Source organism: Sinohyriopsis cumingii, chromosome 4 (assembly GCF_028554795.1).
Source record: "Sinohyriopsis cumingii isolate HCF-2022 chromosome 4, ASM2855479v2, whole genome shotgun sequence".
In the NCBI taxonomy this organism is placed as follows: domain Eukaryota; kingdom Metazoa; phylum Mollusca; class Bivalvia; order Unionida; family Unionidae; genus Sinohyriopsis; species Sinohyriopsis cumingii.
In genome coordinates this window covers 7700870-7845048 of record NC_142964.1, presented here as the reverse complement: position 1 = coordinate 7845048, position 144179 = coordinate 7700870, and the positions used below count along the sequence as shown (strand labels likewise).

General features: G+C 35.6%; 3 protein-coding genes across 7 annotated transcripts; 1 reads left to right on the top strand and 2 right to left on the bottom strand.

The window, feature by feature from the left end:
• Positions 1-26046: 26046 nt before the first annotated feature.
• Positions 26047-66965, top strand: LOC149800581 (uncharacterized). 4 transcript variants are annotated; one of them, XM_089954531.1, is made up of 10 exons: positions 26047-26104; positions 27701-27797; positions 29197-29289; positions 29982-30185; positions 35453-35766; positions 38377-38515; positions 38964-39026; positions 43401-43553; positions 43850-44004; positions 66552-66965. In XM_089954531.1, the coding sequence occupies exons 4-8, from the start codon at positions 30000-30002 to the stop codon at positions 43491-43493; spliced, it is 795 nt and encodes a 264-aa protein (XP_089810657.1). In that variant the 5' UTR covers positions 26047-26104; positions 27701-27797; positions 29197-29289; positions 29982-29999; the 3' UTR covers positions 43494-43553; positions 43850-44004; positions 66552-66965. The 4 variants fall into 4 exon arrangements, with proteins under 4 accessions (XP_089810657.1, XP_089810659.1, XP_089810658.1 ...); XM_089954533.1 differs by having other exon boundaries at positions 66540-66965; XM_089954532.1 differs by having other exon boundaries at positions 65993-66965.
• Positions 66966-67019: 54 nt separating this feature from the next.
• LOC149800579 (mortality factor 4-like protein 1) lies at positions 67020-142842 on the bottom strand. Of its 2 annotated transcripts, XM_089954528.1 has the most exons (14): positions 142698-142841; positions 140778-140845; positions 126440-126523; positions 122714-122829; positions 121831-121884; positions 113010-113084; positions 107711-107779; positions 102677-102819; positions 96413-96514; positions 92196-92284; positions 78193-78292; positions 77037-77106; positions 73830-73914; positions 67020-69225 (listed from the first exon to the last, which is right to left on the bottom strand). In XM_089954528.1, the coding sequence occupies exons 1-14, from the start codon at positions 142785-142787 to the stop codon at positions 69141-69143; spliced, it is 1230 nt and encodes a 409-aa protein (XP_089810654.1). In that variant the 5' UTR covers positions 142788-142841; the 3' UTR covers positions 67020-69140. The 2 variants fall into 2 exon arrangements, with proteins under 2 accessions (XP_089810654.1, XP_089810655.1); XM_089954529.1 differs by lacking the exon at positions 113010-113084 and having other exon boundaries at positions 142698-142842.
• Positions 131783-134843, bottom strand: LOC149800580 (uncharacterized). Its single transcript, XM_089954209.1, has 3 exons — positions 134359-134843; positions 132811-132884; positions 131783-131953 (listed from the first exon to the last, which is right to left on the bottom strand). Exons 1-3 carry the CDS (start codon positions 134564-134566, stop codon positions 131783-131785), a joined length of 453 nt encoding a protein of 150 aa, XP_089810335.1. The 5' UTR covers positions 134567-134843.
• Positions 142843-144179: the final 1337 nt, after the last annotated feature.

The following is a 144179-nucleotide window of genomic DNA, read 5'->3' as shown; positions in this document are numbered from 1 at the left end:
AACTAAATGTGATCTTCTGTTTAAGCTTTTTTGAAAATGCTGTTTTGTAGATCCCATCTGCGACATGCTGTACAGAAGGTGGACAAATATCGAAATACCTACCGGCTGCGGCTATTGACTGGAATACAATTTCTTCACCTGTAATTGCGTTTATAGATTTAATAGCTCTTCTTGCAACTGTTTTACGACACCCTGTGTTACCCAGTAAGCAGTTCTTGCTCTGAGTGACCACACGAAGATTGTTTATAGAGTTATCAAGTATGTTACCGTTAATGTGATCAATGACAAAACCTTTAGGGATCACTCCAAAGAAACATTCGTAAATAACACGATGACATAAATACCTCTTTCCGGCGGCAGTAAATCTTGAATAACCACCATTATCAACTGTACCAACTTGTTTCCTCAGCCTGCAGTTTCTCACTATGCCATCTCGGTTTGCCTCATAATTTGGAATAGTTGGATGTCGGACGAATTCTTGATTCATTATACTATAAGCAAATCATTGTCTAATTCATAATTTGTCTGAAAACTTATTTATGTAATCACGCTCGCATTTGAGAGCGTTATCACAGTCTGGATTTTTTTTATCATAATACCGTTTTAGTTCTCGATAGCGTTTTCCACCACACGCTGAACATAATTGCGTTTTTCCTCGTACTCCAATGCCGCATCTGATACACGGTATCGGTCCTAGACTCCCACCGCGGACCTGTTGAGCATGTTGTCCACAGTATTCGCCTCTGCAGGGTTTGCTACACGGCGCTGATGAATTTAGTTTGATCCACTTGCATTGGTTCATCATATAATATATTTGTCTATTTAAATATTTGTCTTAATTATAATAATGGGTTTTGAAAGACTATCCAGAATAAAACCCATATCAGGTTCTAGATTCGATCTTGACCGGTTAACCGCTGATCCACGACGAAGAGAGTTAGCAGAGGTAATTGGTGTTATCAAGAATGCCAAAGAAGAGTTTCGTCGTGATGGTGCCGCACACACGTGGTCTTCGTATAAAATTATCCTCGGAAACGCGAGCGTTTCTCGGGAAATGCAAGGCATTTCTCGTGACCGTATCATTGATGCTACCATGAACGATACAATCGCGCGTAACATAATTGGGTATCTCGACGATAGAAGATATTTCGTACAGATAAAATTTATTGTTGGAGTCGGCGAGGGAACGTGGATTATCAGAGACAAACTAGACCCTGTTCTTGATGCCAGAAGGGGCGGAAAAACCGTTCTGTTAAGTAAAGACTCAAAACCGGGAGTACTTGTTGGGATTGATATACCATATTATTCCAGAGCGTATCCTGTGACCGCAGTCATTTATGGAATTTATCCGATGAAGAAACCACGCGTTGATAAACTCAAACCGATGAAGGTGTCGGTGTTGAATTGTGTAGCTGAGCGAGTAATGGAACATTTTAAAAATGCAATGCGAGGAAACGGCCTAACACCGCTAAGACAAACTAAAATAACAGCGTGGGCGACACGAGTAGCGGATAAAGGAGCGTCAATAAATGATGTTGCTGAGCTAGAGCGATTACTAAAATTTCCTATAACGGTTTCATCGTTAACCGGTGAGGTATTGTATGAGTGTAAATACAATTCCCGTGGAACACCAATAACTATTATCGATCATAACAGTCACGCCTGGACTGACTCGGTTAGGATATTTCCGCAAGACCGTGTTGTGAAGTATTATTCGCAAAGCAATTCTGGGAGCATGTTTGATTTTATTTATCAGATAAGTAAAACCGATCCAGTGTCTGTGTGGTTATTCAGAAGTAGCGAAGATGGAGAATATGATCAGTTTGTGAGACCCAACGGGGAAATATACAGAACAACGGCGTTACAGCAGGAAATGAAAAAACTCGCAGAAAAATATCATGCTGGCAACACTGATACGTTACTGACACACTGTTTTACTGTCCCGGGTGTTGTCGCGCATGTAGCCCGGGAACGAAATTCATGGAGACCAACTCCGAAAAGTTTTCTTGATGATATCCAGCAGAGCTGTGTCGAATACGGACACGGCGGTTTGTGGAATACTCAGTATGATCACCGCGGTATGATATCCGTGGACATGACGGCGTGTTATCCAGGAAGTTTCCTTGGGCGTGGAGAATGCAGCGAATATTTTAAACGGTTTGGCCACGCTGGCAATACCATGACAAGAGTAGCTGTCAACGGTGTTTTACCCGATTTTGACTTGACCGGATTTGCTTGTGTGTCGTCGTTTAAATTCGCTAAGGATTTACATCCTGTGTGTTATGTTTGGTTTGGCAGACATTTCGTTGAGAAGCGATGGGCACCGATAGTGTTATTGCGATACATGCTTGACAGTCGAATACTGTTGTCGCTGACGGTCAGCGAAGCGATTATATGTTATTGTTGTCAAACCGAAGTTTGGTTGCCAACTCCAACGCCGGTTACGTTAGAAGAAGTCATCGAAGATTGGTCACGAGAATATCCAGAAACTTCTATCGACGCTATCATCAAGAAAGCTCCTGAAGTACTTAAAAGCAAACTCAGAAATGATGAAAGCACAGCAAAAGATCTAGGACGAAGAATAATAGGGAAATTCACTCAAGGTGGAGCGTATGATCATAAACAACATCACAGTCGATTAATCATGGACAAGACTGAATTGGATCTTATTGTCGCTGATGCAGCCACGAACAACATGTTCTGTAACCGCGAAGATGTGTTTCTGTCAAACGGGGAAAAACTAGGGACTGTTTTTAGTTATATCGACGGAGAATCATCTCAGTACACACATTTGAGATCTTCGATGCTGGCTTATGTATCCATAAATTTGTTGTCGATGATCAATAGATTCCCCGTTGCCGCAGTGAGAGTTGCAACGGATTCATTTTATATCGATAAAAAACACTCAGCGCTGTTGGATAATGTTATATCGGATGATCCATCGTGGGGCTCGTGGAGAATAAAGAATGAAATGTTACACGGATATTGTGAATCGGCTGATGTTGAAATCGAGGATGAGTATCGCAGCGCAGAAATATCTTCGACGGTTTCGTCGGGGACAACTTCGTTGTTGCCGCCGGTGCACGATCCTGTTACAAGACACAAAACAGTTTATCTGAACGGTCCTGGTGGTTCCGGTAAGACAACTCGAGCGATTGAATTATTTAGAAACTCTGACATGATTGTGCTAACACCCACACACAGACTTGCCAGGGAGATGAGACAACGGGATGTTAACGCGAGCACGTATCACAGTTTTTTCAAATACAGCGGCGGCACGTGGACACCTGAACGAATGGGAACGAAATATATTCCCGAGAAAATCATCTGGGATGAGATAGACACTGTGCCGTTGGATACATTAAAACAGTTTCTGGATTGGCTGCTAAAGAAAAATACCGCAGTTGTTATGTGCGGCGATCATGGCCAACCACCGCCATTTACAGGTGAATCTCCACAGGAGTGGCTGAAAACTTTTGTAGATTATTATGAGGAAATAACTAACGATGTTAGAGCACTCGATGAAACGCTGAAAGAGTTTAAGGCACTGATCAGGCTACAAACCAATAAAGTCCAGTGTGAGATAATGCGTGAAATAATTCCAGAGACTTCGCTGAGCGACTTTTGGGAAACGTGGAAACCAGGTGATTTAATTGTGGCAAGTAGAAAGATAGTCAGGGACACACTTCAGCAGCGGTTATTTCAGTTACATCAGAAGAAATTTCCCATGTTGCCAGTGCCGTTGTGTTATAGACCAGCTGATACGCGATTGCAGAATATTGATGTTGATATTCCAGGGCGCCTGACTGCGTCGGGTCCGGAGAAACAGAATTTAGTATTAAATGATATTGTCACAGTTGATGTTGATGCTGTTGAACAGGCACTGAAAATGAGCAAATCCCCGTGGACGCTAGGATACGCTATGACCATCCACAGTTCGCAGGGACTAACTATTTCAGATACAACAGTTTGGATTGTTGATGATCGCATCGAGTGGTCAAATTTAGTTTATTTAGCCGTGTCAAGAGTAAGAAGGATAGGTCAGTTACGAAGAATTGTATTAGATGATGTTGTCAACGACAGCTCAATCGCTGATGACACAATAAGAAAGAAATTAGCCGGTTACAAACAGAGCGACAAAAAAAATGGTAGAGAGTTTGATCCCAAACAAAGTTTGGATGTTGAATTTGTAATACAATTACAACAACAGCAGAATAATCACTGTGCGAGTTGTAATTGTTTATTGCTGTGGCAGTATTCGAAAAACGACCCAAGGCAATTCACCGTAGATAGAATAGATAGCAGTCGCGGTCATACACGTGAAAATGTGATGTTGACCTGTCTTGAGTGTAATCGACGCAGAGGTGTTGCTGCAGTTATTTAAATGATTGAATCACTTCAGTGCGGATCACTTTAGTGATCGGGGTGGTAATTGTGTATCCTCGGGAATCACCTGAAGTTGCTCGCGTTTAAATCCGCGTTGAGGAGCAGTCGAATCTAATCTGTAGATTGCGTTTCTCCCAGTTGATCTGGTTATGCTGGATATCTTATGTGTAGTAACACTCCATGTGTGATCGGTTGCTCTTTTTTTTCCTCCTTCTAGTTCGCCTGGTTCGTATAAATACCTAACGGTGACATTACCCAGCAGTGGGGACGCTAGCGTCCCTGGCTGCGTTGAAACATTTTGTTGCTGTTGTCCGCGTTCACTGACGCGGGGTATATATTTTTTTGTGATTGCATTTACAGGTCTCATGTTTGTTGTTCTGGTAATTTCATTATTCAGTGCGGCTATCACGTTTGGCAGTCTTGCAACCCATTCACGAGATCTCGTATCGTAAATGAATTCCCTCGCGTACTGGTATCCGAATAATCTCTCAGCGAGTGTTCTATTAAATCGCTCAACAATTGCCTGATCCCGATGAATTTCAGTATGTCCTCGTCGTATGGTAACGTTATGCTGCTTTGTCAGTGATGACACCGCGCCCTGAAATTCCTTGCCAGGATCAACTTGTAATAATCGTGGCCATCGCAGAGGTCCTCGTTGATAAATTCGTTTAAACGCAGAGGCGACTTCGGACGCTGTTTTAGTCGCTAACGGTTCTGCTTCTTTGTATCTACTGGCAACATCAACTACTGTTAGCGCGTATTTGTATATTTTTCTACGGACAGTATCATGAGGCAGGAATAGTATGTCAGCCTGATGAACTTCATTGGGCACACTAACATCAAAATGTGCAAAGTTGATTTGTCGAGGTGGTGGTAAGTAGATTTGCCATATTGCTTGTTTTGATAGCCAATTTTTGGCAACCTCGCGTGTTACTGATGCCGCGTTGGCGAGTTTATTAATTGCTGAGTTACCTCTCCAGTATCCGATTGGGGAATAATAAATCGCTTGCATTGGAAATGCTTGCATTTTTATTTAAATTATCCAGCGCCTAATACTAATTTAGATTTCATCGCTGATCTTACTAACCAATTAGCGAGTGACTCCTTAAATGATTTATTTTTTATGGCGCTTAGTGCATGAATTAATTTCACATCCGCGATATGCCTGTCTTGTAGATCTTTACTTCGATAAGCAACATCATGTATGTGACACGCTGCGTCGATAGCGTTTATCGGATACTCTCCCGGTTTTGGTTTAGATTGTTCATCAAGTCTGATATCTAGTCGGGTCCCTGGACCGCAGTAATTGTATCCTGGGAGATGTTTTTCTCCCGGATACTTTGCCCAGGGAGTTCCGGGGAGCTTTCCAAGTTTGGCTGCAATGTCACCTCCGCTAAATTCTCGCTTTTTTTTTGAAATCTAAATTTTTTTGTGCCACATCGCGTACACTTACCAGAAAGTGCTTGTCTGTTATTTTTTGTTGTAATGGTTGTTAGATCATTCGTAGGGGTTCGTGCCTTACACTTCACACAATATAGATCCATAATTATTATTCTTTATATACAAATGGAAATTACAGATTTTTCTGCGACAAAAAAGAAAGAGCCAGTTAAGCATAATTCAGTGCTACCAAACTCTATCCGCGCGATTATAATTGGGCCATCCGGTTCAGGTAAAACACAGCTGTTGCTGAACTTGATAATGAAGTGGATGAAATGGGATAAACTGTATTTGATAGCTCCATCTGTAGATGATCAACGATGCTATAACGTTATAAAAGATTTTAATGAGAGTGCAAGCGCGCTGAGTAAAGACGGTGAGGATGTTGTTGAATTTATCACTGATATCGAAGAAGCCCCCAGCGTCGAGGATCTTGATGAATCAATTAACAACCTAGTAGTGTATGATGATGTTATGTTGGACAAGCAAAAAAATCCCGCAAGAATATTTTCCCGGGGACGTCACAAAAACACTGATGTGATTTATGTTACTCAGCGTTATACACAAATTCCTAAAGTAATCAGGGATAATTGTAATCTTCTTGCGATATTCAATGGAGTTGATACACATACACTGAGAAATATTCATCAAACCTGGTGTGGTGGCGATATGGATTTAAATAAATTTAAAAATTTCTTCAGTCATGCTCAAAGAAAACCTCACGGATTTGTGACAATAAATTTACACGATCCCAGAACAAGATACCGTATTGGACTTGATACACTATTTGCAACATAAAAATGTTTTTCCTTGGAAACTCATTTCCCAGAGCAGCAGAGGGGATGGACCCGACCCATGGATTTTTCAATAACGACCCCGCCACGGAAACTGTTTCAGATTTATTGAAGTAACCCAAGTTGTCAGTGCAAACTCAACGAGTTTGTCCCTGGAAACTCTTCGAGTTTTCGGGGGACATTTTTTTTTGTCCTGTATTCTGAATAGAAGGGTTTATTTCGTCGAAATAAGCCCTCTATCGAGGAATAGTTTCCTGGAGGGGTTTGTTGTGCAAAAAGTTTCGGTCTGTACAGCCCTGCTGCTGCTTTTTTTAATAAAATATGAAGAGAACTGTTATGTACTTCTATCAGTAGAGTCAATTCTAAAATAACTAATGTAAACACTGAATCGGAAATCATACACACTGCATGCCTTTGAAACGAAACAAAAAAGCGGCGGGTTTATAATCTATTTAGATAACTTAATATATTGACAGACATAATCACATAAAAATGTTTATAACATTTATAACATAAATAATTCTTTCTTTCATTAGGTTTGGAAAAAAGGTGGGAAACTCCAAATGTGCTAAGAAGAACAATGAGGCTATGTTGTACTGAACTTTCATTGCGACTCGTTACAAATGAATTTAAAACTTTAGGGAAATGGATCAAGCGATCGAGAGGAAGGGGTTCAAATACTAACATAATAACAACTGGATTCACTGTCCTACAATGTAAGACGCCGATCTTGATAGTTACGATGCGGGTTTGGGTGGGTAGAAATCCCGCTACTTTCCCATTGTAACTGTCATGGTCGACGTCTTGTACTGTTCGACTATTGGACCCCCATCACTATAACCATTTACCTATAGTCTTAATTTCATTTGTAAGTTTCCCTGCAGGTAGCCTTAACTTTCAATGAACACGAAACTAGATTTATAGAAACGAAAATTGGTTACTCACACGTCTGGACAATAACGATTCAGCAAAGTCAGAATTAAGACATGAGACCATCCAAGAGTCTTTCGTGTGCCAACTTCATGAGATAATTTGTATAAATGCACAGCAGTCATATGCATTTTTCCCATTTTTTGCATGCTACACTTCACGCGTAGCCGCTGATGGCATCAACTCACGCGCCGAATTCGAAACAGTATGTTTCTTTTTAAGGTAAATGCATGTCGACATAAGTTACAAAAAAATACATTTTCGCATAAAGAAACAAGACTTGGACATTTTCTGAGGCCATTACTGAGTTAGAGAGGACATAATCATTTTGTTCTCATATTTTGAATTTAACTATTACAATCCTGAAAGGGGGCACTGATTGGCCGAGTGGTCTAAGGCGCTCACCGTTACGGATCAATGCCATCTCACCTCTGTCTGCGTGGGTTCGAGTCTTGGACTCGGCAAATGTGGGTATGTGAGAAAGCTTGCCGTTAGCTCCTCGTGGGTTGGTGTTTTTTCCCCCGGGATTTTCCCAGGTTCTTCCTCCACCATCAGTACCAGCCACCATGTATATCCTATCTTGTGCTGAAAAATGGCATTAAACCATATATATACAAAAATCCTGAAAGCCTACAAGGATTTGAGCTTGGCTTGCCTTACACTTATCCTTCATATATGACGAATAGTGAAACTATTACGCATGAATGTGGCCAGCAGGTTCCTGAATGGTCTAAAACTCTCGCCTTTGCCGATCGCTGTCATCCCACCTATGAACGCATAGTTTCGAGTCACGGGCTCGGCTAATATGGGTCTGTGGGAAAGCTTGCTAGAAGCTTCCCGTGCGTGGGTACTTCTTACTGGGGTTTTTCCTGTGTCCTTCCTCGACAAGGTGTGCTGGCCGCAATGTAGAGCCTATCGTCTGCTGATAAATGGCGTTAAGCCAACACCAATGTTACCTATGAACTGTTTTGAGAACAGCATGTTTCCGAAAGGTCTCAAAAAACATCTATTTTTTAAAATGTCAAAATTTAGTTGAACATTCACTAGACAAAAGAAATGTACCATATGAAGAAGAACAAAACAATTCTATTTTTACGTAGACATTTTGGCTACGGCAAGACATTATGACATACACAAACAAAAGCACAAAGACTGGTCACGATGGAGTAGTATTTCTGTTTTAATATCAGTAACATTTTACCTGCAGCCATTGCGTAGCTATTTACTTTCCGGTAAGAAAATACCTGACCGAACAACGGAAATTTCATCCCACCATTTGAGATAGGGGTCTCAAACTCAAACCACCCTAAGGGCCACATGAGAGAATTTTCGAAGGCTCGAGGGCCTCACCACCTTTGTTATCTGTCATGACACCTTGTGAAGCCAATCATTTTGCGGGCCAGTGGATATGGCTTGGCACGTGCCTGCGGGTCGCGTTTTGGAGACCCCTGATCTGTGTGAACCAGAAACGAACACCACCTTATAAGAGAGAGAGAGAGAGAGAGAGAGAGTATATTTATCTAATATTTGTATAAAATTTTACATTTCTCATGTAGCTATTTTGACTACAGCAAATTAGTGTTAAAAAATACCATCATAAAACACACAACCAAGCAATGATTAAATAATATATCTGCTTCTAAGTGCTTGTGTGCACGTGTTTGTTTCAATTTTATTCATGCTAAGAGATAAAATAGTAAACAGTTATGTTTCTGGTATATTGCTATAGACAAGAATCACAATAACATTTCTAAAACACATAATTATAGTCAATTTTATTTCTATTTTGCTGCATTTTTGATTAAGAATTCCTCCACAGACTGGCTTTTCCTTTACGTCAGTACATATTCTAAGGGGAATATAAGTGATGAGTTTATAAAGGAAATACACAATATCAGTCACACACTGCGTCTTTGTCAGAGTCAGCTACTTCTTATGCCCGGTGTCTAATCGATGACACATACATCCTTCCAGTCGTAAAGTGGTTGGTGTAACTAATTTTGTATACACAGTAATTGATAAAGTAAGAACATTTTCTTTTTCACACTGTAGTACAGAGGTCGTATTCACCACTGTTCCTAGCAGTTTTAGATAATTAGTTTTTTCCATGCAATATAAATATGATAGACATATTTTACATATTCTATACTGTAAGTGTAATCCCAATTCGTGTTGTCAGCAAAAGGAACATTATATACGCAACCTTTCCCTGAAATAGTCTCGGTGATTTCGTCTGAAGATTGTTCAGTTGGGCGTCAAAAGGTTCTCGCGGCCATGACCTTGCGCGCTACACTGATGCATAAACAAAAATTAAATTGATGAGCATACGCAATCAAAAGTTAGAAATTCCGGCGACATATTGAACTGAAACCAAATCTGACGTATGTATGAAGCCGATTCAGCGACTACAGAAAACGTGAATTGACTGATGTCAAGGTCATGGCTGACAACGTCAAAGTAACTGATAATTGTATACATTTCCTCCTTGTGAACCTCATGATATATTAAAAGACATGCACTCTGGACGATTTATTGTGTTAGATGTGTATAATTAATGGATTTCCCGAGGATAATTTTAGACTGGTTACTGCAGAAAACGGATCATTATTGCATTCTCATTTACTGACTAAAGGTTAACTCTTAATATTTAAGTAGTCGAACACTGATAACAATTGAAAGATCTTGAAATCTAAAGTTTTGCAAGCTAGATATTTTATATGTAGATCAAATCATAATGACATGTAATCAAAATCTTTTTTGGATGCTGTCTGTCGCTCGATTAGCATAAAGAAAGGATACATGTTGTAAATGACGCACAATTAATCATTTCTGGTATTTGTATCTGAAGACTGATAACAGTTCAAAGGGTATAATCTTGTCAACATCATTATTATTAGGTTGAGCCGGGAGGTCTTTCTGGTGGATGTACGTCCATCGCATTTTAGAACGGTAAAGCCGACCTTAGCACAAGTTAGCGGGTAGACAGAACTAGTCACATTGATATTATAACCGGGGGGAGGATGTATATATAAAATACAGGTATACACACAGGTATACACACAGACGTGGAACTTATAATATAATGCAGTCCGGTGCAATGCTTTCTTACATCATCTGCCAAGTGGTTTAATTGACATCTTCGTAGGTGTCAATTACGATACTGAACTGTCTTTTATTTTCTACTGAGTGCATTTCATAATGTTCTAACTGACCGTCTGTTTTCATGGGATTGTATTATCGAATAATATTACATTTGGACGTTTGTCACTTTCCAATATAGGCATATTCTTGGATTGTATTGTTTCATTTTTATTTCATTCATATTTAAATTAGAAATTTTTTATGGTGTCAGCGGAAACGAATGAAGGAATGAATGCTATATCAGATCTAAATTCCTGAAAACGACTTGCAGGAAAAGAAGACTTCGAAATAAGAAAAGGAACTTTAACCACTGTAAGAACTCATTCACGCATTTACAAACACACACACACACACACACACACACTGTACAAAACACTAGGGAAAATGGTTTTGTCACTTAGGTATTTCATCAGCAAAACTTAATTATTTATCTTTTTATTTTTTCCAAACGAACACAAAACGCAAAATAATGAATGATTTAGCTAACTGTGAGGGCGAGAAAGAATGTACTGTCCCAAAGCACTAGAGTAAAGTGACCTGTAACAGTTCCACCACTACAGGCGACACAGGTCAGTGTGTGCCGTATTCGACTTGTGTAAAACATCTTTCAACAGGAAATATTCAAATATTGCTCGAAAAGTATACAGTGGGCCAGACATTTTTGGTCGATGTTCTAGCTCATGTATATAATTTAACTTATTTCTTGATAAATTAATTGCGTTTCATGCAATATAAAACATATAAAGTTTAATGACTACACGTCAGGCGGATATGTGAACATATCCCTTTCGGGAGTTGGAATTATTTCCTTTGCAACATTGCTTACTGGACGTGCCGTGCTCAATTAAGTCCATGGAACGTTTTTATCTTGCAAGAGTGACCACCTTTACTGTAAATATGTAGCTTGGTAGAGATCCGTTTCCTATTTGGTGAGCAAATACCCAATAGATTCGTATTATTTTGACAATTTCATGCATTTAGAATTTTCTCTTCCTTGCAACATTTCATTATTCTATTTTGGATAAGCAAAGGCAGACGAGAAAACAAGAGATAAGGATAAACGACGTGCAGGCAATTGCTGTTTCAACAAGAGCAACAAAACCACCAACGTATTTTCTGACGGAAGTCGTAAGTGTGCGACTATACAAAGAAGACTACGCCAAATGGACAATAAATGAATTTAAACAATGGCTGCACTACGTGTTCTATGCTGGAGTTGAACAATTCTTTGTCTGCAGCCATTATTTAGACGAGAGTGAAATAATCGATCCATATCACCTGCTACTCGACCAGCAACAAAGTTTATTCAGTTCTACGGCTGCATTGGTTCAGCTTCACATCTGCTATGGTCGGATTATATGGTTAGCTCGACAGCTGGCACCACGTCGACTCCGATCACTCTGATAACTCGGATCGCTTCGGTCTCTACATCTAACATCGTGTACGATGCATGACACGGGCATGTACGATACAACGTAATGGCGTTATATAAGGTAAGTTATACAGATTACATTATCATCACAATGATTACCAAATAAAAACCAAACAAGTTCAGAAGTAAACCTAACCGTGCATGACAATAATCCTACGATACTAAACGTTTCTTAAAAATACAGCTTTATATTGCTAATATAAATCCATTGCTAAGTCACAAACTAGAATAGAAAATATTTACATTGCACTACGTAAACTTAAGGTACATAGCGAACATACAAAAATAAACGTGCTAGTACAATAGTTATAACTTATAAACAAGAAATTAGTCATTCACATACCTCTACAGCTGAAATATGCAAGTACTTAAAGTAGACCGCTCACTGACAAGACGTTCCGTAATGTGAAGATTTAAACTTACGGTGAGTTATTCATACATAGACGATGCCACAATACATTGTCTGTGCGATGGAAGTATTCGGTTGTTCCCATTGAAAACACGTCTCGAAACATTGTACAATATACACCAATAACAATAGATTATCGTTGTACACAAAAAAAGAAACCCGAGTACATGTATTTAATAAATAAAAGGATTTATACAATTACAAACTTATTTATTGCTGGTAAACATGCAAATTTATATTCTGCTGAATTTTCAGTGCTTTTTCGAGATCTTTAAAATTGTACATGGTAAAACTACAACGATCAGGCAAAAGTCCAAAATAATGTTTTGGAAAAACCGTTCGTTATTAAACATCATTCACTTCCTTATTCTAGCGTAAATGATTTTATGTTCTTTGTTCTTACGAATACAGTCAATGGGTAAAATGTAGGATTGGGGTGTAGGGAAATATTTCAAAAGTAGATGCACAGATGTGCTGTAATGTTTTATATTAAGGTAGAAAGAAAGAGAAAATAACACAAAGACAAATATATGCTTTACAAGATAAATACGTTTAGAAAAAAGAGAGACTCCGAAGAGACAAGATTCACAAGCCAGATAATTCAAAAGAGGAAAAGGTTAAATTATCTGTTAATAAAATACAACCAACCTTGTGTTAATGCTGGCCTCTTTCATGACTTTCTATTAAAAGTGAACTATACTTAGAACCAGAAATTAACGATGTATTTGCAAAGCATAAAATAACTAGTTCGATTATGTCGATAATGTAAACGTGTTACAAATCAAACGTGAAGCATATAGTGTTATAAAGAAAGATCGAGGCTGTAACAACCAATACCAGAAGTACAGGACATAGATCATAGCCTTGTTTGTGGCAACCCAATAATTACAAAACAGTGGCAAGTGAATAAAATGGCGTGCATCAAACAAACAGCAACACGAATTTGACAAATTTTCATCGTTGATAAAAGTTGTGAATGATAAACCATTTTCAAATGGCAAAGTAAACCATAATATTTACAAATCAAAGTGCAATCGAAAATGTTCGCATCCTTGTCCTAAATGATCATCCCAATACTCTAACATATTGCAAATGGAAAATTGGCACATGGAAGATGGAATGTGTACATCTTAATAGTCCACAGTCAAATTGTATTAAAATGAACCACAGGTCCTGGAGTAGAGACCAATCAAGTTGGCCTCAGCAAGTCAGGAACGGAGTGTTTATTGAGAACCCAAATAAAGCAGTCTCTGCCGTTGTGAACAAGGAGGCATTATCCTTATACACTCATGGTAGCCGAGATGATTGGTAGACACAAATGCACCATGGTTAAACCGTACTGCATATGCATCTTTATGATCTAAATGCAGACTTGTTTCAGTCGATTGTGGAGGAGACCTTGTAAAATCCCTGTATACATCCTGTCTCAACTGCCGTTCCGCAGTAGCCGGTAGAGCTCCCTCATGCGCTGCTGGCAGCCAAGATGGCGGTCAGATAATAAAGTAGAGCATCGTACCTTTCCTTGAATCTAGGTCCATGAATGCCATGAGTTCTGAAAGAGAAAGTAGAAAAAGCTGAAGAGCAGTCATTATGAAAGGGAAGAATTTGTTTACACATCTGCGACCCTGCTGCGTAACGTAATATATTTGTTAAGGCCACAGATTTTCACCGGTCTAATTCCCGTATTTGGTTGAAACCTGAACGGATGTTTAATTCTAAATCTTTTAGACTTAAAGTAATTGGAGTTATAATCTCTTCATTGCAGAATTTTACTCTGGAAACTGATTGCCTGTTTTGCGTACATAAATAGGAGTTAGAGAATATTTCCCACCCCTTAATGTGCAAGCTATCTCCTAATCAATTAATGCGGCAGATAATGAGGTTAGGTTGGGCTGTAGCAGACCCTTAATAGTGTTGGCCCCATCTGCGTTTGAAGTTGCCAAATTTGATGTCAGAGAATATTGGAAAAAGCGTCTTTTAATGAAACATGGCTTTGAAAGTTTTGGCATGCAAACAATTTGACATACCAATATTGTTGGCATATCAGATTGTGATCGGCCCATTGGAGCATTAATGCGCATATATAAATCATGTTTTAAAAGCAGGCTATCTCTTTTATACTCACTAGATCGGTGATGAATTTCAACTGATTATTCGTTAACGACATAAAGAAAAGAACCATACAATTATTAATAATCACTGTTTTCTACTCGAATCAGAAAATATTCTGCACAGTTTCATTGAAACAGCCCACTACTCTCTCTGTCTCTGTCTTTGTCTCTCTCTCTCTCTCTCTCTCTCTCTCTCTCTCTCTCGCCCTCTCTGTCCCTGTCTTTCTCTCTCTCTCTCTCTCTCTCCCTCATGTAAGGGAAAACTACGCCCACATCTGTGAAGCAAGAGAGAAAACGAAGTTTGGGTTTATGATATCTTTGAAATTGAACTTAAACCATGCAACCTAAGAGAACCTATGTACTCTGTTACTTTGATCTCTTAGTAAATCAGCAAAACTATCTACATGTATTCTGTTACTATAAAATAAAAATAAAATAGTAAGCAACACTGACCGCAACAACACGTTTAGGAAAAGAAACGACTAAGCAAACAAAATACATTACTCTCTCCCTCATCATTTCCTTCACAAGAGATTCAAACCAACAAACCAAACAAAACAAATAACTTAGAAAGAAAACAAATAACTGCAGGAAATTTAATTGGAATAGGATTTTTAACTGCATAGCGACGACAATTCTAACTGACCATTCTAACTGACTTCATCATATACTTCAGGTCTTGTGGCTGTTATACCCTAGACTAACCTAAAAAGGGGCAAGAAGGACTATGTAAAGATAATTCATGACAACCAAATAGGGTGTTACAACTAATTTCTCAGGGGAAATGGCGCGACACCGTGTGGCAGATGTCTATATATATCTGTATGAAAGACAAGTCTCGAGGGTGTTTGAGACAATATTTGCAGGAAGACAATTCAAGACCGTCTCGAAAAAACGTTACAGTGATAGCGATGCAGAATTTCCTAATGTTTGGAGATGGGGATCGAACCCACCATATGCTTATCAATCGGATTAATCGCATGATGATGCCGAATACGACTGACGCTCTTTGGAAACCTGTTTACAAGACAAACTGTACAGTAATGATGAGAAGTCACAATGTTAAAGCTGATGAATGTCACATCAAGGTTAAAAGTAATCCAGCAGAACTGCGCATGCTTGATTATTGGGTTTCAAGGGCAAAACTCACTGGTTTTCTCATACAAGAAATCAAAAGGACACTTGAATATAATTATGTTCACGGTACCATTAGTAGACATGTGCGCGCAAATCGCTCCGTATGTTTGTAGAAATTGATGGATTTAGTGACTCAACTGGTCCATGAGAGAGAGAGAGAGAGAGAGAGAGAGAGAGAGAGAGAGATGATAATGATGCTGATGTTGACGATGATGGAGGAATCGAAGGTGAGCTTTTAAATCGCCTCCATAAACAACTAGATCTAGTAGATAATGGATATGTTCCCGGTGTCTGACATTTAATACTTGTCTTAGAGATGCCTGACGTGACATTATAGTAATTCATACTAACGAGGAAATATGAAGCATGTCACAGCTATTTAGATTTACAATGTTCGTTTGTTTGTTGGAAGCTTCAAAGGAACCCGATACAAGCTTATCTATAGGATCGACGTATTAAAATCGAGACAGATCAACTTCGGATGTTACGATGACTGTTACGATAAAGATTTATATCTTCCACAGCTCCAATAAACCCATACTAAATCCAAGTTTAATTTTGTCTTTGTTTACACCACCATCACCCTTTCTCTCGCACAGAAGCTGCTAATACATTTGATGCATTGTCTGTATGTATTTCCACACAGCAAATCTAGATAGATAGCATATAGAATAACACAAGTGTCGCTGATACTGACCTTTGTTGACACATTAGAACAGGGTTAACATGTTTGTTATTGTTACTAGAATACTATTTTGGATTCTGTTGAACAATAACCCAACGGTGAATCTAAAGCACTGTGCTGATTGCGATAATTTCTTATTCAGTTTTATTCTATTACTCTATCTTTTTTCTCTATCTATCCATATGGATATATATATATATATATATATATATATATATATATATATATATATATATATATATATATATATATATATGTGTGTGTGTGTGTGTGTGTGTGTGTGTGTGTGTGTGTGTGTTATATATATATATATATATATATATATAGAGAGAGAGAGAGAGAGAGAGAGAGAATTATTGGAGAGAGATACATGTTTATTTGTATCTGAGTTAGTTATTAACTTGCAAATTCTTTATCTAGGTCACAACTTCGAATGTTTTAGAAACGACCCTTGCCTACACCATTGCTCTTTTATTGTGTCTTGGCCCTTTTTTATTAAAGTTGTTTCCTTCAAAACTATTTATTCATACTTTAAAACCCGAAGTGGAATCATTATTATTGCTGTATTCAGTTCTAATTAGGGTGGACATTTTTTGTAAATTATTCACTGGAATAACAAAGTGCTCATTAATAATTCTTGGACTAAATAATAATTTTGGAATTATTGTTTATGCATTCAGGAACCTTTTGTATGATATTATAGTGCTACATCCAGACAGTTACCACATCGCCACATTCTATACCGTTGGCACATTAGCACATGCGAGACTACAGATACATCAACACATTCAATATTGAAATTTATCTGAACACCACTTGAATTCATTTGGAACCGTACCCATTTGGACTTATGATCTTGTGATATACTGTTTAAAACTATTTAGGAGTCATTTCACAATACTGTAATTTTGTTTTTGAATTTTCACTTTGTATTCTAGGGAAAGAAATATTTTTGATTTTTTACAAAACAACGGTCTTTACCTTGTCAAATACAATGGAAAAGAAAACTTGGAACGAACACCCTTCATCCTCACATTCGACCCAGAGAACCTAAAAGTAGGTCGCATCATTCACAAACTTTGGTTAGTCACTGAATCGTGTGAACCGCTTTAATTGGTCTTTTCACACAAACATGTATTAGCATTTCGCAGACCTGAAAATCTATTTAAGGAAAATTTAAAACCACTTTAAAATAGAAGCATGAATGGGAAATCGAAAATCGAAGTCTTGTGGAAACATTAGATGCAAGACGTGCCAACTCACGAAGGAAACACATTTCCCATCAAAGTCTCATGTGACAAGCTTAATATTCACAACCATACTAAAACACGCGACACAAAAAATGTGATCTATCTCATCACATGTAATGTATTTAGCTCAAATATGTCGGAGAAACGCAGACAATCAAACAGTAGAATGAATCTCCACAGAACAGACTGACAAACCAATAAGTTAGAAATGAGCGCAGTGGCAGAACATTTCTCTGTACACTCAAACACAGCGGATGATATTCCGAATAATCCGAATGGGCATTTGTCATTGCATAATTAACAAGGATTAATTACAGTTTACCTAAATCAAATGTTCCTTCCATGTATTTGCTTTCCCAAACATACGGTCTTTAACCATTATTTTTATGTATATGTGTCAACCGTACCAGAAAAAGATCACTCTAAAAGGTACGAAAGGTTAGAGAAACGACAGAGAGTAGGGCAAATAAACTAATTTCAGACTAATATTGAAATGAGGGAAATAGACGTAAGAACAAGACACACGAAACATAAATAACATATAGAATCCAAGCTCAATAGCGGATAAACCTGAAATGACATGAATAAAATTACAAAAGTGACAGAACATAACATTGAATGAAATAGCGAACATGCAGAATAAATCAAAATGTATGTTTTCATTTAAGTCCATGCAGAAATATGTTTCATTATCTTGGCACATACAATTTCTATATTATTATCAGCATCTTCCTTTGATCACTTGGTCTGGTAATATTTGGATACTAAATATAATATTCATAAAAAGAAAAGAAAAAATACATGCATATGCACGCACATGAACGCAGAAACGCATTTGGATCGTCCTCTGGAAATAACGTTTATATACACAAAGACAAAAAGTCCACGTTTTAGTAAAATACATTTTGTCCCTGTCCCTGTTCACCACTAGGGTGGCGTAATGGTTAGAGCGTCCCACACGGATGCGGGAGATCGCGGGTTCGAACCCCGGCCGAGTCATGCCAAAAACTTATACAAATGGTACTAACAGCTGCCTCTCTAGGCGCTCGCCATTTAGAGATTAGTGTTAGGACCTGTTACATTTGCAACATGCATAGTGGAGAGAATGTTCGCATACCTCTATATTACTTTCATGTACTGTGGCTGAAATTTCCTTGGATATTGTACCTGGTGAAAGTTGACATGATTTAAGTACACAGCTTGCTTCGCAAATGATCAGCCTGAATTAGTCTAAAGTACACTATCTTTAGGAGTTACTACAATAGAGAAAAGGAATTTTGCCAGACGAGACAATATCAGTTTCTGAATGTGCAAAGAATAAATAACAAAATATATAGAGAGTAAAACAGTTATCTGCCCTTTTGTTTAAATTTACCTCTGAAGTCCAGAAGGTGAAAATGACCAAATGGAGCTAGCAGGTTTTTCAAAGGTGTACATCTAAAGTAAGGCCACGCTGTATACTTCATAACCCACAGTACACTCTTCAATCATGCACCACTATAATGGGAATTAAAAGTTCTTCAAACGATACGTAAGATATACAAGGCTTTATTAAAAAGGCAGTATAACAAGTGAGGAAAAGTGGGGAAATTATGCAGGAACAGGTTGCAGATGGGCATCAGGTATCTTCTAAATAGGTTTTCCAATCATTTGTCAAGTGTAACAAAATCTACAGCTAAACAAATTACACTTATCCGAAAACGTGTTTTCATAAAATTACGAAATAAGAACAATTGTTCTAATTCCATGTGTTCTTTTTATTTCTGAATATATTTGCATGGACTAAGTTCGCAAGACTCCGTCCTGATTTTTAAGGAAAATCTTTCAACCCATATAATCTTAATATACCTAAGGAATAGATAAATGTGTATAATTTTGAGTACCCCGTTCTAAGGGCTACTAGTATATCATGTTTAAATCTCTCTATTTTACTTCTAAAAATAAAATTTAAGTAAGTAAGGAATTAGTTCCGTATCATGTTTTGCTGATGGATTTGGAAGTGCTGAAATTCAATGTATGAACATGGTCTAAATGAGCCATTACAACAATTATTAACAGCTGAAAGAGGTCTTAGACTCCAGCTCCAAACTCTTTTTTTTTTTGCATTCTTTAGTTTCTTCCTCAGATTAATTTCCACCATTTGTTGTAAATCAGAAGAAAAAGAGACGTCGAGGACAACAGTGTTAGGAGAAGACGACATATTCTTTATATGGATAATATCCTTTGATTTTGTGTTACAGGTAAATCCGGAGGATAGAAAAAAAACGCAATTTATTCATAGTTGTTTTAAGAGTATGTTGTGATTTGTCCAGAACAACAAAAGCGTAATACTCACTGACATCAAGGACCTCGCACACCACAGTTTGCTTTAAAATTGCAGCTAAAATCTAAACACAGATGATAAACTAACAAGGCGCAAGGGGAGCTCCTTCACGACATCCTCTTTAAAAGTCTAAACCATAACATTACATAATTCCAGTATTCATAGCACAACATTTAGCTTTATTACAACGCAGTTTAAATCACTTGCAAACAAAATCACCAAATTAAAAGGTTGTTAATCCTTTTCAACAAAGCTCTAGTTAATTGAGGAAAAGATGCTTTCTACGTTTACTAAAATAATAGACTATATGTATATTTTTATTTACCTGGTGCATGTCATAATATCCTTGTGCTTTCTGCAATGAATGTACTCTTCATGAATCCTCTTTGAGTACTGACTGAAGATAGTTTTTGATTTACATTCTACCTGCAATTGCTCCCTTGGCAATATTTATAAAAGATCTTAGTCTCCAAATTTTAAAGTGTCTTCTGTCGTTTGCTTCCTCTGATAAATATATGACGATTCTATGACTCTCAAAATTTGATAGATTTCCTTCAGTGTTTTAGAACTCTGTTTTTTCTTAATAGAATGACCAATATTTTCAAATATTAATTTCATTTACAAAATTTAAAAGAACGTATGATCATTACATCGGGTGTTAAAGTAGGAATTAATAGTTTTGAAGGATACAACATTAATAAAAAAAATGCTAAGACACAATAATAGAGCAATGGTGTAGGCTAGGGTTGATTCTAAAACATTCGAAGTTGCGAACTAGATAAAGAATTTTCAAGTTAATAACTTACGAACTAATGTTCCATTGTCCTTAACTCAGATACAAATAAGCATGTTTATCTCCAATAATTATATATATATATATATATATATATATATATATATATATATATATATATATATATATATATATATATATATATATATATATATATATACATACATATATATATATACATACATACATACATACATACATACATACATACATACCTGGAGAAATAGAGATAAAGGATAGAGAAAGAGAATGAAACTGAATAAGAAATTATCGCAATCAGGACAGTGCTATAGATTCACCGTTGGGTTATTGTTCGACACAATCCAAGAAAGTATTCTGGTAACAATAACAAATATATTAGCCCTGTTCTAATGTTACAGTAAAGGTCAGTATCAGCGACACTTGTGTTATTTTATATGCTATCTATCTAGATTTGCTGTATGGAAAAACATACAGACAATGCATCAATGACATTAGTAGCTTCTGTGCGAGAGAAAGGATGATGGTGGTGTAAACAAAGACAGAATTAAACTTGGATTTAGCATGGGTTTATTGGAGCTGTGGAAGATATAAATCTTTATCGTAACAGTCACCGTAAAATCCGAAACTGATCTGTCTCGACTTTAATACGTCGATCCTATAGATAAGCTTGTATCGGGTTCCATTGAAGTATCCAACAAACAATCGAACAATGTAAATCTAAATAGCTATGACATGTTTCATATTTCCACGTTATTATGATATACTATAATGTCAAGCCAGGCATCTCTTAGACTAGTATTATATGTCAGTCAACGGATATTTACTAGATGTAATTGTTTATGGATGCGATTTAAAAGCTCATCATCATCATCATCATCATCATATCTCTCTCTCTCTCTCTCTCTCTCTCTCTCTCTCTCTCTCTCTCTCTCTCATGAACCAGTTGAATTACTAACAGCATCAATTTCTCCAAAACTAAGGAGTGATTCGGGCGCACATGTCTACTAATGGTACCGTGAACATAATTATGTTCAAGTGTCCTTTTGATTTCTTGTATGAGAAAACCAGTGGATTTTGCCCTTGAAACCCAATAATCAAGCATGCGCAGTTCTGCTGGATTACTTTTAACCTTGATGTGACATTCATCAGCTTTAACATTGTGACTTCTCATCATTACTGTACAGTTTGTCTTGTAAACAGGTTTCCAAAGAGCGTCAGTCGTATTCGGCATCATCATGCGATTAATCCGATCGATAAGCATATGGTGGGTTCGATCCCCATCTCCAAACATTAGGAAATTCTGCATCTCTATCACTGTAACATTTTTCCGAGACGGTCTTGAATTGTCTTCCTGCAAATATTGTGACAAAAACCCTCTAGACTTGTCTTTCATACAGAAAGGGTATTCATCCATATCTATAGACATCTTCCACACGGTGTCGCGCCATTTCCCCTGAGAAAGCAGTTGCAACACCCTATTTGGTTGTCATGAATTATCTTTACATAGTCCTTCTTGCCCCTTTTTAGGTTAGTCTACGGTATGACAGCCACAAGACCTGAAGTATATGATGAAGTCAGTTAGAATGGTCAGTTAGAACGGTCAGTTAGAATTATCGTCGCGGTGCACTTAAAAATCCTATTCCAATTTAATTTCCTGCAGTTATTTCTTTTCTTTCCAAGTTATTTGTTTTGTTTGGTTTGTTGGTTTGAATCTTTTGTGAAGGAAGTGATGAGGGAGGGAGTAATGTATTTTGTTTGTTTAGTCGTTTCTTTTCCTAAACGTGTTGTTGCGGTCAATATTGCTTACTATTTTATTTTTATTGTATAGTAACAGAATACATGTAGATAGTTTTGCTGATTTACTAAGAGATCAAAGTAACAGAGTACATAGGTTCTTTTAGGTTACTTGGTTTAAGTTCAATTTCAAAGATTTCATGAAGCCAAACTTCGTTTTCTCTCTTGCTTCACAGATGTGTGTGTATTCTCCCTTACACTTGAGAGAGAGAGAGAGAGAGAGAGAGAGGCAGAGAGGGAGACAGAGAGAGAGAGAGAGAGTAGTGGGCTGTTTCAATGAAACTGTGTAGAATATCTAATTCGAGTAGAAAACAGTGAATATTAATAATTGTACGGTTTTTTCTTTATGTCGTTAATCAATAATCAGTTGAAATTCATCACCGATCTAGTGAGTATAAAAGAGATAGCCTGCTTTTAAAACATTATTTATAAATGCGCATTAATGCTCCAATGGGCTGATCACAATTTGATATGCCAACAATATTGGTATATCAAATTGTTTGCATGCGAAAACTTTCAAAGCCATGTTTCATTAAAAGACGCTTTTTCCAATATTCTCTGACATAAAATTTGGCAACTTCAAACGCAGATGGGGCCAACACTATTAAGCCCAACCTAACCTCATTATCTACCCCATTGATTAATTAGGAGATAGCTTGCACCTTAGCGGTGGGAAATATTCTGTAACTGCTATTTATGTACGCAAAACAGGCAACCAGTTACTAGAGTAAAATTCTGCATGAAGAGATAAGAACTCCAATTATTTTAAGTCTAAAAAATTTAGAATTAGACGATAAGTCAAGGTTTCAGTGACAACCAAATACGGGAATTAGACCGGTGAAAATCTGTGGCATTACAAATATATTACATTACGCAGTAGGGTCGCAGATGTGCAAGAAATTAACTTCCTTTCATAATGACTGCTCTTCAGCTTTTTCTACTTTCTCTTTCAGAACTCATGGGATTCATGGACCTAGATTCAAGGAAAGGTACCGCCATCTTGGCTGCCAGCAGCGTATGAGGGATCTCCACCAGCTACTGCGGAACGGCAGTGGGGACAGAATGTATACAGGGATTTTACAAGGTCGCCTCCACAATCGACTGAAACAAGTCTGCATTTAGATCCTAAAGATGCATATGCAGTACGGTTTAACCATGGTGCATTTGCGTCCACTAATCATCTCGGCTGCCATGAGTGTATAAGGATAATGCCTCCTTGTTCACAGTCGCAGAGACTGCTTTTTTGGGGTTGTCGATAAACACTCCGTTCCTGACTTGCTGAGGCCAACTTGATTGGTCTCTACTCCAGGACCTGCGGTTCGTTTTAATACAATTTGACTGTGGACTATTAAGACGTACACATTCCATCTTCCATGCCCCAATTTTCCATTTGCAATATGTTAGAGTATTGGGATGATCATTTAGGACAAGGATGCGAACATTTTCGATTGCACTTTGATTTGTAAATATTATGATTTTCTTTGCCATTTGAATGGTTCTTTTATCACTCACAACTTTTATTAACAATGAAAAATTTTCACATTCGTGTTGCTGTTTGTTTGATGCATGCCATTTTATTCACTTGCCACTGTTTTGAAATTATTGGGTTGCCAAAAAGAAGGGTATGATCTATATCCTGTACTTCTGGTATTGGTTGTCACAGCCTCGATCTTTCTTTATAATACTATATGCTTCACGTTTGATTTGTATTACGTTTACTTTATCCACATAGTCGAAATAGTTATTTTATTCTTTGAAAATACATCGTTAATTTCTGGTTCTAAGTATAGTTCACTTTTAATACAAAGTCACAAAAGAGGCCACCATTAACACAAGGTTGGTTATTGCGTTCGTATTTTATGACTGAATGTCCATGGAAAGAGAATAAAAGTAGACATGGTAAATTTAATTGACACTTTCGACGCATAAATTAGAAATAGAATTGAGTAATAATTTAAAATAAACACCTGCTTACCCCTGTCGTTGCAGTAAAACTGTCTGTAAAGTAGACACTGCCTGACAAGATTTGAGTCGACATGCCAGCATATAGGATACACATACTATAAATACTGCGAAATAAGTTTAAGGCCAATGTTGAAGTACTCGTGTATATCATCAAATATGGATATCTAGGTGTGAACTATCTACGAGATGCAACTATTGCTTTATATTTTGTTGAGCCAGGGTAAAATAATTAAGAGAAAAAAATAATAATTTGGGAGCTGTAAGCACCCAATAAGTCGTCTGCCTATAATTGTTCTGCTTCAGGATAAATTAGTTTTCCTGCACTATCCCGCGACAATATAGTTGATTAGTCACTTTGAAGCAGTACCGAGCATGACGTTCTTCATTTCTAACTCGACTGTCTTTCTATAATGCATTTCTAAATTTGGTTTAACTGGACAAAGTACTCACAAAAGTAATTATAAAATAAAAAATTTGGTTCTTTCACGTGAAAATAGTTCATGTTAATATCGAATTACGCTAACAATTCTCTTTAAAATCGTTTTCAAAGTCATTTGTGCATCGATTATAGAAATGTAACCTAGGTAATTTTCCATCCGTTTTGCAGGTGAGATACAATTTTTCGAGATGCTCTTCTTTTTATGTGTATATCCAAAATATGTCCGATCTTCCATCATACGCCACGGATCATTCACTCTCTTCAGTTTTATTTCACTGCGTGCAACCTGTCAACATGTTGTTGTTGCTGTTGTATCTGACTTGGCAATTATTAGCATTCGACCTACAGATCTATAATTAGATTCCAGTGCAGCTGAAGAAACTTGAATGCTAAAAGGAGAAAATTAATAACAAAGTATGGAATAAGATTTACAAATTGTTATTTAGTGCTTAAATGGACTGAGTGTATATCAAAGTGTGTCTGCGTGTGTCGTTAGATTTTGTATTAATTATATTCAGGTAGAATTCTTGCAAAGCATTTAGGATTTATATTTAAGTGTGTTACAAGGGTTCATACAAAGGGTTGTAGGGCGAGTAGACAATATTATTGAACTAGAGCAAACAAGCTTTACTTATGTACCTGAAGAATGGATTAATACTCGGATTAAAAGGAGCACATGAATAAAACCTAATAAAAATGATCTTGAAACAAATTTCTAAAACCCTTACAAAAGCGTCACTTAATAACTAGACGAAACATTACTACATCTCATTTTGATCCTTGCGAAATGTTCAGCTGGAAACTTGAAAACGATTGGGTTCAAGTAAACATGCGAGTATTTTTTTGTGTGCTTAGGTCTTCCGCTTCTAATCCAGTATGAATTGGTGCATAATTTGACAAATCAATGAATGGTTTGGTGGGAAAATACTCTGAATAATAGATTATGTAAGAATGCTAGAATCTGATTGGATCATTCTTTATATCATGTTCTTCTTAAATATCACACGTGCCCAAAAGAGTCATTCTGTGCCTGATTGCCGAGGTAGAACAACATAATCAACCATCAGTTTAACAACGACATCTGTTTATTTAGGTAAGTAACAGGTTCTGACTTTATTTGCGTAAAAAAATTAAGATTCGTCGCTTTTATAAATTAACATTTATCTTCACATTTTACATTCTAATTACAATTTATTATGTTTGTGTATCTGCTATTCATTCCATTTACAATTAAATATTTCTAAATGAGATTGTCGTCTGTAAGAAGGTGGGAGATTTCATTTCGTTCTCAAATTTGATTCCTTCAATCAGTAGGACATTATGTTCCCATAAGAAGCTCTGTTGTATTTTTATTTTCGTTTCTCTCTTTCTAATTCTCAATGTCCATTTATAGATCATAATATTTAATCTGTCGTGGTTATATTTAATCTCACAATTATCAATATTAATTTGAAATTTAAAAATAAAATAGGATCGATTTACATATCTCTTTATTTTATTTTTTATTAGATCTTCAAAGTTAGCACGATATTAAAACGTATTGTGATCTGCATAAGTTTGTCAAGTTAAATATTAACGTTCATGTCAATCGAGATTTAGTTTATAATTTGAAATATTTGAACAAACAGGATCCTGTCGTTTTGTATGAAAACATAAGAAAGAATGAAACATTTGAAAAATAGTATCCGTCTGTGTATAGATGGAATTAAATGAAAATCAACAAAACGCATCAAATCTTGCAATAAAAGACACAAATGTGAACGTGGGTCATTTCAAGGTGATTTGTTTGTTTGACCAAACGGCGCGTTTACATTTACGACGGGAATACCATACTAGAAATCAACACCTGTTTACCCCTGTCGTTGCAGTAAAACTGTCTGTAAAGTAGACACTGCCTGACAAGATTTGAGTCGGCATGCCAGCCTATAGGATACACATACTATAAATACTGCGAAATAAGTTTAAGGCCAAGTTGAAGTACTCGTGTTTATCATGAAATATGGATATCTCGGTGTGAACTATTTACGAGATGCAACTATTGCTTTATATTTCGTTGAGCCAGAATGAATATTAAACAGAAGAAAAAAATGCCTTGGGAGCTGTAAGCGCCCGAGAAATCGACTACTTATAATCGTTCTGCTTCAGGATAAATTAGTTTTCCTGCACTATTCCGCGACAATATAGTGTATCAGTCACTTTGCACCAGTACCGAGCGTTACATTCTTCATTTTCTAACCTGACTGCCTTTCTACTATGCATTTCTAACTTTGATTGAATTGAACAAAGCACTCAGCAAAGTAAATATAAAATAAAACATTTGGTTCTTTCACGTGAAAATAGTTCACATTAATGTCGAATTACATTACAAATTCTCTTTAAAGTCGTTTTCAAAGTAATATTTGCATCGAACATAGAATTATAACCTAGGTAATTTTCCATCCGTTTTGCAGGTGAGATATAATTTTCCGAGATGCTCTTCTTTTTATGTGTATGTCCATATGTCAGATCTTCCATCACACGCCACGGATCATTCACTCTGTTCAGTTTTACTTCCGGTTCTAATCCAGTAGGATATGATGCTTATTTGGACAAAATGATCACTGATTCTGTAAGAAACTATTCTGAATACTAGATTATGTATGAATCCTAGAATCTGATTGGTTCATTCTTTATATGATGTTCTTCTTAGATATCACATGTTGCCCGAAAGAGTCATTCCCTGCCTGATTGCCGAAGTAGAACAACATAACTAACCATCAGTTTGACAACTACTTACGTTTATTTAGGTAAGTAAACAAGTTTTAACTCTAATTGCGTTAAAAATTTAAAATTTCGTCGCTTTTATAAATTAACATTTATCTTCACATTTTATCTTCTAATTACATTTTATTATGTTTTTGTATATGCTATTCATTCCATTTAAAATTAAATATATCAAATGAGATTGTCATCTGAAAGAAGATGGGAGATTTCATTTCGTTCTCAAATTTGATCATTTCAATCAGTAGGACATTATATTCCCATAGGACGCTCTGTTGTATTTTTATTTTCGTTTATCTCCTACCTCTCAGTGTCCATTTATATATCACACTATTTAATATGTCGTAAATATAATTTAAAAATAAAATATGACCGTTATTTACATATCTATTTATTTTTATTTTTTATTAGATCTTCAAAGTTAGCACGACATTAAAACGTATTGTGATCTGCATAAGCTTGTCATATTATATATAAACGTTCATGTCAATCAAGATTTAGTTTATAATTTAAAATATTTGAACAAGCACAAGCCACACGTTTGGTGTGAAAACATCAAAAGAAGAAAACATTTGAAAAATATTATCCGTCTATGTATAGCTGGAATTCAATGAAAATCAACAAAACGCATCAAATCTTGCAATAAAAGACACAAATGAGAACGTGGGTCATTTCAGGGTGATTTGTTTGTTTGACCAAACGGTGTGTTTACGTTTACGAGGGAAACACCGTACTAGAATTTCAGTCATACCCGAATATAATATCGAGAGGTGGAATTTTCGTCAAACCCGATTATAGTTCCGGGTGCTGAAATTTCGTCAAACCCGAATATAATACTGGGCAATGGAGTTTTCGTCGACTCGAATATAATACCGGGTATTGCACGTTTGTCATATTCTGAAATGCGATTACAGTGTCACATAAGTACTCATTAGAAAATTTTACATCTATCTTGTGTAAACTACTCCGCCGAAACGTGGTTCCTTTGGATTTGATTTAAAGGGACGAGAAATGTTCTGATCCGTAATCTACTGCTGTTCCTCTCTACACTTAGGTACTTCTGAGATAGGGGCCGGTATAAGGTGGAGTTCTTTGTATTTGGAACATGCACAGCGGAGAGGGAGAGTATTCATACCGCTATTGTTACCTTCCTGTTCTATGACTGAATGGTTTCAACATGTTGTATGGAAACTGCACTCTAAAGCCGACAGTTGATCAAAATGGCTGCTCCCGTATGGTCCAAAACTGCACCTAAACTAGTTTAAAGGATATGAATTTTGGCGCTTATTAACAACATAGGGCAAAAACATTTGCCAGAACAGAGATTATTGAACCAGTTCTGAAAGTGCAATTATTGAATTATAAACTATATAAAAAGAGAAAAGTACGTTATCTGAGTGTTTTATTTCCACGTTACCTTTGAAGTCCAGGAAGCGAAAATAACCATGAGGAACGAGCAGTACGGCCAGCCGTAAAAACGCTACCACCCGAATTACACCTATCGATCGTACACCAAAGGTAAGGAAATTTAAAGTCATTTTAACCATACCTAAGTTATACAGTCTTTTAAACATTGCCAGGAAAAAGCATATCATAATCGAGTCTACAACTGTAAGGCCACTTACAACAGAGTAGAGCGCAAAACTTACAGTAAAATATTACAGTCCTGTGTATTAAACTTGGAATGATCATCCCTTAAGTTCACTAAAAATTATTTTCCCAAAGATTGCATTTATAAACATATTTGTTGTACATATACCAAATATGCAAAGCGTTATGATCTTCCATACCAACCCTGATTCCTCGCTGGGTGAATGCAAAGTAACGCCAGTCACAAAAACTATGAACGCTCTGTTTTCCTCATATTTTCTTGAGGCAATGGGTTATTCAAATGCTAAAAATATTCCCTTATTCATTCTATATTCCACAAAAACTGATGTTTATTCTTCGTGAAATAAATGAAAGCAGGAAATCTCAGTTACTCGCATCAACGACACGCATCGTTCTTTACGTTAGGGGTGAAATGAAGTGGTTGGAGATGTGGGACATTGTCTACGATCACTGATCGGACGACACCGGGTCTTAACCGTGTATGCTGCTCTGGGCATTGTCCTTTCTAGATTTTAGCATAGGTGGATCAGAAACTATTAACCAACTCACCCATGCTCCGTTTTTGACAGGTTCTTACACATTGCACATTTGATTTGTAGATACTGAACGATCTGAAGATGCAGGAGGCGGTGACCTTGTTGACCATTTCCTCGTTAATCCTCTGTCACGGTGCCACACCTAATCACAAAGTGATTACATTCAATGCCGCTTTGCAAGACAGCCTTCCGATGAAAGTAGAGAGAAGGGAGGCACTACTTAAAGGTGTGAAAGCTTCCGGTGCCGATGTTGTCTGCCTGCAAGAGGTAATGATACGAATCTCGGTGGAGGACGAATCAAAATTCTCGTACATGTATTAGAGTATTATTTCTATTAAATATTATTTCTGCCCAGTATAATCAAAATTTCTCCTCTAGAATCAAGCGATAGCACATTTCGTTATGTTTGTCTGTTTGGTGCATATATGTATATATATATATATATATATATATATATATATATATATATATATATATATATATATATATATATAGAAAATATTTTAATTTCTCTCCTACTAAGATTCAACCCAGATCCGCAGGTTACAATATCCATCGCCTTGCCAGCACGCACCAACACCCATTTACGTAATGAATATTTAGAAACTGAATTCAGTCTCATTTTATACGATGTGAACACCATGAGATTTGGAAGAAATTCGTTTCTTTATTCATTCTTATCCATACTTCATGTATACGATGTTAGATTATAATTTGGCAAACCCAACTTGTTAGTCTCCAGAAGAGTCGCAATTGCTTGATCGGTTTGTAATCTATAGTAAATTGTAAAAAGCGCACATGTTGAACTTTTTCCAAAAATATATAAACCATTTTGAATTATAACTTCAAAGATATGTTCAATGTGTGTCAATAGCGATGTAAGAAATAATGTTCCCTCCTCCCGCAAAACATATTTATGTCCCCTTCCTCTAAAACTAAAATGTTTTCTTTTTTTCATGTGAATCTCTGGACCGATATGGCCTTCGCATTACATACCCACTAGCCAACTCCCTCACAACCCATCCCACAGCAGTTTTGGGTGTTGCTTCTGTGGTTACTGTATGAGCGTACTACCCGTCGAGTCTTCCTGTTTTCGACACACTTCCCATTTACATCCTTTTTACTTCTTACACTATTACTTCCGTGGCAATGCTGGAAAAAAAATAATATTATCACATCGAAAACGGGCGTTTTTGTGGAAAACAACTAAAATTCTAACCACTATCCAATCGTAAAAGGAAAGCAAATAGTTCAAATTAAGTATATAATATCAGATGCGGTTATTAAAATGAAAACAAAGAAACTAACCTGCAAGTAAAATTGTAGATGGAACATCAGGTAGAACAAAGTAATGCTTTTATTTAAATTTAAAAATATATTTGACACTGAATTAAATGTAGAATAAATGGTAAACGCGTTTATCCTGTAAATATCTACAAATTGCAGTAACAATTATCCACTAATAAACATCAATACCGACATGAATACATATTTGTAAACAGTTTTAATTATGACTATGCCCGATATGAGTCACGTGGCAATATCATTTCAGTACCATGTGACACTGACTTATGGCTGGATGTCCATTAGCACTGTCAGAATATTTCGTAAGAAATTGTTTATGACCATTTACTGCCTGGAATTAATCCTATTTAGTTGGGGGGTTTAATGGAGATATTTTGATCAGTTCACGGCTATTAATGATAAGATACGAATTGCCATAATTTTTTTGTCCATGTGGACCAATGTAAGTCTAAACGAATAGTATGGTCAAGACGTCATTGAAAGATGCGTTCTTGCGTGAAGCTTTAGCTTCTGAGATAAAGTAAAAATTAGGAAGATACCGTTCTTCTATATATTTAATTTTGAATTGTTTGTTAGCTTTTCATACTGATCACAAATTATGTATATCTGTATTCATTACTTGACCTATGCCAAAAATCAGGTTAACGGGGTACCTGACCAGAGACATTTATTTTGTAAACAACATAATACATAGCTTACACTTGTCTTAGACTATAAATTTAATGTTCTAATCATTATCAATGGAAGTAAACATGATTACTTCTATCTGAATGTAAATGTTAGTTTTCACTTGGAAATTCCTAAACTTCTTTGACAACTTTGAATGCTTCAGAGAGGAGGCTGACCACCAACACGGCTCTGTTATTGCTTCTTAGCTTTTGATATTATGTTGTTTACTTGAAACATTATTTATTCATGCTATAACATCAGAAGAAGGGTCATTGTTATTGTTGTGTTCAGTTTTTAATTTGGGTGGATTTATTTATTCAAATTAGTGTTCACTATAAGTAGAAAGAGCTCAATAATATTCTTGGCCTAAAACATTAATTTGGAATTATAGTGAATTCAGACAAGGAAATTTGGATATTAATGTGATACATCGCCACAGTCCGGACCATTGGAACATTATCACATTCGAGATTACAGGCACATTAATACAATCAAAATTTGAACTTATTTGGAATACCACTGGAATTCAATTAGAATTGAAATTTTAGAAAGAACTTGTATGACTGTTTAGGATTTAATTCACAATACTGTAGGGTTCTTTTTAAATTTTCACTCTGTATTCTAAGGAAATAAATTACTTGTTTAATTTTACAAAATTTCTTGATTTTCGCTCTTTTCTGTTACTTAGCTTAGACCATAGAGGCGTAACAACAGTATTGGTGTTGTTGTCGTCGTCGTTTGGAGTTGACGCCATGTTTGTAGAGTATAATAGGATGTACATGGTGGCCAGTATTGCTGGTGGAGGAAAATCCCGGGCACAGTTCGGTACGATCCACCGAGCTATGAAGAGCTACTGGCAATCTTTCCCACATACTGAGATTGCGCGATTAGCCGAACCGAGATTAGAACTCACGCTGACAGATGCGAGATTGCATTGATCGGTAAAGGCTGGCCATTTAAACCACTCAGTCACTGACTAACACACTTGGCTTCCTATAAAACGGTGGGCATCTGATACAAAGCAAGTCATTTCTTCATAATATAATATTATTAGCAACCTAAAATGTTATTCCGTTACCGTTACCAATTTCGCTTTTGTTCAGCAAAACAAAATGTTTGATATTTATTTATTTATTTGTTTCATGCAGCACAGATATTACACGCGTCCGCAATGAATCGTTCCTAGGTCGGATGTGTACTCATTTTCAGGCTTTGTGCCACATTAGTTTGCTTTCGTTTTTATTGTTGAGTAGGGCCTTTACTCTCGTTTATTCTTTCCATGTTCTGCAAGCAGAAAAACTGTACATTGTCTTCCAACATCTAGAAGGTGAAGCGTTAAAAAAGAATTCGTTACGCTTATTAATTTTATATTTAATCATGTTCTATATTGTTCCTGGTTAACCCTTATTCTGAATAAATTCCGGGTCGTACATTGTTTGATACACACATGAAGCCTTGTAATAATTTTGGGTTCAGATAGTGAATTCAGATTTGTATGGATTTTATTACTACATATCTAGATTTGTCCTGCTTTACCAGAATAGACAAAATGCTAATACACCTTTCTTAAAATGAAAACTGAAATATTACTAATCAAGTAATTAATGGACATAATTGGAATTGGTCAATAACAAAATATGGGTAGATTCTTTGAGATCCACGCTATAGCTTTGATGCGGTCAAACCAGAAAATATGCAGCATGAAAGAAAACAATCGTAGACCTACTTGTTGGTCTAGAGTCGTTAGTGGTGTACTTAGAGATGTGGGTTAAACAAATGGGTTATAAAACATATACCTGCCCTCTTTACAAACTTGACGCCGTGAAAACAGACCTGTATTTTCTACACGGTGATTCACAGGATAAAATAAACTTTCATTTTCTAATGCCTTTACAGTAAAACATTATTATTACAAAATAATTCAGAGATTTAAAAGTAGAAACATTGTGTAAAAAAGTCAGCAATCGGCACTAGCATGGTAAATGCTGAGCAGCCTCTGAACTCTGATAGGACAACAGTAGATTGGAACAATGCATCGGTATACAAGAAAACAGTGCGCGTGGAAAAGCGGAAGACACATTGAAAGAAATTCTCATTTTGAGTGAATACCTCCCTCTCCCACCGTTGAATTGTGTTAAACCACGTTGTACTGTAATACTACAGAAACAGAAACCCCCAAACAACTCAGGTGAATCCATTTAGCTGGTCAACACGCAATCAAGACCATTTAATTCCGAAGTCGGACACATTTTGAGTTGCCAATAAAGTCTTTTAATGCTAGATCCGCTGGTTAAAGTTTAGAAGTTTTTATTTTTTAAAATATTTTTTTCAAAGGAAATTTAAGTAAGAATAAGATTCGGAAATGTTCGCAAGATTGTTTCAGGATTTAGTTTGTGGGAGTAGCATTTCGAGAGAAACAAGAGCACCACGTACTTAATTTGTTTAGGAATGGCATCTTTGAAGATGTGGAATCATTGTCTTGCTATTAAAGGCTATATTTAGTTGCAAAAGAAATGTGAAAAAATACTTTTAGTTACACAATAAAGAAGCCCAAATCAACGGTTTGAGCAAGGGGGTAACTGAGAATCAGCTAAATTATCCTCCATCTTAACACCGACAAAATCCTTAGAAACAAATCCAAGGAAAATAGCGATCCTCCCCATGTATGTATCTATTTAAATAAAAGGGGATTAAAGCACACTTGAACAAAATGCATAATATTAAAACCTTACACATTCATGGTTTTACCAAACTCAATATTAACATCGTATAGAACGAATGTAAAAATGAATGAAAGAGAGAAAAACAGCAAAGCATTAAATGACATGAAATAATTAAGACATTGTATTGGATGGATCATATTTTATACAGATTCATCGCATTCACGTACAAAAGTGACCTGACAAGGTGTCTGAAGCGGAAAGCTGCTTCGCATTGCTTTCAATAAGGCGCATTTTTCAACATATTGCGGAAAAGAAAACTGTTCAGTATTAAATATGGTAATATAACCGCTCAGTATGCATATATAGTTTCAACGGATCGGAAAAAAGAGTATTTTTTCACGAGCTAAATGCGGACGTTCAACATATATCGAATAACGCAAGAAAAAGGAACAGATATTTAACATTTTGGAATCGAAATACAACTAAACGTTAAATTCCGCTTGCCTAGAGAATAAGGTCTCGTGCACCATAGGACATTCTCTTCAACCTTAATCGACCCTTTTCGGTAATGAGAGCATGGCCAAGCGGTTTAGGATGTGGGTGTATGGGAGCTTTGCGATAGATGCCGTCAAGCGCGAAAATAGCCAGATTCTACTTGGGATGGATTATACTTCTCTAACCGCCTTCTTTATAGTCTCTTAAGGAAGACTTTGTTTAGGTCGAAACTTAGGGAAACTTTGCTTATTTCCCAGTACAGCTTTCCACATTGAGATGTAGGCCTATATGCGTACTCGTGTATTTCCTTCTTCTCTATCTTTAGTGCTGTCTTTCTTTCTACTTCTTTTTATTGTGTATGCAATTGTTTATCAAATAAACAGATTAAATCATGTATTTCAGGTGTTTGATGGCTCTGACATTGACTGGTTGAGGACGAGACTTTCGGAAAACTATTTGTATTCCCTCAGTTTCATGCATCAGTCGGATACCCCTCGGAAGGATAGAAATGAACCTCCGTGCAAAAGCCCAGAATTTTCCGAATTCGTTGCATGTGCATCGACTAACTGTTTGCAGTTTGACACAAGCGTTGAAGAGGGGAAATTTGCTTTCCTCGGATGCCTACAACAGCATTGTGCAAGGCATGTGTTTAGCCTGCCACAAGAGTGCTTGACGTGTTTATTACTCCGAAAAGATATGAATGAGGCACGTGAAGTGTAAGTATTAACGAGGTACGCGGTGTGTAAGTAAATATTTGGTATCATTATTTTTTTTTGCTTGCACATTAATTTGATGTTTCAGATCAATTCTGCGTTCAGCACATAACTGTTGCGATTTTTTTATTGCTCTTTGTCCAATTTGACGTTATATATGTGTGTGTGTGTGTGTGTGTGTGTGTGTGTGTGTGTGTGTGATTTGGATTTGTAATGTAGCTTTAAGAATATTTCAGTCATATCGCTACGATGTCTGGAGTGTGGCAGATTATAGTAATGTCTAGCACTGAGGCATCATTTATCAGACATGTCGCATCATGTCCCACCCAGACACATTATCCGGACATCAGGCGGATAAGTCCTAACACTACCCTCTTAATGCTGAGCGCCATGCGAGGTTGCTGTTAGAACAATTTTTATAAGTCTCTGGTACGAATCGGCCGGGGATCGAACTCTCGACCTCCCGCATCTGAGGCGGACGCTCTAACCACTAGGACACCGGAGCGGTTTGACATTACGTAATCACGCTCTCAGATGTTGAGTTACATAAGGAAACTTTGTAAGTCAGGGAATTACGTTGGTTGCTTGCTTGCATACTTTGACGTCATTGTAACACATTATTTGCTATATCATGCCGTGGAAATGAGAACTAAATGCCTTTTGCAAAAATACACCAACGCATCAAAAAGGTCAAGAGGATGTGACTACATTCTAAATATTGCAGGTTTTGACTTTAATATACTGTTTTCAGTACCTGAAAACAGCAGTAAATAATGTTGCCCTTTCTTGCAACATGTATATTCTCCATCATTCTATTATGAAGAATTTCTTGCCCATTTGGAGTTTCTTTCATTGCAAACAGTTGCAAACGCCAAAAGATGGGTATGAGACGCCTTTTGATGATATGCACGAGGATCGTTCTTATTCTGTTTGAAGAATGTTTATAAGAACTTTGATTTAGTTTTCTTATATTTCAAAGTAGAAAAACATTGCTTGGAGTAATAATATATATGTTTCTTGTAGGTCGTCTAAAAACGCCATAGTAACTTATATATACTTTTCTTTAATTTCACTGTAACGTAGCATTATTTTATTTCTAAAGATAAGAGTAAGGATTTCGTTTCCATTAATTTTAGATGATTGTATAAGTTTTCAAATTAAATTTTTGGATATACTCTAATATTAAGAAGAAAAGAAACGAAATTTCAACGCTACCCTAACTTCAATCATTATTTTCAATATACAGTGACAAGCAAACACCCGGTTATTTTACAATACATTTTCCTGTAACTCGGATGCCCTGCAACACTGTAAGTGATGATTTAACGCAAAACGTGACCGGGATGCCTAAAGCCGTTTCAATTGCAAATAATAATATTTGTACTGAACCAAATTATTGCATATGAAAATTATACTGAGAAAAGACTTAATATATAGTTCCCATAGTGTCGCGTACATCAATACCCGATCTTCTGAACTCGGAAACACGAGGTATTGTTTTCAGCCTGATTTTGGAATGTCGAAACCTATACTTGTATCATGTCGTCTGCAATGCTTCTTTACTCGTTACACAAGTAACCTGTCAGGGTTAATTGAAGTAGTTAACATTATGCCCACAAGACTTTGTGAGAAGTCGTGCGAGAGTTCAGTTCAAAACCAATCTGCAATATCGTTCTATTTAGTTGTATTATTGGATCACATTCTGCCGTGAGTCACACACACACACACACACACACACACACACACACACACACACAAACTCACACAGTACAGCAATTAAACTGGATATGTACAATCAGATTTCTGTAAAGGTCTCTAGTTCGTTCCTCGCAGAATCACCAATGATACCCATGTATGTTTATCGTTGAATTTGCGTGTCATCGTCTCGAAACATAGCAACAATTACTGAATTCGTTTAGTGCGTTAAGGATTTAACATAATCCTCAAAGACGTACAGCGCAACAACATTCATTCGATACATGATGATAAAGACTGTTCTCTGTACATGTCATACACCATGTTCGTCCTAAGTTCTGGAAGAGTCCATTTTGTTTACTGCAAAGAATTCAAATAGAAACAATTACAATATGGCCGAAAAAAAAAGCTACTCACGCCTGAAATAAATAAATCGACTCATCCACATGTCATGGTGGCATTAAATGTTTTTGAGCAAACAGACCAGCTTGTTTTAGCATGTATTTAATAAGATGTTGCGCTCTATGTCGATACGAAAGCTGTTGGAATACTTCTTGCACGAAACGAAGCAGTCATTTTAAACTACATTTAATGACGCGAACGGAAACAATTCAATGAGCAACAAACACGAATATGTTGTGTGATGTGATTTGCATTCCTGCATCTACAGCAGGGGTTTAGTGCTGTGCAAACGGCGTTCCCTTACCTTTTTTCGCGTTCCCTTACTGTTTGCGCTCTCTAGTATACTCCTACATCTAAGTAACATACTATAGCACATCAACAATGATCTAGAGCATTTCTGAGTGCCGATTAAAGCAGCTTGGAATTGCGTTCTAGTCAATAGGCAGTGGCAGATCCAGATACTATACAAGTAAATGTACACATTTAACTCGATATCCTATTTGCTTCTTTCATCAGGTGTCATTTAAATCCTACGACGATGATAAACGTGCCGGGTCTCTTGTTATTCAGCAAGCATCAAATGCGAAAAGCTAAGGCAGTGGAGTATCATCCGGATGTTAAGGAGATAGCAAAACGAGGCTATCTTCAAGCATATGTAAGTGATTTTCAAATGAATGACATATCCATATGAATATTTCATATTCACTTTCTTTGATATTTCTTGCATTGAGACCACAATCTTTATATTTATTTCAGATAAATCCAAATTTTATTTGAACAGATGATATAATATTGACCATATGTCCTTGAAAATGTAGTCATGTTTTTCTGGCTACGTATTTGTTTATTTATTACACTTTGATGCGTTTGAGATTATCTGCTTTATCATTTGCTTCAAAAGATCATAATAATTATGCTGAAATCAGATGCAACTATCATGTGTAAATTTTCGTTTGACTCCATTGAATAATAATGCTATAAAGGTATTAAGTTTACTGTAGCTCTCTTTCTTATGTTCATCAATCGTATTAGTGTGTTGGTACATGGATAGCGTAGCATGAAATGTATAAAATATTTTACGGAATATTTGAGCTTTTATTCAGATCACGATACAGTTGTGTGCACACATCTATCAACACCTTTCTTCGGAGACCTCTATCCCGAAGGTAAATAACAAAATAATAATTTTGTACAAACGTTTCAAATCATACCCCAGACTGACTTATACCTCCTCCAGATATATACAAGGTTTATCGAATTTGTCGGGGTTGGAGAGGGAGATACATTTTCATCTGTATAATTATATCTAAAATATATTCTCATTTTAGAAGACAATTTAATATCTTAAGATACAATATATATGATCTGTTCATGTTCAAACTGGGTTTAGAATCTCGATTCAGTCTTGAGGATGGAGCGAATGGGAATGCGGTCCCTAGATCAAAACTCGAAACCATTTAAATCCCCACCCTACAACTATACTTAACTCATTTACTCTTTATTATTCCACATATACACATATACGAGTGTGCATGTATGTGTACGCGCTCACTTACTTGACTAGACAGATAAATCCTTAGATATTGCCACAGGCGGTCATGGGTCTATATGGAGGAGGATGTACGCCATAATTATAAGCATGTGCTTTTTATTAATATGCAATTTATATTCTTTTCTTCTATTGTGTATTTTCTATGTGTGAAAGATATACATTCTGGGTTGCATCTGTGTAGCTGCCAATAATTATTTCTAAGTTCGATATGGGTGACGTTGGAATATTGCAATTTCATCTCACCATTTTCTGTGTGAGTGATCATATGTGCATATTTTTAATATTACAGATCAATACATTATTCATTGTATCTTTCCATCTCTCAATATCTTCATCGCATGTTGACAATTCGTTTCATGCCATATGTTAATTACCATAACGGTAATGTACATAACATCATTTAATTTGAAAGTTACAAGTAAGAAGTAATCATAATCCAAAACATGTCCTGGCTAACTTGCCCTGCCTCGCAAGAAATTGTTTGTATGTCTGTTTGTTTGTTTTTAAATCATCATTCATTGCTCTAGCAGTGACTGAGTAATTTTATGTGTATTTTTATTACACACGTTAAGATTCTTTATATTGTCTTTCTAACTCTGTATATAGTGAGGACGAAGGGCGTTGAATGTCACTGTTTACTATTATTGTTCCTTTTTCTACCCACGTGCACAGACTGTAACTACCGTATATATTACTTTAATTAAATCAACAATTTTTGGCTTTTTATGGTTTGAAGCATTACATTTAAACCGCAATTATTATAGAAAAAAATCGTGTTTCACTTCGACATTTTTTGACAAGTCGGTATAGCATCTGCAACATCGCTACTGGCTCATACCACCCAGCCTGCCCGTCCACCTCCTCCACCCGTCCCCATCTCTCTCTCTCTCTCTCTCTCTCTCTCGCACTTAGCTCACAATTAACGTTCTTCATTAACACACCCATTGTGAAGTCAACATGAAATATTCTTAACAATTCAATAATGTTTCTTAATTTCAATTTGTAACATCACTATCTTGGTAAAAATAAAAGTTTTAAAAACATACAATTCAACGACTGATAATATTCCGCATCAGTATTGTATTAATTACTGCGTAAGAATGTATAACTGTGAACACAGAATGACAAATAAATAAACATATACATTGATTAAACATTCACGTGCCAGAAACATTTTCCAGATGCTTCATCATAAAAACATCACATAATGCTCCCTTATGAAGTCATTAACGTAATCAGCTACTAGTGAGTTTGACGCATTCTTTGGTTTAAAATGGACAGTTTGTATTGGTAAATGAAGTTAAATGTCTATCATAGATCCCTGATAAATAAACACATACACACACACATACGTGTGTGTGTGTGTGTGTGTGTGTGTGTGTGTGTGTTTGCCACAGTATGTACATATGAGTGTTAGAGAGTGAGAGATAGAGAGAGGGGAGGGGGTTAAAAACTTGGATGACTGGGTGAGAGTATTGAACTTTTGAGAAAGTCTTCTTTATTTTAAAATCGCCAGTCAACTAATCTGAGATAAGAGTGCCAATTTAAAATAAGTGTGATACAACAACAACAACAACATAAACAATAATAATAATAATAATAATAATAATAATAATAAACATGAATTAGGAAAACGGAGATGACGCTGGAACTACTAACGAAAAGTGAAGGTGATGAATTGTTACTCCACATGTAAAGAGAGCATTCATTTATGTACACACATAAACACACACACACGAACAACAATAATATCAACAAAAGAAACAGTACTCTAGGACAAAGAAGCGTTTATATTGTCTTTATTACTATTTGATTTATTTTGTTGACGACCGATCCGGATTCCAAGTGGTTAGATCGTCCGTCTAGGATGTGGGAGGTAGCGGGTTCGAACCCGAGTTTTACCAAATACTTATAAAAATGGTACTTGCAGATGCCTCATTAGGGGCTCAGCATTAAGATGCTAGTGCTAGGACTGGTCGGCCTGGTGTCAGGATAATGTGACTGAGTAGGACGTCATGCTACATGTCTGCGGAATGATGCACCAGTGCAAGACATCACTAGAAACTGCCACACTGCAGACATCGTAGCGATATGACTGAAGATCGTTAAAGCTACGTAAAAAATGCAAATTACACACACACACACACACACACACACACACATGCACGCGCGCGTTACTGACTAAGCAATGCAGGCCGCATCCGTTTATCGGTCCACATTGAGTAGAAAGTGCAATATACCGGATCCACTGTCATTCTATTCGTTAATATAACGGTGCCCTCAGTTGGAACAATAATTTATTGAAATTTGCATAATGCTAACAGAAATTTTGCATCTGTCGCTGTGCTACAGTGGAATATCCGAGAAATTAAACATTTTACCAGTACGATACTTAATAGTTTGCTATCAAATGAAATCTGCAAATTGTAAAGTGGAAATTCAGAGTTAGGAAGACACAATTAAGAATCTTAACGTGTGTAACAAAGCTTTACATAGAATCACTCTCATGGAATCATAAGACATGACATTGCAGCTCAATTATATCAAACTTAACAAATTCGGTAATAAATGATGGCAGTGGCAAAAGTACAACTAGGAATGTATATCCCATGCACCTTAGAAAAGACAAACAAAGACCAAGACAAAATACATTGAATAGTAATAGAAAATATATCGTGACGATTCAATGGTCACAAAGTAAGTAACAGAAAGAAGCAAAACCATAAAGTTTTGTACCACTTAACAATTATCAAAGTTATAAGTGAAAATGTGAGAGGAACTTGCAGTAGTATAATGTGAATCCAGACTAATCCTGAGAAAGTTCTATTAAAGTCCTAAGTAAATGAAAAGTTCTGTATAGATTGTTAAACCGGAAATGAAATTTTCCGCCAAAAAGCGTGACGTTATTAAGATTTCTTCGCCCAGAACTCCTAATAATTCACAACAGTTTCCAGAATAATAATATAGTCCAAATAATGAACACTTTCTATTTCTACTGAACAGTCCAAACAAATGTTTTTCCTCTCGAATAATATCTAAGTAAACATTAAAAAAGGCCTGCAGACCTAGAACAGGAACACAAGAAATGAGGATGACTACAAAAATCGAAAATAATCTGATTGCTCAGTTCTCTCCTTATATCTAGCTTTTATTGCCACTAAATTTCACAATATACCCCACTTGATGGATCTTACTACTCATTTTATCTAGAACTTGCCTATTCATGTGACTCAGCCCGACCAATGGGCAGTTACTGAATTTCGCTCTAAACAAACTCGGGTCTTTGGCCAATCTAACTAAAGATATTCCGTACAGTTTACAACCATGCATAAAAATTACAAATATTAAATAAAATCTTGTACAAGGATTTAAGCAAAGCTGTAGATATACATAATAATATACATACAGTTATGGCGGTGATGCTCCTCCATAGGTGTATACCTACCACCACGCTCACCCTCCATCCCCATGGGCACATATTTAATGGGGTGGGATAAAAAAAGGGAAGCGTATGGATCTGTTTAATAAACGCTCTATAGATTTTTACCGTCAGCTATAAAGGTTCTAACAGCTTATGCTGCATACAACGGAGGACTTTTATACTGCATTAGATGGTCACTGAAGTGGATACAATCTTCAATAAATAATGCCCCCATTTAGACGACTGCTGACCCTTGCATTTGTTGGAACCGAGGATTGAATCTAGGACCTCAAAGGAGTAAAGTGGGTGTATATCTACTGTAATATACAGGACTTAGATCATCACATAATTTATAGACATTGGTTGCTAATAATTTAAGATATATATAAATGCTTTATACTTTACATCGTAGCGACAGTATATTGAACCAAATGAGGTTACGTCTTCAGATCGTGTACAAATTGTACCTAGTGTTCTGAGACAAGTGTAGGCACAAAAATGGTGACATGACGATTAGCGACAGCGAGTTATCGAAGTTGTTTTAGTTCTTATTTTTATATTTTTTAGCATTCCACAAATATGGTAACTATACAGCTCAGAACCGGGCAGAGGTTGACAAACTTCTTGCAGCTATCAAAGGTAAAACGCCACTGGTGCTAGCGGGAGACTTCAACACAGGCCCCGAACTACCTGAAAGCAACGTGTGTGCTGAACTTCCAGGTAATCTCAAATAACTGGGTAACTTATAAAACGAGACCGTTGTAAATTCATCCTTGCGGTTCGCAATGACACAACACAGCATTAATATATATATATATATATATATATATATATATATATATATATATATACACACACACACAGATTTTGTAGGTATGTATGTGCGGGTGTGGGTGGGTGTTTGTAGACAGTCTTTTCTGAATAAACCATATTTTGAACGTAATTGTTAAATCAAGTTTAAACTTGACCGTGAACATTCCGAGATTTTGTAATATAATTCATTTTGACTTTTCCAGACTCCTATAGAGCCTTAACCAGCACTAAAGTCAGACTGTTTCACACTGCCATTAATAAGTGTACCTTTTGTAATGGCAACACATGGCTTCAACAAGACTGCGACTCGACTATTGACCACATCTTTCTACGGGGTCACACCCTTATGTGTATTACGGTAAGGAAGAATTATCATGTTTATATTTGCTTTTATTAACATAATCCATACTAATAGCAAGTGGGAGTGAAAATTGGTTTTCCGGTTTCTTGAATGCATATAAACAATTGTCAGCCCGAAACCTTTGGACACAGAGAAAGGACGCACAACACATCTAGTGTCTTCAAATACACAGCAAGACCATATTCATGCAGAGTGTTGCTTGTTTTAGAGTAGATACTAGTTTTTAGATTAATGCATATTTGTTTTATAGTTTTACAACTTTTTGCTCAATATATACACGTTTGCTTCTTAAGTCGAATGTGGAGAGTAATAGTTCAGGACTCTATTGGACATGAATTATGGAAAATGAAAAGCATCGACTGTATAGAACGTGTATTAATGAAAATGAAGAAACACGGTTGTTTAGTTATCATTGATACCACAAGATGTTTTGCTTCTGCGAAAATGGACATACTGAATTAGTAAAAGTATTGTCTGAACAAGATCTTAGTGTCCATATAAATGCAAAGAATGATTAGCATCAGCATAGCATGTTCAAATGGTCATTTAGAATGGGTATATTTACTAATAGGTATTAACATTATAGATCTAATATATAGAAAAGGTCATCCATTGCAAGAGGTCATACAAGTGTTACACATACACGGTATATTATCTAATGAAAGACTGGATGATAGTTGTATGATATATTTATAAGAAGAATGCAAACATTTCTGTTTTCTTGAATGATTAATATAATGGATGGTTATTTCAAAAGAAACCATTGCCCGATGTGTAAACGCTCAGTACAATTTAATACATGCATACAACTTTAAGCTTGAGTTTCATAACCGTTTAGCTCCATATAGCTTTCTTTCTTTATTGGTTACTGTATTTGTGTGGGAAAATATGAACGAGGTTATTTTCTACTGCAAGGGCATGGGTTTACAGTATTATTCCGAAAAAACGAGTTCATATTTTCCCGTACAAATGCAATAACGTTTAATCATATACTCATTCCGTTTTCTTACCTAAGGGTTAATAATAAAGGAATACACTATAAGAAACAAAGTAATTGAATTCATGCTGATTTTTAAAATAAATACACAATCGTGGATTCATCAATACACTGTACTGTAACAATATTAACGCGCACATAGCACTGCCCAGCGACCTTTGAACTTCGTCGAGCGATCAACAATACTTTATTTTTGAAAGTCTTATTTTGGTCTACTTAAAATTGGAATGAAGTCATAATTTTACTAAATCCGCATTTACTGTTTATGATTTTCTGTACCGCTATATAAACTTGTTACAAGATCATGTGGCTGGTTAACATCTTTTATGTTGGTCAACATTTCTATGGCATTACATTACATTAGATTGCAAAATTAATATGCGGATTTGAGCTTTCCAAGAATAGACAAAAATTCACAGTGCGTTTTGTTTATTCTGATAAATATCCACGCCATATACTTGTACTAACGGTTGAATTAAACGTTTGTTAAAACTTTGATGCATAAAGCAATGCCAGTGAATGCATCAATATTTGTCAATTGCGATCCAACCACAGAGGTGTTATGCTAACCTAGAGACAACATGATTTTCCTCATATCATCATTATCTTCAAGTATTTAAGGTTTCAATTGGCATATCTTGATTGTCTCGTGTACTTCCAAATAAAACTGTTTCACCAATGAAAATATAGTCATCTTTAAACAGGATGATTTTCTCAATAATTTGTTGAAGGGTTAAAGCCATTGATGTGCTGTGTAAAGATAAGCACCGCCTACGTTGGCCATACTATATAACGATAACTGGCTTCCTGCAGGAACAGATACAAGGAACTGTGGCACATTTATTTTGGTTGTTAGCGTATTTTCATGTGAACGATAGTTTTGAAACTTTAATATTTTGTTATTTCACCATTCAAAGTCCAATAACATATTTTGTTTTCTTGATATCACGGATACTAATATATGCATAGATAATCACTACACCTTCCTCTGTTAAGACAAACAAGTTTTTAAAAAATGTTATTGGACGATGTGTTTATATTTCCTGGCTCTTCTTCCCCAGCACCAGTATCGGTGTTTCGAATTACATTGTATTGTGGTGTGGTATTTAAATAATACATTAATAATAGTTTCTACCATAAGATAAAAATATATTTGGGCTTTTGTTACCCACATAAAATTTATTAAGACAATCTTTCCTCACCAACTGGGTTACTGACATTCATGATGAGATTATGATAAATGTTTAAATCTCCTTTTATAATATTGCCACTCTTGTTCATATAATTGATATCCACCAATATTTGTTGTGGTAAGATTTATGTCTTTATTTGCAAATAACTTGATGTTCTATTTATGCCCATATTTAATTTGCCTGTTAGTATATCGCCAGTTTCTTAACGTAATTGTCAAGGCTTAACTGATAATTTTGTCCGGAACATGTACCTAGACTAGCGTTACAATTGCCAACATTCCAGACTATATTACTGGAGCAGCAGGGAGGGCCAACAGACCAAGAATTTCGACGGACCAAAAACATCTCCACGGAAATCTCATCCGGAGAAGGATTCTATTTACCGAATAGAGGCTTCCTGAGAGAGTTACATCGTTATTGACCCTCAATCCGAATATAAACATTTCGTTCGAAACTCTAGCTGCAGAATAATATGTTCATGATTTTTATTTCATCGTTGATTACATTTTGACGACCGACCATACGGAGACGCCCTCCCTGCTGCTGTCGTCTTTAAATGAAATTTTTAATGAATCAACATCAAATAAGATATAATCGAATTGAAATTTATTTTTTAATTTTCGATTTCAAGATACAAATAAAAATAAAATAACATGGATGTAGGAGAATAATTAAGATCTAGAATAGCACGAGAGCGATTAAAGGCAATAAAGGAATATCTGCCAGTACAAAAAGAAATCAGAAAGAAAATACGAGCTGCTCAAGAAGCAAAGGAAGGAATCGCTGAGCAACGACAAGAATTGTTTGAACCAATAACCAAAGCAACAGAACAAATTATCTTGGGTGATATAAAAGACCCTGATGTAGCGAAGGAAGGAATTTTACCTTTGTTGAAAAGAATTGAGAAACAAACTATCGCGAAAACTCCTCACGCTGACATATTCAATGATGACGAAGTAACAAGAATAAGAGCAATAGCAGATCTTGATGCTCTTGCTGAATTCGCTCATAAATCATTTGTTGATCGAAAAAATATATTGAAACCTGAATATGCTAATAGCGTCCCTGGTCGCGACAAATGGTACAAATTACTCTACTATGTGTATCGTAACATCAACAGAATCGATGATGATTACGTTAATTATATCAATAAAGTGAAAAGAGTTGCGTTGCCAGCTCGAGTGGCAAAACCCCAACCTGTGGCACAACCTCAACCTGTACAACCATCTAAAATCGTGCCACATGATTTATTTACTGATGATACTCTTCAAAATATCAAAGATCCAAATAAATTGATCGATATAGCTAGGAATTACGATGATCAACAAAAATATGTGAATCCCAAATTTATCGGTACATTTAAATTTACAGAGAAAAAATGGCCGGATTTGTTATATGCTGCATCCAAGAGATCGGAAACGGTAAATCCAAAAGATCCAGATTATTTAAATTTTATTGATACATTATCTCAACCTGTACAACAACCTGCGCAGGTAGATATTCCAGTTGATCAATCAACAATGCAGGGAATAAATCCTAAAGGGTTTTTCTACGCTGCTGCCTTAAAGGAAATTGCTGATGTATCCAAATTATATCGTATTGCTGCATTTGGATATGACGAAAAAGACAGATATTTGCAAAAAAAATATCAAGATAAAGTTACTGAAGTCAATTGGATTCCTGTTGTATTTTTCGCTGGAAAAGATACCAAAATCGATCTATCCAATAAAGAATATGTGGAATTCAGAAAAGGGATATACAGATACAGACAACCTTCATCGGTACAACCTGTACGACCACAATCACCAGAGGAGGAATTTCAGGATGTACCTGAAGCTCCAAAAACAGGTAGCGGATATATCATTTGTCCTGATAGCGTCGTTAATGATGTATCTCGGTTGGAGGTTCTTTTTGGTGGAAAACGAGCCGGAAATAATTCACGTGAGATAATCAACGAAGCAACAGATATCTGTCGAAGGTTATTTCAGGGAAAAATCATTGATGTACATATTTATCGCGATCTTATCGATGAACTCGTTGATGATTTTCACAGTGATTGAATAATTGGATTATAAAATAAAATGATTGTTCATAAAAGCCATCAGAGAGCGATACAGGCTCGTGTCATGAATTCAAGGTCACCCATGTACAAATTCAAATACGGATCGGGGATAGGTGATTCAATTATCAAATTTTTCACTCAAATAATTCCTAAGGTCGGTCCGTTAGCTAAGCAACTATCGTCGAAAGCAATAGGTGTTGTTCGCAACAAGGTCATAGGTACCGTCGGTGATGTTGCCGGTAAAGCATACGATACCATCAAAGATAGAATAGTGCGATTGGTAAAGGGAAAACCGAAACCTGCTGATAAGCTACCTGTCACAGCTGGGATGCCTGGCGATGTCAGTAAGATTATAAATGAAGCAGCTAATCAAAAACTAGCATCGTTGGTACAGCAACAACCACAGCAGGAAATCAGCACCAGCGCATTCGGAGGGCGTCTTCGTTTTAGACGATAAAGATATTTTATAAAAACATGTTCTCGCGGACAACCAATGAAGCTTTCAAATTGGATGAACCAGCAGAGAGAGACGACTCAGTGCGAGATTATCAGTATTATTCGTATGACGCGATAACACCAAACAGCCCCAGCAGAATTGAATTACAGGTACAAGATACAACAAGGTATTTTCTACCCTGTGAGGCATTTATTGAGGTTGTCGGTAAGATTGTGAAAAACGATGATACTAATTACGCCGCAAACATCAAGGTTGGATTAGTCAACAACGGTATTATGGCGTTATTCAAGAGCGCTGCATACATGATCGATGGTAGAGAAATCGAATCAATCAACGATAACGTTGATGTTGCAACCACAATCATAGGCTTAGCGAGATACTCAGATGATTTCACCAGATCGGCTGGTCCTAGCATGATGTTCACCAAGGATAATTCAGACGTTGCTGAGGATAAACATTTTCTCGTGAGACAACCAACTGATCGTGCTAATCCCGCCGTTCCTGCTGCTATCGAAGATATGATCATAAAAGAAAACGCTGGGTACAATCTCGGATTTGCCGCTCGTACAGCTATGTTGAAGGGCGACAATAAAAAATTTTCATGTGCTATCCCACTGTCGCATATCTTTGGATTCTGCAGGGACTTTAGAAAGGTTATATTCGGAGCTAAACACACGGTTGTCTTTTATCGAAAAGGCGACAGCAACGACGCTATCTGGAGGACTGGACCTGACGACGGCAAGGTTATATTAGAAAAACTAACGCTGTGGATGCCTTCGATAACACCATTGATAGACAAGGAGAGAAATCTGTTATCGTTTATGAATCAAGGTGGTAAATCAGTGATGTCGTGGCTTACGACGTACACAGATAGCATCCAGAATAACATCAAGGGTAATTTCACCTGGCATATAGCGTCTCAGCAGGGTGTATCTGCACCAAGACATATCTTTGTGGCTCTTCAGCAAGCTGGTCGAGTAGGTGTTCAAACTCAAACCCACATGATCTTCGATCATTTTAATGTCAGCGATGTATCACTGAGGGTAAATGGACATCAAGAACCAATTGAGGAGATTCAACTAAATTACGCAGAAGGATCAGTAGCACGTGGTTATCATCGTTTGTGGAGCTACATGGGTCGAGATCAAAATATTGATACCGGATTACAAATATCTCAGTTAGATTTCAGAAATTTTTATCCGATCTATTATTTTTCACTGGAACATATTGATTTGATAAAACAATCTGTCGTTGATATACATTTTAAGGCCAGAGTCGGTCCACTCGATCTAGCTCAGCCTAATGTAGTTACTCAATACAGAGCTGTTGCTGTTATACTCAGTGATAGAACCATGATCCTCGAGGGTATTGAAGGCAGAATGAGGATCATCGATGCTCCTGTAGAAAAAATGTGATTTAGATTCAATCTAGATTTTATAAATGTCGTATGATCATGTTAGTGTGATTCTGACTCAGGTCAGATAAAAAAGCTACAATCAGGATTAGCGAAAAAATGTGGACTAAATTGATGTTAAAACACGATCAGATTCAGGGTGGTCCAAATAAACTGTCTTTGCCAAAAACGCAACAAAAACATTTCAATAAAGCTAAATCATCTAACACCGGAGTACAAATTACATTATCTCCGGCCGCTATAAAAGATATGATTAAGATAGGTGGATTTTTCCCGTTATTATTCGCGTTACCGGCATTAATTGCAGCAAAGGCAGCTGCTTACCTGCATTAGCCGCCGCGGCCGCACCAGCTATCGCAAAGGCTGTGGCGCTGGGTGCTGCTGGGTACAAAGGTCATTGATAAAATCACCGGCGGTAGATACAACAAAAAAAGGACGAGGACGCCGATTACCAGGGACATCCCCATGGTACTACGGGAGAGGTACAACTCTACCAGGAACCCCCGCGGTGTGGAAAAGATAACACCGTTGTCAAATTACGATCTAATTAATGCTGCTAAAAAACAAAAAATAAAATTTTTCAGAGGAGCGTTTATGCGAGATCAATTACCGCCTCGTCCGAATAAATACGAGACAGGAATCATAAATCTCGATAACAGTACCGGGCCTGGTACTCATTGGGTACTCATTGGGTAGTGTATGCGATAAATCCGCGCGAGATTATCTACGCTGACTCATATGGATTAGCCCCACCCAGAGAATTTTTGGATTATGTAGCTACCAACACAAACACTAACCGATCCTCCGATATGTGGCGATGAGGCAATAAATATTCTATCAGCGATATCCAGATCAAAGAAACCGTATCATAAGGCAGTACATGAGTATACATCAGATAAATTAGATCAACGACAACAATATAATGGTTGACATCTACGGTAGATCTCTGTTAACGAGAACGATAAGAAAGATACTAGAAAGAGAAAAATTTGATACCAGCGATTTATCAAAATACGCAACAAAGGACGACGTTAACAATATTCTGTCACTGGCGGAAGCAGATCCTGGTGAGGTTGTCATTTTTCAGGATGATTATGGAAAACTAAAAACCAGCAACGTGAAGATAGGCGATATAATCAAACGAAGCGAATACAACGCTCACGTTGCTGATTTTAACACCGTTAAAGAAGACACCAGGAAAAATACTAACGCCGCCGAGAGAAATCGCGGAGATATCGAGCTTATATCCGGTCGAGTGCTTCGAATGGCTAGCGTAGATGATATTGATAAAATCAACAGAAAACTTGCTGTTGTTAATACCTCAGTCAATGGTAAAATCGATATCAGTAAAATTCCACCAGCAATGAAGGATTTATTCATCAATCTAACGCCTGTTATTGCGTCAGGAACACTCATCTGGGAACAACGCAAAAAATATATCTTTCAAATACACATCGCCTGTCACCGGCGCGTATAGAATAAATCATTTTTCCTCAGAGAGATTTAGAATCAACTGTGATAAATATAAATGGCGTCACGGTACAGAAAGATTCATCGGTGTGTTAAATATTTTGTTGGATAAAGATGTTGAAGAAACCTTTAGGTTCCAACCCGCTGCTACTAATAAAAATAAATATATACCATCAACAGTACCGATACCCATATGGTGGTGTATAGAATTCATTGCTGAGACACCTTCTTCATTTAGTTTTTGATAGATAGATATAATGGAATATAGATACAGTCAGGCTCGTGCATGGCAGATGTCGCTGAAGAGTATCATCGATGTCTATCAGGTAAAAATAAAAAAATACCAACGCAGATTGGTTATCATTGATGTTGCTGTTTATTCTGTCTCTGCGGTTATTACCGGCGTTGGAATAATCCTATCTGCGTTAACGATGACAGCCCCTGTTGTTATCACGGTGATTGTTTCCACAACCACTACGCTAGCTGGTGTATTTGGTATCATAACGAAAAAAATATCCTCGTGTACCAACACAAAATTAACCGCGTATAAGGATAAACTAAACACAGCATCGACGGCATATTCTAAATTATCTTTGTTGCTGTCAGAGAGTCTCAACGACGGCGTTATATCCGACGTAGAATTCGCGCTGATATCTAGGATTTACAATCAAGCGATTAAAGATATCAATATAAATAATGACCGAGTTACTGCAACAGATTGCAACGAACACAACGGTGACAAGAACGACGATGATATCGGCTAGTTCAACTAAACCCGAATTCAGCATCGTTTTTCCTACCCCTATCTCCATCGACGAGATAGCACTGGCTCAGTTACGCGTTTATTACAGCTGGCCAATATCAGGTCAAAATCATTTGGTGGATTACATTCAAATAATTCCTTTGTTTTTGCTTATAAAAACAAAGATGATGGTACTCCAGACTGGAACGTGGTTGGATTACCAGCAGGTAGTTATCAGATCGATCAGATCAACGATGAGCTCATACACAGAATAAAAAATGTAACGGGATCAGATCCTGGAATAAAAATAACCGTGCATGAACCAACATCAAAATCGATCATTGAAATCAGTTCAAATTATCAGATAGATATCTACGCTAGTTCAATAAGAACCGTATTAGGTTGGCCTGAGATCAAACCACCGGAACAACTAATGCTACCAGAACCTAAAAAATCTGATTTTACCACAGATAGAAAAGCTCATCATGATTTAAATGATGGAACAAAGCACTTCAGGGCAGCAACGTTAAGGAGCGCATTTACCTTCAGAAAAAAAAGATGATATGTTAGTCCGTTTTGATGCCAGAGAATTTTCTACCCCCGCTGGTCCGATGATTGAACAATTGTCATATGAATTTGCTCCTCTCATTGAATATTTTAATGATTATGCTAGAGTCGCTAAACAGTATTTAACCGATCTAAAAAGATATTTTCAAGAGTGTATCTCTGATATATCGAGTTCATGTGGTGAGATCATTAAAAATGTGGAAACAATGAACCAATTAATATCGGATATGGAGTATATTCACTCACGAAAGATTCAGGCAATGATTGATGATAAAACAGGCAATAAAGAAAGATTCATGCAGATATATCAGATATATGAGGCTGATTTACCAAATTACAAATTACCCGGATACCCCGTGGATGAAATCAGAAAATCTCTCACTGAAATTGTCGATGAAAATTTTTCTAAATTACACGCAGCATGGAGAAACAAACTACCACCACCATCTATTCTCCAGCGAGACAATGCCGAAGATGGCACTGGCAGGCATCTATCACCTGAGATAGTCAACATAACCACAACCATCGCGGTCAACCTTAATTGTGATATCGTTGAAAACAGCTACATCGCTGATGCATCTGTCTCTGATCAGGCAAAACAGGGATTTGTTTTATATTCATTTTCACCGAAGGATCCACCGGGATTTTTGCTGGTACAAGAACCGACCAATCCTGTTTATCTCAAGTGTCATAATAGATTGTTACAACAGTTGAATTTCTCTCTCACCGATCAATCCGGTCATCTGCTGGATACACGCGGAGAAACGCTGAGTATAAATCTGTTGATAAAATCATAAAAAATAAAAAATATTTTTCATGAGATTTCATTTTTCATCTGTAGATTTTCTGCAGATTTTTATTTTTTTCAGTGAAAATTGACTGTTTTGGTCGTTTTTTTGACTGTTTTGGTCGTTTTTTTTATTGCTTTACCCTTGGATGAGTTACCCAACCCAGTCGATTCTCTAAATTATTTCAATTAGAAGAGATACAAGAATCAATAAAATCAATCAAAATCAAGCAAAATCAGCTCAGAAAACAAGCAAAATAATCAAAAATCAGCTCAGAAAACGAGCAAAATAATCAAAAATCAATGGTTTTTATTGATTCTTGTATCTCTTCTAATTGAAATCATTTGGAGAATCGGGCATCCTACCTGATTATTTATCACCCAAAACAGTAAAAAGAAACAACCAAAATCGTCCAAAACAGTCATAAAAACGACCAAAACAACCAAAAATTCACAGAAAAAATAAAATATTTCAGAATAAATAAAATAAATGATATATTCATAAACAATTTATTCATCTAATATAAGCGGAAAGTAAGAGAATTTAATCCAGCTACCGAATTTGTAAGAAAACGATGATTTATATCTCCCCTCTGCAACGAGCCGTACTGAATTAGAATTAATTCCAAAGTGTTTTGCAGCCAGACTCATTGATTGAAAATATGCCTCTTCGTTGGTTTCTGTGTTGATTGATTTTACTGCCTTAGAGATTCTTCGTCCACAACCAACGTTTCCCTTCTTCAGATTTTCACTTTGAGTGATAGCCTGAAGATTTTCTATAGAGTTATTCAATATATCTCCGTCGATGTGATCTATCACCATACCGTGTTCGATAATTCCGTTAAAACACTCGTAAATGAATCGATGATTGAGATAGTGTTTATTGCCACTGGAGTTAAACTGAAGATAACCGGAGTTACCAATGTTACCAACCTTATTTTTTGTTTTGCAGTTTCTGATGATACCATCAGCAGATGCTTCGTATCTATCAATGATTAGATGCTTCTTGTAAATAGGATTCATTATATATATACCATTTATCTAAATGAAAGTTTGTCCGAGAATCTACTTAAATAATCCTCTTCGCGCCTGATAGCGATATCACTATCAGGTGATTTTTTATCGTAATATCTTTTTAACTCTCTGTATCTTTTTCCACCACATTCTAGTTTTTCCACATATTCCGATGTTGCATCTCGTCGGACCAATTCCACCTCGTCGTATATAAGCTAAATGTATTCCGCAGTATTCTTTTCCACACAATCTATCACAATAACTTAAATGTTTTGCAGAGAAAAAATAAAATAGCAGAAACTAATATAAAATATTTTTTATTGACTTTCACTATCTATCAACCTCCGTAATTGTCGTGCGCGTGTATCTATTGTCTTTTTTGACTCGTATTCATCAGATAGCGATGATCGAATCTTTTCAACAACACGCGCTAACGGAGCAAAATCACCTATGCCAGATTATCAATGTTGTTGAGCGATCTGTACATCGCTGATTGTATTTTTTTATGAGCCTGTATTCGGACGACAGCGTATATCTGTTTTCTTGTTTGTGTTGTAATATTGTATCAAAATCAGCAATGATTCTATCAGAATCCAAATCATCTGATAATTGTATTTCTTTGATTTTTAACACCTCAATAGATTTTATTATTTCATTAATATTTTCTTGATTCATATTCATAATGATTCTATTTATCTGATATAAGTGGAAAGTAAGAGAATTTGATCCATGATCCAGATTTATATGAGAAGGTTGATTTATATCTTCCTTCTGCAACAAATCGCACTGAGGCTGAATTAATACCAAAATGTCTTGCAGCCAGACTCATTGATTGAAATATGCCTCTTCGTTTGTCTCCATATTTACTGATTTTACTGCCTTTGAAACTCTTAGTCCACCTGCATCACCCTTCAGAGTATTTTCCCTCTGAGTAATAGCCTGAAAATTTTCTGTTGAGTTATTGAGTTTGTTTCCATCAATATGATCAATTACCAGGCTATTTTTTATTGGCCCATGAAAACACTCGTATATAAATCTATGATTAGGGTATCTTTGTTTTCCGGCCGTAAATCTGAAATAACCAGCATTATCAATGCTACCAATATGTTTTTTTGTTCTAACGTGTCTGACAAAACCATCAGCAGATGCTTCATAGCTATCAATGATTGGATGCTTCTTGTAAATAGGATTCATTATCCAATATTCAATTTATCTAAATGAAAGTTTGTCCGAGAATCTACTCAAATAATCCTCCTCACATTTGATAGCGATATCGCTGTTGGGAGAATTTTTATCGTAATGTCTTTTTAGTTCTCTGTATCTTTTTCCACCACATTCTAAGCATATTCTAGTCTTCCCCCGTATTCCGATGTTGCATCTGATGCATCTCGTAAGACCTATTCCACCTCGTCGTATATAAGCTAGATGTATTCCACAATATTCCTTCCTGCACAATCTATCACAGCAAGTAAACGAACCAACCATGAGCCATTTGCAATTATTCATCATTATTATTATTTAGATACTTGTTTAAAATATAACAAATGGTATTTGATCTCGACGAAGCAGAATATATCATTCCTGAGCTAGATCAGGCCAAGAAGGAATTCTGCGATGATGGAGCAGTTCATGTATGGTCGACGTGGAAAGCAGCTGATATTGATAATACGATGAACGATACAAGAGCTAAAAAAATAATTAATTCAGTCGGTGGTGATAAATATATATTCAGAATAAAATTCATTGTGAATAACGAGAATGACGTTTGAATTACTCGTGATAAACGCGATCCTGTAATTAACGGAAAAAATCTGTCCTCGTGAGTAATAATTCAAAACCAGGATTACTAACAGGAATAGATAAACCATATTACGTACGAGCTTATCCCGTGGCGGCTGTTGTTTATGGTATTTACAAGCTGAATAAACCTGTTGCTGAGAATCTCGCTAAGATGAAAATGTCGGTGAAGATCAATTGTGTAGCTGAGCGAGTCATAGAACACTTTATGAACATAAAACGTGGTAACAGCCTAACAGACCTAAAGAAAGAAAAAATAAACGACTGGGTGGAATCTGTTGCAGATGGTGCATCTATAAGCGACGTTGCTGCGTTATCAGCGAAATTAAAATTCCCCATCACGGTAAAAACTATATCGGGTGAGATACTGTATTCTTCTGCGTATAAATCTAAAGGATCGCCCATTGAAATAATTGATCATAATTCTCATGCCTGGAGTAGCGCAGTAACAGTTTTTCCTCGAGAACATAACATTAAATTTTATTCTGAAAACATATTTGATTTTATTCATAAAATAAGTAAATCGGATCCTGTATCTGTTTGGTTATTTTCCAGTGATGATCGATACGATCAATTCGTCAGACCCAACGGAGATATGTATCGAAGTGAATCTTTACATGATTCTATGACGGAGATAGCGAAAAAATATTCAGTGAATGAGGAATTATTGACCAATTGTTTCACGATTCCATCTGTTGTTGCTCATGCAGCGCGAGAGAAAAATTTGTGGAAGCCAACTAAAAAAGATTTTCTCAAGGACATTCAAGATAGTTGCGTCGAATACGGCCATGGTGGATTATGGAATACAAAATGTAATTTTATTGATATGATTTCATTCAACATGATAGCATGTTATCCTGGTAGTTTTCTCGGAATGGGAGAATGCAACAAATACTTCACTCAGTTTGGTCATCCATACGACGAGATGACAAGAGTATCAGTTAACGGTCCGTTGCCGGATTTTCCCCTAACAGTATTCGCCAAGGTTACATCGTTCAAATTCACCACAGGGTTACATAAAATATGTTATGTTTGGTTTGGAAGGCATCTATCAGAACAAAAATGGATTCCGATAGTATTATTGAGATATATGTTAGATTCTGCTATGTTGACATCGTTAACGGTCAGCGAGGCGATTATTTCATATCAGAAACAATTTGATGTTTGGCTACCAACTGAACACGATGATGCAAAGGATTTAGGTAGAAAAATAATTGGAAAATTTACTCAAGGTGGCGCATGTGATCATCAGAGACGTAATTGCAGATTGATTATGGATGATGCTGAGTTAGATTTCATAATCGCTGATACCGCACAACGAGGTATATTCTGTACCAGAGAAGATATTTATGTTGCTGATGGAACGAAGCTAGGTACCGCGGTTAATTATCTCGAGGGAGAATCATCTCAGTATGTTCGTTTAAGATCATCAATGTTAGCTTATGCGAGTATAAATCTTTTGTCGATGATAAATAAATTTCCTGATACCCCGGTCAGAGTAGCTACTGATTCATTCTACATTAACAAAAAATACCTACCAGAGCTAGAAAATCTAACCGGGGATGGTTCATGGGGTACGTGGCGAGTGAAAGATGAACATATCTTATGGTATTGTGAAGATGCTGATGTAGCTGATGAAGAAAAATATCACTCAGATAGTATATTAGAAACATCAACAGCACCATCTGTTTATGATCCTGCTGCGAGACATAAAATGATATACATAAACGGACCAGGTGGACCAGGTAAAGCGACAAGAATGATAGAATTATTTAGAAATTCTGATGTAATTGTGCTGACACCAACACACAGATTAGCGCGGGAAATGAAACAGCGAGGTGTTAATTCGTGTACGTATCATAGTTTCTTCAAGTACAACGGTGGTACGTGGAGCCCATCCAGGATGGGAGAAAAATACATAAATAAAAAAATTATCTGGGATGAAATTTGTACTGTATTCGCTGGTACATTAAAAATATTCTTGGAGTGGTTATCAACGAAAAATACCGCCGTGATTATGTGCGGCGATCACGGTCAACCCAATCCTATTGATGGTGAATCTCCTCATGAATGGCTGAAGGATTTTGTTGATTATTATGAAGAGGTTGATACTGATTACAGATCTCTCGACGGCAGATTGAGTGAATTTAAGAAACTAATTCGATTAAAATCAAATAAAATTCAGTGTAGCGTGATGAGGGAGGTAATTCAAGAAACATCAATGAAAGATTTCCTGTCACGATGGACACCAAGTGATTTGATAGTTGCAAGCAGAAAGATAATCAGAGATGTTCTTCAACAAAAACTATTCAAGATACATCAAGAAAAATTCCCTCTGATGCCCGTTCCGTTATGTTATAGGCCAATCGATACCAGACTACAAAATATTGACGTCGATATACCTGGTAAAGGTAAAAAGAATTTGGTATTGAATGATATCGTCGTCGTTGATATCAATTTCGTTAATGATATGCTGGATGCAGTAAAATTGCCGTGGACGTTAGGATATGCCATGACGATACATTCTTCACAGGGATTAACTATAACTGATACTCGGGTTTGGATTGTGGACGATAATGTGGAGTGGTCCAATTTGGTGTATTTAGCTGTATCTAGAGTGAGAAAAATATCTCAGTTGGGTAGAATCGTCTTAGATAGATCGGTTATTAACGACGAAACGAACGAATACGTGATTTAAAAAAAACTGTTCGGCTATAAACAAACTGATAAGAAAAATAATCACGAATTCGATCTGGATGTAGATTTCATTTTATCGCTGAAAGAAAAACAAAATAATCATTGTTCCGGCTGTAATTGTATTATGACATGGACGTATCAAAAGAATGATTCAAGACAATTCAACGTAGACAGAATAAATAATAATCTAGGACATAACAGAAAAAATGTCACTTTGGTCTGTTTAGAGTGTAACAGACGCGGAATTGATTATCTGAGTGACTGAGGCGGTAACTGAGTATCAGCAGGAACTACCTGTAATTCTTCTCGTGTGAAACCACGTTGAGGAGCGAAAACATCAAGTTTGTAGATAGCTGGTCTACCTGATGATCTCGTTACAGATGCTATCTTGTGCGTCGTTACACTCCAAATAGGATCAGTCGCTCTTTTTCTGCCTCCCTCAGCCTCGCCGTGTTTATATAAATACCTAACAGTAACATCACCAAGTACCGGTCGAATTGAAAAATCTTTCCTGATGATCGGTATAAAAAAATTTTGTATAGCTATTGCTGGTTTCATTTTTATAGCTCTTGTTATTTCGTTATTTATTGCTGAGATAACGCTCGGTAGCCTAATGACCCAGTCGCTGGATCGTTTATCCTGAATGAATTCTCTCGCGTATTGATATCCAAATAGTTTCTCAGCTAGTGTTTTGTTGAATCGCTCAGCAATAGCCTGGTCGTTGTGAATATTTACTTTACCGCGTCATATTGCTACATTTTTCTTGTTCATCAACTGAGTAACAGCACCAAGGAATTCTCGTCCAGGATCAACCTGAAGTAATCTCGGCCATGTTAATGGACCACGATGATATATTCTTTCAAACGCATTAGCTACTTCAGTTGCTGTTTTCGTTGCTAGTGGTTCAGCTTCTTTGTATCTACTGGCGATATCTACCACGGTTAGTACATATTTATAGGTTTTATCGTTAACGGTATCATGAGGCAGAAACATTATATCAGCCTGATGAACCTCATTTGGAACGCTGACATCAAAGTGAGCGTATTCTATTCGTTTGGGCGGCGGTAGATATATTTGCCAGATAGCTTGTTTAGATAATCACGCAGCAGCTACTGATGGTTTTACCTTAGCAGCTTTTGCTTATTTCTTGATCGCTGATTTACCTTTCCAAAATCCAACAGGAGAATAGTAAATTTCTTCCATATATTATCTACCAGCGCCAAAAGCTAATTTACCTTTCATCACAGCCTTTATCGCCCAGCTGGCTAATCTTTCTTTGATGGTCTTATTTTTTATTGAATCTATCGCATGAATTAATTTAATGTCAGCTAGATGCCGTTGTTGTAGATCTTTGCTTCGATATGCAAGATCGTGAATATAACACGCCCGATCAATTGCATTTACAGGATCTTCACCAGGGTTAGGTTGATCTTGATCGTTCAATCTGAGATCAAGTCTGGTACCTGGTCCGCAGTAGCTGTATCTGGGTAGATGTTTTTCTCCAGGGTATTTGGACCAGAAGAATCCTGGTAACGATGACAATCCTGAGGCGATATCACCCCCGTATTTTCTTCTTTTTTTTAACCAATTTCACTTTAATCGGTTTTTCACCAGATGAGGAAAATCTAAATTTTTTTGTGCCACATATTTCGCATTTACCAGTGACGGCCGATCTATTATTTTTTGTAACGACCGTAGCTACATCTATGGTTGGTGTTCGTGTTCTACATCGCACACAATATAAATTCATGTTATAATTATATCATGAATATAATTGATTTTTCAGCTACAAAAAAATCTGTCCCTGTGAAACATCATGCTGCTCTACCTAATTTGATCAGAATGATCATAATAGGACCATAAGGGTCAGGTAAAACGCAATTATTGTTGAATTTGATCATGAGATGGCTAAAATGGGACAAGCTATATTTAGTTGCACCATCTGTGGATGATCAGAGATGCTATCAGGTACTCAAGGAATTCAAAGAAAACGCAGCGTTGTTGAATAACGGCGAGAACATAATTGATTTTATCACCGACATTGAAGAAGCACCATCAGTTGATGTTCTAGATGGTTCAATAAACAATCTGGTTGTTTACGATGATGTCATGTTAGATAAACAATCAAATCCCACTAGAATCTTTTCACGTGGACGACATAAAAATACTGATGTTATTTATGTGACTCAGAGATATACACAAATTCCAAAGGTAATCAGAGATAATTGCAACATGCTAGCGATTTTCAACGGCGTAGATACACATACGTTAAGAAATATTCATCAAACGTGGTGTAGCGGCGATATGGATATAAATAAATTCAAAAATTTCTTTGGACGAGCTCAATCTACACCAAATGGATTCGTCACTGTGAATTTATGTGATCCAAGAACAAGATATCGAGTCGGTCTAGATAGAATATTTTAACAATGAAAATCTTAAAATTTCATTTAAATACGACAGCAGCAGGGAGGGCGACTACCTCAAGTCGGTCGACAAAAATATAATCAAAATAAAATAAAAATCATGAACAGATTATTCTGCAGCTAGAGTTTCGAACAAAATGTTTACATTCGGATTGAGGGTCAATAATGATGTAACTCTCTCAGGAAGCCTCTATTCGGTAAATAGAATCCTTCTCCGGATGAGATTTCCATGGAGATGTTTTTGGTCCGTCGAAATCCTTGGTCTGTTCGCCCTCCCTGCTGCTTTACTGGATATTAACTACTTCGTAAAACCCTATATTACTGTAATTCTTTAAAGCAAAATGTGAAAATAGTTGTTGTCTTTTCTCAACAACAGAACCGTTCCTGTTTAACAGATGGATAAAGTGATTTAAACATGGACGTCTGAGTTGCCAAATTTAAGCATAACGATTTTCCATTGGCTGTAATATAATCACATCCACGAATTCGTGCGTTGTAGGTGTGTAATTTTTAAATTAAGTCACCTATTAATGTGTCAACATAAGTTCTAAAATAAGCCATTAGCTGATTATACACATGCAGGATTAATATAATCTATACTGGGATTTAGCCTTGTGGAGAGACTATGTATCCCTAGGGTTTAGCCTTGTGGGGCGACTATGTATCCTTGGGGTTTAGCCTTGTGTGGAGACTTTGTATCCCTAGGGTTTAGCCTTGTGGGGTGACTATGTATCCCAGGGGTTTAGCCTTGTGGAGAGACTATGTATCCCTGGGGTTTAGCCTTGTGGGGTGACTATGTATCCCAGGGGTTTAGCCTTGTGGAGAGACTATGTATCCCTGGGGTTTAGCCTTCTGGAGACTATGTATCCCTGGAGTTTAGCCTTGTGGAGAGACTATGTATCCCTGGGGTTTAGCCTTCTGGAGAGACTATGTATCCCTGGGGTTTAGCCTTGTGGAGAGACTATGTATCCCTGGGGTTTAGCCTTATGGAGAGACTATGTATCCATAAGGTTTAGCCTTGTGGAGAGACTATGTATCCCTGGGGTTTAGCCTTGTGTGGAGACTATGTATCCCTGGGGTTTAGCCTTGTGTGGAGACTATGTATCCCTAGGGTTTAGCCTTGTGTGGAGACTATGTATCCCTCGGGTTTAGCCTTGTGGGGCGACTATGTATCCCTGGGGTTTAGCCTCGTTGGGAGACGATGTATCCCTGCGAAAAACTTAATACAAACAGTGAGATTATTTTTCTAACCCAATTGTTTCCAATTAAATTAAAGTAACCCTGGTTGTTTGCAATATAGTTCGTAGAATTGACACATGTAGTATTAATTAGTTACTATTATTGCCTCTCACTTTGTATAAAGCTCATTAGATCTTATACTCTTTTAAGAAAATCTGAATAATTATCTAAGTAGAATCTAGATATATATGCCTCTCTTAGAAAAAGTCAAGAATTTTTTTAATAATTGTTATGTGTTGGAAGTATTGCACATTGACTAGCTTGGAGCAACGTGCTGTTATTGTTCATATAAATACCGCCTATTAATACAAACATGTCAATAAGGGCAATGAGGTGATCCTTCAACCCTAAGTACACACGTGAAAATAGAAACCACACAAACATTTGAAATTATTACTGTATTATCACATTTAATCCACTGATGTCATATGAAAATAACAGTAAGCAAATTAAATCTTTAATATAGTTAACTTTTAACTTGCATCAGTTCTAATTTTGGAAAATGTTCTTTGGTAGGCAATGGTACGATACTGCACAGTAGGCCTACTGGGTACACTTCTAACGATGTGCGTAGTAACTGAGGAGATTTCTAGTTCATGACTTTGTTGCAACTTTATATTTTCTGTCCTGGAAATATGGCAAATGTTGCTATCACTAGTGCAATGACACAATGCATGGATTAGCATGTGGACTGCTGAATGAACCACTCTGTTTGGTAAGACAGAGTTTTAATTTACAGTCACATTATATTTTGATTCAGCTGGGGTAGATTGTTGGTTGGTGTTTGACAAAGCAGAAACCAGTTTAACATTTTTATTTCTGCTTTTCATCATTCAAAAATAAAATTCCCATACAGATTCAAATAACATTTTCATTTTCACCTTTTGCTTGCCTCTATCAGTGCCATTTAAATACTGTTGTGTTTTTAATTACACTTATCCAACATTCGTCATAAAACATCCAAAATAATATTGTGTTGTTTGCTGAAAAGTACATGATATTTCTTAATGGCCATTTAGATCTTTCAAGAACCAGAGCTGGACTTCATTATTAATTTGGCACATTTTCATGCTAGATTTTTTTTTCAAAAAAGTTTCTGAAATTTACTCTTCTTGTCTACTAATTTACAAAATGTATGTAATATTATGGTTTAGTATACTTTAAATGTATTTATTAAATGTGTAATTTCTTCACCATTAAATCTTTTATTTTGTCCTCAGCTGGGTTAGCCATCCTAAGAACTATTTTAAACATTCCTCTGTCCAGTTTGACGAGTATAATTTTTTCAAACGTTCATTCTTTTCTGTGACATTCTTACCATATCGCGTAATTGTAATTTTTGCTTTTCATCTTTCAAAAATAGAATCCACATATAGATTCAAATAATATTTTAATTTTCTCCTTTTACTTGCCTCTATCGGTGCCATAAAGATTCATATATTTTAATTTATTCCTTTTGCTTGCCTCTATTGGTACCATTTTAATATTGCTGTACTTATAATATTTATCCAACATTTGTTTTAAAGCATCCAAAATATTTATTGTGTCGTTTGCTGTAAAGTACATTATAGTTGTTAATGTTCAAATAAATCTTTCAACAATGAGAGCTACATCATCATCATAAATCTGGCACATTTCAAGACCGTTTTCATTCAAGAAAAAATTGTTTTTAATGTTTCTAAAAAATTTACTCTTCTGGTATAATAATATATTTTGTCATTTTCTCGCATTCTTTATTCTTCAAAAGTATTCATTATACTAGTGTCCATATAAGTATGGATTAGTATACTCCAAACATATTTAGTCAATGTGTCCATATAATTATGGATTAGTATACCGCAAACATATTTACTGAATGTGTCCATATTAGTATGGATTAGTATACTCCAAACGTATTTACTGAATGTGTCCATATTAGTATGGATTAGTATACTCCAAACATATTTACGGAATGTGTCCATATAGTTATAGATTAGTATACTCCAAACATATTTACTGAATGTGTCCATATTATTATGGATTAGTATACTCCAAACATATTTACTGAATGTGTCCATATTATTATAGATTAGTATACTCCAAATATATTTACTGAATGTGTCCATATTAGTATGGATTAGTATACTCCAAACGTATTTACTGAATGTGTCCATATTAGTATGGATTTGTATACTCCAAACATATTTACTGAATGTGCCCATATTAGTATGGATTAGTATACTCCAAACATATTTACTGAATGTGCCCATATTAGTATGGATTAGTATACTCCAAACATATTTACTGAATGTGTCCATATTATTATGGATTAGTATACTCCAAACATATTTACTGAATGTGTCCATATTAGTATGGATTAGTATAATACGAACTTATTTACTAAATGTGTGCACATTATTATGGATTGGTAAATGTTTCTTTATTATGGATTATAATGATTTTATGAAAAGTGTCTGCATCATTTTGTAACAGTGTAACATAGTTACTAAATGTGTTCATATTGATATAGATTTTATTATGGATCCATATTATGGATCTTAAATTATTTACTAAATGTGTCTGCATTATTATGGATTGGTATACTTCGAACATACTAAGCGTGTCTTTTTATTGATTGGTATAATTTGAACATTAAAAAGTGTTTTTATTATTATGGAGGTTTGCCAAAGGTTCTATCTTTCTATGAATGTAGGCACTATTCCTGGTTTTCGTTTTTCATATATATAGAAAAACCTTCCTGTCTTTTATTTCCTGCTGCTGCACGTCCTAAGCAATGTTATACTTTAACCAATTCCTAAGATGACAGCCAGTAGACTGTCAACATTGGCAGTAACAAACCTATAAATCCATCAGTTTTATTTTGTTTTAGTTGTACATGTGACAATTTTAGATCCAACATTTTGGGATATTGCCTTCATTATGCATTTTATCCATGTTTTTGTCAACTTCTTACCCTTGTAAAAGACACAATTGCAGACAACACATTTCCAAATATACCATGATAATAATTTTCCTTATGTTGTGTTTTTTGTATTGTCACAGGACTTTTCTGATATGTTGTTCTCACTGGCACAAATATAAATTTGATATTAAATTCAGGGAAGTTTATTGTTGTCTTTGTAGGGTTTAACGCCATTTATCAGCACAAGATAGGCTATACATGGCAGCCAGCATAACTGGTGGAGGAAGAATCCGGGGAAAACCCCAGAAAGAACCACAGATCCATGAGAAGCTACTGGCAAGCTTTCTCGCATGTCCACAATGGCCGAACCCAAGATGCAAACCCAGATAGAGATGAGATGGCAATGATCCATAACGCTGAGCACTTTAGACCGCTCAGCCACTCAAGGCCACCAAATTCAGCAAAGAAACAGTAGGGCTGTTTGGAGTAAAATCATACTGCATCTGAACTTGTAACCAAGCTAAAATAAATGAGTAACGAGTCTACGTCTTTAATTCTGACTCAATGATGGCCCTCATTTTCCATTTATATTGCTCTTGAGTCAATACCTAAGATGTCTCTAATAGAGTTCATAATTGTAGAATCAATTAAGTGTTATTACTATTCTGCAGCTTAATGTATTCGGTTCAATTGTAACTGCATATTGTTTTGTTTATTATTATTCTAAAATGAAACATTTGAAAACATTCAGCTCTGAACTTTCTTCAGTTATGCTTTCAGAGAATATTTGATGATCCCTATGTTCAAAAAAGGCATCACATATCTGACCACTATGGAGTGATGGCCACATTCCAGCCATGATAAAGAATCGCATAACACGGCAAGAAAGTCAAGGTAGATGATGAAATGACCCAAGTCATGAGACCAACAGCTAGGTTCATAGCCCACCAGTCACGAAACAAACTGTAGATTTAACATAATTATAATTTTACCACTGAAAATAAAGGTGATTAAAAGAATAATCTCCAGTGACCAACAGCAGTGTAAAGCTGTACATGTTGTAACAGAATACAACAGAAATCATTAAAAGATAGATTGTAAAATCATATTGTGTAAGGTTTGATATTATGCATTATTCTGGATTTATTATTATCATATTCATCTTTCTGACATTAAAAGAAAATCATGGAATCACTCTGAATTGTTTATATGTTGACATTCCTAACACAAAGAAAAACCACAGTTCAATTCATGACTGAATCTTTATTGCTAAAGGGAAAAAAACAACACATTTATACATAAAAAATTAAAAATAGCATTGATTCAATAAAAGCTGTCAAGAAGCCAACATTCTTGACGTGGCAAAAAACTGTTACACATTTTTAGTGAAAATTACAGATTCTGTATTATGAAATTCTGGAGAATCATAATTGTAGGCAATAACATTTTAAAAGGAATTTGCTTTGTGGACAAACAAAATTATTTCCGTATGAATATAATAGACTAATAAAAAAACAAAAAAACAAATAGTCGAATGCAAAGTAAATAGGTGAAAATTAGTCGCAGCGATGAGGAGAAAAGAAAAGATGCCGATAATTTGTGAGGAAAACGTGTATGATTATTGGGTGGTCAAAATTCTGGAAGAATGGAAGTTTTTGGAACTGGATGAATATGGATTGGCGGTTCTGTACTAGGAATGAAATATTAAATTCCACTAATGTGATGCATTATCACAATGGACTTGTGAGTACAGAACACTGCACAATGAGCATAAATAAGCAATGATGAACATGCATTACTAAAACAAAGTATATTGCCATGACAATCTTTAAAAGATTCAGTCTATCACTGAAAATGCGACATTTGCATCACTTCTGCTCACACTTGTTTTGGAAGAAGAAATCAAACACTCAGGAAGTAAAATAATTACATACCTGTACAACAAAGGTACAAATCTTAAAAGACTATAAAAATAGTACATGGAGAAGGTAAAGCATGGTATAATTTTTATTTTGAGGAAAAAAAATCAACGAACATTCAAGAAGGCTATTCTGCATAAACATACAGGTTACCCAGGGAGGGCATGTTTTTATATAAATGTGTCATGGTACTCTGATTGCTTGATGAACTCATGAAAATGATAGAAATTTCTAAATTACATCAATGGTGACAACTCCAGATTAAAAGTTTCTTCCCAGGGTCCCTATGATATTTTAATAGAACAGGAATCATGGTGTATTTCTTTCTGCATAGTTGATAGAAATACATCTAACTTACATTACAGGTCATCACAGAGAAATTATGAAAACTTGAAAGAATAACCTGAAATATGAAAATGTTGGCAACATCTGAAATGGACAATTATTACACATGCTACAGCAATCATTGTTATGTGCCCACATCATACTGTCATTACATCACGTGAAATGGACAATTATTACACATGCTACAGCAAGCATTGTAATGTGCCAACATCATACTGCATTACATCATGTGAAACGGATAATTATTACACATGCTACAGCAAGCATTGTAATATGCCCACATCATACTGCATTACATCATGTGAAATGGACAATTATTACACATGCTACAGCAAGCATTGTAATGTGCCCACATCATACTGCATTACATCATGTGAAATGGATAATTATTACAGATGCCTCAGCAAGCATTGTAATGTGCCCACATCATGCTGCATTACGTCATGTGAAATTTTAAATCAATTACTGCCTTCTCCCTTGCAAACTTCTTACAGCATGCTTTTAGAACAAGTACTGTGTTAATGTACTTGGTCATAATACATATACATGTTATACCTTAACAGGTACACATGTAAGACCTTCATACATATACATGTTAGACTTGAACAGGTATACATGTTATACCTTCATACAAATACACGTTAAACCGTAACACATATACATATTAGACCTTAATAAGTATACTTGTTAGACCTTAACAAACATACATGTTAGTCTTTAATACATCTATATGTTAGACCCTAATATTACATCCTCAACCCCAAAATCATTAGTATAAGAAAGGATGAAAAATTAACACAGTCCGAAATACTCTTATTAAGTCAATGTACTTTTTCACATTTAGATCGTAATAATCACTGAATACAGCATTCAGCCACTCTCTATGTGAGCGAAAAGAAGAAAAAATCAATGTCACTTTACAACGATGAATTGCAGACTCGTCATTCTGTGCTAAATACCATATGCCCATATCTCTACAACAAAAGCCTTGTTGAACACTATGTTGACGAGTATCGATCATCTGATCTGAGTTAGAATGACAAATGGATGTCAGGAAAATGGCTGACTCTTGGATCACAATGAAGATCTGCTCTGTAGATTTTATTCAAATGGCTTTCCTGTGATAGTCAGGTGGCGCCAAAAAGTAGTCTGACATGGAAAACCAAGTAGAGGAATTCTTTTGAAGGTATCTGAAATAGAAGACAATCTTTTTCAAGGGAGTTGTATTTTCATAGAACAAAAATGAACTGCACAGACATAATTAATTACCACGTATGACCAGATAATGCTGGAAGTACAGCTCACTCAACATGTCCTGTCAGTTTGACCTTTCACGAGTATAGTTTTAAGGTCCTAGTCCACAAGAGAAATACATGTCTACCTAATAAGTACATGTCCTGTCATCTTGATCTTTCATGAGCGTAGTTTTAAGACCGTCGACCACCTGAGAAATATATGTCCAGTCAATTTTACATTTCATCAGTATAATTTTAAGGCCCTAGTCCACCTCAGAAATATGTCCTGTCACTATGATCTTTCATGAGTATAGTTTTAAGACCCTAGTCCACCTGAGAAGAACATGTCCTTTCCGTTTGACCTTTCATTTTATAGTTTTAAGGCGCTAGTCCACCTGAGAAGTACATGTCTTTTAAGTTTTTCCTTTCATGAGAATAGTTTTAAGGTCCGAGTCCACAAGAGAAATATTTGTCCTGCTAGTCTGATCTTTCATGAACATAGCTTTAAGACCCTAGACCACCTGAAAAATAAATATCCTTTGACCATTCATGATAATAGTTTTAAAGCTCTAGACCACCTGAAAAATACATATCCTTTGACCATTCATGATAATAGTTTTAAAGCTCTAGACCACCTGAAAAATACATATCCTTTGACCATTCATGATAATAGTTTTAAATCTCTAGACCACCTGAAAAATACATATCCTTTGACCATTCATGATAATAGTTTTAAAGCTCCAGTCCACATATCATGTCAGTTTGAATTTTCATAAGCATAATTTTAAGTCCTAGTCTACCTGAGAAATACAAGTCCTGTGCATGTATGCAATACTTATTTTATGAACGGAATAGTCATATGTGAATATTTAACTAGATGATTATACTCCAATGTCATTCTCGTTAACTTCTGCATCATCATTCAACTATTGGATTTAAATGTTACAAGTTAAATTTTAAGAAATTTTTAAGGAACTGACCTTCTATCAATTGATGTTCAAATGTATGTAAAAAAGACCAAACCAATTCAGAATTGTATCTTAAGAAACACACAATATGCCCTGAGACTAGTTGTTGATATATCAAGCGCTAACCCATGTTGATCCATTGGTTCATCCAGGAACATAATCAGTGATACAAGTTGATGTATAAGAATGCGATGACGGCTTATTCAAAATTTATGTTGAACTGGATAAGGCATTTTACAAATATGAATAACAGTAGTTCCACTACTGTCTGAAAAGAATTTCCAGAAATTCAAGATCTTTTCTTTTGTTTAGCTGCTGAGTGTTCAAACTATATCTAATACTTTATTCTGAGCAATAACATTTTCATAATAGTTACTGTCACAGCCATGCTGGATGTAAGACCTGCACCATTTTCACTTAGGACAAAAAGGACAAAATTAAAATACTTTTTATGAAAACTCTATGTAGGTTGTAGCCAGCCTTTTAGGGGATATTGTGACAAGACTTTCTATATGTTCATCATGGCAACCATATATGAGGACAGATTGGCACCATTTTTAATCAAGACCAACTAGTTATAATATTTGTCATCTGGTGAAAACCTCATTTCAATATGACTTTCCATTTAGGATTAGCAATAACAAGATTTTCAAGATGGCTGACATGGTGGCCATATTGATGTCTGATGAGATCCGTTTTTATTTAGTACCAACTAGACATCATAATAAGTCTTCTGGTGAAACCCCAATGCTGATGTGACTTTCCATTCTGTAGGAGTAGCAACAATATTTTAAAGATGGCTGCTATGGTGGCCACACTGGATACCAGATTGCCTCCACTGTCAATTAGGATGAACAAAAGAAGTCTTTGAGTGAAAAAAAACAACAAAACAAACATGCTGATATGACTGTCCATTCTGGTGAAGCAGCATGAACTAATTTTCAAGATGATCACTGTGGTGTCCATAATGAATGTCCTGGTGGCACTATTTTTATTTAGGATCAACAAGACAACATTAGAACTCTGTTGAAAACCTTGTGTTAATATGACTTTCTGTTCAGGAGGAGAAATGACATGACATTTTAAGATTGCTGCCATGGTGGCAGTACTCTGCAAACTTTCCATCAAAAACCAACTAGATATCATAAGAAGTCTTTCAATGAAACCTGCACACTGATAATAACCATCCATTCAAAAGTAACAGATATACTTTCAAGATGGCCACTGTAGCAGCCATACTGCATGTCCAAGTGGAACCATTTTCATTTAGAATCAACTAGATATCATAAGAAGTTTCCCCATGAAAACCTCATGATCATCTGACTTTCCATTAGTAGTAGTGATAACAAGATTCTGAAGATGGCTGCCATGGTGGCCATAATTAGGCATTATACTGATAACATTTTCAATTAGGACCAAGTAGACCTTGGGATAAATGTTTGTGTAATGTTTCATTTGCAATCCTCCAAGTAGTTTAGGAGGAGTAACAAAAACAAACTTGTGCTAATATAAAGTTGGACAATGGACAACATGCCATCCCATATGTTCTACTGGTCTCTAACCAGTCAAGTTTATAACAAACTGCAGATGGATCATGATCAAACTGAAACCATCCTCATCACCAAACAATGACTTTTCTCATTCCTATCCTAATTACGTCAAACAATAAGTATTAGCAACACCAACATTAAATTCACAAACAGTACGAAGCCAAGGTGTCACTCTTGATAGCACTCATAGATTACACCAACATGTCATGAACACATGCAAGGCTGCCTATCCAGAACCAAGATTCATCGGCTCCATTTGCAGCTTTTTCTATTTTTTGCTGCTACTTGAACCCTTATATTCATCATTACTTTCTAGACTTGACTATTGTAATTACTTTCTAGACTTGACTATTGTAATTACTTTCTAGACTTGACTATTGTAATTCACTTCTATCTGATTCATCTGATTATTTCAAAAAAGTTCAAAACACAGCTGCTAGGACTGTCTTAATTTAGAGTAAGAAGAACTGAGCACTTGTCAGCCCTGCTTTGTACCCTCGACTGGCTACCTGTTTGTTTCAGAATCAAATGCAAAATTTGTGGTCTATGTTACATTTTGTTCACTGCCTCCAGTCCAAAATACCAATCTGACCTCACTTCTGTGTACATCTCTTCTAGATACTTATACTCATCTTCAATCACTCATACTTTCATTACTTCAGCTATCAAAACCAAATCCTACACAAGTTCTTTTGTGCAGCAGGGCAGAGCAATCTGGAATGATCTGCACTTGCACAATAGGACATCAATGTGCTTACAAAGTGATATCATTGCACTTACACACTGTGATATCATTGCACTTACACACTGTGATATCATTCAGGAATGTTCTTAAATTCACATACTCAGACTGCAATGACAGACTTACGATTGAACAATGTTTCCGTATCCTGAACTATTTTCAGCATTCTTTTGTTTGTATTTTCATGGTATTTGCATTTTGCAATATTGTGTATATATATGTATATATATATATATATATATATATATATATATATATATGGAAACTAAAAATGAAAAGCCTGTAGAGCTTTGCAAGATTAAACCCTATACTAAATAATCATCATCGTCATTAAAAAATGAATCCTTATTTTAAAAACCACCCCTTATACCAACACAAAGTGATTTCTCAAGACCAGTCAAAAGAGACCATCACATTATATAAGCTGATACATGTGGTCTTTTCTTCTTTCATTAGTGCAACCTCCCAAGTTAGGCTTTACTGTAGCAAGCATGCTTTACATAATGTTTCGGACATGAAAAAATTTTACTTTTCATTGTATGAATAATAATATGTAATGAAAAGTAAGTAATAAGTTAAAGGTACTAATAAAGCAATTTATATTTAACCCAAAGTCTTACCATAGAATGTAACAGGTATGAACAACAATGAATATGAAATAGAAACCGGTCATGTATGTCAGAAAATGACAATCTGAACAATTCATGTCGAAAAGTATTTTCAATAAGCTAATACTTGAAATCTACTTGTTTTTTACAGTTTGTCTTGGGACTGTTTTGACTGCACCTACGTACTGCTTACATAAATGTAGTGATGGCAGATTTTAAGATCTATTCGCCTGATTAAAAGATCTAATGTTAGAAAGTGAAAGAGAGAAGAGAGAAAAATCTCCAAACAAATTAGGCTTGAATATGGAAACATACACAAGGACAGATATTTTTACTAATTGAGAATATAAAGTAGTTCTAAAGGCTATGTCACTACAATGGCAATCTCTCTGAAATTGCAACAATGATGAAGTAAACTTTTCTCACACACTGATACATTTCCAGTTCTCATTATGAAATATATTAATAAATATGTGGTTTCCACTATACTTTCACATGTACACATAGAACAGAAGTAAAAAAATAATCATGTATCCTTTATATTAAGCTAATATTCTGCTGTGACTGAAATATCACAATGAAGACAAATGTAGTTACTCGCTTCAGTGACTGAAATATCACAATGAAGACAAATGTAGTTACTTGCTTCAGTGACTGAAATATCACAATGAAGACAAATTTAGTTACTCACTTCAGAATATCATGTATATGGGTGAGTAATGTCTGTGTACTCTTCTCATCCAGTGTGGTAAAAGCCAGCATGGATCCAAGCTTCACTGAAAAAGACAAATAACAATGCTATACTGGGGACTGTTAAAAAAAAAAGGCTTTGGGAAGGGGAAGCACAGATAGTACGTATATGAAAAGCATGGTTGGTGGAGGTAATTGCAACCAGACTAAGAGCTTGATGTTGACCAATCCAATGAAATTTCAATGAATAGTAAAATCTTTGAAAAATGCCTTGCAATCCAGTACCTCAAATTTTATTCTATAACAGCCAATAGCAATATTAACTAAAACAGTGTTCTATAAAAACAAGAATTCCACAAAACATTCTCTTTCACATGCTCCACCGTAACAATACAAACTTTTGCAGAAAATATGTCCCTATAACCTAATTTTGCCCAAGGTGAGTAGCTCCAAGATAAAATTGTCATTTTGTTTTAAGATTTCATACACAAAAGTGTCAGGTACATAGCTACTAATCCCAAAGTACAAAAATACTGAATGCTTATGACAAAAATGCTGATTTTACAGGAATAAATACTGAATTTTAAAACTTTAATGCATATGCAACTATTTGCAACATCTACAACCATAAGTAAAGTAGGATGATACTTACTTAATATTTGATGTCAAAGATGCATGTGATGCACTCTTGCACCTTCTGAACGGGCACCATGTTCCACTCAGGTGACCATTCAGAAGGTGCAAGAACTCGACACACACTCAGACACAGGCTGTTTATAAGAACCTTTCCACACCTTGTTTTCTCAATTATTATCGATTCCAATGTACCATCTTTCACTGATGATTAGAATTCCATGCGATTTTGTTTTTACTGAACTTGTTGTTGTTGTTATTGTGGGGTTTAACGCCATTTTTCAGCACACGATAGGCTATACATGGCGGCCAGTATTAATGGTGGAGGAAGAACCCGGAAAACCCCGGAAAGAACCACCGACCCACGAGAAGCTACTGGCAAGCTTTCTCACATGCCCACATTGGCTGAATCTTAGACTCGAACCGCCGCAGACAGAGGTGAGATGGCAGTGATCCGTAACGAAGAGCGCTTTAGACCACTTGGCCACTTGGGGCCCCTTTACTGAACTGTTTTCCTTCTAGCAAAAGAGTAATAATTCATAATTTTAGAGTCTGGAAAAAGTGTGCAAAATAAATCGCCAGCAGCACTAGCAACCGAAGAAGGTTCATTTCTGAAAGAAATTAAGTAAACCAAATTTCAATCAAATAATAATTACAGCAAGGTTCTTTCTGGCATTTATAAAAGTCACAAGTTCAGACTGTGTTGTTGATGATGAAGCAGCATGCTGATGTTTATTAGCTTTTCATGTTGTTTTATGTCATGGGTGCCACTATGCCTAGTAGTGAAATCAGGTTTCCTAGACGGTTTCGCAAATCTAAACACGACGGCACAATTTTCCTTCAAGTTCTGCTTTCTGGAAAAAATTCTGAATTTCTGCTTTCCTTTTCGACATGACCAGAAGTCAAATATTACGAAGATGACATACAGTGATATCGTCAACTGCTTTGTGCAATCCAATATGGTGGTTAAAGACTGACATGGTAGCATTGATTTCAAATGGTCCAATCATATTTTAGAGTTCTATATCCCTATTTAAATTCTCATTAACAATCTTCTAAAATTTACTCTCAGAATGGATTCGGGTGCCCATTCTAAGAAGAAAAGTGTAAGAAAATTTTAAGTTTTTTAAATAAAAAAAGGATATTAAAAAAACAACCATATTCAGGTCCAAAATAAGGAACAAATACAGAAAAACAGGTAAACAGAACTTAATGCACAAACTTTATGGTAACAACAATCCTGCTGGAAAAGTGTCTTGGAAACTAAGCTTAATGCACAAAACTAATGGTGGAAACAACATTGCTTGAAAGGTAGCGTAAGTGTTGCCATTGCTTTGCACGTGTTACAAAAATGAATGTCATAAAAGGCTTTTGATCAGATCTTGAAAGCACATAAATAAATAAAAAAGTATTAAAAAATGGAAGAAAAAATTCTCATTAACAATCAACTAAAATTATGTAACATAGATTAGACAGCAAATATAAATTAATATCTGACCAGCATAATAGGTCCAATGACCATGTCACCACCTGAGTTCAATCAACAATTCCACAGTTGACCTCCATGAAGATAGAGACCTTTGATTACAATAGGGGTGCAGTAATTATCCCTTCATCCAGTTTAATGACCCAAGATAGAATACTATGCATACATCATGCCATGTGGTTATGGGCTAAATGTAAAAACTTAAAGCCAGTATCAGCTAAAATGTAGGTCACAATGACCTTTTGTTATAAGGGTGTGATGCGAACAAAGATGCACATCACCAATTTCTTCTGGCATGAATAAAACCTGAAAAATTAACAAGAATCACTCAATTTAACCCAATTCAATAGAACATAAAATATGATCTATAGTGACCTACTTCTGCAATGAGGGAGTATTGTTCCTCAAGATGCATCTTCTCACTTTGTAGTTTAATGGTTCTAGCATGAATAGTAAAAATACAAAATTAAAGTCATTGAAGCTTGAAATATAGATCACAGTTACCTACTTTTGTGATGAGGGTCAAGAAGCATCCCCTCTTCAAGTTTCAAGATTCTAGGTTTAAATGTTTACCAGGATGCAAAAACCTAAATTGTCATGAACTGAATGCAAATACTTAACCTAAGCAAGTAAAATGTAAAATGTAGGTCACAGTAATCTTCTTTTCATCAATCAGTCAAATTCAGTATGCGTTTTATGCCAATATTGGTGACAGAAACCTTAGATGAGCAGAAATGCCCTACAGCGGTACATAAGGATGTCTACAATGCCTGTAAATACTAGAGTCAGATTAATTTACATAGCACAAACAGTATGTAAATGTCTACAGTGTCAAGTAATAAACATAAATACCATTTTGGATATCTGACCGAGTAAATACAACAAAAAAATTAAAAAGAAAGGCCCCAAGTCGGAGAAAACCATACAGATTTGTCAAAAAGTACCTGCCAATAAAGTGAGAACTTCACGAATGGCATAAATGCTATTTTCCTCAAATTCATTGTATGCTTAATCCATTGAAATTAGAAACTATTAATTATTCCCTAACTCAGAATAACTAAAACACTTTATAATACCCAAAACACTTACCAAATAATCGCAGTAAATGAGTGGCACCATATATACTTGACATGGGCTTTTCTGGATACTCAGCCAAAATCTGCAACAGACCGCAAAAATAAATGAATGAAATAAGCAAAACTCTAAAAGCTGAAAACACCGTGGATCTAAAGTTTTGGTTTTGAGTTTGCAGTCATCCACCGGGAACTTTTGTGCACTGGGAATGTGCAAGTTATTCATTACAAGTGATGCCAAGTATTTGACCAACTGATGTTTGAGTAATTGAAGTGAGACCCCATCACATTTTATACAGCACTATAGAAGTTTTCACACAAAAGTGTAGAAGTTTCAATACAACATTTTATCATGTTTTAACACAATAGCTTGACACCACAAAACTTGACTGGAATGGAAAAAGGAAAAGAAACAACAAAATTACATCCATTTTATTTTGTGCATCAACAAAGTATTCATCCCAATTATTTCATGGTTGTTGGTGTAATTGGCATTTCCTATTTTCTGCATCTCTAAAATTACACATTAGTAGCTGGTGAGCTTGATTTAAAATTACATCTGACACAAAATGGTGAACTTGATTTAAAATTGCATCCTACACAAAAGACACCCAAGCTTTAGTAACAGGAGGTAATGCAGTTGTTAATTACAGACGATCTAACTTTTCATTAATTTTAGTAGTAGATTTTTAAAATTCTTTTAGTTGTTGTTGTTGCTGTTCTAGGGTTTAACGCCATTTTTCAGCACAAGATAGGTTATACATGGCGGCCAGTATAACTGGTGGAGGAAGAACCCTGGAAAACCAGGGAAGAACCACCAACCCACAAGAAGCTACTGACAGGCTTTCCCATGTACCCACGCTAGCCAAGCCTTGGACTCGAACTCACGCAGACAGAGGTGAGATGGCAGTGATCCGGAATGGTGAGCGCTTTAGACCACTCAGCCACTCGAGGTCCCTAAAATTCTTTTGGAGTAAACTTTACAGGAGCAACAGCATTTTAACGTAGACAATATTCTATACAAAGCAGGAAAAAAATTACATTTATGAGGATTTTCTGCATTAAAGACCTTGAAGCTTTGCTACTAGGTTTTTCTTGTATAAGCCTAGCATACAACCATCATATTTTACTACGTCAATCCATGTATTTACACCAAACATACTTTGACTTACCTCAGCATACTGTGGTCTCTCAAACTTGTATAACAATTGTGTGCCCAGCATCACATTGAAGTACTCTTTGACACCCTCTGTTACCTCTACAATGGCATCTCTGGTAATCGTACATAAAAAGACAAAGTATTTTTGGGTAGCAATGATATGTTATAGTAACATTTATAATAAAAAAACCTATGATAGTCAAATGAAGATTATCGTATGCTTTATAGTGAGAAATAGCTAAAGAAGATTTTAGCAAAGAAATATACCATATATACTCACGAATAAGCCAAATAATTTCGGAAAAAATAAAGGCCTGGAAGAAGTGGGGTTGGCTTATGTGGGCCAGTGTACAAACTTGACAGTTTTTAAGACTTTTTAAGACTGTAATGGCTGTGAATCTTGGGACACAAAAAATTAATATTTTCCTGTTAATCTTTAAAACCATGAAACTGGCTTGTGTTAAGACGGAATTTTGACTGGCAACTATACCCAGTACATGGATGTATATTTGCCTTTCATTCCATAATATTAGCACGTTTACTGTAGCTTTGTAAAACGGGGTGTAAGGTATACCTGTCAACTTTTCAAAAGCCAAGTAGGGACACAAATGAAAAATTAGAGACTGGGACCTAACATTTTTTTTTTGGTGGCATTTTAAAGCCTTATTTTCACTAAATATTGTTCAATCTTCCAGGTCCAATATGCGTGAAATTCACAAAGACGCACCGTTTCTCTCTGTGACAAGTCTTATTTCCCCCCAGAGTGTGCCCTATTTTCATATTCTGGTCAGCTGTGGCCAAACTGCAAAATAGCTAACGGTGTCTTAAATAAACAAGCAAGAAAGCCAGCCTGGCTAATTAAAAGTTAATCCTTATCGATGCAACTATTTTGTAAAAACTGGCCCTCCATCTTAATTCACCATGTTTTGCACTACCATGTTTTGCAAGCATCAGCAATTGATTAGCAAACAAAGGATTCCTAATTTTGGTGAACTAAATGTACCTAAATAGGCAGCCTCGCAGTACCGTACATGTGGCAACTATTTTCCCCTCATATATCCGACCTTATTCCCTTATTGTCAACTCATAAGGTATTTAGTTTTGTTTACTATAAAACATATGTATTCTAAATTAGTTTTTTGAGGACACATATGCTGAGTGGTATGTATTTTCATCCCTTCTGTTAATTTAATGATAGTAATTAACATCTGTATATACAGTATAAAAAATGCCAGATGTTCGCTCATGTAAGTTTCTTTTGTGGGAGTGGCGCTATAGCATATAGAGTTACAGCATGCATAGTGATCATTCTTGGGACTGAAATTAATTGTTGACAATTTTATTGTTGTGGTTTATATTTTGATCTGGTTTATTTTCTGAGTTTTGTATTGTTGTAGAGGTTTTAAAAAATCATAAATTTACGTGAATAATATTTAAACTTAACATTCTATTTAGTGAAGATTCTAATTCTTTCTAGTAAAGTAATTATCTAGTCAGAACGATATTCACAGGTGATACAACAGAACATGGTTTCCATGGACTGCATACGATATATCTATTTATATAGGACATTTCTTTTATAGGAGAAATGAAATTCGAAGACATAATGTAATAATTGGGAGTTCTCTGCAAAAAACAGGAGATATTATGAAATCAGGAGGCAGGCATAGAGCGACCCCAAAAATCGGGAGTTTTTATTTTCCTGGCGTGAGAGTTGACAGGTATGGTGTAAAGTTGCTAACATCAAAGCAAGCTATAAGTTAGCTCTTAGGGTATTAGCATAATTTTCAAAGCGTTATTTCTTAAACTTCATTATTGTATTTTGGAGATGTTATTAAAGTTTAGTGCAGTGGTGCCATGATTAGACTCCAAGGGATGTACTTCATTCAGTGGAATCTACTTCATTCAGCGTGTGTTCAAAGCTACAATGTACATGCGGTGGCGCCATTATGTAAATACATTCGGTAGCCTAATTGCGAGTGTTGAATAAAACTGTGTTATTGTTCATTGTGTTGTCATACTGAGATTACATTTTAATGAGTTAGGTATTTACAATTTCAAGGCAAAATAAAAATGTAATTACTGGTGCACTGATAGAATATGTCCAATGCAATAATGCATACATAAACAATAACTGAGTTAAAAGGGAGAGGTAATTTTACAGCAACTCGAGATTGCTCAATTTTTGTCATTGTTCGATCAAATTATACACAAATCTATATAAGGCAGAAACAATAAGAAAACAGAAAATTAAATAAATTACTTTTCAAACATGTTAATCCATTTCTTTTTAATAATCATACGTGCCGACCCCGTGATAAGCATACATGTTATTTTTGTTAATATAAGTTTGCCTAAATAAATGCATTTAGAACTTATAGCCGCGTGCATCTTGTGATGTCCTGAAGTTGTGAGTCAGCTTATATGCTGGTCATGAACTTTTTAGTGTTTATACCTATTCATTTTTTTTGGGGGGGGGTTGCAGCTTATACATAAATGGGATTATATGCAAGTATATAATGTATGTTATTTCAGACACAAGACCTACTGACCAACTCATCAGCCCACCCCCAATACAATATGTCCCATTCATCAATTGTGTCCTTTTTTTATCTGCAGAAGTTGAAAATTCTACATTTTTTGAAGTAAATTATGTTTTTCCTATAAGTCTTACCATATCACATTAATGTTAGTGAACAAGCTCTGTTACATCTCTCATCCAAACTTGGGGGAAAGAAATATTTTGTCTTTCTCATCTATGTACACTGTACTATGTGGACAAAGGGAAGAAACTCCTACCACTAACCTCCCCTTAAACCTGGTAGGTGGCTACCCATCACCTGAATTTCATCAGTTTAAACTGAACAATAAATTTTTGAGGATGCTTGCTTTTGCTAGTTGTGGAGAGTTTCATAGAAAATTTGATCAAGTAATTATTCAAGGGAAATAATTTGCTACAAATCTTACTTTGTCCATCAACTTTAGGAAAACGGGTAACAGGAGGAAATGCTTAAACATCTAACCCCTACCACAGGTATCCTTCAAAGCAGATATAAGCTGCAGTCTCCATATGAAGGTTAAACCAAACTCTTAACACAAGAAAGGTCATATGACTTCAATATATGGATGAAGGAAACAAATTACATTTTGTTAGCAAGAAAATAATCTGGGTGAATCCAGCAAAAGTGCTGAAGAAGTGCCTATGGGGAAGCTGTGTTGACATCGATTGGTGCTCGTCTCAGCTGCTGCCACTTGACCCACCAGATTTAACAGTATCATCTTTGAAATACTAGATCTCAGAGATAAAACTCTTCAAGGCTGACTGGCATGCCAGTCAATGGCTTGTTTTTTTTTCTTCAATATACTACCTTTTAACACAAAACTCACATAGATCATATAAATCTAATGAACTGAAATTACCATGAGGCATATCTGGTCCTGTGAGACCTCAGAGTATGCAGAGTGTATTATGTAGGGTTTGAGGGGTTATGTCCTCTTTTCTGGCCTTCACCATAAGAAAGAGTCATTGCTGGGTTCACTACACTTTTCCATGGATTTCGTGCAGTGTTTGTGAGCATGGACCAAGTCTTGTACCATTACTTAAGAGAAAGTGAATTACCAATTTTTAGTTCCAGCTGATGACAACCAGTTTTTAGCCATGAAGTGGGTTGCATCATTAGGAGCACAGAACCATCAGATCTAAACTGCAGAGTGCTTGGGTCCACTAAAAAGGTATATAATTTGTTTGGGTCCACTAGAAAGGTACATGTATATAACTTGCTTGGGTCCACTAAAAAGGCATATAATTTGCTTGGGTCCACTAAAAAGGTATATAATTTGCTTGGGTCCACCAAAAAAAGTATATAATTTGTTTGGGTCCACTAGAAAGGTACATGTATATAATTTGCTTGGGTCCACTAAAAAGGTATATAATTTGCTTGGGTCCACTAAAAAGGTATATAATTTGCCTGGGTCCACCAAAAAAAGTATATAATTTGTTTGGGTCCACTAGAAAGGTACATGTATATAATTTGCTTGGGTCCACTAAAAAGGCATATAATTTGCTTGAGTCCACTAAAAAAGTATATAATTTGCTTGGGTCCACTGAAAAGGTATATAATTTGCTTGGGTCCACTAAAAAGACAAATAATTTGCTTGGGTCCACTGAAAAGGTATATAATTTGCTTGGGTCCACTAAAAAGGTATATAATTTGCTTGGGTCCACTAAAAAGGTATATAATTTGCTTGGGTCCACTAAAAAGGCATATAATTTGCTTGGGTCCACTAAAAAGGCATATAATTTGCTTGGGTCCACTGAAAAGGTATATAATTTGCTTCGGTCCACTGAAAAGGCATATAATTTGCTTGGGTCCACTAAAAAGGCATATAATTTGCTTGGGTCCACTGAAAAGGTATATAATTTGCTTGGGTCCACTAAAAAGGCAAATAATTTGCTTGTGTCCACTAAAAAGGCATATAATTTGCTTGGGTCCACTAAAAAGGCATATAATTTGCTTGGGTCCACTAAAAAGGCATATAATTTGCTCGGGTCCACTAAAAAGGCATATAATTTGCTTGGGTCCACTAAAAAGGCAAATAATTTGCTTGGGTCCACTAAAAAGGCTTATAATTTGCTTGGGTCCACTAAAAAGGCATATAATTTGCTTGGGTCCACAAAAAAGGCATATAATTTGCTTGGGTCCACTAAAAAGACAAATAATTTGCTTGGGTCCACTGAAAAGGTATATAATTTGCTTGGGTCCACTAAAAAGGTATATAATTTGCTTGGGTCCACTAAAAAGGTATATAATTTGCTTGGGTCCACTAAAAAGGCATATAATTTGCTTGGGTCCACTAAAAAGGCATATAATTTGCTTGGGTCCACTGAAAAGGTATATAATTTGCTTCGGTCCACTGAAAAGGCATATAATTTGCTTGGGTCCACTAAAAAGGCATATAATTTGCTTGGGTCCACTGAAAAGGTATATAATTTGCTTCGGTCCACTAAAAAGGCAAATAATTTGCTTGTGTCCACTAAAAAGGCATATAATTTGCTTGGGTCCACTAAAAAGGCATATAATTTGCTTGGGTCCACTAAAAAGGCATATAATTTGCTCGGGTCCACTAAAAAGGCATATAATTTGCTTGGGTCCACTAAAAAGGCAAATAATTTGCTTGGGTCCACTAAAAAGGCTTATAATTTGCTTGGGTCCACTAAAAAGGCATATAATTTGCTTGGGTCCACAAAAAAGGCATATAATTTGCTTGGGTCCACTAAAAAAGGCATATAATTTGCTTACACAGCACATCAAAGATAGGGCTCTCAAGAAACATGTTTTATAGCATCCAGAACTCAAACTTATCCAAGGTGAAACAAATCAAAACACAAGAAAAATTCCACTTAGAAATTAAATTTCAAGTCAAAATTGGACATTGTCTGATTAGTTCATGTCCTTCTCTTGGCCTACATCTCAGCAGCCATGATATCTCAATGTGTTACCGTTAGGAGCTAACTTTTTCTCCTTGAAAAAGCCAGAGAAAAAAGTTAACTAGTTGAGAGACTGCAGCACTCAAACGAATGATGTCCTCTACCAGTCCCCAAAAAGATGCCTCTTTCCATAGTAAGCCTTCTAGCTAACGAGATTCTCTCCACAACTGAAGCTTCAAATTTCTTTCTATACCAACACCTGTGACTGGTACTGTTTGGTGAGATTTTCCTGGAGATGTCTATTGCTATATATAGCAAACTGTTCACTAACTGACACTCGGCACATCCATGATACACTGTCCAAACTTCTGGATCTACAGATCCACTTAAAGACTGATGGATGGGCAGACCACTCAACGTGGAAAGTCTGGCATATGTCAGGTGATTTGGTTCTGCTCCTGTCTGAAGAAGCATATCAGTACCACAGTGCTGTAAAACATGAGATTTTCGTCTTGCCACAGCCAATCCTTAAAAAGTTAAATAGGCTTACAATAATCTTCAGTTATAAAAGGCAGGTATTAAGCTACTTATCCTCTTGATAACAGCTGCTGTTGACTGTGGTGAAGTGTGGCAACCTGTGTGCCTCCAACATTAAAAATTAACATCCATATAAACTGTAATCTTTGGATGAGGCTTCCTGTCCAGAGCCACTTATCGTCTTGCCACAAAGGAATTGGTCAAGGTTGTAGATTGTAACATGATGATCCAGACAAATGGAAATGATGCACCTCTGGGTCTGGGCCAGTAGGGCAATTGGCCAAGGGTAGCCAAGAAGCATCAATGTCAAGAGAGGCATATGCATAATTTTTGCTAATATAAATGGCAAAAAATGTAATCTGAGCATAAAAAGTGTAATCTTTATATTACATAATTACAGTAAGACTGCATGAAAAATGTACATTAAGTTTTACTAATAACCTGGATCTACAGCAGGTCAAAATTCTTTGCAAAGTGGGTAAAACATGTCGGTTAGAACAAAAATACACGCACAAAAAACATACTGACACATTATTTATATTCAACACTCAACTACTCTTATTGTCTAACTTTCACTGAATTCTTCTGTGCCCAATCCAAGTTCTGTATCACATCACTCTTATATTCTTCTTTTCAAGTTTGTACAGTGATGGTGATTTATCCTTTTTGTGCTCAAACATGTATTCAAATTTAAAAAATCCATCTGCTCTAACAATTGTTACCCATAAAACATAGTGAAATCCTGAATTGTTAAACATTCCAGTACCATTTTCTTTAAAAGTATAGACTGGTGCACTACCTAACTTTATTGTCAATATAATGAATATGCAAGACAATCTTTCAAGTTAAAGAAACCAATATGTTTTCTTCAAAATGGGTCATATAAAGTTGCTATAAATATAAAATATGGAAGTACATGAAGGTCTAGAATGGACAAATCAACTCCTGTGCTATTCTTATGCAGCAGTCTTTGTTTATAGAATATTCTCAAATGTATATGATCAGTGGAATCAAGATGTTAATAAAAAATGAAAAACAGAACATTTTATTGCTTTACTTTTATTTTTTAATATACTGGAAAACCATAATCCATATACATGCGAGCATAAGACATAATTAGGTGAATAAAACTGTAATGGTATGATGAAAATCATAATAGTTGACATGTATGAAGAAGGATCAAATTTGCTGCCACCTTAAGTGAGATGAAAGTTGCAAGAACTCTCTTGTTGTAATTAATTCCCTGTGGGAAACTGTCTTTACAAGCTCATTAATCTGTGCGTAGAAGAAAGACGAATGAGGGTGAGATTGGTAACAAAAGTCAAAGAAAGAAGAAATGCTGGGATAGAATTAGAATGACCTCACAGTTTACTAGAAAACCCAGCTGAGACAAAGGAGAAAGAAAGTTGTTCCTGCCCTTCATCAATGATGAATCAACCATGTTTTTGAAGGATGTCATCAAAAAAATGCGGTACTCACTGTCAATGAGGCTGATCTGAACAAGGTGATGATGCAGTTTATAGCCTTTGTGAATAGCTACCAGCTGATTGGCAGCACAAAACTGGTATATAGTTCCTTGAAAGACAGGTGAATAGGGAACGAAAATATGCACTGGTCAGATCTAGCACACTGCAAATTTGTCCCTTTTGTCAACAGTGCCATTTCCATTTTGAACCTTGCTGTGGTTATGTACTTATTGTGCTAGCTGAGATTTATAACTGGCCTGAGCTTCCCATTGCCTTTGTGCACTAGAAAAAGACTGGAATAAATCCTCAGAATTGGCATGAGAACTGATTTCACCTCCAAACTGTCAAGTAAAATGCAGCTATTCTCCTTCCAAATTTCCACCTCTGGATCAGATGGAAAATTTGTCATGGAAGGGGAAGATGAAAAGAGTGGAAACTGGATAAACAAAAATGAAAGTCCAAACAAAACAACTTAGAATTTACATTTGCTTTGCTAAGAAAAGATCAAGCCAAGACTGCCAAAAATAAAGAGAATAGTACCAACAGGCAGGTTGTTGGCAGGCAGGGTGGCAAGTGTTTGGTGACAGCCGTCATGGTGGTAGCCATGGAATGATGCTCAGCTTTGTTAATTACCTTGATAATGAAGACTGTGGACGTGAAATATATAGCAGTCCTCCTTAAAAAACAGTGGGCTTAACATATTCCCCACCACAATACCTTTGACAATGATTATCAGTATGGCATCTGAGTGCATTCTTAACAAGGCTTTGCATCATTCCATGGCTACTACCATGATGGCTCTGTCCAGTTTAAACCAGGTGAGACCAGAATCCTTTCTCTGCTAATCATCAATGAAGCTGCATCATCCTTTGGCCTTGTGCTTACTAACATTCTGTACCAATGGAATGAGGATGTTGATAACTGTCTCTCCAAAAGTAAAGCCTTTGAATTCCACAGAGCCCTCATCTGGTCCAAAAGATGATCTGCAATTTCTTTAATCTCTGCTGATGGTGGCAGTCAACTGAAGCAGTGGTGTTCATCCTCATCTTCAAAGTATGCTGAAGCTTTAAATTTAAACTCAGATGTTGACAAAATTCTGTAAAATTTCTTCAGCAGTTCCATGGTGGGGTTGGTCACAGTCACCTGATTAAGGTTGTCCCCACACCATGTCTGTGTAAGTCATTCATTGTGGCACAGTATAAACCACATATATCAATAAGACTGGTGGGTATGAGAAGCAGTTTGCCATTGAGACAGATAACTGCTCACTAGTCAAAAAGTATGGATGGATGGAATGATCCATACTTAGAAACATGAGGGCCTGCTTGGACATGTGAGAGATGTGTGCCCACTGGAATGCTATGGAATGGGAGGACAGTCTCCATCCAAATCCAAACCTGTATTACAAAAACATGATGAATGGAGGGACAAACATACTGCTAACCCAGCTTTCTGTCTCTGCATTTGCACCTAGTACAATGGGAGGAACCATCATGGCATCCTTCACCATTCTTGACACTGACCCTGTCTTCAGATCAAGGCACATGTAACTGTAGTAGGATTCAACTTCAAGCTCCTGTAACAAAACTGGATCACATTCCTTGTGACCAATAAATGAAGACATTGTGCAATCAAGATGAGCATACAGTGCAAGCGAGGCATGTATCATGTGCATCTTAGTTGTCCTTAAAACCATATAAATTTGGTTATTATTGTATCCCTAAAAACCATATAAATTTGGTTATTACTGTATCCCTAAAAACCATATAAATTTGGTTATTATTGTATCTCATTTGCTGACTTTAAAACACTTCCACTTTACAGGTTTGGTTGTCACTATATCTCACTGGATGACTTTGAAATCCTTCCACTTTATATGTTTGGTCATCATTGTTTAACCATAATGACAAGAATGACAGAAACAAAGAAAGATACAACTCATTAAGTGTTTGCTTACAAATATAATGCACTCTGTAATAGATAAGTGAAAACTACTGGCAGTGTACATAAAAAAGATGATTAAAAACAAACAACAAGATGCCATGTTGGAGTACAAGGTCAGAAATTGAACTCCACAAGTTGCAAAATATTAAAACAAATGTTACTCAAAATACAAAAACAATGATGTCAACAAGTACCAAAAACATTAATAATCAATATTATACCAACATTCCCAATGAATGGGCAGAAGTAGATTATCTTGGATACTGAGAGGCAATGAAGAATGATATTGATTGTACCGCTGTGAAGTCCAAACTGTAAAATATACAGACGATTGGCAGTCACCTAGCAGTGATGAGGGGTGGAGGATGGGTAATGGGTAAGGGTTTCTTCCCTTTGTCTACGTGGTATATATTGATAGAAAAGATAACATTTCAATATTTACCATACAGCCAGATTCAAGGTGTAATGGAGTTTACTATCCTAATGATACTCTGATTGTTAAATATATTTGACCAACAAACAGGATTTCTTCTGCCCATAATAACTTTTGAAACCTAGGGGAAAATCAATTTTTCTTTGGGATCTTTTTATTCTTGCCACATTGTAGGGATTGCTTTGATATGGGATAGGTATTTTGTGGCACAGAAATACACAGAGGTTATTTTGCATTGTGGCAAATGAATTAAAATGCTTTACCCAGTGACATATCAAACAAGCCAAGGGAGGATAACTCTGTAGCATGATTCCAATCCCTTTTGGTTACAGCATGCCATGCTAAACACTAAAACCATCACCACAACTCCAAATTGTTGGAAGTAAAGTAAAATGAGAGCAAAGAATGCTAGGTGGTGCTGGCTGTCACAGAACAAATCCCAAAACAAAGAATAATGAATTTAAAATGAATAGGTAATATCATTTAATCAGGATGAGTGGTACTCCAGAAGATGTATGAAATCATGGAGTTTGATCACTGTATATGCAACAGCAATCAGATAGGGAGCTACAAGCAAAATGTTTATAACAGAATTTGAATATTACCAATATCACCCAACAGTCTAGTCACAGGGTGTAAGAACATACCAAGATGCCAGTTTCTGTAGCATATATGAATCTGTCTTTTGATGCACAGTATGTGAATATATGGCTACAAGAAAAGAATCTCAACAGTTTCCAAATTACAATCCAGGGGTTATGTCCTGGGGTGGGTGGGGGTTAGGATGAATGCCAAGAGCAATTACAGATTGCATGTATAAATTTATTTACATGCTTCATGGTTACTTGTTGGGGATTTCACTAATTTTTATGTTTTGACCAAGGATCTAAGTACCCTTGGATAAGAAAAGACCCAGAAGCAAATGTTGCATGTTTTAATTCATCCTTTCATATTTAAAATGTGAATATAAAGTTGACTATTGAATTATCTGAAGTCTGGGGGACTAGAAGAAACCTTCGATAACCCCAGGATTCAAACTACTGAAGGTCATAAAACTGCAATGTATCTAGGAAGCAATTTAATTGGAAAACAGCAATAAGAAAAGACAAATACAAAAGTGAAAATTATCACTGATATCATTCTAATAATCTGCATGGCATACAACAAGATAGAATATGCATGAAAAGGATAAACACATCTAATGAGTCAATGGAACACCTGTAAAGTTGTTTTCTTTCATATGATATTTATCTATCTTCAACTAATTTTCTCTGTTTTAAACAATCTGCTTAAAGAAACTTGTAAGCACAGTATGTTTTGCGCATTTTCTATCAAAAGTTTTCCATCACAATCATTAATTTTACTAAGTCTTGCTAATGTGTTTTCCTGCCTTTCTTTAATCAAACTTCTTTACATAAAATTACTGCCATTAATTGAATTGATAACAGGGTTATCAAAAGGTGTGAAAATTATTGGATCAGTGACAAACAATAAGCATTATCTGCTTTTCAATTAATTAGTAATCAAAGTTCGAATCGACAGGTGTCTCAGTTCCAGAAATCAAACATGCTGCTCATGACAATTTTCAGACTATGTCATGATTTCAGTAGAATTTTAGGATTTAGACTGCCCATTACTTTGATTGTCAGGAGGTGTTCAAATAATTGATGTAAGGATAATGGATGTAAAAAAAGATATAATCGAAGAACAAATTTAACTGGGACCAGATGAACTGTTTGAATAATACAGGGTATTAAGAAATAGGAGTTTGGAGTTTGAATAATACAGAGTTTTCAGAAAATAGGAGTTTGAATAATACTGGGTATTCAGAAAATAGGAGTTTGAATAATACAGGGTATTCAGAAAAAAGGAGTTTGAATAATACAGGGTATTCAGAAAAAAGGAGTTGAAATAATACAGGGTTTTCTGAAAACAGGAGTTTGAATAATACAGGGTTTTCAGAAAACAGGAGTCTGAATAATCAGGGTATTCAGAAAATAGGAGTTTGAATAACAGTTTACTGTACATAATTTATGGGTGTGGATCTCAATAGTTTCTAAACTGTGACCTATACAAATGTTTCTTTGTTTCTTTGACATGTTAATCTCATAATCTGGGAGTTATTTTTTGTTAAAAAAGGTAATGTGCCCATGGGCTATTTCAAAATTGTTTAAATGTGCTATTGTATAGCCACCTACAAATCATATCCCAAGATTTCAAGTCCCTCTTAAACAGTGTACGAGTAGTTGTGTGACATTATACACACACACACATGCACACACTCTAGACAGGCAAAATAACATAATCCCTGCATTTTCTTCAAAATATGTGGCAATAATAAGTTTAATAAATTTAATGACTAATAAAAGCTAATGAAAACACATTCAGCACATAATTAGAAACAGTTTGCCTAACTTGACGACATTGATATTGTATGTAGTGTTGTTAAAGGTGTCAACGAGAACCCAGGTGCTTGGGTACCCGCCCATTCATAATTACCTACGTAATAAAATTAGATATAGGGTACCTGTTTAGTTCATTAAAAAACAAAAACCAAGCAAACAACATGTTTCCAAGTTCAGATCAAAGATTTTATGTCTTGCAAGGTCAGGAGCAAGCAAGACATAGAATAATGAGTACAGTTCAAGGCATATATCATGTGACATTTATCCATTGTAGACCTCCATCTACTGATCTTACATTTTCAATGTGTGCGACCATTTGGCTATGTACATGAAACAGTTTCCTTATTTTCTATTGATAGTAACTGTACATGAAACAGATGGCTTTCTTGAATATGAAACCATGTGTCACAGATTCATTATAGTCCGATATATACTTAAGCAGCAGACCAGTCTATCTTAAGAAAAAAAAAAAATATGGTGTCAAATATTAAGTGAAATAGGCTTTATTGATATGACTCGTGAAGATATTCGACAAAAAAATATGAGAAGGATTTTGTTAAATTGAAGAACATCTTGCAATAGGAAAAGGACAACTCAATGGCACTTTACAAATTTTGAAAGAGGAATTTGACAGTGATATAATACAGCATTCAAAATTTGTGGACTTGACTTTATGACCTTTCAAAGAAAGTTAAATATGTGATATCGACTAGTTAAAGTGAATGTTGTGTATAAATAATTTACCATTTGGTTTTGTGCCTGTATTCTCATACTAATCCACATGGATTCTGCCATTTTGTGACAGTAATTTTAACTAACTGTAGATCCAGGTAAGTAGCAAAAATAAATGTACTTTTTTCATGCAGTTTCTGTAATTATAGCATGTAATATATAGATTACTCCTTTTATGCTCAGATTGCACTTTTCTGCCACTCATATAAGTAATAATTATGCTTATACCTCTTGATGGGTTGGCATGTATGAACTTACAAGAAAGCAGTTCAGGTTCACATTTAATATGATTTCCATTTCATAAGATGCCTGGGTAACCGATCAATATGACCAATGGATACCTGGTTGACTTTCCTTAACATTTTGACACCTTACATTTTCTTAGGTTTTATGCCAAAGTTTATCTTACAATTTTAATTGAGGATAAATGTTAAAACTTGTGTGAATAATTTGGTCACATGTTACAGCATACGTAGCAATAAACAAAATGGCCTGCCTGTCAAGCCTGCTCTTACATGGCCTGCATGTCAAACCTTCTCCCAAGTGGCCTGCCTGTCAAACCTTCTCCCAAATGGCCTGCCTGTCAAACCTTCTTCCAAATGGCCTGCTGGTCAAACCTTCTCCCAAATGGCCTGTCTGTCAAACCTTCTTCCGAATGGCCTGCCTGTCAAACCTTCTCCCAAATGGCCTGTCTGTCAAACCTTCTCCCGAATGGCCTGTCTGTCAAACCTTCTCCCGAATGGCCGGCCTGTCAAACCTTCTAGCAAACTTCTAGCACACTGATGTTGTACACATCAAGAAGAATCCATATATCAAGTAACTGACCTTATAAAACTATAATAACAAGGTTAATCTAGGATGTGGACAGATGGATGTACTGATGGCAACAAAAATGATCACTATGTCATGCTTTCCCGAGGCAGTCTTGTCACAAACATTACCTAAGTTGACAATCAACATCAGCATTTTACTAATTTTAATCTACTCACTTGTAAGATATGTACCCTTTGGACAGTTCAAATTTGATGTAAGATGTGTTCCCTTTGAAGAGTTTGAATTTAATGTACTCACTTGTAAGATGTGTTTCCTTTGGAAAGTTTGAATTTAATGTACTCTTCTAGTATCTGATCTACTGTGCTTTTACAAGGCAAGGTCACCAGCTGCAAAGAAAGAAGAAAAAAAAATAACCAAATACGTACAGGTTATTAAATCTTGTAAGCAGGATTTTTTCCTCTGCAGTAACATAAACTAAGTTAGCAATTTATCTCCTCCATTTCTCTTCTAAATTACTGCAGAGAAAAAAATGCTGACATTTTTTAAATAAATCTATGAAAAGGTTTTTGTTTGTAAAAGTTTAATGTTTAATGATATTCTAACCAAAATTTGTCTACCGTATATGCTCACGTCAAGGTTTGGTCCAACTAAAAACAAGAGACCCTAATAAGCCTTCAAATAATGTGCTGCCAAATCAGAGCCTATGATTTTTGTTCTACAGATTACTCCTATCTGCTGAGAACCATAACGCAACAGCAAGGAGGAGTCCGTAAAATGTAATTATGTTTTCAATTAAAAACAATGTGTTGCTTTGTAATCTGAGGAGTTGCTTACTTAGCTGTGTGAATTCCAGATTAAATTAGTCACATGTGATGTCAAGTGAAAATGTCAAACTTTTTAAAACTTATCTGTTCCACATTCTGTCTGGATGGATTGGGTATAGTGATTTTAATTGTGTGTACTAAAGCCTAGCTGTAAATTTTCTTCAAGCAATGTGACCTATCAATTTTCATCAATTTTCTATAACGTATCTAAAAGGTCAATATCTATTCAAAGTATTTTCAAAATCTGCCTGTGAAGGATTAAATAAAGCACTATACAAACATCTTATCTGGGCCAAAAGCCTATGGAACACTATGTAAATGCTATTAACCCATTTTATCCTGAATACAACTGTGGTCGTAATACCTCATTCTATCCTGAATACGCCTGCAGTCGTAGTATCCCAATTCATCCTGAATACGACTACGGTCGTAATCTACTATGTATGTGTGTAGCGTCTCTAGAAACATGTGTCATACATCACATATATATGTGTACTTCTTCACCTACACAGGAGAGGCCCTGAGTGGTCGAGTGGTCTAAAACGCTCACCATTATGGATCACTGCGATCTCACCTCTGTCTGCATGAGTTCGAGTCTCAGGCTCGTCTAACGTTGGTACATAAGAAAGCCTGCCAGTAGCTTCTCGTGGGTTGGTGGTTCTTCCCAGGGTTTTCCAGGGTTCTTCCTCCACCAATAATACTGGCCGCCATGTATAGCCTATCTTGTGCTGAAAAATGGCGTCAAACCCTACAACAACAACAACAACCTACACAGAAAATAGTTAAAGCACGCCTGCGCAGTGAAATTTAAAAAAACGCGGTTGGAAACGAAATTTTTTACTTGAAAATCGATCGATAAAATGATGGACGACAACTCTGATGTAAACATGGATGTTGATAGCGAGGGTAGCAACAATGAAGTTGACGATTTGGATGATATTGACTTAAATGATGGGTTAGAATTTAAGAAAGTTGACAAAAGAGATGATGCATGGCTTCATGCACTTTCGACAGCGATTCAGAGAATGAAGATGACTTTGAAAGCTTTCAAGAAAAATGGGTCCGGGATGATTTTTCACTTCGGTTGCAGCCAAGATTTAAATTGATAGAAGGAGCAACACCCAGGAAAAGCCGATGCAAAACATTATTTTGAGTTACTTTGGGATGATTTAATCTGGAAAAAACTTGTTGATGAAACAAATCGTTACGTTGAAAAATTTCTAGCATTAATTTGTGACAAGTTTTCATGAGAAACTGCACGCTTAAGTACATGTTCCAGAATGTGAAGTAAACAAATTGTTCCTTGTGTCATGTTGTCCAATTTTAGTAAAATTAGTATAACTTTTGAACTAACAGTGCTAGAAACTTCAAATCTGGACCAAAATACTAGAAACTGAATTACCTTTATTTTATTCGCATAATATTAGGAGCATTTCATTAATTTTCATGGACAAAAGATTCACTGAACATCTTGGTAAGTTTTTTAATTTGTTTTTTTTCTTTCAAGTCATATTTCAAAATAGAGCTGTGAGCATGTACATTGGTAAATGATAACAAAAGAGATATCACTGTGTTGCAAATTTTATTACCTTTTCAGAGATATATAGTTTTATATACTTCATAAAAGAAATAACATTGTTACAACATTTTTAGTAAACATGGTGAAGGTAGTCACAATTTCAGCAGCTGCTGCTGTATGATGCTCCGTTTTACCACAATGTATTTAGAATTGCTTCTCAGGAATCAGGCACTGCAGTTGAAATTGGTAAACAGGATAAAATGGGTTAAGACAGTATTATTCAAATAAAACTACAGCCACAATACTAATTCAGTGACTTACTATTTCATTAACTTTAACCTTCTGTGATCATAATTCTGTTTTTGGACAGCACACATCTGAGTAGCCTTCTATCTTAAAATAAAATTCACCAGCTGATAAACATCAGTTATGACTTGCTAGTGATCTATATTGACCAGTGACAAATCAGTGACATACGCACAATGTATCTGTATACAGGCTGTTTATCTGTGTAACAGAAATGTCAAAACTGTGAATGATGTATACAGGCTGTTTATCTTTTTGTGAGAAATGTCAGAACTGTAACATAATGTATAGAGGCTGTTTATCCATGTGATAGAACTGTCGGAAAACTGAAATTATGTATACAGGATGTTTATCTATGTGACAGAAATGTGACATGATGTATACAGGCTGTTTATCTGTTTGTGAGAAATGTCAAAGAGAACTGTAACATGATGTACATGGTCTTTTTATCTGTGTAAAAGAAATGTCAGAAAACTGACAAGGTGTATACAGGCTGTTTATGTGACAGAAATGTCAGAGGAAACTGACAAGATGTATACAGGCTGTTTATCTGTGTGAGAAATGTCAAAGATACCTAAGGCATGATGTATTCTGACTGTTTATCTGTGTGAGAAATGTCTGAGAAAACTGACATGATAGATTTTACTGATAAACTTTATTGCAACTTCCCTAATTCTTTGACCAAATTGTCATAGTATATCCAAGAGTGTTAGGGAAGAATATATAAATTTAAAAACGATAATTTGAATTCTGCAAAAGATGAAATGCTAGTAAGTGTGTGTGTGATTTGGATTTTTAACATAGCTTAACAATTTGTCAGTTATATCACTACAATGTCTGCAATGTGGCAGTTTATAGTTATGTCTAGCACTGGGGCATCATGCACCCAGTCACATTATCCTGACACCAGGCCAACCAGTCCTAACACTAACCTCTTAATGCTGAACGCCAAGCGAGGCAGTTGTAAGTACCATTTTTTTTTATGACTCGCCCGCGGATCGAATCCATGACCTTCTGCATCCAAGGTGGACACTCTAACCACTAGGCCACCGGAGCAGTGCTAGTAAGTGAAACATACCGATAGCATTGCGGGCATTAAGTGAAAAATAGCTGATTTACATTGTGGGCAGTATTAAAAAGGGAAATGTGGCAAACTGTATAAGATAAAATATTAAAAACTTTAAAAACCACATCATTACGAATAAACACTATTAGATAATCAGGAACTTGTGATTTCTGGATGCACACTCATTTCTAAACAAATTGTGCCAAAAAGGTCAACCTGACAACTTTATTTACTCAGGATCAGAATAATTTAGTTTGATTAAATTTCATCCATCTGTGACAATCAGCAACAGTATTTGCAACAGAAAATATTTGCCTTTAGACTGAATAAATATATACTTATTTACATTAGTGTCTCTAATGTGTTTATTACAGTAAAAGGCATCTTGAAAAACCACCCCTTCTGCCAAAAAATAATGGTTTCTCAAGAAAGGTGGTCTCTCATGACAGATTATACACTGTATCATAAATAAGTGTTCGTGGAGAACCTGGTCTCTCAAGATAGGTGGTCTTTCATAGCAGCGGCCTCTCAAACTATGTTTGACCTTACATTTGAATCTGTCTTGAAAGACCACCTCTTCTGCCAAAAACTAATTCTCTCAAGACTGGTGGTCTCTCACAACAGATCATAACATTATATAACAAGTCTGTACATGAAGAACTGACTTCCAAGACAGGGGGTCTCATAGCAATGGTCTCTCATAGCAATGGTCTCTCAAGATAGGTTATACTGTATTTATAAAAATTCATTTTTTATACAAAGATTGAAATAATTTTCACTCTAAACAAAATGAGCCCACCATTTTTTGTCGAGTGACAAGGTCCCAATCATCCACCAGCCATGGCTTCAGTTCATCTGGAATTTTCACCTTCACATCCATCTTGGTCAAGTATGTCTCTTCCTGCAATGAGAAAAGATAACACAAAATCTGTAAAAATATTTTGCCATGCATTCAAGTGATGGATGCGAGGTCAACATGCATGATATGGCTTTCAATCGAACTCAATCTAGAGTTCAATAATATAAACCTATATTCCATGTTTGATTGAAATCAGGTACAAAAAAATAACTCAAGTGGTAAGAAGCTACTGTTGACAAATGAATGCATGAAGGATGCAAGGTCTTACCCACCATAAGCTCACTCGTCTTTATAACCAGGTGAGCTAAAAACAGCAAAAATAGCTAATGGTTCTCTTCTTCTAATTTTACATAAAGAAAGTCACAAAAAGGGGATTTAATAAACACTGTATTATGATGGAAAGTACTCTCGTAAGTTTTCTGAGTAGGTCTTATTGTTGAGCTTCATTTGATTTCAAGCGTATTGCAAATGATCAAATCTCAAATTCTTCGAAATATTGGAAAATGGAAATATTATTTAGACAAACGATCATCAGGGAAAATGTAGGGTTTATGTATGGGTTCAATGCCATGTCAGCATAATACTGTTTATCTAGTATCGATGGAAAGTTTAAAAAAATATTTCAGGAAGATAAACGTTGTTGTTGTTGTTGTTGTAGGGTTTAACGCCATTTTTCAGCATATGATAGGCTATACATGGCGGCTAGTATTAATGGGAAAACCCCGGAATGAACCACTGACCCATGAGAAGCTACTGGCAAGCTTTCTCACGTACCCGCATTGGCCGAATCTGAGACACGAACCCATGCAGACAGAGGTGAGATGGCAGTGGAAGATAAACGTAAACAGGTAGAGCATGAAGAGAAATGATAACATGCTATAATTCTGTAAATACAAGTAGAATATCAAATAAAAGATGAAGGAAAAACTTATTAAAAATATATCATCCAAATCAACTATGCAAACCATTCTCCATGAAAACTAGAGAGCAAGCAAGCATTTGAAAGAGACAAGAAAAAGGTTTGTCCCCTTTACTAGGGTACAGAAATGTGAATTGCAAACATCACATCATTAAACCTTTGCTTTATGATATATGATGGAGAAATAACAGCAGAAAATGTCAAGAAGGCCTAGAACATAGCGCAGTCTTAAGACATGCTAGGAGATAACCATAACATTTAAAGGGGGATGGGGTTCCTTATTTACTTTTCAAAGAACTGCAGTTTCTTTTAACAAGAAATGTATTTCTGTTCAAAACATGGCTTATATACAAGTCTGAAATATGCCAGGATCACATTTCTGAGTTTGAGTGCGCTGTATTTTTGTATTTCTATCCAATCAATAGCGTCAATTGTTTTCTTTCTTTTACTCTGAATTATCAATAACCTTAATGACTATCAGTGTAGCACAAGTCATTTCAATTTCTTAAATTCCCAGATGATCAGTGCTCCATTTGTAACTTATCACAAATTCCCAACACTCAGAATTGCTAACTTGGTGACTTCTTTGATCTAGTCACATGTACCGTCTGATTCATGTCAGAGGTAGGCAATAGTGTAGACAATGTTTGTGAGGGTAAATTTAAGATAGCAATGAACATAGCGTTTTCCAGCATGGAAGATTACAAACTAAATTTAAACAGAAATTTTCATATCTGACCAGTGATTTAAAGTTAATAACTGCCTGTTTTTATACTGGAATAAACAGAATCATACATAAGTTTAGCTGAATAACTGATTCTTTGGAAGCAAAGGAAAAAGTAGGGAAATAAATCAACTTGTTCCAGAAACGTCATCTAAAATGTACTCCTGTAACAACCTCTATTCTCATTATCAATAGGACTTAAGTGCTTCATGTTGACATTTCTAGGCCTGAACACTATGCCATTTAATTCAGTGGTCTTACTAAACCATGCTACTTCAAATAATCAAATCTTAAATTGGAGGCAAATAATGCAGATGATGCCAAGATTTTGACACGGAGGGATTCCCCCCTCCTCGTCACAAACAATAAGAGGGAAAGAAGAAAAAAATGGGTCGGTTGGGTGGAATCACCTTAATTTAATATCTGCATACACTTAAATAGCCAACTCTTTTTCTTTCCTGCTCCACTCTGTTAGAGCTCTCTTGAAATTAAAATCTCGTAGTCGTATAAGCATTAATCTGTTAAATGTTTTGGAGCCTAATCTGTTCCTTTTCTGTGTATGAACAGTGTTCTGCACTGAGAACTTCCTAAGTCATCCATCTGAAGGGGCATAGGAAACTTCTTTATGGTTGTTTCGTAGAGTTCACAGGTATACACTCCTGGACATATATCTGCTCCAAAATGGATGTGATCCAGTGACAATGCATATCATGTAAGATTCAGCATCCTGATTCAAATAGTTGATTTCCAACATAAAAGGGTTGGTGATGTGTTGTAACCATTTGTACTTTGCATTAAAGTCTGGTTTCTTAGTTGGCAGTTGGTCTATCCTGGCATCTGATATAATTTTAAAATTGACATCAATTTGGGGAGAAACTCCACTTGACCCGTTTTTCATTCTGCTATTCACTTTGTAAAATTTGCACCATCAGTGACTTAAAGTTAGAAGGAATTAATAATTTTCCACCTAGCCATGCTTGACTATAATCTCACCTATATGATACAGACCAAATGTCATGTACACGCAAATGAGTGGAAATGGCATCATTAACAGAACCCCTCTAATACATGTTTTTCTTATGCAAATATAATTAGTGGGATTGCCAAACATTCCTTTGCATTAACCTACATCAGCATATTTTGGAATGGACAGAGGTATTTTGATGAAATAAATATCCTTACTTTAATGCATAGACTGCATTTTTTATGCATGACTAATCTGCCGGAGTTTTCACACAGTACTGCTGTCCAAGTGTGCAAATTCATAAAACATCAGACCTGCCAATCCTAACAAGACCATTCGAATAAGGCAGTTGATTTTTTTTCTGTAAGTCTGACCAGTTTTTAATAAGGTGTAACAAGATATAATGTACTGCTACTGTAAAGGCAGAAACACATATTTAAAAATTTGGTATTCGAAACTGATGCAGTGCCGGTAAACATTATGTTCAACTGAAAAGCTTGTTAACTACATGCTGACTGTATTTACCTCTAGTACTGCTGCACAAACTTCAGTTACAAACCCTATGCAGCTCAATGGCTTGTTGCTATCTTTCAAAACCGACATAATTCTTTGAATATTTTTCAATTTCACATGAGAACGCTGGCAATCATATCTTCCACCACAAGACATACTCTAGTCAACACATGATGTCCAACAAACGTAACTGTATCTCTTCCTGAGTATTAAAAATTTTTAAGATGCATATTTTCCCTTTTGGCATCAACATGTACCTCTTGCTGGATGCCATTTTTAAAAAAATCATTAATAAACAGTTTGATCATGCAGATGCCTCACACGAAAAGATGTGACCAGTTTAAAGAGTCTAAGGTATTACTGTAAAGTTAGTTTGTTTCCCTAACTAACTCCCCTAAATCTAATATGAAACCCAGATCCAAATCAAACAGCACATGCCAAATATCTGGCTTTTAAAACAACAATAATATTTCTGTAGCTTTTGTTTTTGTTCCACAAGTCCATATTTCAAGGATTATTTTGTAAGATGTATGTCAAAAACATTAGCATGGGAAGCTCTGAAACATATGTATGATTTGTGCACTCACATCTCTGAGAATGTGAAGTAACTTATTTAGTTAGGAGTTACTTGAGTCATCATACAGGGATTTACAAATGAACTTGCCCAACTCGGGGACAAGCACAAATTCGGCTCTAGCATGCTCAAGTTTCCAAGACACCTGCCCATGGGCAAGTTCAACAAATTGAGATGGAGTTTGCTAGCATTCTGATAGTAACTGTTTAATCATAATGTTTGTATGCATCCTGAATTAACTAACATGTTCAGGTCCCTAACCTAGCCATAGGCAGTTTGTTAGCTGGCCGAATATAAAGATTGTTTTGCTGTATGTCACCCTCTTTAGGTGAGGAAGATGTTAACTGTTAATAATATAACTTCTGAGATTTCACTGGAAGGTGTGTATTGAAATAAAAGGCATTCATCACTAAGGATTATCCATCAAGATTTCATTTATAGCATGACTGATGAACCAAAAAACTCAAGAACAGTGTTTATGATCTGTTGTTTATGTGGTAATTAACAAGAGACCAATAAAAAAATAATGCTTGGCAAACAAATAAATGTATGAAAAAAATGCTCTTAATCTCAAAAGTCAACTTGTCAAATATTTTGATGCCTGTCGGTGATTTCAAGGTGACTTGACGATAATTAGAAAAAGTCGACTTGTCAAATATTTTGATGCCTGTCGGTGATTTCAAGGTGACTTGATGATAATTAGAAAAAGTCAACTTGTCAAATATTTTGATGCCTGTCGGTGATTTCAAGGTAACTTGATGATAATTAGAGGCAGAAGCATGTATGCGAATGGACATAACACACCCCAGAAGAACAGAACTGAGTGAAATCACGGACACATTTATGACTATTTCAGTGAAGGACTTAATTTTACTTTTTTTTTGTCCTAGATGCATAATTCAATCTGCATGATCATTTGAACTTTACCTGGAAAGATAATGAATAAAGTTATTATGAGAACATGATTAAAATTAAATTAATGCAGCTCTGTTATTGGATGTTTGACATTTTTGTTCTGTATCTCTGACTCTCTCTTAAAAGTCTAGCTATTTTCAAAACCATTTCTTACCCGACCATTTTGTCACAACTCAATTTCCCCATGGACAAGTTCCAATTTTTCCAAGGACATGTTGAAGTTTCCCAAAATTTTCATAAGGACAGGTTCAATTTTTCCAAGGACAAGTTCAATTTTACAGTCAGCTAGCCCAGGGTAAGATGACTTTTAGAAAATTTGTAAATCCCTGTTTTGTAATATAGAGCTACTGATAGCAAACAGATGTTAAATCTGGCTTCATTCTTAACATTTTCTGCCATAGTTCCAGGTTGGTATTTTTTGTTGCTTAAGTGTTGTTAATTTTGTACCTTTAATTGTCACCTCAGTCATAGGTGATACCTGTCAATCAAATATTTCATCACAGAAATTCCGATGAAACTTTGATCAGTGCATATGGCAGCCATGAGAGTCATTTTTGTCATTGCATTTTGAATTTTGGAACTTTATACAAGACCAAGTGGATCATCAATGTAGATTATACTATACAATCCAAGCCTGAAAACCCCAAAAGACTTTGGCAAGGCAGTGAATATTTTTCCAAAGCAAAACAAATATGTGTATTGTATAATGTAATATCATATACTGTTATTATCAACTTGGAAAATATGAATTGGAGAAGTTTAAAAGTGTGGACTGATGCAGGGAAGGCAAAGTTTTTTTTTATTGAAATAGTCCACTTAGGTAATAAAAACCATGAGTTCAGTTTCAGGAAATACAGTTCAAAACCCTATCAAGCTCAATGACTTCTTCCTATATCTCCCAACTCAATGTAATCTTTGTTTCTTTCATTCATGTGGTGGCACCAATCATCTCTTCCACTATATGCCATACTCAAATCAACACATAATGTCCAATGAATGTAACCATCATCTATCCATAGCCAAGTATCTATTTTTTTTATATACTTCTGTGCTAAGTATTTTTACTTATTATGAGTCTGGTTGTGGCCTTCAATGTTTCTGTTTGTCTGCCACAATATCCTGATGATGCAATATGCTTGATCACAAAGGTGCTCTACTTGATAAATGTGCAGATTAAAGCATCTGAGATACCCTCTGTAAAGTCAATGAAGTCAATGTGTTTCCTTGACCAACTCCATTTAATATAACATGAGAAAAATCAGAATCAGACCTATCCTGAACTAGCCAATATCTATATTACACTGCATTTTCAGATTTTATTTTTTACTGTTACATAATTTTGTAATTTTCCAGTAATTTCAGTAAGCCTTTCCGCAATAGTGTATGGGTTTTCGAGTCTGTATAATGTATCAAATTTGAATTTTTTTAAATTAATGACAATTGATGAAAACTTTACCATACACCATTAAAACACATACCAATCACTATAATTTCTTTTCAGATCATTGATTTATGGTGTTAGGCAAACTGCATTTGCTATAAAAAATATGTATCAAATATGAAAAGAGCAGCTAAAGTAGATTTTCAATACTCACTGACTCAACTGTTGGGTCAGGCCTGGCCCTTTTACGTTTAGGCTCTGCTGAGGTGGCCTGAATGGGTGCAGCCTGCGGAGGTGGCGTGGATGTGACTGGCTCCTGGGAGGCACTGCTACTGGCTGAAGACCCTCCACCCTTATCTGAAAGCAAATTTTATAGTAAATTTTGTTTCTTCAAAAACACTTACCTGATCACATTAACATAAGGAATATAAAAGATGAAAATTTGTCTTTACTCTCACAATTATATAACTGAAGAGCAGTAACTCCTGCCCATTACCTCCCCTTGCCACAACACTATGTCGCCAGTTTTAAGCTAAACAAACTACTAAGATGCACACATAGGGGGTTGTTGGGAGGGCCTTCGAGTAATGTGATTGGGTAAGTATTCTTCAAGAAACAATTTACTGTAAAATTTTCTCTCTCCTTTGAATGCATTCCCTGATCACATTAACATTAAGGAGAATAGTTAATAGTTGGAGGGAACGCTAGAGAAGAAAGATTGGATTAACCATGTGAACAATAACCTGTTCTCCTCCTTCAAGCAGCCCAGCTGATGATCACATGATGTGTTACTGCTCTATCAGGTTAAAAAGATGATTACTGAAGTCTTCTTGCCGTCAAAATCACTAACAAGAGCCAAGAGTGAAAGAGAAGACAGTCCTGGCAAGGTTGAAACACCTGTGACCTTGGTTATTTGAGAAGATTCAGTTTGGCCAAAATCTTCCTGGGTAGGCCTATCACTACCCTTAGTATGTGTGTGTGTGTGTGTGATTTGGATTTTTAACGTAGCTTTTATAAATTTTTCAGTCTTGTCGCTATGATGTCTACAGTGTGACAGTTTATAGTGATGTCTAGCACTGGGGCATGATGCTGCAGACATGTAGCATGATGTCCCACCCAGTCACATTATCCTGACACCAGACCAACCAGTCCTAACACTAACCTCTTAATGCTGAGCACCAAGTGAGTCAGCTGTTAGTACCATTTTTGTAAGTCTTTGGTATGACTCAACCGGGGATCGAACCCATGACCTCCCACATTTGAGGCAGACACTCTAACCACTAGGCCATTGCAGATGTCACTACCCATAGCAGACTGTTGACTCAGAATTTGTCCCATCTCAGCAGGGCTAGCAGAATTATCTTGCAAATCTGACCACATCTTTTCTGTATTAACTTCAGTAATAAAACTATGGAGGTGGGGTAAGCGAAGGCCCATAACACCTCCCAACTGACTGATAATGCATACATGGCCCAAACTTCTGTGCCTGGGACCAGTGAGACAAAAGTTGACATCTTGTGGTTCCACCTAGTCGCAAACAAGTTGATGATTGGATACCCCAAAAATGCACAATTCCAAAGAAAAACTGACTGATGTAGGGACCATTCCGTATGAATAACCTGGCCCTGTCTGAACATAACAGCCAGAACACTGAATCTGCCAGGAATATGTCTGATTTGCATGCTAATCTAATTGGTAACATCAATGAATAAACTGCCAAACCAGCACTCACAGGATGGGTGATTTGGTTTTAAGACCCAGCAAACCCTAACAAGACATTCTCAGTAAGGCAATAAATTGGACCAGTTTACAGTAAGGTGTAACAAAATATCAAGTACTACTATTCTCCAGCTGGGAAACATGCATCTAAAAAGTTCAGAAGTGGGATTCAAGACTGATGCAGTGATGGTAAACATTAAATTCAACTAAAAGTTTGTAACATACACTTAGACCTTGTACCTCCAGTACATTTTCAGAAACTGCAGTCCCAAACCCTATAGAGCTCAATGGCATTTTGCTATCTCTAAACTTGATGTAATCCATGACTTTTTATATTTGATTTTACATGAAAACAGCAATCATCTCTCATGCCTGAAGACATACTCAAATCAATACATGATGTCCGGTAAATGTAATTGTTGACCTTCCTGTATTTTTCCCCCAAGAATCTGACCATCAAAACCTTAGACAAGTTTATTAATCCTTTTTGTCTTGTACAAGTATCTTTTGTTGGACACAATAATTATAAACTTCTATAAGCTTGATTATGCAGATGTTTTGAATTAAAACGTGTGCCGTTTAAAGCATCAACTGTACTTCTGTAAAACTACATGGTATCTAATATGAAACCCAAATTTAAATCAAACAGACAAGCCAGTATCCAGATTGTACTGCAGCAATCAAGTTTCTGTCATTTTTGCTTTCATTCTGTAAGTTTGTATTTTAATAGTAATTCCTTAAGAATTATGTTCAAATTGTAAGGGTTAGCAGGTCTGGATTTCTCCTGATGAATTCCTGGCAAGAGCCAACCATGGCCGCACCACTGGCACTACCATGATCATATCTCATTTCTGACACTGACCTTCAGATTGAGTGGACTGGAAAAGGGCTGCCATTCAAAGTCATTTATAACAAATGCATATGAAGGTACCACAGTAGCATCAAATCCACTACCACATCAAGTAACCAGAGGTGTTGCATGAACTCTCACTGAAATCCATGTCCTGTTGGAAACAGTCTCTACAAATCTGATGTTCTGTAGGACACAGACATAAATGAGACAAATGAGATTGAGATTGGTTTTAAACTCTATACCCAGATGGACAGTGGGATGGACGAAGGTAAATTTGTCCCAGTTCACTAGAAAACTGAGATTATTCAAATGATAGAAGATAGAAAATCATCTTGCCATTGAGAAAAATACCACATACTGGTTTTTTTTTTAAAAATCATACACATACTCTGCTTTTGCTCTGGAGAATATTGACCAAAACAGGGTGACTATGCAATCCATAAATTTGGTGAAGACACTTGGACTGACAATTAAACCAATGGCAAGACCTCAAAAATTGGCATCTGTGAGATTGCAACTGATTACATACTCATGCCCTCTGGACTGAGTCTGGTCTTTTCCACCATTTCCATTTTGAACATCAACAGACTGGATTGAGTCTGGAGTCACAATTTCCTTTTTGAACATCAACAGACTGGATTGAGTCTGGCCTCACCATTTCCATTTTGAACATCAAAAGAATGAATTCACTGTGGTGACACAGGTTTATAATGAGTCTCAACATGTTGTTGGCATTTTTCATAAAGAACAGCTGTTAACAGAACTCTGGAGATTGTTGCTTTCATGCAATCTCCAATACCGATTTGTCCATGAGGAACTGTATCTCCTGCAGAAGAGGTTCTTGGATACATGAAATCTGAATCTCTCTGAATGACTTGAATTTGAGGGAATAGATTGATTCAGCATGATTGGAACTACTGGAGTTTGGTGCCCACCAGCAGGCTGTCTTAGTTTCTTATCTCCCCTTTAAGACTTCATCCTGGATTGGTTTGGCTGTTGTCTGCTGGCATAAGATTGAGATTTGAATGACCCTAAGGATGCAAAAGATAACTTTTGCTTGGATTGCCTGTCATTTTTCCATTGTGGACAAGACAACGGGTTCCTAAACAAGAAAACAGGTGGGGCGTCCAGTTGCAAACCTCCGAATGTCTTCAATTTGCAACAAACAGGAACCATGAGCCAAACAGAGCCATTCTTTTTGAACCAGCGTTGAAGTGGCAATACAGACATTTTTATCCTTCTTATAAAGTGGTGAAGCTGAAATGTTACCTACTGTTAAATTACTTATCCAATACTGGGAGTTCAGAATGCTAGAATATCACACACAAAGATACGGATATATGGTGGGCTAATTCAGGACAATGTTGTACACAGATGTGAAGCTTGAAAAGTGATGACAGATAGCAATAGCATGGAAGATAACAGGCAAGAGTTACTGCCATTTGTCTACATGACAGACACAGAAAAGACAAATTTCTTCTTTGAGGAGGGTTGGTTTCGGGAGGTAGCAGGCTTATATTTCTATGTTAATGTGACCAGGAAATATATTCAAAGGAAATATATTCATGTATCTACATTTGTTTTTAAGTTTCAATTTCCACTGATTAATATGGAATATCTAATAAGCAAAACATATATATATGTAAGAACAAAAATGGTAAGACATGGAAAGTCATCTAGAAAAACAAACATTCCACAATTTGTAAGTATGGTTCAATTATTGCTTTATCATAAGAATGCATTGGTCAACATGCCTACTTGGCCATTCATATTGCTTTTATAGACATACCATTTGGAAAAATTTTGGAAATTTTACCTTTGTGATCTTTACCCAGATATATTTTTAGATGATATGAGTGATATATAATAAATAGATGATCTCACATGAATATTCATTTGATATGAAATTCATGAAACAAATAGAACAAGATTTTATGGTACGAGCTGTTTGAAGACATATATAAGCTGCAAACATATAAAAGAAACAGAGTTTGCGAGTCTTTTCATTGCATAATGTTAAGGATTATGCATCATTAAATCAATGCTTCCCTTTACAATTATTTGTGCATCAGAGACCCCCCAATTGTTTATATGACTCCCCCCCATTTTCAATCCCGTTCTGACACCAAGGTTTAGTTTTTTACTCAACTTGACCCCCAGCTCTGAGAACAGCACCTTTTACTCTTAATCGTACAGCCCTAGGGGAAACACTGCTAAATGATACTGACATGCAGCATTACCGACTGTATGCCAAGTTGTGTTGAATGTGATCTTGATCTCATGAAGCTCATAAAGGTGATGTGATAAATTTAACATCACCTCTATTCTGCTGTTGTTGTTGTTGTTGTTGTTTTGGGGCTTAACGCCATTTTTCAGCACACGATAGGCTATACATGGCGGCCAGTATTAATGGTGGAGGAAGAACCCGGGAAAACCCCGGAAAGAACCACCGACCCACGAGAAGCTACTGGCAAGCTTTCTCACATACCCACACTGGCTGAATCCTAGACTCGAACCGCCGCAGACAGAGGTGAGATAGCAGTGATCCGTAACGGAGAGTGCTTTAGACCACTCGGCCACTCGGGGCCCCTCTATTCTGCTGATTTATGGTTATAAATAAGATCGCGCTGTTGTGTTTTTATCAATCAGTTTGCCCTGTATGTTGAGAAACTTCACCTCTAGTCTTGGACTTTGTGCTAGTGATGGTTGGAGTAGAAGCTCTGGAGGAGACATCCTTCTCTGGGTCTGCATTAGAAAAACTAAAGTTGCATTTGTGAAACATCTCAAATATAAAAAAATGTAGACAATTTGAAAATTGAAATAATGGCCTAAAAATCTAACAAGTTCATTTACAAATATGCAAGTCAAATTTTAACTGTCCATCTCACATTGTCTTTACTTAAATGTGCAAATAAGATTTGGCCCCAAAAATAGTCAAAGTTCCAAAAATGACTCAAAGAAGTGAAAACTTCCTTTAAAAAAGCCTGAAAATCAAACTAGGTCAATTAAATATGAATAAAATATGCCAAATAAATTACCAATGTCTTAATTGCCTTTTTTTTGCTTACTGGTTACAAGAAGATTTTGTCCAAGACAGTTGAACCTAGAAAAGTAAAAGACGTGTACAAAAAGCTGAAAAACTGCTACAACAGATCAGAATCTAATGTCATTTACTTACAAACATGAAGAGGAGTATTCAATTTCATGGCTCTACATTTAATAATTGTAATGCTGTCCAGCTAAAGATGAGTCAAAATGGATATACAGATGGGCTGATATATGGGATGAACATGAGCAAAACAATACACTCTCTTCTATCATGGTGGGGGCTTTAAAAAGAGGAATTAAAATATGGTAATTTACTCATGTAATCTGTGCAAATTTCTACAATGATAGTTTTAACATTTAAGAGTTATATATATATATATATATATATATATATATATATATATATATATATATATATATATATATATATATATATATATACTCGCCAACAGGTAAACATTTTTTTAAAAAAATGAACATTTGATTCATTCAGAGCAGTGGTCATCTTATAAGTGTGACATACAAAAGATTTGATAAATCTAACCTTAATCCCTTAGCTTGTAAGAGCAGCCCCAACTTTGTTTTTAAGATTAGCCAATCCTTTTGATCAAACCACAAATATGATACTTGCTCAGTGTTGAGTAAAGTCCTACAGTTAGTTAAATGTGGAAGCTTGTTTTAGCTATCTTTGATCCTGCTGCAAAACTATCACCTGTTCAGTTGCAGTAATCCTTCATGAGATTTCACAGACCGTATGATGAAATTATCACTTACAGAACCAAGCTCAACCACAGCATAAATAATTGTCCAAGTTTTTATTAGTTACCTTGTCACTTGTGTATTGTACATTGTGAATTGCTGCACTTCAGTAGTTTCATCGATATCAGGAAAAGACATCATAATGCTTACAATAGATCATTTAAGTTAAAAGTTCCAGACTTTGCAGACAATTATAACAACTGCCTTTCAGACTATGAACTTGGTGTGTTGGGGAAGAGGCTATAAGTCAGCTATATGTGATAGTACCAAGTATCTGAAGAAAATTCAAGAATCTAATGAAAAGTCCTTGTGCAAAATGTATTTGTAGTAGTTTGACTGAATGGAGCGGTATCATAATGGGTATGAAGTCACTATAAATGTCATCAGATTGAAGGCCATTTCTACTGCCATGGTTAACAGTGATGAATCATGTAAAGCTGGCTGATGTATGCAATGACTCAATGCTTAGACAATTCATTAAAATAACCCAGAACCACCTGTCAATATCAACAATAAAGTGGATAACCTCTAAATTTGCTATAAACAAGAGGAAACAATGATTTGATCTGGCACATACAGGAAATATGGACAAAATTCCATTGTTATTTATATGTTGGGTAAATCTACTATACACTCAGCTGAGGACAAAATTGTGAAAATATGAACTTCAGGAAATGAGAAACAAACATTCATAGATGACAATAAAGGCAATGAATCAGTCTGATGACCAATTGGATGAGGAATCGGACTGAAAACATTTATGATGATCAAACTTTGTTTGGTGACAAAGATGACGAGAATGAATTCTTGGGTTACGTACCAGATGATGTAAGATCCGACATTTCTAGGATACCGTGAATCACAAATATGTGAACTTCATTTTCATTGATCATCTGACATTTCTAGGATACCGTAAATCACTAATATGTGAACTTCATTTTCATTGATCATCTGACATTTCTAGGATACTGTGAATCACTAATATGTGAACTTCATTTTCATTGATCAGCTGACATTTCTAGGATACCGTGAATCACTAATATGTGAACTTCATTTTCATTGATCATCTGACATTTTTAGGATACTGTGAATCACTAATATGTGAACTTCATTTTCTTTGATCATCTGAAAGATATTTGGAATTAATATACTATTTTTAAACCTGTATGAGACCAATAACGGAATTCATTGATTTACTATATAAATGGATTTAAAATGGTAAGGACTATGGATTTCATTACATGAATGTAGACAAAATGTAAGCTGTCAATTCATTTGAGACATATTCCACTTACTGATATAATTCTATTAATTTGAACACTGGTTTTGTATTTATTTTTCCTATCTATCTTATCTATTTATCTATCTATCCAGCTTGGCTTGTTTATTTTTCCAAAGTGAAACTCCAACCCACAGACAAGTTGTCATCTGTTATAAATCTGATTTGCAACTCAACCTAAAGGAAAATCAGTGATAATAGTTTTTTTTGGCAGCCATATAAAGAAAAGGGATCAGAGTCAACTGGACCTATAATCAAGTGTATGTAGTACTATCTTTCTAGGGTAAAAATGTAACATTTATTTTCATGATCAATATTAGTCTGGTAATTCTAAGAGCAATGATTGCCCATACAGCAAGGAGGGTGTAGACTTGTGCACTGCCTGAAAATCTTAACCCTAAACCTTACTAACTATTGACAATACCAATACAGGAAAAGTGACAACAATGTATCTTTTCTTGCTAATGTGACCTCTACAAATATTTTGTTTTAAAACTAAAGCTTTAAAGCATTATATATACAGTATATGCTTGCTTGCAAGTCAAGTCCAACTGAAAAAATGCATAGAGCCAGATCTGCCATCCCATAATGTGCCAACAGATTTGGGTCTATGCAGTTTATAAAGATTAATCTGCAGAAGAAACCAAACAGATCCTTCTCTGCTGGCACATTATGCAGTAGTGGATCAGTGTCGATTTTGTTTGTAGTGGGATTCAACTTTTAAAACGGTATATACAGTATATGCAGACCTGCCACCTTCATTGGAATGAATGAAAATCAACTTGCCAAAGGAAACAAAAAATCAGGATTTGGAGAGAAAAAAATCATGATTAGTGTTTGTGACCATATATTTACAATAACTTTACAAAAGAATTGACATCGTTGCTGTTATCTGCTATTTACGCAATGGTACAATGTATGCTAGTCATACAGTTAAGATCTATCATTTTTCCATTTTCATCTTTTATGCTCTTATTTAGTGTTAATTAACACACTAAATATCAGCAAAAAAGATGAAAATCAAAAAATGACATTTTTAAAAATTGGGATTTTGGGCAAAAAATTTGGGATGATCCCGTGAAAATCATGATAAGCAACGGGTCTGTATATGTCACAGACATCTATGAAAATAAGCTGCAAATATATATAAAGATAGGATGAATGCGGATTCCTATAATTTATTAATAGTTACCACCACTTGTCCTCATATTTTCATAAAAATTAAGATTACATTAGTTTATAAATGTTTCATCATTTTTTCTTCCTAAAAAGTGTTAAAAATTTACATATTAAACTGATATCATATTTCAGCGCACAAACTACCTATAAGTTATATTTTACTACAACAGAAACTAAACAGCAAAGCTGCTGACTGAAATATGAATTATAAAACACTTTCTCTAATTTATACCTGTCATATACTAGACCATTGATCAAGACTTCTACTGAACTGAGAGGCTACATTTTAAATCACAAAAACATTTAAACATATTCCACAATTCTTTTATTCTAAAAACTGTACACATTACATGCAATCAGTTTGTTTCTAGTCAATATATTTCTGTATTTTTAAATATAAGAAACAAATATAAGAAATGAAATATTAAAAACTACTGTTTCACAGAGTGCTTATAAATACTATCTCTACTGCAGACAAAATTCTGTGATGGAAAGCTTTTAAAAAATGCAGTACAATCTTGTCAATTTGATAGTTACAATTTCAAAAGTATAAATCCTACTGTCATATAAACATTTAATTTTGATGGACTTCAACAAATGTATTCTTCATTATAGTACAATGACAGCCCAATAAATTGAATTTGAACTTGTGCATACGGGAGAGTTAGAAAATTTATGCAGATCTACGATGGTGATTGCTGATGAAATAATGACTAATATGTATATATGCAGATGGATCATAACATGTAGGAATAGCTAAATAATGTATACACTTACTTAAAAGTCGGACCATATGTAAACTCCATAGACATAGATCAGCCATCACATAATATGCCAGCAGATCTGTGTCTGTGCAGTTAAGAATAATTAGTAGAACAACATAGACCCTGATCAACCAGTACATGATGCAATGGCAGATCAGGGTCTATACTGTCTGCAGTTGTGCTTATATTCAAGTATATATATAGTACATTATATACTCATTACTTATGTTGATTATCACTATCTGTCTCAAAGATTCATAATGAGGATATAAAATGATACCTTTATGGCCAAAAAGCCTTTTCACATTTCCCCAGTTCTGCTACTGAAGTTTTAGTATGACACCATTCCCATATCGCAATGCTTTCTCTCCACTTTTTAAGTTCTAATTTGAGACCATTTTAATATATCACCGTTTGCGATAATTAACTGCAGTGGCTGATTTTGTGGAACAGTATCACAGATTCCAAATCAACATGGCCCATGACGTGTCGATGGTCATAAGTAAGTGCATGTCAATGTTACTTGCCTATTTTTAAAGTGTTTACAAAGTGTACTGATATTTATGTCACTCATGCCTGTTCAAACGTCACTGACTTTCTTCGCACTATCAAGTACAATATCCAGGGGTATCAAAAAGTCACAAAAGTGGTCTGCTCTTGGATTCTGGATGCTCAAATATGTATGATCCAATTGGAATACTTAGGGGATGGATTAAAAATAAACCTGACTTGACAGAACACAACAAAGATATGTAAAAAAAATCTAATACATGATATGTGTAATTCATATATATGTCTTCACCTAGTGAGGTTAGTTTCACTGTTGTTACGTATATCTCTGAAATTGGCAATACACTTTGCAACACTATTTTGGCACAAGTGTGGCATAGTCAATTCAATTAGCATGTCAATTCAATTAGTATGTACTGTGCTTGCTTAATACTACCTCTCTGCTGCTTAGATTTGACTGAGGTACTGCTGGTTGGAGTAGATGATCTGGAGGAACGATCTTTATCAGCATCTATACAGTTACAATGAAATGGTAATAGGATAGAAAGATGATGAGGTGAACAAATGAATGGATGGAAGTATGCAAAAGTCATGGATACAAGACTGATAATTTAACACTTACACCATTATATAAAACTACAGTTACCATTACTACATTAAAATCAACTAAATAAATTACTACCTGAACATACAACAAAGCAATGAGGAAAAGGATTACCTCCGAAGCATGTACATGTAAATGATAGACCTTTGTGATAATATCAATGAGAGAAATTTAGTTATAATCACAATTATGTTATGCTGCATGTATCTATTTGACAAGACATTTCTAATTAAAATCATTCAACCTTATTTGTAAAGAACCTGTCTTTAAAGAAGCTCAGTTATTATAAAGAATTCCTTTCAGTTTTCTAATGCATGGCACTAAAGCCGAGAGAATCAAATGAATTTTCATATGTGAAACTTAAGTTGAGAATTTTGTTTTATTATAACAAAAATGGATACAACATGACCACTGGTCCCACTGAATTTTTTCATGGTGAAATTTCTGTTTATTGGATGCAAGATCTAACACATTATATTTAGTAAACATGCTGATGAATTTCTGTTTGAAAACCTTGGCAACAAAAATGCTGTAACAAGTAGATTCATAAATGTTATATGAAACAAGCACAAATGAAAACAGCATAGTTATCATTTTCAATGACATGCCTTGCTTAGATTTTGATGCATCTGACATCAGTCCTATGCTTGTGTGAAATTAAAGAACAAATCCCTCATTGTACCAAACTAACAAAGTCAGCTATTGAATATACCACCATATGCTGAAATAGCCTTATAATTACATATACATACACACACACACACACATACACATATATATATATATATATATATATATATATATATATATATATATATATATATATATATATATATATATATATATATACACACACACACACACATACATATACAGTAGTCCCCCTCTTATAAGGCCACTCGTTCTGCACCAGGATAGTGGCATTATAAGACAGTTGGCCTTTCCAGAGTTGGACTAATTTTTTTGTGAGAAATATATGTAACGTATGTAGTAAAAAAGCTACGTACTTCAAAGCACTTAATATCTTCATTTAATATCTTCGTTTAAAAGGAACATTAATTATTAAAAGGTGCTTCTTGTTATAATAATAGACTTATTTCAACTGAATATACATTAATAGGTCCTATTCTTGGAGTAAGCATAATATGCCATTCAAAAACGTCATTTAAATCTTGGTACATACATAATTCTCTTTCCATTTGCTTCATTTTCCCACTGCTGCTGAATAACCTCCTTATCGGTTACGATGTTGTTTATTCAAGTTCTTTCAACTTATAATTGTTTTAATCGAGTCTTTACATAAAATTGTTCGACAATTGCCCCCTACCCACCTCAACCAATGTCGAGTAGAATAACCGACTTTCTTCTAAAATAATACATCTCTGTCTACTTGATGACATGTCAATGTTTGGTAATGATTTATTCAGATGTTGATAACTTTTTGCGATTTAATTATGGAGACGAAACCGTTGTTGAAATGCCTTCTTTGTAAAGAAAGCCATGTGTTGTCATGCGATTTTTCAGTCTTTGTTTGGTACCCTGTTTTGTTCAAGGTCAAGGTTAATTTCTGTGTGTGTGTGTGTGTTTTAATGCACAGAATCTATTTTTAGCCTACGCTGACCCTGTTATGATCCTGACAATTAGGTCTGGTTGTAATCATCAAAGAGAAGAACTCAACAGGTGTGTGAAGCCCAAAACTCTATCATAACATTGTTAAGCCCATGTCCTGTAAACGTCGGCTTTTATAAACAATGATATTAATCTTACTGTTACATGTACTTTAGTCAGCACTTCTTTCAGTAATGGAAAACTTGACTTTGGGAGACATGTATCTATGATAGAGATAACCTGATTACTTACCATATGTCATGATATAAATTAATTATTGGTTCTGGATACATATGAAGAAAAAAAGTGTATGCCCATGAGAGGATCATTTTACATTTTTGTACTAATATGCTGGCTGCTGGTCACATTAGAGAGATGGCCGTTCTTAAGGAGTACTTTTGAATACAAACTCATCGGTGCCAATGGATTCTGGCCATAAGAAGTGGGTGGCCGCTGGTCAGGGGGAGTGTTCAAGTGGGGGACTACTATATATATATATATATATATATATATATATATATATATATATATATATATATATATATATACCAATTATATGAGAGTGATACTTTTAAGCCCATTTATTTGTAGATGATCCAACAAAAATGTGTAATAAAAATACAATGTTCTAAATCTTGATGCCTCTGTCAGGACAAAAAAATATGCCTACATTTCTTTAGTGCACGCCCATCTGTGCCTATGTTGCCATTAGCAATGGCCAAAGTCACTAGGGTGATAAAGATGGTAAGATAAATTTTATAACAATATATCTGACAATTAAAACATTCAAGGTCTGCTGATTTGTAGTCTTTGATGGTCGCTTGAGTAACTTATTTTAGAAGTTGAATGCACACCTCCAGAAATTAAAAATGAATTTATTTTGAGTTGACTAAAAGACTAGGTTTAAATTTATGCAAATAAACAATTTCATTTAATCAATGGATCAATTATTTTAAAAGAAAAGTAATTCAGAAACAAAAGGGAAATTATTTTAACTGTTGATAGATAATGAGTGAATTCAGAGCAAAATCCAAAACAGAAAATCTGTCTCATTTCAGGTGAACTAAATATTCAAACTTGGTAATGTTTACATGAGACACTTATGTACTTGATAAAAAATGCACTCCAATAACACAAGTGTCAAAGGACATGATGACAGTACAGTGCAAACAACAAAAAGTGTAGGTTACATAACTACAAAAACAAATAAAATTATCTCAGTTTAGCTTTTTTCACACATGCATGTCCCTCAAATGTTGTGTACTGACTCCTAAAGTTGGAGAACATGGGACATAGTGCCATGTCCTTGGGATCCTAAGTCAGACCCTGAAACAAATATGGAGTTTTCAGGAATGAAAGATTCCAAAGTAATTTTAAATAAAAAAGATCCATAACCAATACCTGCCTAGGAAATGGTTGATAATGAGATTTTAACATGAGAGAGTGCTGTACAATATTTTTAAGATCTTGTGACTTACTAATTAACTCATAATACTAAATTCAGTTTTATTCATTGGTCGCCAATTTCTTGGATTTTGTGATTGCTACAAACTCAAGGTTTCAACAAACAATCCATCTGTATTATTCACCTTCTTTCCCATCCTGAAACTTTGATCAGCATGAAAAATGGCATTGTTTCCAAACCACAAAAAGGTTATACTTGTGAAAAAAACTATATGATACGTTTTGAAAACTGTTACTGAGGGTGAAAAGGAGTCACAAAGATTGGAGAAGATAAATTTTTAGCAAATTAATTTTTGAATATAATTACTTGATCACATTAACATTAGGACATAAACTCCATTACGTCTTAAATCCAGCCCTCCTGAAGATGTAAATATTGTCTTTTTCATCAGTATATCATGTAAATGGAAGAAACTAATGCATTACATCCCCTTACTAAGTTGGTTTACAAGCTTAAGTTGAGCTACATCAATGAGCATTCTCACACTTGCTGGAGGGTGAGGGAGACTTTTACAGCAATATGATCAGGTATATATACTTGGAGAAACACATCTAATACATTCCCTGACCAGATTAACATGGGAAGTAACGGTTGTATGAGAAAATTCATAAGCACTCAACCTCAGATATGGAAATCCTTTGAGGGAAGAATGGCTGGATTTCCTATTGGAAGGATAAACCACTTTCCGAACACAAGGAGAGCACAAGTGAATGTTCACATAACATATCATGACAATGTGGGATCAGAAAAAAAAGCAACTTTTTTTTAACAAGACAAAACTGGGTGAATCCAGTGAAAGCACTTAAATCACCCCTGGGAGCAGCTTGTGCTGAATCAACTGGGTCTTGCAGTCACCTTGGCTACAGCCTGGAACATCAGATTCAATTCTTTTCTCTGCACCATTAGATCTTAGAGATAAGAAATTCAAGAAGGTTAACAGTGCATGCTAGCCAACAGTTTCCTTTATGTCACAGATCAAAATGTTGCATTCTCTGCTCATGAGCTGAAATCTTTAGGTGACATACCTGATCTGTTAGAAGCTCAGATCTCTTTCACTGGAAATAAGGGATTTTGTCTCCCATGACTCTTCTCTATGGGTTTCAAATGATATTTGACAGCACAGACCAGGTCTTGTATCACCAACTCTCACTGTATCAATCAAGCAAGAAGAGGGATTGCACAACAACCATTTGGTTGCTTTCTTTTTAGAATCTATTCTTACCTACAAAGTCAGGTGGCATCATTAGGATCACAGAACCACCTGATCAAAACTAAACTCGCTCATCCTATATGCTGAAGAATTGGTCATAAGAAGGCATGTTTTACAGGATTGAGCTTCAGCAAGGTTCTGGTTAAAGGTTCAAAGTAATCTAAGTTGAGCCACATCAGAATCCATGAAAGATTCCCTTTAGAAGATAGGGCAAGAGATCTGAGACTATTCAAGCCATAAATGACCAGCAGGTCTGAAAGACAAAGCATGAAAGATTCCAAGATCATAGAGCGGTAGACTTTGATAGCACTAATAGCTTAATACTTTTTCTCCTGAAATAGCTAGAACTAACAGATAAGCAATTAACAGGATAGGGCACTCAAAGTGTCAATACTGTTGTTCAACACCAGTCCCTGAAATCCTGCCACTTTCCCTTAAAGCAAATGGACTTCTTGGTTGAGAGATTTTCTAAACAACTGATGGTTTCAATTCAACAGAACCTCTCCTTACAAGAATGAGGCATGATGGACAAGCCTGTCCAGGCTGGGATAAAACACCTGCAACCATGGTTATTTGAGCAGGTTCAGCAACACAAGAGCTTTCCTGGGGACATCTATCACTGAATCAAGTGGATTATTTAGCCAAGACCTGTTCTACCTGAAACTGGCAATTAGAATCAATTTGGAGGTTTTCTCTATAGCTGCCAGAAGAGTAAGGTTGTACATGTAACACTAAATGCCCTCCCAACTGCTTGATAGCATACCCCTGTCACAGGCTTTTCAGTCATGGACTAGATAGATTAAGGTGAACAGTGTGTTGACACTGCATTGCAAAAAAGGCGTGTCACTGCATGACCTCAAAATGTGTGTGTGTGTTGGATTTTTAACATAACTTTAACAATTTTTCAGTCATATCAATATGATGTCTGACCATTTATAGTGATGTTTAGCACTGAGGCATCATGCCACAGACATGTAGCATCATGTCCCACCCAGTCACATTATCCTAAGACCAGGGAGACCAGTCCTAACACTGACCTTATAATGCTGAACGCTAAGTGAGACAGCTGCTAGTACCATTTTTTTTTACAAGTCTTCGATATGACTTGGCCAAAGTTCAAACCCCCAAAATGCAAAAATGCATTGAACGACCCACTGCTGTGAAGGGTCTGGTCCCTTTCTGACAGTAAACCAGTTAGAAATAAGTCTAATCTGGATTGTAATCTTTTGCTGGGAGAACCAGACCAGAAAGTCTATGACTAGAATACTAGGACATTTACAGCTTCACCACTATTAGTACTGTGCAGTACAAAATCAGTTGTCTGCTTTATTTAATTAATTCTAACACTTTATATGTACTATGTACAGCAACTACCACTATATCCGTGACATGTTTTGGCCATTTCAATACCCATCCTGGCATTACATATACATGTTCATTGGCTAAATTGCATTTCTTTTGCACAACTTCTCCCCTTTAAACTTGTATTATAGCTGGAGTTACTCTCAGAACTGAAGGAATCCTGCAATCACACAGACTAGATGCAACATTGCAATAGCCATGCTCAGACACAAGGGGTGTCTTGCACAAACTGATCTGCCACAGAATGGCAGGCTACTCTCCCAAGAATTCCAGCAAATATTTGCAATGTGTGATAAATGGAGGGACAAATTCCATCCAAGACCAGAATGTGTTGCCATTTTCTTCACAGGTCTTCATATTTAAAATTTAAACAGCATCTGGAATGGTGCAGTACCAACATCTCTGAGGAAAACTGTTCCTATGATTCAAGCTGACCAGTGAGAATTGTACACATTTTCCAGGGGGAGATAAATCACAGCATCCCCATCTACACTTCCTCTATTCAATGCCTTTGGATGAAGGCCTTTAATTTCATTTTACTGTACATCTCTGCAGTTTTGATACATTCCAGAAAAAAGTATTTTTTACCACCTGAATACTGTTTGCATTAAAATACTTTCTACAGATATTTATTTAGAGATTAATCCAACTCCACTAAAAGTGCATACTACCAATTTGTAAAACAATCCCTTTAGTGTACCTGAGCATGTGAAAGAAAGACAGAAGGAAAGGAAATGGAAAAATGTTTCAGTTCATTCCTGCCTGTCATTCAGTCTATCATACAATATATTTTTGCAGTGATGTTTGTTTTGCATGTGAAGAATCCAGAAAAATGGCACCTGACTTGTCATAGATGGTGTATTTTCAAATTTACTTTCAAGATAGTACCATATCGAAGACAATTATTGTGATATATTGTGTGAAAAAAACCTGGTTAGTAATCCCCAGCTCTAATGCTTTGTATGTAAGTTTTATAGATAGACAAATTTGACAGATCAGAAACCCTTGTATTGCCATACATGCCCAACTGTAATGAAATTTTGACAGACCGTAAAATACCCTTGTCAAACATTCGTAGTTATGAATGTAAATCTTATTCTTATGTTTACTTTCACAACTATAAAATCAAATAATTTCAAACCCAGTGGGGGTGCCAAATCTAGGCATGACAAGTGTCAACAATGGAGTGCAAAATCTTGACATGACAAGTGTCAACCATTGGGGTGCCAAATCTTGGCATGACAAGTGTCAACCATTGGGGTGTCAAATCTGGGCATGACAAGTGTCAAACTGCCCTGTGTGTTGGTGGTAATCGCTATATAATCATGACTCCCAGCACCAAAAGTATATAAAGCCATGTCCATGTGACTCCTATCACAAAGCATACTGTCAAGCATCAAAATGAAAATCCCTTTTTATTGTTGGATTTGCTATAACAAAAAATATCATTCTGATTTTTTAAATGAAATTATTACACAAAAAGGAAAGAAAACAAATGCAAACAAGCATCTCAGTCTAGTTAACTGGTTGTTCAAGAGAAGCAGAAACAGTGAATCAAACCAGTTGGATAGCATGAATCAGGAATTAAGTATTTAACAATTAATCAGATAACAGGAAAGATATAGCAGTATATTTTATTTGCCAGAGTGAGCATACGTTTTAAATTTACTCAACAATCATCAGCCATCATTATTAAAAGCAAAGGAAACCATGGGATACAAATGTTTAATCCAAAGAAGTCAAGAAGTTTCAGCAGCAAATGGTTTTCATGGCTATGATACAACCAAACAGTAAATGAGAAGTTTTGTAAGTTATGACAGATGAAGAATTTTGTCAGTTGAGATGTTTTGGAAACTCAGCCTTTATCAACCATGCAGCAAGCAATGAACATACATTCCTCAAAAACTGAAACTGTAACAAAAAAGCAACACTACTGTTCAATTTTCAACAAAGTGTCAGACAAGTCAGATGAAAGTAGGACAATGCCAAAATGATTATTTCACTGCAAAGGGCCAACTGATCAAATAAGTATGAGTCTGCAAAAATGAGCCGACTTAGCTTAATGATAACATCAAAGTTATACCAAGACACACCAGCCTTAAAATTCATAATGATAATTTCTGACATGCTGGAGAATGGTATCAAAAAGATTTTAAAAAGCCAGAACTGCCAATGAAATAATGGTTGACAAATCAATCCATCCTTTAATTTGAATGCATTTGTTCTTGCATGAAAATTTCCTGGACAATGGAGAGTTGGAGTTTCATTATGGATTCTGCCTCAATAACAGCATGAATTCAAATCGAATTAAAGTGGATGGAAAAGAATCTATGGTCTAGGCTTAGATAAACCCAACATAGGGTGACAGCATTGCCGATTGAGTATTCTCCATATCTAGAGGAAATGCACCATGTAACACACCAATGCATATTGGCTTGTAGTGACATTACCCAATACTTTACAAAACATCAGACACCATTTGAGCATCATCAACACTATTTACACAATCTACACTTATCCCCATCTTATTAGGCCTTCAATTCTGCAGAAAGGAAGCAGTCTTATAACATGGTGACCGTTTCTAGATGGGGATGAGACAGATGTATGAAGATTTACATATAAAAGTAAATACGATAGAATATTAGACAGTTACATACCAATAAATGATCTGGAGAGAAACAGACATATAGATCAAAGAACAAACAAGTCTTCGTGATTTATTTATCTCTATTTAATAATCATCATCTTAAAACCAAAAATTCTTGTGAGTCTGTCGGGTAATTTCTCCAAAACAATAAATAGGACCAAATTATACTGAGGACAAAATTGTCTGGGTATGAACTGTCCTAGAACCATTAATGGTTGGGTGACTAACCATACCTAACAATTTGGAATGTAGAGGAATTATAATGGCAGACAAGCATATACATTTAAAAACAAAAATCTTATGGATTCGGGATAAAAAGAATCTTAATGAACAAAAAGCTTTTTCAAATAAATGTTCTGACCTTTGTGCTTTCCTTTCCCAGGAGGAGGTATAGGTGTCTGTTTTTCTTCTTTTTCTACAAAATAAAACAGCTTACTTATAGCCTATTCTGAGTATACAAACACTAGTTTTCATATGGTGATACAGTGTAATTTATTCAAATTGTGTGCAAAGCAAACAATTCAAAGTTTTCCAAATTCTACAAATTTATTAAGTACAACTTGACAATATAAACGTAAAAATGTCACAATCCCTCAGCTCCTGAGAAATGGATCTAGTCATTTGTAAAATAACAGTTGCACCTTATTGTGAAATAAAGTATGCAATAGTCTAGCAAATCAAAAGTTAGGTGAGATTTTTCTGTAGTTCTGTTACATGATTTTTTAAAATCAAAACAGCAGCACAAATTTCTTTGCTAAAGATAAAACTAAGCCATATATTCTATCCCAATCATATCATGCAAACAATAAAATAGCTATTAACTGAATACGCTACTGTTGCCAATGTACATGAAACTGACATGACTGCAAAATTTATCTGACAAATGGACAGACAGTTCGTTTAGACACCTTGACCACATCTCTGAAGAAAATCTGTATGATATACAGATGGTAAGAATAACACTGGACACAGTTAACGAAGGTTAAATGACAGTTTTGTCTCTTGCTTTTATACTTCAGTGCTTTAGATATGGAGATGTAATATAGGTCTTGGTAAAAAAAATTAGCATTGTAGTATGAAGAAAACAAATAAAGTCTGCAAAGCCTAATCAATCAGCATAATGAAAGATTGTTCAAGCAATAATTATTACTAGGTACTTTAGAAAAGGGCCTTTGATCAAATGATTTCCTTATTCAAAAAACACTTTAGTAAAATCTGAAATCAAACTTATGGCTAAAAAAGACCTTTTTGCTTTGGTTTATCATTTGTGGGAGTAGAAGATCTCTCATCTTTGTCCTTTTCCTTTTCCTGTTTCTTCACTCCTTTAGCTGGTGGTCGTCGGCTCGCAGAACTTTCTTTACTGCAAATTAAAAAATTAAAATCAGTTCATTTCAGGCTCTTGTTATTTGCAACTTCCATTGAGTTTACTGTCAATATATGTTTAAGGATATCTGCTTTTGTAACATAAACACTTACTAGGTAGTTCAATTGATTGATTGTTATTTTCACGGCACACCAGCACCGTTAGGCTATTTAGCACCATACAAATGGTTATACGTATGACCATTTAAAAATGATAAAAGGTTTATATTGACCAGCGATATCAAAAGCAAATAGTTGAAAGTAAAATGATGGTTAAGGGTAATATATAAAGCTTCCCGATCAACAGGGGAATGTAAATGGTATATGTTAATAGAGACAGATGAAAAGTTGTCGAAAATAAAAAATGGTAAAAACGCTCAAGGTGATGGCATACAAGTTACAGCTTAGAGTAAATGTTACTGTGTAGTTTGAACTGACTTGATAATTACATTATGTCATCAATATGACAACATAAATGTATCGTAGTGCTATCATAGTGCTATGAATTCTGGAAGAGATTGAATGTAAAATGATGTTGTGGCTTTTGTTTCCTATCAAATAATTAAAAAGACCAACACAATGTGAATTGCAATAATAGTCCTGAGAAAGAAAATTAGAAAATCAAAAAGATGTATACAAACTTTGGGAAATCTTCATCAATTTATTAAGTTTTAAATCAGCAACCCTGCTTTTAGGTATGGAAACCTGATATCAATAATTATGTCATATCTAAATATTCACCAAACAAAATGCACTTTTCATTACGCACATGATAATAGGAATCAATCGTCTTCAAAATGTGCAAGTATAATGTTAAATCCTCATTAACATATTTTATGTGGAATTTGAGACTGGGAAATTTTCCCAATTTTTTTTTCTTCTTCTGAATCTAACTGGGATTGAGCCTCTAACTTTTAGAAATGTAGATGGAATATTTAGTGGAATAAAAAATGCTTTGTCAAAAGTTGACATCAAATTTGAAAATCTGACACCTAACACTGAACTTCAGTCTGCAATAGGTGCCAATTCTGAAGGTGCCTCCATCAATTTAGGAAACAAATTCGGTGTCACAACCAAGTTAAGATCCGTTATTCCTTCTGCAGTAGGGTTGCACTGTGTTCCTATGAACTAGAACTAACTATTCCTAATGCAAATAAGTCGGTGCCATCCATGAGTAATTCTGAAGCTACAATAAAGGAGGTGTTTGGCTTTTACCATTTCTCTCCAAAGTGATGAAGAATCAAGTATGTTCCTGAGTGGGAACTTGCACACTTTATTAAACAGGTACAATGGTTGTCTAGCTCTGAAAGCTGTTGAAAAAATTCTTCAAACTGCAAATGCTCATCTGCAGCATAACTTTACTACTGGAAACAGTAGATAATGCTAATCATACAAGAGACTTCCACAAAGTTCTGACTTCAGGCAAATTTCTTTCATGGTTCATTTCCTATCATACTTTGGGACATCGTATTTCTTGGGACACCATTAATTATTTTTTAAGGTAATTTTTTGTGCAATGCATGTTCTGGGACACAGGTTTTTGTAAAGTCGTAATCTGTGAGACACCATATAAATCATAAAAACTTACATGTCAGAAAATGCACTCAAACTTGAATCTTATTTTTAAAAATATGAAACTGCACACTTGAGATAAAACTTTAATCCTCTACAGCGTCACCTCATCAACCCAACCCTTCTCCTGCTCATGTACAATCCATCCTTTCAGTGCATGAATAACTTTTAGCTCACTAATGCCATGAAAAATTATCACTGGAGGAAAAACATCTCCTGCAAGGACTAATAATAGCTTTTTTTTATCTGCACCAGTTTTGCAAATTCTCACTTTTAACAACCTTTATAACCATAGTCTGTCCAGGAATGCGATCAAAACATATACTGGAGTTTGTCCATGCTAATGATCATCATGTCAGCAAAATCATCTTCGCTGGGAGATGCTGGGTCATCAGTGTTTGTCCACGCAGCAATATATATATATATACACATATACTTTACGTACTGCATACTCCCAAAACATGTCTCCTTTATGGAGAAAACCAGTCTATGTCCAGGATTGTGTCTTTCTCTTTCTGTGTGAAATTTACATGGACTACAGTTCCATTCACTCCTGGCAGTGTATAGTTTTCTCCTTAAAGGAGACATGTTTAGGGAGTCCTGCTATAGCAAAATTGCTAGAGTATTTGTTCACCAGTTCACCCTATGACAGTGCATGTGAGTGAGAATTTTCAACTGCTAACTATTAAAACCGATCTGAAAAAAATCTGAGGCAGGACAACTTCTGTCACCAACTACTGATCACACGAGAAGGCCGCAATATCAGAGACTTCAATGCCAATATCGCAATAACAAAATGGTTGATTTCTTCACAGATAGCAAGACTTTTGACTGATTTATGCAATGGCCCATGCAGAATGAGATGAATAACTGGTAGAATCTGGGAATTGATTCAGAATGGCCAGACTTTGAGAACACAGTATATGATATGTAAATGTGTTTCAATTTGTATCATGCTAAACATTTTGACTATGTTTCAGTTTGAGTCATGTGACTCTGAAAACAAAGACCATTTCAGACTCCTGACTCCTTTTATTCAAATAAGAAAAGAAAGGAGACTGCATTGTTTAAAATAATTACTGTATTTATTTATTGAAGCTCATACATGTAACTATGCTTTTTTATTGAATATGATGTTCCTCCGAACAGCTCAGCATTGCTGGACCTGCCACCCATCAACACTATTTTTAAGCCCTGGGATCACGAAAACCCAGCCATCACTACTCCAATAAATATTGCTGCCAGTCACCATCATAACAGATATCACAAACTGACATTTCCATTAGTGGTTAAGTGATCTTTACTGTGTTCATTCACTTTGTGCCGACACTTGACAAGGGCACAATAAATGCATGTGACACAAATGAACATGTATTGAACCACTAATCAAGTAAATTACAATGATTGCCAAAACTATCTTCATGCCCATGAATGTAGCCTGGTGTACTCCACCCAAGCACTGTTTTCATTACAGAGGATAACAAACAGTAGGGTAATGTGTTTTACTAATTATATCGTTCTTGATAAACAATCACATATGGAAGTATTTCCAAGTTGCATAGACACCACCAAAATGGCAAAATTTATATAGCCATGAGAGAGTGCAACTGCAAAGATGATCATAATAAAAGACTATGAAAGTAAAAGAAATGTGGAAAAATGAACACAAATACCTGAAGTATGATGTGTACTCTCTGCACAGAGTATTCCGAGAAGTATGAAAGTGCATGCAGTCTTCATTTGCAAGTCTTATGGTGAATGCAGTAGTTACTGTTTTGTGTTGACGTTAATAAATAATAAATGTTGAATTAGAACTAGTTTCTGTCCAATTTTATCAAGATCAGAGAAATTTAGGAGAAATCAGTACAAATTTTATTTTGGCAATCCTGTTGGTTAGTGGGAGAATCTTTTTTTAGAAACTTCAAACCTCTCCTAATCATATAGTATACTTCTGACTAATGAGTCATCCTTCACCTAATTTTGTTTGTGTTAAATAGTATATTGTATCAAAAGTGATGTATTCTAATTTTACTTACAATGCTTTTTGTAGTTCTTTCTGCTTCTGGTATCCCTGTTCATTGGCTTTCAGAACCCTGCTCTCTGGCACCCACTCATCCCAGCTGTAAATAGGATAAAAAATTACAGTATATCATAAATTTAAATGTGTAATACCCAGGCAACGGTACTAAATCATCCAATCTGTAAATGACATAATGAATTATAGTGTATTTTGAAGTTATATGTAGCACCCAGGCAACAGTACTAAATCATCCAATCTGTAAATGACATAATGAATTATAGTGTATTATGAAGTTATATGTAGCACCCAGGCAACAGTACTAAATCATCCAATCTGTAAATGACATAATGAATTATAGTGTATTATGAAGTTATATGTAGCACCCAGGCAACAGTACTAAATCATCCAATCTGTAAATGACATAATGAATTATAGTGTATTATGAAGTTATATGTAGCACCCAGGCAACAGTACTAAATCATCCAATCTGTAAATGACATAATGAATTATAGTGTATTTTGAAGTTATATGTAGCACCCAGGCAACAGTACTAAATCATCCAATCTGTAAATGACATAATGAATTATAGTGTATTATGAAGTTATATGTAGCACCCAGGCAACAGTACTAAATCATCCAATCTGTAAATGACATAATGAATTATAGTGTATTATGAAGTTATATGTAGCACCCAGGCAACAGTACTAAATCATCCAATCTGTAAATGACATAATGAATTATAGTGTATTATGAAGTTATATGTAGCACCCAGGCAACAGTACTAAATCATCCAATCTGTAAATGACATAATGAATTATAGTGTATTATGAAGTTATATGTAGCACCCAGGCAACAGTACTAAATCATCCAATCTGTAAATGACATAATGAATTATAGTGTATTATGAAGTTATATGTAGCACCCAGGCAACAGTACTAAATCATCCAATCTGTAAATGACATAATGAATTATAGTGTATTATGAAGTTATATGTAGCACCCAGGCAACAGTACTAAATCATCCAATCTGTAAATGACATAATGAATTATAGTGTATTTTGAAGTTATATGTAGCACCCAGGCAACAGTACTAAATCATCCAATCTGTAAATGACATAATGAATTATAGTGTATTATGAAGTTATATGTAGCACCCAGGCAACAGTACTAAATCATCCAATCTGTAAATGACATAATGAATTATAGTGTATTATGAAGTTATATGTAGCACCCAGGCAACAGTACTAAATCATCCAATCTGTAAATGACATAATGAATTATAGTGTATTATGAAGTTATATGTAGCACCCAGGCAACAGTACTAAATCATCCAATCTGTAAATGACATAATGAATTATAGTGTATTATGAAGTTATATGTAGCACCCAGGCAACAGTACTAAATCATCCAATCTGTAAATGACATAATGAATTATAGTGTATTTTGAAGTTATATGTAGCACCCAGGCAACAGTACTAAATCATCCAATCTGTAAATGACATAATGAATTATAGTGTATTATGAAGTTATATGTAGCACCCAGGCAACAGTACAATAGTTTCCCCTTGTTATAACAGATCGTGTGGTTATGAAGTTTTATATAAAATTATTCCTATATTTGCACTCATTATTGACAGAATAATGAAAATATAAGATAGCATTTTAAACCACATACAAATCAAATATAACTACAAAAAAACATATATTTTCCTCAACATATGTAAATATCAACTCCTGTACATGTGAAAATTTTGCAAAGAAATTTACAACAAAGAATTAATGTCCCACCCACACCTACATGTACTTTCATCCCAGTTCCCCACTAACATCACCAGTATCAATATCAAGCCATCCAACAATATCATCGCAAGGGACATATTGGTCTCAACATTCTAGACAAAGTGACATCTCCCACTTGTCTAAATATGGCAAAGTGGTGCACAAATAATAGTAATAATAATAATGAGGACTTTGTATAGTGCCTAATCTTTAGAAGCTCTAAGCACTTTACAACATTACACAACACCTATAATATAAAAAATATATATAATGATATGAGTAGAAAAAAATAAACACCAATAAATTAAAAAACATAATAAAACATACTGAAAATATTTAAGGTAGGAAACATTATTAGGTCTTTAACCACGTTGCTGGGCCCTGGTATGCAAAAGAACATTGTCCATATGACTTCATTTTTATAGTGGGAATAATGAGTATACGATTGTCAGAAGAGGAGCGTAAGTATCTTGCTGGTGTGTACACATGAGTGAGGTTGGATAAGTATGTTGGACTGGAGTCCGTCAGTGAAACATAGCACAGAGAACAAATTTTGTGTTTGATTCTGGATCAAATGGGTAGCCAGTGTAGGGTACAGAGCTGTGGTTAGGTGTGCTCTGATCGTAGTACTCTAAGTATGATTCGAGCAGCTGTGTTTTGAACTTTTTTAAGTTTCTGGAGTAGAAATTGAGATGAACCAGACAGAATTGAGTTGCAATAGTCCAGTCTTGAAAGTACTAATGAACACACAAGTGTTTTAATGGCATCAACTGAAAGATATTTGCGAATGGAACTGATGCGCCTCAGCTCAAGATATGCAGCCTTGCATATGTTCATGCCATGTTGGTGCAATGTGAGAGTACTGTCCAGAGTAACACCTAGGTTTCGTACTGACTGTGTGGAGCACCACAACATAGATCAACTGGGCTGGAGTGTATTCCATTTGAGACACAATTTGTGTCCTGTTGACCAAGTAGGACTTGAACCACAGTAAGGCTGTATCATAAATGCCAAATACTTGCTGGAGATGATGAAGTGATATATCATGGTCTTTTGTGTCAAATGCTGCAGACAAATCAAGGAGGGTGAGGACTGTAATCTTTCCGCTATCCAAAGCAAAGAGAATGTCATTAACTACTTTTAGAAGAGTAGTTTCAGTACTGTGGCAAGGGCGATATGTAGATTGTACATTGCTAAAAAGACTTTGAATTCAGATGAGATACAAGATGGGACAGAACCTATTCTAAGATTTTTTTTTATGAATGGGAGATTAGAAACTGGGCGGTAGTTTTTATATCATTATGGTAGAGTGTTGGTTTCTTCAGCAGAGGCTTTACAATGGCAGTTTTTAAAAATGATGGGAATTCCCCGGATGAGAGAGAGGTATCAAATTCATCAACGACTGGTTTTATTCGATTTGACCAGATTAAACAGTATTAAAATGTACAAAATGTATGTACTCTTCAAACTTTGTAAAACACAAAAATCTTTCTATACTGATTCTGAAAACTGCCATATTATTTCATCAATGACTTAAGATGGTAACCTGAAAATATCTTGTTGTGCTTGAAAAAAAACTGGGTAACACTCTTCACATATGATTGATCTCAAGACTCCTTCCAGGTGAAATATTGGATTTTATTCTCTCCATAGTTTTTAGCTCAAAACTTCTTCAATGACACAGGTTTAGGGGCAGAAAATGTGAGATTTCACTCATTTCTATAGCTTCAATTGGTATGATTGATGCATTATATCAAAATTTCAAAGATGGAAGCAGCAATTTCACCCAAACTGCCCCCAATGCTTTAATTAGTATGTACTCATCTGTGTGGTTTCAAAATTCATACATTCAAAAAAGTCTAAAAAGTTTTGCTAAAGTACACAGTTAAACCTAAACATTTGTATCACCTTTAATATTGTTTTTTCAGGTGTACATATAATTATACTAGGTATAAATATTAACTATAATTATCTTCAGTGCCACTAACTTTCACATACGTTTAACATTAAAAGTTTTGTAAACAGCAGTCTCTTAATGGGACTGATGCTCAAATGGACAACAAGAATTTTCAATAATTCAATATGAGGCCATTTCTATTTCTATTTTAACTGCCGAGTGCTGAAGCCAACTCATATTTCTAAGTTGTTGTTGTTGTTGTTGTGGGGTTTAACGCCATTTTTCAGCACACGATAGGTATACATGGCGGCCAGTATTAATGGTGGAGGAAGAACCGAGGAAAACCTCGGAAAGAATCACCAACCCACGCGAAGCTACTGGCAAGCTTTCTCACATACCCACATTGGCTGAATCTGAGACTCAAACCTGCGCAGACAGAGATGAGATGGCAGTGATCCATAACGGAGAGCGCTTTAGACCACTCAGCCACTTGGGGCCCCCATATTTCTAAGTAAAAACAATGTTTTCAAATTAACCTTTTTATTCAGGAAGAGTACTAAGATTTTCAAGATGACTATAGCGGATGTAATTTTTATTTGGGACCAACCAGACATCATAAGAAATATTTTAATGAAATCCCCATGTTTGTATGACCATCCATCCTGGGGGAGTGGTAATTAATAGATTTTTCAAGAAAAGCAGCACCATTTTCATTTAAGACAAGCTGTACCTTGGAATGTGTGTAATGTTACATGGCAATCCTCAAAGTAGTTTACGAGTGGTAGCATTGTTTCAGTCAGGTTTAACAAAACCTAGGCTAAATGCTGTTCTTTATTTAATAAAATTGGTTAAAAGTATAATCCTAACGGGACAACAGAATAATGAAATAGCTCAAACATAGTATATTTTACATGTTATTTGCATGAAAACCCAATCAAAAGCCACCTGTAATGTACCATTTTCAACGATGATGTGTCTAAATGTATCGTAACAGTGTGGAAGAAGTCAGTCTACAATTTTTGCCCATCCAACATCAGTTATCAATCTTAGTGAAGTTCAGCTTTTAAGTGATTTCCTGAGTTCCTCTGTCTTCCACCACTGTGAAGACAAATTCTTTGTTAGAACATTCACTTTCCGCCTGAGTTTCATCCCGGTCTTTTGTAGGTTTAACATCATGTACAAAGTAATTGTGATCACTCTGAGCATGAGACAGGGGTAAAGACAGGGGTAATTGTGATCACCGAGCATGAGACAGGGGTAATAGTGATCACTTTGAGCATGAGACAGGGGTAATTGTGATCACTTTGAGCATGAGACAGGGGCAAAGACAGGGGTAACTGTGATCACCGAGCATGAGACAGGGGTAATAGTGATCACTTTGAGCAAGAGACAGGGGTAAAGATGGGTAATTGTGATCACTTTGAGCATGAGACAGGGGTAATTGTGATCACTTTGAGCATGAGACAGAGGTAAAGACACAGGTAACTGATCACTTTGAGCATGAGAGGGGTAAAGACGGGTAATTGTGATCACTTTGAGCATGAGACAGGGATAATTGTGATCACTTTGAGCGTGAGACAGGGGTAAAGACAGGGGTAACTGTGATCACTTTGAGCATGAGACAGGGATAAAGAAATATCTACCTCCTAATGAAACTCCAAGAGGTTACAATTGATAAATGGCACTACATGTCAAGTGATTGGAAGTATGTACATCTGAGATGCAGGTGTTGCAGCACTTGCCTTCTACTTCCAAAACAGAAAATACAAGTCCAGTTTTTGTTGTAAGAAATTGGGTTAGTTGTGCATGAGGTTGGTAAATAAAGACAAATACATTTCTCCTGCTTTCTGACACCCTGCAAATACAATAAAAATACATTTACTACAACTATACATAACAATACCGTCATCAGCGCATTATTGTTTTGCATGTATGCATTGATTCTGCTTAGAGTACATTCAATATGAATGCCTTACAATCTCTTATATTATTAATTTTCCATATAAAGAGATAGTTAATCAAATAAACCTAAACACAAAGCAATCAACGTTTATATCAACATATATTAGCTCCATTGGAATATAAAGGAACAGGCAATTACATACATTTCAGAGAGAAATATACTGAGTACATACAAAACACTGATACACTAACTACATTATATGAAATCTAAGTACCTTATCATATGGGTCAAAAGTCAGGTCACATTTATCCTAGAAGCAAAAAATCTTCAGGCACTCTTCTTACCGCAATTCAATGACCAACACACTGCAGAAGCTCTAATGGAATGACTACCACTAATATGCTGTTCATGCTATGCTGTTTATACAGGCACATAGCAAAATAACCGATCTGAAAGTTACTTACCACGTCATAAAATAGAACAACTCAGGATGAACAGGTAATCCTGGTTTAAGGTTACCTAATTGGCTAAATTTGTGTAAAATGAGAAATCACAATAACTGCAACTAATGGCTTTTTTTCATTCACCAATGAACATTAATCAAGGATGGTCCTGGCTCTTAAAAAGTTGTTGGCAAAAAAATCACCAACCTCAATATTTTGTCACCAATTTTCAAAAAATGTCGCCAGAACAAGTAGTGAATATTTTTTTCAAGTCTATGAATGTAATAGGCAATGAAAATGTAAAAAGATGGAATAGTTCTTACTTTATTAAGAAGCAATACAGAATATTACAAAATAAATCATTACATGACTGTTTTGCCCTACTTCCATGGTCTTTGCATCCCGCATCAACATTAGTACATAGGTATGACTTCTGCTACCTGAAATAAACGCATTATCAAATGTAAAATATATACTTTTCTGACATCTATAGTCTCTCTTTTTTTAATAGAAACATCAGGTATTAAGCAAATCTGTATTATGTATATTATTTTCCAAATAATAGTTTTGTAAAGAACTTTAGTTAATGACATTTTAATACTAAAACCCCATGAGCCTACTTTGCAATGTAAGATAAGTGACGTATAATGCGACCATCGATTTTATGCATTCAGGAATTAAATGCCCCCCCCCCCCCCCCCAGCTAGCTTTAAAGTACATCTCCATCAATCAGGAGTTCAGAATTATTTTTTGCAGCACTTGTTTTGCTTTGCTTGTAGTGAATTGCTTCTGAAATCCCAAGAATAATCACCGAATGCTGTAGACTTTTTCTCAACAAACAAACTAGGATAACCATTCCCACCAATGAAACTAACATGAGTCAACACCTAGCATTAATGTACCGAATATATAAGCATTAATTACCATTATTAAACTAAAAGCAATGAAGAAACATATCACAGAGCATATGTGCCCCAAAAAACTCATTCACAATAAATATGTTATTTAGTAAACAGTGTGTTATAAGCATATACGAGTTAATAATAGGGAAATAAAGTGGGATATAAAATGTGGGATAATAGGGAAATAAAGTGGGATATAAAATGTGGGAAATTGTTATCACGTATAGTAGCTTGAGACCACATTTGAACTGTTAACATAAATTCACACCCATTTTAAGCATTGTTAGTTATAACAAAAAATGGCATTGTTTATTTGTCAATCAATTGCTAGTACTTTCATGTACTGTAGAACAGGCAGTTTCTTTGAGGTATGTTGAAGAGGCTTGAGTCTAATGTTTAGCTACTGTGCAGTTTGGGCACAGCTGACCAGAATATGAAATGGGGGTATGTTGGGGTGGGATAAAGCACTCCACAGGGTGAAACGGCGTGTCTTTTGAGAATTTCACGTGTATTGGACCCCAACAATTGGCGAATATTTAGTGAAAACATGCTTTAATATGCCTCAAATAACTTCCCAATAGTAGGTCCCAATCTGTATGTTTTCGGATTCAATCTCCTAACCTGCTTTTTGAAAAGATTTATTTTTTGCATGACACATAGAATAACTGATCGGTATTACCTAAATTTATTCAATGAGTATTTGAATTCTTTGAAAATTTTTCTGTACATTTGAAACTTCAACACAGAAGGGGCATTTTTCATTAAAACGTATTCGGATTTTTTTGGAACTATTGGAATTGAAAGGACTTTTAGGAAATAGGAATTGATTCACCATGTTGTAAGTTAATATAATTCCTTCACTCCAGTATTTTGAGAAATAAATTATTTTCAATTAAGAAAAACTTGTTTGTTTTGCTATTTCTAATTGTGTAGTTTAAGTCCCTGGAGTCATAACACGGGATTGATTGCAAAACTAATAGATCAATTAGCAAAATTAACATATATTACTTACCCCCCATGGATTCATGTTTGGTGACATGCTCCTTCAAAATATCACAACCAGTTGTAAATGAATTCACGACTTGTGCCTTGATGCATATCATTTGGTTTAACTTTTTATCATATCTCAGCCACGGCTGCCCAAGTTTAGAGCTGTCAAGACATTTTTGGGAACTTTTGTCCTGTTCATCACGATGTGGTTGGTGTTGCACTGGAAGCATTACTACATCACTATAAGAAGATGATGCTGGACTGTCAGGTTCAGTGACAGTGTTGTCTGATGAATTTGCACTAAATCCAAATGCTGTTAATTTTGTTAACTTACTCTTTATATGACAGACACCCAACGTCTAACTTACATTTACCCATGATAAAGTTGCACTGTTGACAGTATATAATTCTGATTGAGATTTCTTTCCATTTGCTTTGTATTTATACACAGCAATCGGTACTACAAAGGTAATCAGTTTTCTCTGAAGTTTCAGCAAACCTATTTTATTGGTATTTTTTTAAATAAAAAAAACAGAAGGATTAGCCATTGTTCAATTAATTGTAGCTGTTTCTGTTCACGTCTTCAGAGGTCGGTCAATTGTAGTTATAGTCTGGTAGAATGTCTGAGTGTATCCCAGCATACAGTACTCAGGCCAGCTGTCAACATAAGCGGATTATGATGTAACAATGCACTGTAAAGATGGGTTTGTCAATATGAACAAAAGATTTGTTTATGTAACAGATTCCAGTGCACTGTGTATCACCAGTAGCTTCTCGTGGGCCAGTGGTTCTTTCCAGGGATTTCCTGGGTTTTTTTGCCACCATTAATACTGGCCGCTATGTATGGCCTATCGTGTGCTGAAATATGGCATTAAACCCTACAACAACAACAAAGCATTGTGTATCCAAGTTTGTGGCTTTCTTTCGTGGTCCATTTGAATGTCTCCACTCCAAAACCATAACTGTCTGTACAAATTAAACAGCCAAAAAGGTTGTCACAAAAAATTCGCCAAAGGGTATATCTTGTCGCCAATAAGAAAAAAAAATTGCAATTTGCGACATTGGCAAAGCCCAGGACAATTCCTGATTAATTATATAAAATAATACAATACCCATTTCTGCCTAATTAAAACATGAATATATAAAATTCAAAAATATATAATATATAAAAATATATAATCCTGCTACACTGGGACAATAACTGTATCTATTAGTTAATAATGTTAATAAAAAGGAGTGGAAGTTACAAATACATTACCTGAATTTGTTGCACATTGTTTCATGTAGTCTACTATGGTCACACACAGATCTTATTTTTAACAACTCAACCAAAAACACAAATTTTAAGTATTTTGTCTTTCTCCTATACACAACTTCACGTCTACATGTATATAGACAAAGGGAAACAACTCATATGGTTTACTCCCCTTTCTACTTACTAGGTGGCTACCAGTATTTCCAGTTTACACCCACTTTTAAACTTTAACAAAATTCTATAGGATGCTCACATTGAATGGAAGGGTGGGATAGATTATTTGTAATGTGATCATGCAAGTACTAGTGAAGAAACATAATTTACTAAAAAAATTGCTTTCTCTGGCAAATTCATTACCTGACCACATTACATCAGGAGAACTTGTAAGGAGGAGTAGGAAATATTGAGCATTCTACCTCTACCTGTGTTACTCAGGAACATGCTTGCTCTACTAAATATATGAACTACCAATGTCAGTTTGGCACAAGAGACAATTTGTTTATATATGTGCATGGGAGATCTCTATGGTATTCTGCACTTGATTATTGCCATTTCTGGGTCAAGGTTGTGCTCTCATGAATGGCGAGTGGTAACCACTAACTCAATGAGATAAAGCACCGTAAAAAGGCCATTTGATGCTAGAAGCTAGAGGTGGCAGAATGGGTATGCCAGCTTGCTGCCTCTGCTATGTCCTGAAATAAGAATTACATTAAAGGTCAGGCTCATGGAAGCTGCTTATATATCAGTAGGTGAAATATTCATTAGTTGCCTGATCCTTTGAAAGTTCTGAGTACACTGATTTAATAACTCCCTTTAGTCAAGGGGTCAGTGCTTGTGGAATTATGTCATGCATTCCTGCCTTAAGTGGTAGGAAAAGTCTTTCACATCTCAGTTAACAGCTGAGGGTACTTACTGGGTCCTGCAGATTGCTTCCTGCAACAAACTGATCAAGAAGGGAACAAATAGTTCTTACTGGCTGGCTAGTAATAGCAAGTTTTTCTTTGGAAGAAGTGTTTGTAGCACACTTACTCTGCATGTTAAGTTGCAAGTCATGTCAGTGGGGAGGGATAACAGTGGCTCAAACTTAGATGAGTTAATAGATGGGATATAGTGTGAGTGAGCATGATATGTCAAACCTATTGTGGCCAAAACAGTCCCTTCCATGAATTCTGAACTTTCTATGATCAAGGAACAGTATATCTTGATTGTGATAGGGCTACATTCTTGCCATTAGGGGGCGCTCACCAGTTATTATGTACTTTTGAGAGAGTGATGTATGTAAGGTGAAGTTGTTTGTATTTGAAACATGCACATTGGAAAGAATGTTGGCATACCTCTATGCTACTTTGCTATAAGGTGGCTGACATTTCTTTGGATACTGTACTCATGGAAATTGTACATGATCAAAGCACAATGCTAAATAAAATGACTGCTCCCTTGTACTAAAAAAAATCAGCCTGAATTAGTCTAAAGTACAGTATCTTTAGCACCTATTAAAATAGGGAAAATGAAGTTTGTCCAACTAGACAATACCAGCTTCTGAAAGTGCAATGGATAAACTATCAAATATATAAAATGTACAAAAAGTTATCAGCTCTCTTTTTTTACAATTACCTTCAAGGTACAAGAAGTGACAATGACCAAGTGGAGATAGCAGTTTTTTGAAAGGTGCACACCTGGAGTAAGGCCATGCAATACACTCTATAACCCATATTATATCCATCAATAGTACACCAAAATAATGGGAATTAAAGGTTCTTTGAATAATACCTAAGAGATACAAGATCTTTTTTTTAAATAGCCAGTATAACCAGTGAGGAAAGCCAGGAAAATTCTTTTTCTTTAAAATTCTAGCCTTATGCAAAATAAGAAACTCTAGAGCAACACCTATGAGAAAGAAATTCGCCATTGGAGAATGGGTGCTGAGAGTGGTGTGATATCATAGATGTGACGCAAGTCATCGATGACACATGATTTCCTCAAAATGGAAGATCTTCAGCTTTTACCTCCATGTATGACATGATTGAAACTCCAAATTCCTATTTATTCAGGACATGAAAGGAGCTAGAAGTGGACATGGAAAAAAAATACTAACCCAAAGTTTTTCTAGTGTGTCATCCAGGAATGCCCACCTTCTCTTTGGAGGATGTCCTGAACTGGGTTATGGCTTGGTGTAACATCATTTTGAAGGTAGAACTTCAATATCTTGGTTAATACCAGCTCTGACAGATGAAAGATATGACCGGAAGGAAGACACCAAGTTGATATGTGTTAATGGTTTGATACCTGGATGGACCAAAAGGGACATGGTCTGACATCTATACATTGATTATTCACCATGTGATTGAAGTAATGAACCAAAATCAAAACTTATCTAAGTTTTTCTGTATCCGCAGGAGTGCCACATTGCTTTGGTGGATGTCCTGAACTCAGTGAAGCCCAAAGGCATAGACAAGACCTATATAAAAGTATGCATTGGACTGATCATGTACTCATCGCATCTCTATCACAGGTCTCAAGTACCACTGGACTTCAAAACCAGAATTGTTGAACAATTTTGTACCATTCACACTGCCATTTCACAAGCAGAAAAACTAAACTGTCTTCTTGAGATCACTTGGGAGCTTCCTTCATAAAGGCTGGGCAATGAAGTGAAAGGGTTAAAATAACAACATCTGGAGACCCTCTGACACTGTTTGGACTTCCCATTGTTTAGTAAGAGTGGTTGGTCCAAAAGAAAGAAAGTAATATGGCACCTCAGCAGGGTCACAGAAGGTATGGGTGACAGTGTATCACTTACAATTAATGGATGGCAGGGGGAAGGAGAAACAGTGTTTCTCTCTCTCCTCTCTGTCTGCCTGTGAACATTTTTTTTGGTCAGAAATCATCCCATCTCATGCCCAGTAATTTCTGCAATCCTTAACTACTGTGGCAAGATTCTGAATGACAAAATGATGTCATCATCATCTACAGCTACAAAGTATTGACCTTGTAGGTAAAATGGATTGAGGGTGGAAGATGGCATTCCACCTGCAACAATATCCCATATATTTCCTCTATCGCTGCGATAAATTCTATTCATTCCACTGCTGGATCAGCATGTTATTGCATTTTGTTTCATCACCATCATCAAAGGGAAATGATGAAGTATCACTGGCATGCATCATTGTTTCAGCCAATTCTTTTTTAAATGCTGCTGGGTAATTGTATTATGAATTGTCAATCCAGCATCATGGCCAGATTGGCTTGGTCAGCCTGCTTCGTCAGTAATGTTGTTCGCTATGAATTCCATAGGAATGGGTAAACTGCATTATCAAAACAGCTAAGAAGTGTAATAGTTCATTAACACAGCTGGCGAAACTGAATGTTACCCAGACCTGCCAACTCTGACAAGTCCGTCTCAGTAAGGCAGTTGATTTTTTTCCATAAGATTGACCAGTTTTCAGTAAGGTGTAACAAAATATCAATAACTGTTATTGTAAACCTGGAAAATGTAATTAAAAGTTTGACACATCGACAATAAACATTATGTTCAACTGAAAAGTTTGTAAAGTACAAGTAGACTTTATTTACCACTAGTACAGTTGCACAAATTGTTCCAATCCCAATGCAACAAAATAGCTTGTTGCTATCTCTCAACTTGACCCAGTTCTTGGAAATTCTTTTCCATTTCACATGACGATGGCAATCATATCTCCCACCACGAGTCATACTCAAATTGGCATGTGATGTCCAATAAATGTAATTGTGCCCATTCCAGCTTTTATTAATAAGAATAGGTTTACTCCTGTTTATTCTTCTGTGTTGATTATTAACACTTTTCAAGAAACTTATTTTCCCACTGGTCTTAAACATGCATTGCTTTCCGGACGCCATTAAAATAAATCCTATAATCAAGAGTTTGACCATGCAGATCCTTTGCATGAACAAATATGTGCAGTTTAAAGCATTTGGGGTACTGCTGTAAAGTCAGTCTGGTTCCCTGACTAATTTCACTAATTCTAAGATGAAACCAGGATCCAAACAAAACACGGATGAATCAATTATCCGGATTTTTTGGCAACGATCATTTTTCCATAGTTTTTACTAGCATGCCGTAAGTCCGTATTTTAAGGGCAATTTTTGTAAGACTCACAGCAAAATCGTAAGAGTTGGCAGGTCTTACTGATCAAAATCAAATATGATGATAATGAATGGTACAGTAATTGCAAAAATACATAAATAAATTCATAAAAATTTATAAAAATGTTTTATGACCATACAAGACACAATCTTGACTTGATGTACCATTAAAAAAGAAATGTAAATGATTAATTTCAGTATTAAATTAGCAGAATTTAACCAGATTGTCTGGAAGATATCTTACCAACTCAGCAAAAGTAAAAACCGGTTTTAAATCGGATATAGCAGTAGCCACCTTGCAGGTACAAACGAAAAATGAATATATATTGCTGAAATGAATAAATCCACTTCACAAGCACATGTGATTATCAGCCATTCCTGTATCTCTCAAGTCCCTCTAGATATTATTTTGACGTTTGAGTCTACATTTTTACCTACCTGTGCACAACTATGGAAGTAAAGACAGCAGTGTTTTCACTGAAGATTTCATCTTTTCTTTTATAGTTTTTATCAATGATCATCTATCGTGTGCTCTTCATTAGTGCCCAAGCTTATCAAAATCAATAAGACATTTTTGTCAGCGAATGACATCGTCTCATGGGTTTTCTTGTTTTAGTCAATGAACACATTCTATTCAGTTAGATTAGGATGCATTCAACTGAATCTAAAATCAACAGCAACAATCTTTACTCTTGTTTTTCATGGGTCTTTGCTTTTGCATTTTAAGATGAAAATGAAGGCTCATTGGCACAATGGTGCATCCTAAAATGAACCTTAAATATATTGTCAACTTTAAGGTTTTGCAAAACATTCAGTGTAGAAAATCAATCAGGAAAGATGATGAATTTTGTTTTATATTCACAAATTTTACAATACCAAAAAAAAGGGTCAAATTGATAACTAATTACCAGTTAATGAAAAAACAAAACAATGGCAAGTCTTCAAGGCTAAAGTTATACTCATGACAGATCATATGTAAGTTACACACATGATAAATCATCTTTAGATTACATTCATAATAGATCATCATTTTTCAAAACTCCAAACTAGAAAAACAATCTTACTTCTTGTTCCACCCATTGTAGTGGATCATGTAGCGAATCTGTTTGTCCTTTATTTCATGCTTGACACACTGGAAACAAAGAAATGTTTTTCTTGAAAAGTCAAGTTGCAATTAATATTTGTACAAACTGGAAAAGAAGGACATGAATTTCAACAAATGTAGGGCTGTGTATTGGAACTTCCGAAGCTCACACCTGATATGAGACATATCATAAGGTGAAAACTTCCATTACACAATATATATAGATAATACACATTTAATGATACTGAAGCATGTTTACCTGTAAATTAGCCATATTAAAACAAAATATTCCATGTATGGAGAACATGGGAATGCACTAACTGCACCATAAGTTGTGCAGACAGATGCAAAACAAAAAACATATTGCTTGACATAAGTAATTCCATCAACTTTCTTTGATGTATGACTGACTGATTCATAACCAGAAATGTTTAAATGATTTATTCTGTAATTTTTTTAAAATTACAAGTCAAACTATTTAATGGCATTGTAAAATTTCTTATTGAGCCAATACAGTTAAGAATGATTATCGTTTACCATATATTGATATCATGTAATATTCATCTATGCACAGGGTTCTCCATTTTGAAACTGATACATTTTTTGTAGTATCATCAATTTACGAGGGGGACCCATTTTTGTGGTTTTTGTTGTTTCCCCGAACCAGGAATTTAAATCCCCAACAAAAAATTAGCCACGTAAGATGATGACACCCACCATTTTCTTACAATGTTTCATTCCTAGAGATTAACACAGCTACTAGTATTTGATAAATCAAGGTCAATACTGTAATCTGGTAATTAAATATTAGCTTTTGCATGTGTTTGTTTTATTTTTTATTTTAACCTTTGAAAAAAGAATTATAAATTATTTTATACTGTTTCAATGCACTCGTTCAATAAGGTATCAGATAGCTGTAATTTTACACTCACTGCCTTAAATCGATATGAGAGGTAAGTAAGGATAGAGAGAAAATGAAGAAAAAGCCTAAACATTCAAAAAATAGTAACACTGAAAATGAAAGAAAAAATACAAAATAACAGTATATGAAAATTCAATTTAATACTTATTCAAATCAATCCTTCATTCGAGTACAACTGTTGGTGAAACATTTAAATCCTTCCGAAAGCACATTTCATTTTATCCCTTCATTTTTAATCCAATGAAACACTATGTATATACACTAATTACAGCAGAGTATTAAAGCTCACACTTCACAGATTTTTGGACAAAGCCACTGTATCAACATCGTGTCAATCAAGTCTCATGGTGCTCACACATGGTTTTCAGCTAAATAATCCCCAAACTGCTGAATTAAAACTAGTGCAGCTTTCTCAAAACCACTGACAATTAAATCTGATCTTTCACTCATTGTCAAGTGAGTGCAATTATCCATTCAGCGTGAATTGGCCAAAACCTTCAGCTGCATTTTTTTCTCAAATTTAGTATTCAGACTGACTTGTACAATGGTATGCCTCAATATATTTTTCAATGTTAATGTTATAAACCCTAGAAAGCACTGGTCATAGTATGAACCATACTACAGTATTTGCAAAACGTTACAAATATGTCTCCTAAATAACTGTATGAATGATCCGACTGGTATTTCCAATCACTGCATCTCTCACATTTGTTGCTGACATTGCAAATATCATGTTCATTTGTTTGCTTTTGGAAAGTTTCGTTTGCGACTCAGTAAACTCATCCACATCATTGACTTTATCATCTCTGCTTTCAAATGGATGAATAGCATGTTAGTTTACAAAGTAGTTCCTGATACACTTATACTAATTTCAGCACACGTGTCATGCAGTATGAATTCATCTAATATGGAAAAATACTACATGAATCTGACAAGGTACAGTTAATGGAAAAAAAAGAGCATGTAATAAATACTCACCTTTGCCTCATAAAGTAAAGGTCCATGGAAGCAAAGAACTCTTTCACCTAAATCATAAACACAAAGATAGATTTTATTATTAATATACATGTATCTACTTTAAGCACAAAATATACAGAATATGAAGCAAATAAGGTTGTGTGTGTGATTTGGATTTTTAATGTAGCTTTAACAATTTTTCAGTCTTATCGCTACGATGTCTGCAGTGTGGCAGTTCATAATGATACCTAGCACTGAGGAATCATGCTGCAGACAGGTAGCATCATGTCATGCCCTGTCACATTATCTTGATACCAGGCCAACCAGTCCTAACACTAACCTCTTAATGCTGTGCATCTAGTGAGGCTGCTGTTAGTACCATTTTTATAAAAGTCTTTGATATGGCTCAGATGGGGCTCAAATCCGCAACCCCCCCCACATCCGAAGCTGGATACTCTAACCACTAGACCACTGGAGTGGTCAATAAAATAAGGTAAGAACTGAGTTATTATATCACTCATACATCCACACACATATACGATCACACTTCTTTAAATAATGAAAATGTAAAACCACAATATACTATAAACACTGATAGGTTCAATGGTCTGTACTAGTGTATAAAAAGTAGTTCTTCAGAATGATATAACAGTAAAATAAACATAAGAGCAATGTTAACAGCATGTACCTACCAAGTATTTAAAATACATCTTTCTAGGCACTAGAAGGGTATGGATGAATCTGAAGATTACTGACAAGTAGCTCCCAATCACCTGGACCAAAGCTCATGGTATGTGGTCTTAAACTAAATTTAACATGCACATACCATTAGTTTCCTATTACACATACAATTACCATGACCTCAAAACTTTAGACCCCTGAACCAACACTGTCCATGTGTCTTGATTACCCTAAATGCACGCCACCCAAAAATTTGGTCAAGGAACTTACTTTAGAACAAAAGCTATTCTCAAAACCCATTTTTCTTTGAGCAACAATGATCTTGATCTATTTGATCAGAAAATAAACAGGATTCTGTCATATCATAACAGTAAGACATCTACCATATATACTCGCGTATAAGCCCAATACTTTAGGAAAAAATAAAGACCTGGAAGAAGGTAGGGTCGGCTTATACGCGGGCCAATGTCTAAACTTGAGAGTTTTTAAGTCTTTTTGTTGACTACTGTAAAATGCTGTAAATCTTAGGCCATGAACAAATAATTTTTTTTCTGTGTCCTACGACATATGCATGTAAAAAAAAACAATTGGTGACCCCACACTTATTAAACTGTTATCAAGTACTATTAATGATTTTGTTATTATTTTGCATGTGCATATTTTCTGATTTCCCCATCAAAAAATTAAATAAAGGTAAACACAGACTTTATAATTCGCAGGCCGGTTGAATTTACCCTGGAGACCAGGCTGAACTATAATGTACAGTGTAAATGCTGGGAATGGAGCCATAGCAAATGGAGCTACAGCATTCACTGTGATCAT

Coding starts and splice junctions, on each gene's coding strand:
- LOC149800581 (XM_089954531.1), top strand. CDS start 30,000: ATGCAGGAGGCGGTGACCTTGTTGACCATTTCCTCGTTAATCCTCTGT. Junction 30,186..35,452: donor ATGTTGTCTGCCTGCAAGAG/GTAATGATACGA, acceptor CATGTATTTCAG/GTGTTTGATGGCTCTGACAT. Junction 39,027..43,400: donor CGGAGACCTCTATCCCGAAG/GTAAATAACAAA, acceptor TATATTTTTTAG/CATTCCACAAATATGGTAAC.
- LOC149800580 (XM_089954209.1), bottom strand. CDS start 134,566: ATGCTTCCAGTGCAACACCAACCACATCGTGATGAACAGGACAAAAGT. Junction 132,885..134,358: donor CAAACATGAATCCATGGGGG/GTAAGTAATATA, acceptor CGTTTATTTCAG/GTAGCAGAAGTCATACCTAT. Junction 131,954..132,810: donor AAGTAGGGCAAAACAGTCAT/GTAATGATTTAT, acceptor TTGTATTTGCAG/GGTGTCAGAAAGCAGGAGAA.
- LOC149800579 (XM_089954528.1), bottom strand. CDS start 142,787: ATGTATATTAATAATAAAATCTATCTTTGTGTTTATGATTTAGGTGAA. Junction 126,524..140,777: donor TACAATGGGTGGAACAAGAA/GTAAGATTGTTT, acceptor TCCTATTTACAG/CTGGGATGAGTGGGTGCCAG. Junction 92,285..96,412: donor TTGTCACTCGACAAAAAATG/GTGGGCTCATTT, acceptor CTTTCTTTGCAG/CTGGTGACCTTGCCTTGTAA.